This window comes from Ammodytes marinus (assembly GCF_949987685.1).
Source record: "Ammodytes marinus genome assembly, chromosome: 20".
NCBI classification, from domain to species: domain Eukaryota; kingdom Metazoa; phylum Chordata; class Actinopteri; order Uranoscopiformes; family Ammodytidae; genus Ammodytes; species Ammodytes marinus.
The window spans coordinates 14,167,821-14,303,080 of NC_137224.1; the positions used below are offsets into that span (position 1 = coordinate 14,167,821).

Here is a 135,260-nt window from a genome sequence, read left to right on the forward strand (position 1 = left end):
TATTTTCGGGGTCCTGGGGCCCATTCCAGAGGAGGTAATTTCAAACTCCTGAAAAAGTTGAACATTTTGAAAGTTATTAGAGGAAAAGCATTCTCAAACTCTCGACTTAGGCAAATTTCACTTAGTTCAAAAGGGTAACTAACCTTTTCAAAAGGGTAACTACTCTTTTTGAAAAGAGTAGTTACACTTTTGAAAAGAGTAGTTACCCTTTTTGAAAAGAGTAGTTACCCTTTTGAAAAGAGTAGTTACCCTTTTCAAAAAGAGTAGTTACCCTTTTGAAAAGAGTAGTTACCCTTTTGAAAAGGTTAGTTACCCTTTTGAACTAAGTGAAATTTGCCTAAGTCGAGAGTTTGAGAATGCTTTTCCTCTAATAACTTTCAAAATGTTCAACTTTTTCAGGAGTTTGAAATTACCTCCTCTGGAATGGGCCCCAGGACCCCGAAAATATGAAAATATATGAAAATATGTATGTGGATCTGAAATGTTATTTTCCAAAAATGACTCCACAGCCCCATTCTAAGTGGATGGAGAAAATTCAAAAACGTACCTTTTCAAAAGGGTAACTAACCTTTTCAAAAGGGTAACTACTCTTTTTCAAAAGGGTAACTAACCTTTTCAAAAGGGTAACTAACCTTTTTAAAAGGGTAACTACTCTTTTCAAAAAGGGTAACTACTCTTTTTGAAAAGGGTAACTACTCTTTTCAAAAGGGTAACTACTCTTTTTGAAAAGGGTAACTACTCTTTTCAAAAGGGTAACTACTCTTTTCAAAAGTGTAACTACTCTTTTTGAAAAGGGTAACTACTCTTTTCAAAAAGGGTAACTACTCTTTTCAAAAAGGGTAACTACTCTTTTCAAAAGGGTAACTACTCTTTTCAAAAGTGTAACTACTCTTTTTGAAAAGGGTAACTACTCTTTTCAAAAAGGGTAACTACTCTTTTCAAAAAGGGTAACTACTCTTTTTGAAAAGTGTAACTACTCTTTTTGAAAAGGGTAACTACTCTTTTCAAAAGGGTAACTACTCTTTTCAAAAGTGTAACTACTCTTTTTGAAAAGGGTAACTACTCTTTTCAAAAAGGGTAACTACTCTTTTTGAAAAGTGTAACTACTCTTTTTGAAAAGGGTAACTACTCTTTTGAAAAGTGTAACTACTCTTTTCAAAAGTGTAACTACTCTTTTCGAAAAGGGTAACTACTCTTTTCAAAAAGGGTAACTACTCTTTTCAAAAAGGGTAACTACTCTTTTTGAAAAGTGTAACTACTCTTTTTGAAAAGGGTAACTACTCTTTTCAAAAGTGTAACTACTCTTTTTGAAAAGGGTAACTACTCTTTTCAAAAAGGGTAACTACTCTTTTTGAAAAGTGTAACTACTCTTTTTGAAAAGGGTAACTACTCTTTTCAAAAGTGTAACTACTCTTTTCAAAAGTGTAACTACTCTTTTTGAAAAGTGTAACTACTCTTTTTGAAAAGGGTAACTACTCTTTTCAAAAGGGTAACTACTCTTTTCAAAAGTGTAACTACTCTTTTCAAAAAGGGTAACTACTCTTTTCAAAAAGGGTAACTACTCTTTTTGAAAAGTGTAACTACTCTTTTTGAAAAGGGTAACTACTCTTTTCAAAAGGGTAACTACTCTTTTCAAAAGTGTAACTACTCTTTTTGAAAAGGGTAACTACTCTTTTCAAAAAGAGTAACTACTCTTTTTGAAAAGTGTAACTACTCTTTTTGAAAAGGGTAACTACTCTTTTCAAAAGTGTAACTACTCTTTTCAAAAGTGTAACTACTCTTTTTGAAAAGGGTAACTACTCTTTTCAAAAAGGGTAACTACTCTTTTCAAAAAGGGTAACTACTCTTTTTGAAAAGTGTAACTACTCTTTTTGAAAAGGGTAACTACTCTTTTCAAAAGGGTAACTAACCTTTTTAAAAGGGTAACTACTCTTTTTTTGTGTACCTTATTGTAAAGTGTTACCATTTTATTTAATAAATATTTTTTTATCAATACCAGTATTTTTATATATGAAATAACTGATTTTGGTTAATCAATTCAACATTTTTCTTTTCCGGAAATCAATTGTTAAAACAGATTTAAAAAAAAAATATTTGCCAACTTTTGTATGTGCAAAAGTATAATATGTATATTTTGGGTAGCCTATATTTGATTAGTGTATAGCTAATTTGCATATTCAAATTTATTTTCAAAGAAACTTGTAAGATACAAATGGTGTATCTCAAACCATGCAAAGCACGATGCAGATGTGCTCATTGTCCAAACTGCCATTACCTCTGCCAGAACAAAAGACACGGTCTCAGTAGGTGATGACACAGACTTGTTAGTACTCTTGTTGCATCATGCTGACCTGAATGCACACGAGCTGTTTATGGCACAAGAACCAAAGAAAGCAACAAAAACAAGACGGATACAGTATGGTGCATAAAGTAGACAAAGGAGTTACTTGGTCCCAATGTGTGTGACAATCTCCTCTTTATCCATGCCATTTGAGGCTGTGATTCTACGTCTCGTCTATTTGTCATAGAAAATTAAATGTGCTGCGCCTGTTGGTCTGGGCACTCTCCACTGAAGCTCATATATCAAGAAATCCTGAGCTACGTTTCAATTGGTTCTATCTGATATGGGCGGGACAGAGCCCTATGTATGGTGCTCTGGGGCGGACGTAACCGGATGACGACAGTGCGCCGTCGAAGCCGTGATAGTAAACATCTAAGATAGCTGCAGATATGTTGTTTGAGTTTGAGACGGCTTTGGCCTCGACCCTTTACGATTTGGAAGACGGCACTCTTTCATTAGCAAGTAAGAGGAATGTTCTGTTTTGCCGACCGACCACGGCAAAAGTTAATTTGAACAGTTAACCCCGCTGCTGTTTGCTAAACTAACGGGGCTTAATACGTCACATTGTTCATTGCTCTGATTGGTTGTAGTGCTATCAAATTGCGTGCAGTGGCATTTGAAGAGACAAATCTAATTCATGAGAGGCACCTGTTATACCCCTGGCAGGTAAGCCAGGCAGTTTTTCAGGTTAGAGGCCAGTCTAAAAGCAGCATTGCCATCACCCATTGGCAGTACGATGATTGGATATTCAATAAGTGTGGAGCTCATGTGCATATTCAAATTAATTTAAAAAGAAACTTGTAATACAAAAAAAGGTACTATTCAAGTATACTTTCACTATGTAAAGTTTTATTGTGGTAGGAGTAAAGGAAAAAAATTAAGCCTATTTGGATTTATTTTGGGCATGTACGATTAGTGTATAGCTCATTTGTATATTAAAATTAATTTTCAAAGAAACTTGTAATACAAAAAATGTTAATTTTCATTGTGTAAAGTTTACCAAAGGAAAAAAATAGCCCTATTGGGATTTATTGGTGTCTCGCCTTATTGGCACACACCTCGGATTGATGAGAATTAAACATATTTCCCCAACTAGGATTTCTTAGGACTTTTAGTATGTTGTTCTGGACACCTCATAGAAATGATCTGAGCTGAATTTTTTTTTTTTTTACAATTTATTCTATTTTTGGCCCCAAAATGCCTTACTCAGGCATGCAAACTCGTCACCTTTCGGCGAAATTCGCCGTTTTGGAAACAAAATTGGCCATCTATGTGATTCGTGGAGATCCGTTGAGAAAATATTTTTTTCTCAACGGATCGTCTCATTTTGCACCATTATGTTCCTGCGCACGACTGAGGTGTGTGTGTGTGTGTGTGTGTGTGTGTGTGTGTGTGTGAGTGCGTGAACACGAGATTAACTATGGTGACAGAGTGTATTCTTATGTGTTATATTGATGGTTGTGTAACAAAGATAAGGCAAATCCTGTTTGCCACAATATAAATAGTTAGTTTATTGTAAGGGAATTTGGTGTGATTGATTTGAGGCTCCATGTTATTTTCTGTCTTATTTAAAGCTGGTTTTGCCAGCATCTTTAACCGTTTTTCTAAGCTGTTTTTAACCGTTTTTCTTGGTAAATAGGCTACCTACACACTTTGTATTGGAAACGTCAAGAAGGTTGGCTGACTAACTTGTTTTGCTCATTTTACTATTCATCTGACAACGTTTTTTTTGTCCTTAATTCTCTTCACCAGAATACACCAAATTTCTTCTCTTAAATGTTCAAATCACAAAAAAAATCTTCTGGGGGGATGCCCCCAGACCCCCCTACCGTTGTTTGTTTTCGGGCTTCTCACCTTTTTTATGGCTCACGAGTTTGCATGCCTGCTTACTTTGCCTGGCCTATAATGGGACTTTAACTCTTGACCTTATGTCATACAAGGGGCATTTGAATGGCTCAAGTTCCTGGTTTGACCTTAGGGCAATTAAAAAAATCTACTCTAGGGGCTCCCTTCTATGCACACCTCTGGCTCGAAGCACCATTTTGCATAAACGTTGTTGTAGAATCTTAGTGTTTTTATTTTCTATTGTTGTTTCTTTGTTTGTCTGTCATCTGAAATACTGACTGGGTTTGGATGACATATCACTTGAACCAGGGCCGGCGGTAGCCAGGGGCCAGGGTGGGCCGTGCCCACCCAAATGTGGGCTGTGCCCACCCAATAAAAAAATAAATAAAAATAAAAAATAAATTTTTTAGGTGGAAGTCCAGACCCACTATCGGACGGACCTGTTCATTCGCTGTCCAAGAAAATGTCAAATAAAATTCAGACAATTAATTAATACTAAAGAATATACCATTACCATGCATTGCTTCTAATTGTATTATTGGGTGGGCAGGACAGCCTGCCTCCAAGTTACCCACCCGCATATAGTGGTCACTGGTCAGCAGAGCCGGCCGGAGGCATAAGCGAAATGAGTGGTTGCTTAGGGTCCCGACTGCCAGGGGGGCCCACCCAATTTTTTAAAATTTTTTTTTCAGTTTGTGTGTTTGATATCAACATCATATTTTGTAAATGTAAATTATCATACAATAAAAGGAATACAATGTTTTGGTAGATAGTTAATAGCTTAATAATTGAATCAGTTCATCTGGGAGGTAATCCGAGGTTAACTGATCACGTCACGTTCAAGTCCATGGCATGCAAATTGTGTATTGAGTTTATTTAAAAATGCAGATTAACGTGTCACCTCAAGTTAATAATGTGCTTTTGTCTATTGCTGTTTTCACTGTTTTTGAATGGTGCGTGGTGTTCTGGCCGTGCATGTAGTGATTTTAGCAGATCAGCGCCGAAACAACACACTCACCTGCTTCCTCCACTATCGTCTCATTTTGCACCATTATGTTCCTGCGCACGACTGAGGTGTGTGTGTGTGTGTGTGTGAGTGCGTGAACACGAGATTAACTATGGTGACAGAGTGTATTCTTATGTGTTATATATTGATGGTTGTGTAACAAAGATAAGGCAAATCCTGTTTGCCACAATATAAATAGTTAGTTTATTGTAAGGGAATTTGGTGTGATTGATTTGAGGCTCCATGTTATTTTCTCTTATTTAAAGCTGGTTTTGCCAGCATTTTTAACCGTTTTTCTAAGCTGTTTTTAACCGTTTTTCTTGGTAAATAGGCTACCTACACACTTTGTATTGGAAACGTCAAGAAGGTTGGCTGACTAACTTGTTTTGCTCATTTTACTATTCATCTGACAACGTTTTTTTTGTCCTTAATTCTCTTCACCAGAATACACCAAATTTCTTCTCTTAAATGTTCAAATCACAAAAAAAATCTTCTGGGGGGATGCCCCCAGACCCACCTACCGTTGTTTGTTTTCATGAGTTTGCATGCCTGCTTACTTTGCCTGGCCTATAATGGGACTTCAACACTTGACCTTATGTCATACAAGGGGCATTTGAATGGCTCAAGTTCCTGGTTTGACCTTAGGGCAATCAAAAAAAATCTACTCTAGGGGCTCCCTTCTATGCACACCTCTGGCTCGAAGCACCATTTTGCATAAACGTTGTTGTAGAATCTTAGTGTTTTTATTTTCTATTGTTGTTTCTTTGTTTGTCTGTCATCTGAAATACTGACTGGGTTTGGATGACATATCACTTGAACATCAGCCATTTACTTTCCCTGGCACTCCAGGCCACTAATATCACCCTCCTTTGTTTTTCAAAGGGGCTCCTGATATATGGCTCCGTGGCAAACACCTGTAAGCCAGGGATTCAACGCCATTGATCAAAACTTGAGGGGTGTTTGCCGTCGGCCCGAAAAGAGAAAAATAAACCATTACTAGTCATTCCGAGAAGACTCATACATTCTTTTTCCTCAAGTTTTCCCCTTCGTTAAGAAAAAGCAATCTATCGTGAGATCTTTGTAGAGTTGGACGGCGAAAAATGTGCAGTGCTGGAAAGCGATGAGAAATGGTTTCATCAGGTGTTGATGAGCAACCACTTCAGATACACGGATGAGGGCCATTTGCTTTAATTACTATACGAATGGATTCTGGAGGGCAGTTTCATGATTTCTGTAATTGGTGTCCATTGGGAGGAGATTCAGAGTCCACACTCCTGAGACCTGAAATCTCTGCAGCTTGCAAAAGGCAATGCTGTTTTTGTACCAAATGACCAGCCCTGACTTGATTACCCCTTGTTTAATATATAATGTGTCTGTGTGTCTGTCTTTATGATCATCTTGAAAAGACAGAAAATATTTTTGACATGAAAGTTAAAGAGAAATCTGTAATAACACACGTGTACATTGTCTCTGACTGACACTCCCTGGGCCCTAAGAGCCATTTACATGGTCATGAATTATCGCACCGTGGTAGTGGGCAGCAATCAGGCCCCCATTTTGTCTCCTGAGCTGTGCAAACAGACCTGGCTGCCTGAAAAGCACTCTGTTCATATTAGCGGCTCCCCGACTCTGGAGATAAGGCTAAATAAAAACGCATAATCATTTCCCCCTTTCTGGCTGCGATGGCAGGAAGGAGTCCGACGTTCTCCTGGGAGATTGCTCTTTACACCAAAGTGGACTCCCGTACACGCGTGTTTGTGTAATCTTCCTTTTTGTATTTGGACTAGGCAGAGTGTGTCATGCAAATGGAAATGGTTTTACTATCTAAAGTGAAGACTGGCTCAGTTGGAAAAGCTTTTAGGGCTCCATTTGAGGAGACAAGGTACTGTAGATGCCTACGGTAGTGTCGATTTCCAACATCCAAAGTGATTTGTTCAGATTGTAGTTCTCGACTAAAAAACTTTTCGGTGTGTTTTTCTAAATGTTACCCAACAAAGTCACACAACATAGCCTAGCCTATATAATTAGCACACACATCAGGAGGGGAAAGTTGGCCAAACTGGAAAAAGATGAGAGGCCACAAACTTTTGAAAGTCAGTAGCCTCCTACTGGTCCAATTATCTTGGCCTTGATGGCAAGTCAAACACTTCTCCCCCCTGCAAGAACCCAAACGGCTCTTCAGGAGTGCATTAGCTGCTGTTTATTGGACTGTGAAAACTTTAACCATTTCCCTTATCTGGGGGCTGTTACTCTTACTGTTTACCCACAAACACTGGGTCCAAGCTAATGACTTTTTCTTGTGCACATTGTTGTTTCTCGCAATTGCCTTTTATGGCCTGTAGAGTGAATGCAGAGAGGATGGAATAACATTAACTAAATGTTCAGGATGGCCACCGTAAGCTGTGTGGGAGATGGGTGATAACGGAGAGGATGCGTATCAGTTCCCTTGAATGGGAGATGATTTCTTCATTATTTAATCACAGATTTTGAGATTGTTAAAAGCCACGATTTTTCCCAATGTATGCTACATTTTGCATCAATTTCGACGTCACTGGGCGCTAAAGCTGAAGCGCGCCAATTGTCCCTAAATATCAGTTTGAATTATGGGACAATAATTGCTCAGAAATGGTCGGTGCAATCAATGTCTAATACCTCAATCCACTTCCAGCCTTTATAGCACTGTACCATACTTTAACTGCTTGTTTATTGTTGGCAGCAGCAGCTCCACAGAGGCTGTCAGCAGGGATTTATGCCCAAATCAAGCTGTGTTTTTGACAAGGGCTTAGGGACAGACAAAGAAAGACCATTGTTTTTTACACCTCTATAAACAGTACATGAGAGAAAATGTCATGACTTCCCCAGGGAGCCCAGTATGACAACATCAAGTCTGCTCTTATGTTATTGGTCGCCGTGACTGTTCCATAGGTTTATTCATGATCTTATACAATGCTGAAACTAACCTTTATATTGGGGGACAGTGACGGCCGTGAATACCGCTTATCTGCCGTGTATTACACTCCAGCTAAGTTTGTACAATAGGCTACATATAACTTTTAACGAATGAGAAATTTGTAATGGATAATAACGTAAATATCTTTGTGAATTTTGTAGAGACGGTTCATAACGAATACAAGTAAAGCAAGAACATTAAAAATAAGTTTAATGATAAATGTTCATGGCATGTGTTTCAAGTAGTATTTAGTGTTTTTATCGTTACATAATAGGTTAAAAAAAGTTCAGCCTTCTGGGAAATATCCTTGTTCACTTTATAGCTGAGAGTTAAATGAGAAGATCGATACCAACCTTATGCGTGTCCATTGAACATAAAGCTACAGCTAGTTAGCGAGCTAAGCATATGGGAACAACTTGGCTCTGTCCATTGGAGACAAAACAAACCTGTAGGCTCCTCTTATGCTCACCAATTAACACGATAATTGTTGTGTGTTTAATATGTACAAACACCAAATTGTAAAAAATAACATTCAACGTTTTTTACGGCTGGTTATGTGCAGGACTATTTCTTGGCGGAAAGCAATTGCCAGGTAACCAGCAGAGACTTTGGTAAGCTACTACTCCATCCAGGAAATAGTCGGTCACATAAGCCCCCTATAAAATGGCAAATTGTGAGCTTTGGAGGTGCTGGTGTATGGATTTTGTTACCACCAAGCTAGCTGCGTCACCCTGTTTCCACCTTGATGGCTAAGCAACGCTAACCGGCTGCTGTCTGCAGCTTATATTTAACAGCTAGACATTAAAGTGATAGCCTTTCAATCTTCTCATCTAACTCTCCACTATAAAGCACCTTTTCAAAAATGTCAAACTATACCTTTAATGGTAAAATTGAGTTGTGATAACCCCCCCAAAAAACAAAGTTATTAATGGCTTGTCATTTAAAAATGTTGTACAAAATCAATACACAATTTAATTAAAAGCAATTCATCAATTAACAGAAAAGAAAGACATGTATTCCAGTTCCCACATCTGGCATTATATCAGCTGCACATCATCCTTTGTGCAAACTTCTAAGCAGGGTCCCTCGACATGTGCAAACACTATAAAGAGACCACTGCACTTTCACTGTCAGACAAGGGGACGACTTAAGGCGTCATGAACTGAACAGGTGACTGTGAGCCGAGATAAACAGGAGCAGCTGCAGCCGCCATAAATGTGACCGATTACATTGAACTCACTTTCAGCGCTTGAGACCTGAAAGGTATTTGTGTACACTCAGGGGTCAACCTTTTTGAACCTGAGGGCTGCTTCATGGGTACTGAGTCATACAAAGGGCACCCAGTTTGATACACTCTTCTGAAGTAACACATTTGCTCAGTTTGCCTTTAGTTATATATTATTATTAATGATTAATGATATTCATCTATGTGAAGATACTGATCATGTTAAGGATTTCTCACAATAATTATCAGCAAAGACTTAAAAAAGGTGGGAAACAGATTATTATGCTATTTTTAGAACAGTCCTGAGGGCGCCTCATATGGTCCTTGCGAGCTACCTGGTGCCCAAGGGCACTGTGTTGGTGACCCCTGGTGTACACAGTGTCACAGTGAGAGCGCGTCTTCATGTCCTGCTCAGTGTCCACTGTGCACACCAAACCCTTCAACATGTCAGTGGTGATATGAATTTGAAAAGGCAACATAATAAAGAGGTGATGTATGGTTCCAGCGACACCTCAATGAATTGTCGCATTAAATCACAAGAGAATCACTGCGGTAAAATGAGAGTGTGTGTGAAACATGGCCTTATTGATCTGTGGATGGTGTAGTCTATGACCTCCACCATCAGACCATAGTAATGGCTTAATCACCATGTGAGTAATGCATGCTAGAGGTAGGGAGTTCAAAGAAGGATTTACAATGTCTGTGACATCTTTAGGACTTTTATTTTTGTTTTACTTTTTTTTAAACATTTTTTTTTAAAGTTGTTAAACCCATGTCTACGCATTAGAGAGTAATGTTGTTGGTGGCTCAAACCCCACTGCCTCTACCTGAGGATGAATGTGTTTGCTCATTAACTAACCGTGCGCAGAATAGATTGGAGTCAACAAGACATTTGGATTCCTCTGATTACAACAGTGGCATCACTGTCACATGTATAGACCATCGCCTGCAGCGCTGCATTTTAAATGCATTTGGCATTATCGTTTATCTAAAATTGACAAAGATGCAAGTTCTTACTGAAACACTGGTGTTAAACCTTTACTCACTCTCATAATAGATTTTACATAAGCATAATAGCTCATGTCTTCGTCAAGCTAATATTGTAATTTTAAAATATCTTCTTAAATGACATTTATATCAAAATAATGAAGACATCCACACTAGCCTTGTTGAGCTCAGTTAAACAGTTTGCCATGGGGAATTTGTTCTGAACAAAATGCAGAAATCATAGGAAAATGTCTGGCAAACAGTGATTGATATGCGGAGACTAAGACTTCTGAACCATGATAGCAGGTGTGAGCAGTCTATTGCCAGTTTGCACCTCTCTGATTGTTACTGAAGTGCTGTGCAGGCCATTACTTCAAGTATACGGTCAGTGTTACATTCTGATTGCAGGTATGTGGTTGTGGTTTTTTGAAATTCCAACCTGAGGCACCTGTCTATGCCTGTTGAGAGGAAGGACTTCAGTGTAGCTGTGTGCAGGATTCTTTAAGAGATGAGTTTTCTTTTGCTTTTTCTTTTCACCCTGCTTTGTCACAGCACATATGGGTAGTAGCACACTGACAATGAGCCAGGCATATTGATGAGGTAGTAAGATTAACCTTAAGGCTTGATTTACGAGTGCATGTGTGTTTAATAATGCATCGGCACAAATAACACATTCTATATGAGGGTGAAACCAATAACTCTAAACTATATTTTAAGTTTCAAAGCACTTAAAAGGAAACCCCATTTAACAAAAGGTTCAGGTGCACTATCTGTTTTTTTTTACATCATAATAAACGTCAGAACTGAGCAAATACAGCAAATTTAGACATTTGGCATGGACACGCTGCTGCCGAGGGAGGGGTGGGGACGTGGGGTTAACTGTTAGTGAGTGCGCATCAGGTAGCCTATCCATCCCACACTATATAAACGTGTGAACCGAGAGGACAGCAGAAAGAACAGCGCACAACCGGGGTGACTACATCAGGACAGGAGACAACTATCACAAAGTAAGTTTTCTTACTTTTTTCTTTTAGGCTATTTATTTTTTTTACTTTCAATGCATTTTTTAAATTTTAACCGAATCTTGTTAAAACGATACGCTCATTTTAATTTATGATAATAAATTATTTTCTTTTTTATAGGCTATTGAGGGTAGCCTACTTTAATGGCATTTGGCTTTACATAACCTTATAGATCATATAGCCTACATACTATTTTTGCGTCTAAATAAGTCAATAGCCTGCAACATTAAGCAAGTTGGAGTGAAATTATACCATCATATGTATCTCCTTCTCCTCCTCCTCAGATGGCCAACGTGCTGAGATCGTGGATGACCCTCGCGGCGCTCGTCGTCTGCCTGCTGGTGTGTCTGAGCAGTTTCGCGGACGCATACCCGCCCAAACCTGAGAGCCCCGGGAACAGCGCCTCGCCGGAGGACTGGGCCAAATACCACTCCGCCGTCAGGCATTATGTCAACCTCATCACCAGACAGAGGTGGGTCAGTCAGTCACTCAGGCTTACCCACAACTGAATTCAATTTGGGGAGCAAATGTATCAACATCTCCTTGTTTACCAGGCAACGCAGGGATTTCTAGATTCCTATAGAGCACACCTATCAGAGTTAGTTTTAAAGTAAAAGAGCAACTTCAGGGACCCATCAGGTCTTAGTGAGTATGATCATCTCTTTAATCGACAGGATGCATCGCCTTGAAAAACTATGGGAAAAGCACTAAAATACATGTAATATTAGTTAGAAAGGACAGCTAATGGGGATCAGCCCCTCATCTTGTGGCATAACTTCACTCAGCAGGCCTTTTCAGACTGTGCTTGTTATGGGAATTAATGAGGTGAAGGACTGGAGCTTGGGTTTCTTCAGATGGGTAAACAAGGTTCAAAACAGATAGAAGACTTTAATTGCTATGTTGTTACCCCAAATCAACACCAGATAGCCTACACTACCCTAATGACTTACTTTAGTTTCTTAGAGGAAAAATCCAGAATCACATATCATGACCATTATTTAACACTTAGATTTAAGAGTTGGTGTTTCTTTACCTTTGTGACAAAATATTTTCTCCTTTAAACCTGTGATAACATTTCTTGATTTTTAAGTTTTCACTTCATCGATATATGTCATTCCATAGATTTGGCAAAGACTGTCCTACTAGTGACAGTTTTGATCAGATAAGTAATGATAGCAGTTATTAAATACACTTTCCCCGCTGCGTGGCACACATGATAAAAGCAGGTTTAACAGGAAGTCATTTGCTTCCTGTTGGGAGGAAACAATGAGTGTACAGTGATGGAAGCTGAGTGTATCTTAATTGCTGACCGTCCTCTGGTCTGTAATTAAAAGAGGCTGAATGAGTCATTGCCCTCAAAGGACTCACAGTGTAGTAGCTCCCTTGTGCTTAAAACAAAGGCGGGTTTACTCTTTAGTGGCATTGATTTTAGTAGTAACAAGGCATCAACAGAAAGATCAATAGGAGCATGTTACAGTATATGGTTGCCTTGCTGTGAACTTGAAAAAACTGTCATTTTTTTTCTCTCATTTAATTGCTCGTCCGATTTGTGACTGGTGAGTGTAGAGTAGTCAGAGAGGCAGTGATACTGATATGGTGTCTTGCCACCATAGCACCCAGACCGATGAGTGTCGTGTAGATAAAGCAGAGACGTGTGAACCACTGACTGTTATTGGACTGCAGTTGTTACATGCTGGCCCCTTTTGACTTTTCCCTCCAGATACGGGAAGAGGTCGACCCCCGAGCAGGCGGTGGCGTGGCTGCTGTTGGGAGCTGATACGAACCAGGACGGCGAGCCACGGTGAGAGAATACATGTCTTTAGTTTAGTAACTTTAGGCTTTTTTTAAGGCTGATCCATATACCAGTGACTGTAAATTGTGTCTACAATTTAATTAATATTTTCAAGGTGGAAAACACCCCTTAATTAATTGAGCAAAAGAATAGGTTACATACCAACTGTAAAAACTGTGTCTGTGGTCAGCGAAGAAAGCCTTATCTGTGAGTACATGACTTCAATGCACTGGCAGGTCATTGTATTGCTGTAAACTTTAGCATACTCCAGGTGGATTAAATGGCTGTTTATGATGCTGTTGTTAAAGGGTCTTTGTTAATATCATTTTACAATCGAGTATTGATTAGCAAAATACAGTAGGCCTACACATACCACTGTGGCTTTACACATGTGATCACACCGTGGTCATAATGTGTGTTCCCAGGGTTAGTAATAATAATAATAATTGATCAGATTTATAATAGTGCTTTTCAAGTAATTCAAATGATGCTGTTTACAATTGATGCTGGTAATCTGTCAGAGCTGGTATTCACCAAATCGCAAGTGCAGAAAGTGTAAATGTCAATGACTTAATCCTGCTTTTTTCTCTTTTCTCACAGCTTGGACTATGGCGATCAGTGGTAAATGTGTAGGCTACCCAGTGGTAACCCACCCACCCAACTCTTTGATTCACCAACGATCCAAAATGTTAAGATTCTCAAGAGACAACCTGCACTGGATTTCAGATTATCTGTATTTACTTAGCCTTGTAATGTGCATGCAAATATTTTTTTTTCTCTCTGTCACTCCCTCTCTCTGTTTGTCTTCCCCAAGTAAATCAATTCATTCTTTGGCCTAAACAATGTAAATAATTTGTATGAAAATCAATGTCTTTACAATAAAGAACTGAATGGAATAAAAGTAGGCTATTAAATAGACTCACGTGCTTTGGTATTTTCTTCTGTTAATTTATTGAGAAAACCAACTGTATCTGCTGTTCTCGCCACTAGGTGTCGCGATATCACAAGGAGACGTGCATTTCTCTAAGTTAGTCTTTCCCACTGCTGCTCTTGTAGAGGTTCATATCGACGGCAGCGGACACGCTTCAACTTCACACCGGGGTACCACACCAAATAGACGCGTTTGTCATCATAAAAAAACCTTTGGGGACATCATTTGGGGCATAGCATCAGTGCTAACTGAGCAGCTTTGATTCAATGGGGCTATTTGTACGAGCATGTGAGCAGTTATAGGTAGTCTGGTTAGCGTTTTGTGTCGGTTGCCGTTGGCTCCTGTGTGGTGAAAGTGACTGCATTGATTAACCAAGACCCGTTTTCCTACAACAACTGCGAGTAGACCGGCGGAGACATCACAGAAGAACCTCTTGCCGCATACCAGACCGCAGAGACATCGGGAGAAAAGGTGACCGGGGGGCAGGTGAGCGCTGCCTTCAACCTATAGGGGTTCAGTTCATGTTGGTGGGGTACTATGGTGGGGTAGCATTAATATCAAGCAAAGCTTCTCTGGAGACGTATAGTCTACCTCCGCCGTACACAGTCTTATGGTTTTGTTATGTAGCCTTGTACATGTGGCTCTAGAAGAGATTAAGTCTTAAAACCTTTCAAAAAAGAAAACGTTGGAATAGGCTACACTTGTCTTCTAAACCCGTTTAACATTTCCTTCCTCTGCTCTGACAAAGACAACGCATATTCAGCACGAGAAAGCTACACACACGGGCGTGTGCGTGCGCCCCTATATGCATTAGTCAGTAGCCAAATGCATTAAAAAAATTCAAGCTAGCTTAATTGACCATGATAATTGCACGTGTACCAACGACCACAGGTAAAAACAAACAAATATATTTTTTTAAAGGCAAACACAGAAATACTTTAGGCCTCAATTACACTTCATCTGAGTGTTCAAAATGTACTCTGAGAATTATGTCGATAACGACAAGACGTCATGCACCTGTTCATTGGTACTGCGCATGCCCATACATTCACTGATGTTTGAGCGTGTGTGGACCAAAAGAGGGGCAGATGTGTGTCTGACATGGAGTGATAGATAAAGTGGTAAAGTGAGTGATCTACCTATTACTGTATTTGTATGGATACTTATCCCACTAATGACTACACCTAATATCTGTCCACAAGGCAAAAAAGCAGTTGGATAATCAGGTAATCAAGAAATCAGAAATTGTTTGAACCGTATTGTGATTTCTTCAACATCTGCGCAAAACTTATTTACCCCCTTCAGAATTCAACTAAACTATTCCAGACTTAAATTTTTTCCTATATTATCTGTTTGAAAAATATTGTTTTCTTATTCCAACAATCATAAATGCCATCAATATGTTTTTGAACACTTAACAAACATTTCATTTCCTGTTGCGTATATAGCCTAGTCTAGAAATAAAATTCTACAAAAAGATAAAAAATTATAATAATTACAACAATTTTGATGCACTCTGACGGCTACATAAGCAATGATGAGAATCAAACATAATAAGCAATGTTAGACCAATATTATCTACCATCATTTATTTTAGATCTAACATAGATCAAAGTAAAACTCTATTAATGTCATATGACAATCTGCAACCAGAAGACCTTTAAAATGTGTGTCTATTTCGTTTATATAATTCAATTTCCATCCGTTCAATGGGTGCTCATCAATTTTGTTCATGCGTCTGTTATCTTGTCTTTTCTATCTCAAGCTTTACTTGCACACGGTGAGGTTATTTCTATTGCTGGAGGGGAAGTATTGACCCCTGCCAGCAAGAGAGAAGTTATTGTATTTTCAGCAGTAATAGAGATATTCTATCCATTTGTAAGTGCTAAGGCAGCATATACTCCAGGACAATGTGAAGTGAAATGCTATGCGCGGTGTATTTTTTGTTTGTTTGGACTACTCTTAAAAACATCACTTTCAAGGGTCGCCTGGCCAGTTTCACCCCTTTGACGGACTTAGTGATTCATAACTGCACCAGACAGGACTTCTAATAACCTGTAGCTGGCAAAGAGAACGGCTTTAGAAGTAGGAACCATCAACACTGGATTCCTCAGGGGAGATGTATCTGCTGCAGTTCACGTAGCCTTTGCACCTTTTCCCCAACCTTTGGGGGTGTCATTCATAAGAATAATCTGCTTATTTGCTCTCACACCTGCCACCTCGTTCCCTTTCGGCACTTATCTCCATATATAAAAGGCGGAGAAATCTTAGTCCTCCCCTTTTTTACTGCGTTCACATACATGGATTTTTAATGAGCAAATTAAAGCCTAGCGTTCTGGCAGATGGCAAAGCTAGTCAGTCTGGTGAATCCACCACCTTTGGAAATATAGAAGTATTGGATGGAAGGCCATGGAATTTGGCGCAAACATACATTTTTTCCAGAGGAAGAAGCCTCCTAAATAAGGTGATCTTGTGAAATATCTTCATATCTGATAGCTAGATGGATTAGCACAAACATCATTTGTCCCCACAGAAGGCAATATAATCACCAGTTTTAAAATAATGCCACAACAATCAGGGGAGAATTTCTGTTCTTTCAGTCACCTGCAAAATGAGTGACTTTCGTTTAGCTGCAATCTCGTTAGCAGTAGTTACTGCAGATCTGTAATCTTGCATTTAGTATTTTAAAACAGTACTACTCACTGTAATATTCTGTACTTAGGGACTTTACGATTATAACTGGGGTTGAAAAAGGATGTATTCTAATCTTTATTTTCATGAGTCATGGTAATATGACTAAGATATTTTTGGGGGAAATTTTGCCTTACATGGATAGTTGAAAGCTGAAGAGGTGGGCAGGAAGTGAAATTGAATTGGAATTGAGTTGCGACGTAATGGCATCTGCTGTAGACACTTGGCTACGAAGGCACACCAATGAAGGGGAGGGTGTTTTAATTTTCCCCCTTATCCTGTAACTGTATTTTAGTTCAGCTTGTCTGCTGTACATCTATCCATCTGGAGCCTGTGGGTCATAAAGTAACAATGTTTAGTTGTTCAGTTGTGACTGAAGACTGTCCGTATGAAGCTTTTATAACCTTCTGCATTACGTTCGTCATTAGAACTGTCCAAGGTGCTGATCTTGCGACCCCCATGATACAGGACCAGTCTGACAGCCCGTCAACCCTACTGGGTGGGGATGGAGTCTTGATGGCTAAGTGGATTTGCCTTTAATGTCATTATTCATAGAAGCTTTACGATTGATTACATCAATGTAAGACCCCAATTTAATTGGCCCAATTATTTTGATACCTTCCCTTATTAAATGCATGTCAAAGCCATTGTGTTATTGCTGGCCTGAAAGTTTTTTTCTTCTCTCTGTTATATTTAGTATATCACATCTAGAGTGTGTCCTTAAGAGAGACTTGAGTGACATTGAAACAGTGACATTCGTGCGGCTTATTTCATCATGGCTGCTTCCTCAGAAAAAAGCAGGGATCTTTTAATGAAATCCCGGCAGGGTGTCGATTGTAAACGCTCCCCCTGGGCGTTTTTTTTCCTCAGCGCTTAGCTTGAGTCTTTTAGCCTCTCAGTGGTATGTGCATGACATTTCATTCTAATTACACTAATTACAATCCGTATCAGCTACAGGGAAAAGGAAGCACCAAGTTGATCAGGTTTTATCAGATGTCCTCTCTTCCGTGTGGTCTTGTCGCTGCCAACTACAGTAGTAGCACATTGTGTGTATTAATATGCATGCGGGGGGAGAGTCACTGACACCTGTTATTCTTGCAATCATTCAACCGTGCAGGTGCAGCACATTGCACTGTACTTGAATCAATCCTCTCCTCCAAAAGGCCTCCACACTTTATTTTGATACCTACAGGCATTTGTAGTGACTTATTACAAATGCCAACATACTGGTGCTTTTTTCAGCACTCAAAAGCAGATCGTATGGTTGTTTTAATGACACCTTTTAAGTGACAGGCCTCTATATTTGTTTATGAAAAGTCTAATGTTGATGTCTGACGAAACTACATCTCTACAGTAATTTTTGTGTTACTTTTCAACACACCCAACCTTTACTCCAATTTATTATTATTTTACACATTTTCCCTTGTTGCCATGGCAAAGCGCCGGGGAAGGAGTTGAAGAGCTGCTCACGGTTGTCTTGGATACGACAGTTTTCCCTTGTAAAGTAATGAGCGAAGCTGGAACCTGTGGGAACACTGGGTTATTTTTAGGCCTGACGCCAGCCTGCATGTGTGGAGTAGGACTTGTTTGGTCACTGGAGCATGTACAGTATATCAGTGATTCTTGAGAACCGGGACAAAAGGCCGTCTTCCATATGTAACTGCTGTTATCTTTAAAAATAAAAATATTTAAAATTGTAGATGTTATTAGGGATTAAGAATAGAATGTCTGGAGCACAATTATCCCCTTAAATTTAATTTTATCCTTATTATGTCAAATATATGACACTTGTTATCTTCTCACGACGTCCAAAACAGTGTGTCCACAGAGAGGGTTTCAATCTTTCATATGCATTAAAACCTATCCAAAAATTACTATAATGATTTTTTTCACCAAAAGCAACACTAAATAATCTCTCATATCAATAACAACTGTTTCTTCAACACATTCATGTTTTATATGGTTTCAAAGAGGTGGGACACTTTTTGTCACCACCGTCAGACAATCCATTAAAATGTAATAAAATCATCCAAAATTAGGGGCAGCTGTCACTATAAAGGACCTCTTGTCACATTCTACCTCTGCAGTAGAGTACATTAGAGTCAGACAGGCTCTGATAAGTGTTGTAGTTTTAGAATATTTTACATTCCGAATCTTGAAAGTCATGCGTCACAACCATAATATGTCAACACCGATTTATAATTGCTGAAGAAGTTATTTGAATTTTTTTGACCATTTTATTTTCCTGAAGTAGTTCATATTAGCACCTAACATCAACAGAAAAACCAAATGGCTACTAGAAAAACTCAATTTGTTCTGTTTAAGAAACGTTAAATATGTCAACACCGTCAGACAGGAAATCTGACGGAGTTGACATCTGACGGTGGTGATAGGCCAATGACGGTAACAAAAACAAAAGCTGGGAGGTTGTATCAAAGCATAGCTCAGTAGCTTAGTATATGTTGGATACACATACCTGTAATTTAATTTGCCTAAACATAGGGTTTGTATTTTTTCAACATTGCACCTTGTTTTGTCCCACTTCTCAAGAATCACTGATATGTGTGTGTGTGTGTGTGTGTGTGTGTGTGTGTGTGTGTGTGTGTGTGTGTGTGTGTGTGTGTGTGTGTGTGTGTGTGTGTGGTGTGCGTGTACAAGCATGCTTACAGGCTTTAATCCAGCGTCACTGTGGGAACAGCTCAAGGCATTTTACAGTTGACAGACAAACACCTGGGCAACCACTTGTGCCATTGCTGCAGGCCCAAATGTGCTAAAAAATAAAAACAATATAAAAAATAAAAAATGCTACATCGGATACAGGCTTTATTTGTTGGTTGTGTGTTACTTACATCTCTGAATGTTCTACCTTGAACTTACCCTGATGACAGGATTCTTGCTGAAAGTGAAATATGTGTGATACAGTCATTTACAGCACTGCAGTGGTTTTCATGTTATAAGCTTGCAGACCTTGCAACAATAACATTTATTAAATCTGGTTGTTAGCGCTTACATTTCAGGGATATTTTGAAGGCACTTGAGCCTTGAAATTTGCCTTTGTTACTCAGAATGTAATATTGGTAGGTGTGGTTAGTTGGTTGACTTTGTTTTTGCAGGAATGTAAACTTGGTGTCTGGTGTTCTGGTAGATTATTTGGTTATTTGGTAGAGCTTGAAAAAAGCCCTAGAAACCCCCCCCCCCCCTCTCCCTCCCACACACACACACACACAACCAGCTGGGCTCTTGTTTTGATACAGTAGATTGACAGGGTAGAGATGATGATAGCAGTTCTGCAAATGTGACGTCATGTCAGCTGCACTATTGAGGGTCTCTCTTCCTGCAACACATCGAGTAAGATTGAGAAGTGTGTGTTTGTGTGTGTTACTGAATGTGTGTGAGACAGTTTGCATACACAATACATTACTTTCGAGACCGTCTGACCCAAAACTTGAGGCTCTGCTCCAAAAGACAGTGTATAAAAAATCCCATTTTGACCTCACTGGTGGGTTGCTTATTCACACACACTGTTGAACTTTAACACTTCAAGTTTTAATGGTATTATCAAGGGCACTTTGATTATTTATTTATTTTATTTTTATTTTATTTAACTTTTATTTATCCTCGAGAGACCAATTGAGGGGTGACCCTCATTTACAATGACGTCGAGATCAAACAAATTCAAAGTAAAAACAACAATACATAAACAATATTCAATGCAAATACATCAAATACACAACAACAGTTGAAGAGAAAAACAATTGAAACATTTACATAGTGGTGAAGAGTGGCAGCAATTAGGGATTGATTAGTGGTTGAAACTCTTAGTAGACGTCCACTGTTGACATCCACTCTCTGACATCCACATTAATTGGTGCCATTTGCTTGCCACCAATTACCAAGAAAATGTCACCCTTGATGACGGCTGCATCATTAAAGCTTGGCCGACTATACCCCATCTGTAACAGAAAATAAGAACAAGGGAGAGAGTGAGAGAGAGCACGGCCAAAGCTCTGCTGCTGCAATCGGCTTTGACTTCTTAGCCGGCCGTGTGGCCTCTGCATACTTTTAACAAGCTCTGTCATTTGGCAGTGCAAACATGGGATGGCACGGATAAGCCTGGGGGACTGGAATGCGGTATTAAGGGCCTAAGCCGCACAGATCCGAGTCTCGCAGAAAGCACTCGATCCTTCATGCGTCTAACAATGGGCTACAACCTCACATCAATTACAGCTGTTGATCAAGTAAACACGTTGCTCCCCAACCACCAGTGATGTAGGAGGCACTCATTGGCCTAAAAATGTTTTATGTCCTGCCCTGCAGGTAAAGAAAAAGATAGTGAAAGTTAACCAAATAAAATCAATTAAACCATATACGACCACACACACGCACACACACACACACACACACACACACACACACACACACACACACACACACACACACACACACACACACACACAGTCAGTTACTCTGGAATCCAGGTGGTACGGTTCCAAATATGATATGACATGACTGTGGGATAGAAGGAATAGATTCATTACGTAAGGCAAAGGCAGGGAGTTAAATATAGAGGACAGGATCAAAACATACAGCAGAATAAAGCAGGTTATTGCATGCAAGCATTTATGGACAATCTATTATAGATTTATGGAAGGATGCATTCAATCCAACCTGTCATGAGAGTAATTAAGTCATTGAAAGATATTTCCTGGGCCTTATTATGGAGCTTTAATAAACAGTAATACAGTCATTCCAAATGTCCTCCAGAATTTCAGTCCCAAACCTTACCGAAGGCTTTCTTCATTTTGATCAATGTTTCTAGATTCTAATTAAAACATGCCCATCTCCAGTGGCTTGACATTAAACTGTTCATTACATGAATGAGTCTTTGCCCTGGGAACATTTTCAGATGCAAAAACTGCAGACCTGCAAGTATCTGACCAAATACTATTGGGAGAATATGTTGATCTCTGCACAGAGAATCAAATGAATATAATAATGATAGCACCTCCCATACGGCCAGTCAGTGTATTTCTATCATGACACATTCAAACATGGTGAGCCTGGGCTTCGGCCTCCGCAGCACTACTGGTTGCACCATGGATAGCTATTGTCATGGCAACATGGAATTAGCATCCTTGGATACCACACAGCCTCTCCCTCATCAGCTGCACTCCTTTCTTCCTCACCATTGTTCTTATTTGATGTCTCTCTCTCTCTCTCTTTCTCTTTCTCACACACACACACACACACACACACACGCACACGCACACGCGCACACGCACACACACCTCATGTCTCCACACAGCCAGAGCCTGACAGTTCTCTCCCCATCCTTCTTCATCTGTTTTTCTTCTGTCTATTTCTCCTCACGCTCATGGCTATTGATTGCCTATTATGTGTGTATGTTCCCCCATGCCTCCTCTCCTAAACGCCTAATTACTATTCACTCTGTGTGTTTGACAAATTCCACATCCCCTGCTACAGTATATGCCAGGTTTAAATCTCGGTGCTACATATACTTAGTCTTCCAGTCTCCAGTCTGTGATGTGTGCTGCTTTTTCCTCACTGCTGGTGTTAAATGGATCAATTAGAATCAATAGTGATCCTCTCTAAGCTAATGTTAGCTGGCCTGCCCACACACACACTCAAACCCGCTCACTCCACAGCACAGTTACAACTGTTGCCTAAAAAGTGTTCCCTGCGGACATGATGGCTAAAACTGTTTGGGTGTTACCAGGGCAACGGGCTATTCTATTTATAGGTATTAAAAAAGTTAGTTAGCAGTTGTCCTGTGTGGGCCGGTTTGTTTAGACAAACTAGGAATGAGCTGTGCATGCCAAGGTCATCCACTGTGAATTTGATGGATTAACTGGATTTGTTTTACTCCCACTGATGCCTGTGTTGAACATGAGGGGCCTCGTCACAATTTAAAATATATATAAAAAAGCCCATAAAAACATGATATAAAAAATGCAAAACTCTTGGATCTGTGTGAAATGTCTGCTATTTATAGAACTTCTATATAGAGCATCTACCCACCCTTGTTTTTAACCTTAGTTCTGCCTCAGAGGTCTGACAAACCATGGGATTTTGCATTCATATTCACAATCAATACTTTATTACTGTTCTCAACTCATCTCCCTTCTCTCTCTTTTGCACTTTCTCTCATTGCAGTTGACCTTACAAGTTTTTTGCGGAGGATACTGGAAGAAACCAATTTCTTAAAATGCCCGTGGCAACATCCAGCTCTGACTCCGGTAAGTGGCTTTGTCCTGCTATGACGTGGGAATCTCGTGTGTTTGTCTGTGTGTGTGTGTGTATATGTGTATATGTATATGTGAGGGAGGGAGGGAGAGAGAGATATCTTGATAGAGGGAGGAGATACTAAACGGTTTGTGGATATTCCAGCTCTCTGGACATGTATCTCATCTCCCCAGTTCTAATGTGACTTAATGAGCTGGCTAATGGAGCGCTCAAACTCCAGCCTCAGATCAGTCATGCCTCCAAGGATTTTGCCGTTGTACCCTCGGCGGCCGTCCACTCATGCAAACTATCATGCACTTCGAAATCTGCAACAGTGGGCAGTAGTGTGTATGCACACGAACATGCAAATGCTTGAACACAAATATATAGTACAATCCTCTGTGAAGGTATTGAGGGAGTCTTTAATTATGCTTAATAAATGATGATTGATGATGATAAAGTGAATTGCAATCACATTTTGAGTGTCTCGCATGGCTTGTAGTGATTTTGACAGGAATGAATCCAAAGTAAGATTTCTATTAGTTTTCTGAAAGAAGGCTGTGTTTTTTTTTTGATCATATGGATGACATTTGATTGTTGCTTGCCTCCCCTTTTTTAAACACAGTGAGATTTTTGGCATACAACTTGGCATTGATATCAAACTTTAAAATGTTCTTTGACAGCAGTAGAATTATAGCTCTTAGTTTAAGTGCCTCCCAAAAATTGGAGGCCATATTAACCTCTAAACTGGCACAAAGCCATGCTTCCATGCCTTTCCTCTTCACTCAGGGCTGAGGACACTTGACTCTGACCCATAAAGTAATGGAAAAGGCCATGGCCAGATATCTGGGAAATTAAGAGTCCCAGTATATTGGTTGACCGATGACCAAAGCTAAAACTCAAAACTTTAGTATTTTCCCGTGCCTAAATATATTGCAGCAGTGGGCTGGCAGATAGAGGGAGAACAGCACTTCAACAGAGAGTTTCAAATTGTGTGGAGTTTTCTTTATGGTAATTGGCTGACGTATGATCACAAAGCACACATATAAATGACTCAATAAGCACCTTTCACTTGTATCTGTAAAGCTGTGTTTGTACCCGTGTTTGTGACGTCACTAATAAGAGGGCCATGCATCAATCATATTTGTGTCAGCTCCCTATAAGCACCGCTTCCTTGACGGATCCTCCTTCCTACAAGCAAACCTTCTGCTGCTCTTTCCCCCAGTTAACCCCCACAGGGGAAGCCTGGAGGGAGGAGGGCCCTGCCTCCTCCTCTCCTTTTCTCCCTCCTCCTGGTGAAAGCATCGTACTTCCCCCACCTCCCTCTCCTTCCTTTCGCTCTGTCATCTCCATTCATTGAACAGGGGAGAAGACACTCAGCCGGGCGTAGCTTATAAACACTCACGTCAAGAGCAGGTGAAGAGGGAGGACAGAGCGAGTAGCCGTTTTGGCAGGAAGAGAAGAGAATCAGGGACACATAGAGGGACCGAGAGAGTGAATGAGGGAGAGGGAGGGAGGGATAGATAAGGAGATCTCTCAGTCTGCCTGAGATTCAGTATTGGGTGTGATAGTGTGTGTGCCTTGTAAGGAGGTGTTGCTCACCATGGCTGGCAGCGGCTTTGGAAGGCTCTCCTTGGAGGAAGGGGATTCAGCCAACTCCCTGGAGGGCCTGGAGATCAAGCTGGGAGGCCAAGGTAAGAGAACACAAGTCCCCACCTGAAGGATGTGTTTTTTTTAAATGAAAACCAGCGATGAGTAGTAGTCCGGCTACGTGTTTAGTCACAGGTCAGGGAGGGAGGATATATTACTACTGGGTGAAAACTGTGTGGGGAATCTGTCATCTAAGGGTTAAGTCACTGTTACAAAATGCAACTAAGCAGAATTCGGAAATATGCTTATGTATGTACACGCTGGTGCTCACGGGGGCTCGTTGGGCCGATTTCAATTCACACTGCACCTGCTCTTGACGCGCCCGGTTCAAACCTCCAGAGTGTGATGAAGACGAGCAGAGACGGATGAAGACCGCGGGCAGCGTGTGATGTACAGGAAGCTGAGGGAAGAAGACTTCAAAGACAAGAAGGGAGAGAGACGTAAAGAGACAGCAAGGTGCAGTGAAAACACGCAACGTTGTCCATAAGAAGTGAATTTACAATGAGAAGCCTTGTTGTTAACTGAATACAGAGTGAGAGGCAGAGGAAGAAACACTTTGATTGGAGTAGATAAAGCAAAAAAAAGAGAAGGTAATTATGAGAGGAGAGTGTAAAAGTATGTGCTTTGTGTTTGAATGACAATGCACGGAAAATGTTTGCTCGCACAGCATTGAGCGGGAAGTACCATACATCCTATTCATAATTAATTGAGTTCATTAATATTACACGGGGTTGCATACTACACAGTAATACGTTGTGAGAGTGCGTCCGTATCTATTTATGTCCTGTTGTGTACTTACATCTATTTTGATGTGTTGTCCTGTCAAATGAGTCAAGGTTAGAGAAGCATCACTACATCTTTGAAAGCCTTTCTTTCACGTGTCACCTCTGCTACGTGACGTAACACGATTACAAGCCAGCCACCCAGTGACAGTCATAATGAATCACGTTTTTTCTGTCAAAGCGTTCGCATCCTGTCTATCAGTTCACAGTGCCTGCCCTCATATCTGTGTGTTTGTGTCAGAGAGAGAGAGAGAGAGAGAGAGAGAGAGAGATCTCAAGTGCATTGTACATTCACGGTGAGTACATAGGGGGTCATTTATATGCAACAGTGTTGTGATCAGGGACCGAACGTCTGAAAGTGTCAGACTCACAACCTTCAAATAACTCTGTGGCTCTCTCACTTTCACAAAGACCCACACACACAAAGATCTACACACACACATGCTCTTCCCATGAACCCTCACACTTTCAGAGGAATAGGTGTGTGTTCCCACCTGACTAATGAAGCAGTATTCAAACACAGATGATGGATAGTTGAGTGCAGTGCGTTGGTAGGATTAGGTTGTCAAAGATAATCGCCGGGTTTCGAGAGACTGGGACAATTTAATTCTCTCTTCAGGCCGAGGGTTTTGCGATAAACGCTGCAACACGTTATTTAATCCGCATCACACCGTCACTATCTGAGTTTGCTCTTTCATTTAAGTGCTGCAGGGAACTCAGATGTACAGTCAAAGTTGACATGTTTGCCACCAAACATCAAGTTTCGATCTATACACTTGTGCTAGTTAGTTCCCCCCTTTCCTCCCAAAAAAAGAAAAATTGACATGAAAGCATCTCTCAGCCCTTTCTGTGGCCATGTGTCGAGGTGTAGTGGGAGCTGAGTGTCCATTTGCTAAATGTCAACAAATATCACAAGTGTTGTTTCCAGTGGTGACCTTCAGCCAGCTATCAAGTCGATGAACAAGCATCACTATGGCGATGCGGTGAAATGGCAGCTTTAAAATTTGTCTGATTTGGTAGCCAAGAGAGGAGGGAGAGGACAGTTACACTTTGACAAAATCAAACAGATTGCTCTGGATTTCTTTATAGATGCCTAACTGAAATGCAAAAGGTGTACAGGACTTTGGGTTACTTCCCAGTTTTCCTGAAGAAGTTAAAGGCCCTGAACATCCTCTCTGTGTGGCTGTGTACACATTTTAGTTAATAGGAACCTTTATCGTCCTTATTTTATGTTCACGTCATTTTGTCTAGAACGTGATTGTGTGTTTTTGATAAGGTTTTTCTGTTCCCACCTTTCTGCGCAGATTATTACGATTTATTTGAAGGCATGCCTGTACAAGTTGCATGCACAAGTACAGTACACAATGGACATTGCCTAATGCCTACACATGCTCCACACAACTTGTAATGATGAAACAGCCTGTCTTTTTGGTGACGCTCCATGAGGAAAATGTTGACTTAGGAACACGATACACCAGACTGAGATTCACAGTTTGGCTGAGGTGAATTCTGTTCACTCAGTGCTTTTTTTCTGAACTTGAGACAAAAATACTTTCAAGCTAATTGCACTCTGTCAGGACATTAGATTAGAACAAATCAGGCATACCGTAAGGATCGATTAATCATACACTTCAGCCATTAATTATTTTTCCGGTACACACAATGGAATATGCTCCAATCCAATATACTGTAGTTCTCCACCACTGTTTTAGACGATTCATCTCTCGCTACCTCAGGGATTAATAGTAATTATGTTTTTATGAGAGCAACTTTAAAGTATTTAATATGGTCTGTCAAGACCCAGGAGGAGTCATTTATCAGACTGTGGTTTGAAATAGTTTTGGTGGTACCGGCGACATGCTTTTTTCTGTCATTTTAATGGAGTGACAGACATATAAGGGTGCAGTCTGCAGGAAACAATGAGAATATCAATGAGTTGTCTGAGGGAAATAATGCTCAAGAATCTGTCTTTGTTTTCACAGGACAAAGCTGTTGTTATCATCACACCATATAGTCACCCTTCAGACGAGAAAGCTTAACATTGACCTTAACCACTGATTAATCACCACCCAGGTCTTTGCTGCGACTGACTTTCAATGTGTTTTTCGGACTAATTATAGAATGAATCCAAAGTCCATTTTCCAGACAGACAAATGTTTTGTAGTTGAAACACGATAACACAGATTAGGTTCAGTGAGAAGAATTCTAATACAGGACCTAACATATTCAAAATAGTATTAATCAAGACGGTTGAGTTACAGTATCTCACAAAAGTGAGTACACCCCTCACATTTCTTCAAATATTTCATTATATCTTTTCATGGGACAACACTGAATAAATGACACTTTGATACAATGTAAAGTAGCGTGTTTACAGCTTATATAACAGTGTAAATTTACTGTCCCCTCAAAATAACTCGACACACAGCCATTAATGTCTAAACTGCCGGTTACAAAAGTGAGTACACCCCTGAGTTAAAATGTCCAAATTGGGCCCAAAGTGTCAATATTTTGTGTGGCCACCATTATTTTCCAGCACTACCTTAACCCTCATGGGCATGGAGTTCACCAGAGCTTCACAGGTTGCCACTGGAATCCTCTTCCACTCATTCATGACAACATCATGGAGCTGGTGGATACTGGAGACCTTGCGCTCCTCCATCTCCTGTTTTAAGAAGCCCCAAAAATGCTCAATAGGGTTTAGGTCTGGGGACATGCTTGGCCAGTCCATAACCTTTACCCTCAGCTTCTTTAGCAAGCCAGTGGTCGTTCGGAGGGGTGTTTGGGGTCATTATCATGTTGCAGTACTGCCCTGCGGCTCAGTTTATGAAGGGAGGGGATCATGTTCTGCTTCAGTATGTCACAGTACATGTTAGCATTCAATGAACTGTAGTTCCCCACTGCTGGCAGCACTCATGCATGCAGCCCCAGACCATGACACTCCAACCACCATGCTTGACTATAGGCAATACACACTTGTCTTTGTACTCCTCACCTGGTTGCCACCACACACACTTGACACCATCTGAACCAAATAAGTTTATCTTGGTCTCATCAGACCACAGGACATGGTTGCAGTGATCCATGTCCGTAGTCTGCTTGTCTTCAGCAAACTGTTTGTGGGCTTTCTTTTGCATCATCTTTAGAATAGGCTTCCTTCTGGGACGACAGCCATGCAGACCAGTATGATGCAGAGTGTGGCATATGGTCTGAGCATTGACAGGTTGACCCCCAACCCCTTCAAGACCTGCAGCAATGCTGGCAGTATTCATACGTCTATTTTCCAAAGCCAACCTCTTGGTATGACGCTGAAAACGTGCACTCAACCTTCTTAAACTGGGCCACAGGGCAGTATTGCAACATGATAATGACCCTAAACACACCTCCAAGACGACCAATGCCTTGCTAAAGAAGCTCAGGGTAAAGGTTATGGACTGGCCAAGCATGTCTCCAGCCATAAACCCTATTGAGCATCTTTGGGGCTTCTTAAAACGGGAGATGGAGGAGCGCAAGGTCTCTAATATCGACCAACTCTGTGATGTCGTCATGAATGGGTGGAAGAGGATTCCAGTGGGAACCTGTGAAGCTCTGGTGAACTCCATGCCCAAGAGGGTTAAGGTAGTGCTGGAAAATAATGGTGGCCACACAAAGTATTGACACTTTGGGCCCAATTTGGACATTTTTTCTTAGGGTGTACTCACTTTTGTTGCCTTCAGTTTAGACATTAATGGCTGTGTGTCGAGTTATTTTGAGGCGACAGTAAATTTACACTGTTATACAAGCTGTATACTGACTACTTTACATTATATCAAAGTGTCATTTCTTCAGTGTTGTCCCATGGAAAGATATAATGAAATATTTGAAGAAATGTGAGGGGTGTACTCACTTTTGTGAGATACTGTATGTGATGAAAATATTTTTGCTTAGTTATTGAACCCCTTTTCTTTCTTTTTTCTGACATTGTTTCAATGAAACACACTCTGCTTTGGTGTTATGTTCCCTCAGATCGTTGTATTATTAAGTCATAGACATTCATTTTAGATAAGCCTTTGGCTTCTCCTGCTTCCCTTCGGACGATAACACAAAGTAATATGTATGAATATGCAATGAGAAAATTATGTATTATGTGTAATTGTCCGGAAGAATAATAACATTCCAGTCCGTCTCTGTTTATCCAGTTACCCAGGCTTCCAGATTTAGTCTATTAACACAAATTAAATTACTTTAATACCAATAGACGAGTGTTAAGTTTAGAGTTAGATAAGATACTTACTGATAAAGTAGGAATTTGGGCCATTGCTGATAGAAAGTAACTTTATTTTGCAAAGTATTAATATTGATGAAGCAGCTATAAGCGATCTTATGTTAAGGTTAGATAAGTAACACTCTACAAGAACATTTAGGTTAATTATAAAGTTAGACTAAGTGAACCTTTTGGACTATAATCGACTTCGATATTTTTGTAATACATGTTTCAAATGACAATGTGAAAGTGGTCTTTCGTAGATGAACCTACAGAAAATCATCATCCAAATCTGAAGCTCTCCGTCAGCTATACAGTTTTATAGCGAGTTTCAGCTCATTATTTGGCTGTCCTGCCAGCAACATCACTGCTGTTCTTCAATCTTACCGCTCCTCAGTGTGTCATTTTTGGTTGCATCAGGCAGCTGTTTTCAGTGAAATATCTCTATAAACAACGACTGTGCACTTACCTGCTCAGAACAAAAAACACCCAGCAGGCACACACAGTTGGCAACTGGCAGCTAAAGCACCTGATATTCCCCTCAGGAGATGGTGGAAACTAAAAACAGCCACTGTGCTAGCTTATTGTCTGTCCCATTAGCTGCTGATATCACTTTCACTTGCTGTGATTCTTCTGGGTAGAGGAGCATTTACTGTGGCTGCGTGTTGAGACAGTTTGTTTATCTCAAGACGTTTCAGCAGGCCCGACTGTTATGATGGTCAGCTGCAAACTGTACTCCTGAGTGTTTAAGACCCCAAGAGGATACATAGACCAACACAACCGCATCTCTTCCTACATGTTCCATCCTCCCTAAGCTCCCTCATCCTCGCTTTGTTTCCCTCACCTAACCACCGCTCCATAGCAACGGAACACCCTTCGCTAAGTGCCGGGTAAGAGGTTCATGTTCCCCTGCAAACAATAACAGCTCAGATTGTTGGGCTGCGCCCATGACATTGGGTTCAATTGTAACTCTCCTTGGAGGCCAAGTCGCGCTCGGTTGAGATTTGACCAGACAAAAGCACCTTTTAATTTGGTTTCCTCGTGATAACAAGGCAAGCTATCACTTTGACAATCAACTATATTGAGAGGTGATGCAGGAGGCCACCACTGCATTTTTGCTATAAAAATTGTGATAGCTGAAGGACACAATTCTAAAGTAGCATTTTTCCCACAAGGTTTTCTCTCAAGCTGTTCCATAACTAAATGAATCATAACAACATTTGTTGCATTCCTTAAATGTCTGCCGTCTTCTGTAGTTGTATACACTATTTCAGTCCCTTTGGGAACTTTTGTGTTCATTTATGTATCTGCTCCACTGGGACTACTACTACTACTTTCCCACATTTTAATCTGGTAGACACGTAGCTTTGAAATACTTTAAAAACAGGACTTACTCGAGCATGAAAAGAGATTTACATTTTACAGCCTTTCCATGGAAGAGTAGGTTCTTAAGAGCACATGACGCACATGTAGATGCTTCAGTTTGTCTGTACACTCTACCAGTGGCGGCTCCTGACAATAATCTCAGGGGGGGCAATTGTTGCCATGATGGGAAATATGACCCAAAATTAACCTAAATCAGATAGCATATGACAATGTCATATTGCATTTAACTGTTTGTTTTTCCTGTTCATCTGGCATAACCACTCTGGCAACATTAGACAAGCATTGCACTGTACAGTATTTTTGGAAATTAAGTTAGTTAATTTCTTGAATAAAATTATTTTAGCTCTAAAATGATTTAATTATCCGGCTGTGGCCATCACAGATAACTTGTCATCTACCAGTGTGCTCCTCAGATAGGCTTCCTTTAAAAGTTAGGAGACAAAAATGGATGCTGGCATAGCATGTGCAACATTAACAGTGCTAATCATCACATTGGTTTGGGTTACTACTGTCTACAGCACTTGGTAGGGGGGTTTATGTCGGACGGTGAAAGCAGCTGTCAGCTAAACGACGATCAACAGCTGATCGCCGTTCAATAGCCGATCAGCTGTTGAACGGCGCTGGCTCGTATATGCAGATTGATGTTTAATGTTTGTTTTACCTTTTCTGAGAGATGATGCATAGGGGTGACACCCAAAGTTATCCATGCGGTCTCTGTGCTGCCATCAGGATGGATAAAAAGCCAGTATACAGTCCATATCATCATGCAGCGGCAGCAGGACAGAGCGTTAGCGCATTAGCATCCTGCTAGCCTCGTTAGCCGTTCAAACGAGCCCTGTGAAAATCCGCGTTTATAAGATCCCCCAATCCATCTTGGTAGATACTTGCTTGATGGTTACATTTTGTCTGGGAAAGACCTAGTCCGAGTCCGATCAAGTAAGTAGCTTGCCAGCCTAGCCTGAGTTGATATAAAGTTGTGTTGGTCTTGAATATGACCGCTCTGGGCTGCATACTGGACATGTGACTGTATCAGTCACTGTAATTGGTTTATTGTTTACTGTACGTATGACGACAACACGTTAGGGCGAGCACCCCCGGAACCCATAGAGATTGCATTGCGAGGCTTGCAGTTTGAAAAAAAAAAGTTTTACATTGATGTCTATGAGAGCGCTGGGGGCGATTTTCAACCAGCCCGACATCGCCCCAGAGTGACGGTACAGAGCACAGACGCTGATTGTACAATGATATTCAGACATAGATGCAGGTAAAAACTGTATTGAAATCATAAATTATGATTATTAATACAAAAAAAAAAAAAAAAAACATCATTATTATTCATTATTATATTTTCGTTTTTTGCTGATATGGCTCAAGGAGGGCGGCGCCCTATCGCCCTCTATGGGCGAGCCGCCACTGCACTCTACTAAGCCCTCATTTGCTAAATGGACTCCTCTAATGGTATCAAGTTACATTGTGCAGTATAGGGAATTCAGATTCACTGAGGCAAAAAAATTCACCTGAGTCACCTGTAAAGACTCAGTGGGCTGAAAAAAAACCTGAGGTTGTTATGACGCAAATGTCTGCCTACAGTTTTGAGGCTGACATGAGCAAAAGAGATATCAATGCAGTTGGTAATTTAAAAAAAAAAAAGCAGTTTGTTCTTGGCTGTGTGGCTTTGTTTTAAGTTTGTGCACAATGTGCAGATTTATGGAAGGGAAGATAGCTTTGACAGCTGCACTACACAATATGAAATACTCCACCTGAATGCTAAAGAGGAGGCTCATTTTCAAAATAAAGTTGCTGTTTTTATGACCTGTATTGGCAATCTTCTGTTGGCTTTCCTTGATGCTTGCAAGTGAAAATGGGGTAAACAACCCTATTCATTTCATGAATAAAATAACTACCCCAGGCATTCTCAGCACTGCAAAAAGTACTAATATTCTCCAGTGAGTCCAGTCCATCTCACAGCTTCTTACGATATCTCTGTGATTCCAAGCAATGACAATTTCACTGTATATCAGGACGCAAGTTGAGCCTGTCACTTAACGGTATTCTGACACTTGTTCAACATCCTTGGGGGTTGGGGGGTTAAAAAAGTGAAACAATGAGAGAAAAAAAAGACCAACCCCAAACAAATAAAGGCGAAACAGAGAAGAGCTTACATCGGGAAAAGTGCCGATGTGGCAATCACAGTGGCGTACAGTTGCGGTGATTAAAGAGAATTATGCAAAATGGCAGGACCTGTAAGCCGAGCCTGCTGTTCCCATATTCTGTGCCAGGCGAAAATCTGGCAAATCTCCTGCTTGAGCTGAACTGCTTTTCAAGGGGAAAATATGAGAAAAACCAGACTTCACTGCGGAAGACTTGTGTAATAATTATTTATTTCATGTAATTATCAAATTATTCTGAGAGAGGGCGGATGAACCGGCTAATCATTGAGGTCTTCTTCCTCTGGCCCTCTTGCCCGTATAGGTTTTCTGTCTTCTCATCTCCTGAATTTAAGCTAAGATGAGGATAGTTCCGTGTTATCACTCTCTGTTGATGGACAGTGTTCATGTAATAAAAAAACACAAGATAATAATAGGCAAAGAATAGTTTTCTGCTCTGTGGTAAGAAAAGTCAAGCAAACGGTGATATAGTGTATAGCATCAGGTTTATTTTCAATCAAGAATAGCAAGAATTCTCCGCGGAGAGGTCACTAGTTCCAACACATGTAACGTGCAGCAAAGAGTGACAAAGTTCACTCAAAATCATGGACTATTTAAGGACAGGTAATTGAGAGACAGACAGGTAGGCTGGGTGAGGGGAAGGAGGGGAAGACAGGTTGGGAGACAGACAGGGCTTGAGATATACATTCATATTATAATCGTGGGTGGGGCAGGCTGCCCCAGAACAGCAGGAGGCTGTCTGCCGGAACATTGTCACCTTTCAAATGTATAGTCAGGCTGGCTCCACTCGGGTGATTGAGGGGGATGGTTGAAACTACATTTCAGTTAATCAGTTTACACTAAAACACAGTCAATGTATGTTTTATACAGGCCTGTAGCAAATGTTTCCTATTTCATTAATAAGCATTCTAACATTTGAGTCCAGACATACATCATATGCAAAATCCGCCACCACACTTCTCTCTTTTTATCATATTATGATAACATAAAAGATAGCAAACCACAGTAAGGGAAAATATACACTAGGGGAGAAAAAAATTAAACCCCAAAACAGTCAAAAGGTAAGGCAAAAGGAATAACAGGGAATAATAAAAACCTCGTAAGGAAAAAATATAAACCCAGGACAGGCCAATAATCAAAGGAGAAGGCCAAAATATCAAGAAGTGAGTTTAATGTGAAAAAACCTCAAATAGAATTCCAAAGAGGAAAAACATTAAACCAAAGAAACAAAAAAACAAAACAAAAGTTTAAGGCCAAAGAAACAATGAAAAGCTGAAACCAAAAACGATAAGGCAAAATAGTCCTAGAATGCCTGTAAAGTTCAAAGAGCCCCAAGGGTAGCAGAAAGGCAGACATTTTCCATCAGGTCTGAAAGCATGGAGGGCGCACACTGTGCACCCTCGACGGCGATGAGGGTCCTGTAGACAGACAATAGGAAAGCGGTGTTTCACATCTGGGGGGGGGGCGCAGGCCAGACACATCAAGACTAAAGCCCAAAGCGCGGTAGGGCGTCGTCTGGCTCTCCATGGAGCGAGGTGGTTTGGCCGTCCTCTTCTTCGTCGTGGCTGGTGCTGGTCCAGCTGATGTCATCTGGTCCATGCTGGTGGGCTGTAGTCCTGTAGGTGCCTCTCGATCCGTTCGCTGTGACTGGCATGGATCCAGGTGGTCCGTTCTGCAACCTTCACGGCCGTCATGGAGGAGAGGAGGAGTTGAAAGGGTCCCGTCCATCGCTTGCCTAGTCAGAACCTTCGTCTGGGAGCCTAGACCACAAACCGATCCTCGGGTGGTGGCTGGTCGTGGTAGTGCATCCTTCACCAGTCTGTGGAGAGCAGAAAGAGAAGACAGGGGAGTGACCGTGACAGGGACAGTTGACAGCAGGCGTGCTTAGAAAAGTTGTTTGTGGGAAAACTCAAGTATTTTGTTTAACGGCAGTCATAGCCGCTATGGCAGCCAAAAAGAAACAGTTTGTAAAGGTATCACATATGCGCCCTGCAACTACTTAGGGTAGGAGCAAGTAGCATCAAAAGGGTTGTCACTAATGTGTGTGTTGGATGCAGAAATCACCGTGAAGCCAACTTGGCCTTGCGCTGAGGCCAAATGCCGTGAAGCAGAGACATCCACCAAAGCTCCAGGTCTGGAAGGGACAGCGGAGGCGCCTTTCAAGTCAGGACAGGGGGAAACACTGCTGCATACACTGTGACGCATAGAGGAGAGAAGGATATTGTTCAAATATAATCAAAGAGACAGCGACATGAGGTATCAACATGGCAAATTGAGAAAAGCCCACTAAATCAGCTTAAAAGGGAAAGAAGATAACACTTATAGCAGAAAGTCAAAGCCATAAATAACAACAATGTTGACTTGTCAAATAAACAAAGGGATCTTACCTTTTGGATGCAGTCATCAAGCAAAACAGAACCATAATTACTTACCAAAAAGACCTGCAAAGCCCACAATGTAAACTGTGGTGAAACATCAACAAGTTTGCAGCAAAGTGTTGATAATGTGCAGCAAAGAAAACAAAACAAATTACAAAGTTAGTTGTGTTAAAATGAGTTGTGTTAGGTTTTAGGAAAACCACAGAATGCGAGAAACAGTACAAAGAAACATAAAAGAAAACAGGTATGGGAATAGCATGAGATGAGCATATTTCCAGGGAAATATTAGAAAGCAGCACCTACAAGAAAAGTTTGGAAGCAAATTTAGCAGTTAGAAGCAAAACAAGAACAAGTTTAAGCAAAGCTTAAACGATCGCTGCGCGCAACAGAAAAACTGAAATACACACCCAAGTGTACAGAGTTAATCCAAACAACAACAAAAACACAAACATACAAAAATCAAGCATTCAAAAATGCCGGCAGCAAGGTGACCAATTTGGCTAATGGTCAGACAGATGCCAGAGATTCCACACAAAACACAGAGAGAGAAAAGGAAAGAAAAAAACAAGCCAACTGACTGATTTTTGGCAAAGCCAGAGATCAGAACTCTGTACCCTCACACATAAAACACCCCTCAAACTCAACCAAAACTATAACAACAACAACCCTCTCACTGTCTCACATGTGCTGTGAAGCACACAAAGTAAAAACTATGAGGGAATTGGCTATACAGTAAGTGGGCTATCAGTGGGCAAGGGCAATCTCTATCGCTTGCTCTGGGACAGAACCACAGAGCACTATACAACATCTCTCCTACTCTGTGTTGCAAAGATAAAACAGCCCACAGTCAAACAGGCTAAACCAACCTAAATGTAGAGCCTAACAAATTGCCAAGTTGCATGAACACGAGGGTTCAAAGGAGAAAGAATGGAATAGCAAACCTGCAGGAGGAAAAGTTAGTGCAAGCAGCCAAAAACGTTTCATTTATAACGGAAAATAAATGTCTGAAAGGTGAAAACTGTTTAGCATTGCATGTTTTAAAGGCATTGATGGCCGATCAAAACGGTGAGTGGGCTATCAGCAAAAGTGATTGTCACAGCGACAGTGGTGCAAGGCTATAGTGAAACAAGGGGGAGATACTTACATAAATGTAAAAACATGGGTTTCTGTGCTATTGAGAAGTAAAATGGGCATGTTGGCTGGGCCTACAAAAGGGGGATCTAAAAGAAATGAGCAATCAAGAAAACAATACAGCTTCTTTAAGAGTGGCTGTGCATGTTTATCTGTGGTTTAAAGAGATGTAAATGAGGGAGTTTGGCTTGAACCAGGACAAGTATTTTCTAAAAACAGATGGGCTAGTCCTCTTTCTAAAAGGAGGCATGTAGTAAACAAGATTAATGCTAGAAACAAGGCAAAAGTGACAAGTACATGGAGACAGGCTAGTCCAGCCATGACTGCAAAAATGAGAGTAGCCCTTTTTGCTACAGAGGATTCATGTAAACACAGGAGGTGTAGACAAAGGCATTTGTTAACAGAGTCAACTTAGGTGGCAGTGTCCCTGTCGTGCTGAAGGGAGACTGAAAAACAGACAGAACAAATTATTTTAGAGATGGGAAGAAAACAGCATTAAATCAGGCAAGTTTAGCAAAAGTCCCCAAAGTCAGGAAAAACATTGGGGGAAAACACAGTCAATCCCAGTAATTTACACATGGTGAACACAAGACAAAAGGCCATGGTCAGGACGGAGGATTAGACAAAAGGAAGATGCAAATGATGAGATGGTTGAACTAAGCAAAACACAGGGAGGATACCACACCTTGGAAGTGGGCCATAGCAGACGAATAATAACAAGAGAAATACTCTAAGCAGAAGGTAAAAATGGGCACCTTGGTTGGCCCAAAAGTGTTTAAAAGTAAATTGGTAAAATAGCGAACCTGAAAGCCTACATTCGACTGAGGCATATCCATAAGCTAGGCTAGATAGAAGAGCAGACATTCACAACAGTGACCTAGGGAATCGTCGCTTACCAACTGGAAGAGTGTTTGACGCTGCTCCTCTGCTGGAGAGAGCAGCGGAAATGAACATGGAGCCAAAAGAGCCCACAGGAAAAGCCTCTGAAAGAAATCACACACTAGCAAAATCAAGTGAAAACACGTCAACCAGCCCCGAAGGCCGGCTCCTGTTTTTGCGTGTGGCTAGTTCAGCCACAGAAAATGACTTTGCACAATGTTCCCTTCAACAGGACAACTCCAAACTCAAAAAGGAATTTAAAACAGATAGGCAGCTAGCTTTAGACAAAGTTAATGGCAAGGCCATCTGAACAGGGAATTAAATGGTAGCTAAAAGACATATGATGCCTCAATATCCTAAGGCTACAGGCCTGAATGCTAAAAGTAAATGGTTCGAAGCGTCCTGTAATTTAAGGCACTGGGAGACACAGTTAATCTTATCTTCAACGGCTGGCTGACACTTATTTGCCCGCCGATTAGCCTCTTCAGACCAGTGGGTAAATGCCAGCCAGTCGGCCCGGAAACGTTTAGACTTCCGTTTGTGACTACTTTGTTCTTCAGCTCCTTGTAACTGTGCTTTCAGCAGCTTGAGCTGAGCGACGCTAAAACTACCCCCTATTGGGAAACCAAAGCGATGCCAATCTTGCATCTGTGTCACAGCTGAATCCCCATAATTCGTTCGCATATATTGTATACAAGGCGAATTTGGAGTGACTAACTCGGCTCGTTTGCTAAAAATCATCCCCATTGTTATAAACACAGAAATAAGCCCACAATTTTCTTACCTTTTCCTTGTGGTACCGTGGCTAGTTAACACAAAGCAAAACAGAATGAAAAACAACAAGACAATACAAAAAACAAAGACAAACAATAAAACACTTATGAAATTTCAAAATTCTTGCTATTTGATCGAAAACAAGCCCCACTAACACAAATATCTTGGTCTGTAAAAGGGTTAACAATTCTAGTTTAATCTCCCAGAAGGACCTGTTTAATAATTCAGGCTTTCCAAGAAAACTAAAATCTCTCTCTCTCTCTTTTTTTTTTTTTTTTTTTTTTTTGTAAAACACAGAACTCTCCACTGTCAACAAAACAACCAAAATAGAGGGCCAACTCTGCCCTTATGCTATGTTCACAAGAAGGGAAAAGTTTTAAAGGAGTTAAAACCTGCTGGAGAAAAGAAAAATTAGTACAAATGAAAGCACTGTCCAACTGCTTGTCCCGGTCCGTCAACCGAACAAGTAACATTACCAATTACTAAACTACCTAAAACCTTCCTCTCAACCTGCTCAGTTCAACTTGAACAAATAAGACTAATTCGTCAATTCCAGTCCCGTGCTTGGCGGAAGGCCATTCAGATGCATTAACAGTCACAAAGCACCCGGGCCGAAGCTAACTCGTGGCTGTTCACTTTGGCGTTCTAGCTTTATTACATTAATGGTTAATTAAAGTTCATGCTCACTTCCAAGTAAATTTAAACGGGAGAGTTTCGCTCCGACTGTAGTGTAAAAAGTTCCTACAGAGATGCTGCTAGAAGAACACTTTTACCCAATTGTTGTTGCTTTAAAACAAAACATATTCTCACATACCGATTCGGAGGAGATGACAGAGTTCCCCACGGGACGGCCAACAGAGGTCCTCTCTGTCCCGAAATGGAAGGGCTTGAGAAAAAGGTGATCAATCTTCTTGCAGTCTGTTGTCCGGTTCCCGTGGACCCTCTGCCGGTGTTCTCCTTCCTGGAATTAGCTCGCCAATTACTGTGGTAAGAAAAGTCAAGCAAACGGTGATATAGTGTATAGCATCAGGTTTATTTTCAATCAAGAATAGCAAGAATTCTCCGCGGAGAGGTCACTAGTTCCAACACATGTAACGTGCAGCAAAGAGTGACAAAGTTCACTCAAAATCATGGACTATTTAAGGACAGGTAATTGAGAGACAGACAGGTAGGCTGGGTGAGGGGAAGGAGGGGAAGACAGGTTGGGAGACAGACAGGGCTTGAGATATACATTCATATTATAATCGTGGGTGGGGCAGGCTGCCCCAGAACAGCAGGAGGCTGTCTGCCGGAACATTGTCACCTTTCAAATGTATAGTCAGGCTGGCTCCACTCGGGAGATTGAGGGGGATGGTTGAAACTACATTTCAGTTAATCAGTTTACACTAAAACACAGTCAATGTATGTTTTATACAGGCCTGTAGCAAATGTTTCCTATTTCATTAATAAGCATTCTAACATTTGAGTCCAGACATACATCATATGCAAAATCCGCCACCACAGCTCAATCTCAAAATATCCATTATATCATCACTCATCTTAAAGCACCTTTACAAATAAAGAAGAGAAAAAACTCCCACTGCGCTTTGCTGAGCAATAGAAACATAAATCATTTACCAGCTTCTTGACAGACCTGAACTGCACACAGAAACACACCTTGTGTTGTGTTAACCTTGATTGAAACTCATGGCCAGTATTGCTGTTAAATCTACAGCATCAGTGCGCACCCTTTTTTTCTAGCCCATGTCTTTTCACTCCTCTCTATAGTTTATCAACCCGAAGCAGGGAGATGGATATTAAAGGAATAGTTGTACGGGAATTGTAATACATTTTCTGTCTTAAGTAGTGAATACGTGTTTGAGTTGACAAAGTCATTTTGTTGTTTATTGTCAATAAAGCAGCTTCAGGCAGAATAGAAACCACTGAATGCATTAATGGTGCTCTGGGCTAGAGAGACTTATTCATGATCACGGACAGTCAACGGTCTCTTTTTTTCCACAAGAAAAGTGTGACTCCTTCCATTAGGTGATATTCTGTGGATCATTGCAAACTTCATTTACTGTCTGATATATTGGTTTTCATTCAAGTGGCACGGTTGATGGGTGACAATGTCGATAGGTCCACTGCTCTGATCCAAACTGAATCTCTCAACAGCTGTTAGGTGCACATTTTGCACAGACTGTAGGCTTTATGCCACAGACAGTCATGTTCCCCAGAGGATGAATCCCATTGACTTTGGTGATGACCTGGCTTTTCCTCAAAGGGCCACCAGCATGTTGACTTTAAAGAATTTTTTTTTAGTGATGTGCCTCATCACAAATGTTGGATGGATTACCACAACATTTTCTTCAGGCATTCATGCTCAGGATGAATTGTAATCGCTGAGGATTCCCTAACTTTTCCTGTAGCGCCATCATCAGGTCATACTTTGAAATTCCCAAATACTTTGGTTTACTTACTAATACTTGCTAAACTAACACACATTGCCACTTGTCGTCACTACACATTTTGTGTAGTACCAAGACTGCTAAAAACATTATACCTCCTAAACACGAGGTTGTTAACATGTCACTGTGATCATCTTGAGATGGTGTTAGCATTTAGCTCAACGCACTGCTGTGCCTGGCCTGAGAATAGCCCCGCAGAGCCGCCAGTATGGAGGTAGTAGTCGCTTGTTATTTATTTGCCTTTGTGCCATTGGTCACTTTAAATGCATGGCTATCTGTATTATTTTACCTGGACCTGACCATCCAATCATTTTTTCATCCTATCGTGTACATGGGACTAATTTTTAAGTATGCTGGCATGCTCGTTCACCCCTATAACTCAATAGAAGAAATGCATTTCATATTGAAACACACATTATACAACAGTGTTTCACGTCTCCAAAGTTCTGTCACAAGGTGGTATACATTTATAATATAAAATAATTAAATATTCAAAGTAAATAAACTTTAAAGACAAGTATAAAGAGATTTTTTTTTTCTTTTTTAACCTCTTCATTGACAATTGAAGATTCAAAGTGATCGAGTGGAAATGGGGAGAAGAAGAGGGGTATGACATGCAGTAAAGGTCCATGGGTCAGATTCAAACCACCGACCACTGCGACAAGGACTGAGCCAATATGGTACGCGTTCTGCTCACTATGCCAAGGAGCGCCCCTTTAAAGACAAGTATAAACAGATATATTGAATACATCTATTTGAGTGGTTTCTCCATTTTTGTTGTTGACAATATTAATTTATTATGCATACTGGTTAATGTTATCCCAAGTGTACTTCATCCTGTCATTGTCCTTTGCTTAAAAACGTACGTATGATTAGAATTGGTCCATAGAAAGCATTTAAGACACAATCCTCTAACACAAGTTTAATTAGCAGCCCTCTTACAGGATCAATCACATCTCACATGAAGTGGGTCGTGCTGGATCTGACCAGTCTGCCTGCTCTGGGAGAATTAAAAGCCGCCGTGGTATTTTTAGCTTTGTAAACAAAGGCCTCAGTGTCTGTTGAGAAAATTACAACAGACAAATATTGCCTGTGAATAAAAAATGCCCACTCTTCCAGTCATTGCCGGCTGAGATTAATGCCTGCCGGTAGGTGATGTCAATGCGTCTGGTACCTTTAATGCGTCATACAGCAAGTAGGCACGGTGCTTTCAAGCAAGACAGAACCTTTTCCTGACCTTCATCGAATTGTTAACGTAATTTCTGTCCACTGATTGATTTTTTGTCTTATTGATTGATGTCCTCTGTTGTTTAGCAGTTTGATTTAACAGCTATTCAGACAAGGCTGTGTGTATGTGCATGTATTTACTTTATGGGCTTATCATCAAGAGGGGCTCTATGATCCAGAAATGAATAAATTATAAAAAATAAAAAAATAAAAACACCAAATGGACTTATTGTGCCATATTAAAATCTAGTCTGATCCAGCCTCAAAAACAATAAACTGTTTGATGCAGGCATACAAACTGAAAAAAAAGTTTGTCTCAGCAACGTCAGCAGCTTTATTGTTAAGCTTCTGTTTGTGTGTGTGTGTGTGTGTGTGTGTGTGTGTGTGTGTGTGTGTGTGTGTGTGTGTGTGTGTGTGTGTGTGTGTCAGTGTGTGCGAGCAAGTGCGTAGGAGGGAAAAGGAGGAAGTTTGGAGTTGTGGGAAAAAGATACTATCTCTTCTGACAGATTAAGAGGAGAGTGACTGACAGAGGTGAAATTGCTTGGGAAAAGATGTGAAGCAGCTCTCTCTCTCTCTCTCTGTCTCTCTCTCTCTTCCTCTCTCTGTGGCTTGATCTATACAGTCTTATTTCCCATAGGTAACTGTGAAATATGGAGCGGAGTTGAGTGACTTAAACTCTTTTCTTTCTCCTGTGTGTGTGTGTGTGTGTGTGTGCCTATATTTTAGCCATGCATCAGGCTCTGGACACACTGAGTGACAGCACAAGCTCCACAACTGCCAACGACCTGGACCTCATCTTCCTCAAAGGCATCATGGAGAGCCCAGTGGTGAGAATAACTTCATGCTGTTACTATTATAAGTGTAGAATTATATATGTGTGTGTATGAGAGAGACATGCAGCAAGGGACTGTCAGAGCTTTTAATATGAAGGTGTCAAGGAATAGGCAAGTCAGGGAGGAAGGACTTCAGCTGTATTGTAACCACATCACAATTGCATCCCAACAGCACAGGTTACTCATATCAAGTTGTATGCTAGGTAGTGTGTCCACTGTCCACTGCAAAAAATAAGGATATTTTATGCACGTGAAAGTACAATGATTTGGTAATTGTCAGTTCAGTCTACCGCAACATTAAAATTTCAGTATCATCATTTGCATTTGCCATTTGCTGCATTAACACTGGTACGTAATGCAAAGCAAGTGGTTTCACACCGATTTGCATTCTTTATGAGAAGCTTCATTAAAATGATTTTGCCAAATGGAACCTTAATATTCACACCCCTTGTCACATTTGAAATTTAGATTTCAGCGTGTGATAATCAACCTTAAAAAAAGGCAGACTGAATTCATCAAGCGTAATCACATTACCATGTTAATGAGCTTGTTTGGTTGTTTTCTATTAAGTTGAGCAAATTGATCAGAAATCTGGTATTTTACCTTGACACAATGTCATTCCGCAAAGGCAACAAAACTCCAAAAATTTTAATAGTTAAATGGCAACTCCCCTTTGTTCTTTTTAGTCCCATCACTTGAGCCTTATATATCTTTTCCCAGTGGTCTGATGATGTATGTGATAAAGATATACATATTTTTTGATTACAGGTACAGCAGAGAGAGCCTTATGCTGTTGCCGATGTTGTGCAAACTTTGATACTACGTAAACACCTGGGACTCATATAACTGCTGCTGGGGCTCACAGCTAGGTGAACCCTACAGGCCTTCAATGACGGCCATGGTTGGATGGATTGCCTCATCGGTCTATTGAATGATATATTGAACAGGCTGCCATATAAAGTTTGAGTCACTGAAAACATTGGAAAGAGTTTTCATTTTGAGATGTATAGTAGTTTTGGCAACAGCACAGACAATAAATCTCTTTTTGTTCAAAGGAGTATTTCCAATGTTACTTAGCTGTCAGTCATTTTAACAAGGCAATACAACATTTCAATTGCCAATCAGAGCAAAAGCTTGAAATAGAAATCAGTGGGCAAAGCAGGAACCCATCACACGTTTGACAAATTGACAGGTGCAGGTGCAGCAGCAGCCCCAGCGACCATTTGAGAATCAAGGAATGTTGTACATCATCCTTTATAGTGGCCTTGTAGTTCAACACGATAATAACGATAATATATTTTATATACCATCTATGGATAATACTAGAGCACGCGCCACTAAACACTTGTTAGGGTTAGAGAAGGTTTGCTGTACTGGTTGATGTATTGTTCTTGTTTTATCCACAGTCTTTATATCTCTAAGACTGAACAAGATACATTTTTTAAATCTATGTTGCATTTGCACAGATTTCTGTTGGCGGAGTTGCCCAGACCTTGGATTACAGGTTGTTCTGGACAGTAGCAAATCAGGGAAGATATTTCAAGGACACTGTGCCCAGCCTTTTTCCAGGAAAACTCAGATTTGGCTGGCAATTGTTTTCACTGGTCTCAAAAACTTTTATTTTGATCAGTCGCTTATTATTATTATGATTATTATTATTGTGTGTCACATATCTTTGCTAAATTACGCTCAACCTTGAGAATAGCTCGAGTGAATTGACCGCAAACAGAGCTCACAGTCTACTATGAACCAATTTCTTTTTTTACAATGATGACATCCACCTTATTGTTTTGTGAGGCAAAAACAAGCTGCATGCTGCATTTTCTTTTCAAACGCTGACGTCTTGATGATACTCAAGCAGATTCCCTAAAGTACCACAAAAGCAGACTTAAAGAATACAAGCAGGGATGTAGTAAGCGACCTCAGTTCTTGAGAGGTTATGTAAGAGGTCCCATTTATGAAACCGACCCACACTACATTTAAATGGAGGAGAGTGATGCTGCTGTTAGGTAGTAGTACAGCCTTTTGAAGTGAAGAGTGAAGAAGCTGAGCAAGGGCAGGACTTCTTTTCAGATTTTCATCCCGCTGCGTCTCATGTTCTTTTCCCGTTGCCCAAGTCTTCCACTTCCACTTCTTGCCAACAGCGCAATTTGACTAACTTTTTTTCTTTAAAGTGTGAGAAAGAAGGACAAAATAAGTGTGATGCAAAAGTATGCAAGAGCAAAAGTTAACTGTAGATGAAGTTCACGTTGGTTACTGACCCTCCCCCTCCCCCCTAATTTTTTTTGCATTTTCCTTGCTGTGAACAGTCTTTAGTATGGATTTAACTCATTTATCTTCATAATATTGCAGTCAGTGCATTGAGGTGGAAGCTGTTTGTGGCCATGAGGTTCCTTTGTCCAAGGAAAGAATTAATCTGCTGCAGGCTGCTTCTAAGACTCAAACAGAGACGGAGGCAAAAAGCTCTGCTTCAAAAGCCAATATTTCTGAAAATAGAGCGTCATCCACTCTCTTCGATCTTTATTTCGCACCCTGCCTCTTTGTGTTTGGTTTATTTTCCTTTAAAGAAAACGGCTTGTGTGTGTGTGTGTGTGCGCGTTGACTGAGGCATGTGAGTCACTGGTGTTTGCTTGTAATGTATGTCTAAAAGAGGTTTCGGTGGTACAGGTGTGTTGACGAGCATTCTTTAAATGATAGATGAATCCGCTGATGCATGCTAGGAGTAAAACACGCCTCACTTCGTCGGGATGTGAAAAGGATTTGCAAGATGAGAGTTTGTCCTCCTGACCCCATGACAGATCTATAAACTTAGCACTTAGCGCTCAGAGTGATAAGAGCATGTTGTTAAAAGAGGGACAGAACGAGGGACCTTGCTTGTGACGTGGGGACCTCACTGAATAGCGCTGATTGTACCAGGCTCACTACAGAAGGATGCAATCAGCGCAACCCATGATATTCATATTGTGACTGTGGCCCTGACTGTGCGTGGGCTCTATATCTAACCGAGCAATCAGGACTATTGAGGCATTTTAAGACCGCTTAACAAGCAGGCGTTTTGCCTGTAGACATTGAGCTATGTATCTTGTGCCTTTTTAAACAAACTTCCAATCACATTTTTTCTGTTCGGACTGTAAATCAGACTCCGGGGTCTTTGTGAATTACTGCCGAGTGGCTCCCAAAAGAATTAATTCTGGTGCTATACAAAACAGCTCTGTGCAAAACACTTTAGTTATAATGTGCCAAGCTGTCGAGATCCTGATAATTATTACCCAATTTCCAACCAGCTGTTGACATTTAGCAGCAAGTGCGGCAACAGAAATCCTGCACAAAAAGCTTGCCTTCACATGCTGTTGTACACCTTATTTATTGTAGCGCTCACAATTAAGCAAGAGTGTGTCCTAGAGGAGAACCCTAACGTCTTTTCACAACACGGTATGTTAGTATATGTTATGTTGGAGCCGTTGTATTGACATTGTTTAAGTTGCATCCAAACCAAACCAAGGAGAAACACTTCCAGCATTAAAGGGAGCCTTTGTAACCTGTGCTATATAACACCAAATGTGGCCACAAGTGATATTTACAACAGGGCAATGGCTCATTCTGAAACTAGGGTAGCAAACTAAAGAGATAAGCTTTTTGCCTTGGGAACAATGGGTGCGGAGGAAGATTACTAGTGTTTTTTATTTACAGTAACAGAATTTTTTGAAACCACAAATTTCATTACAGTTTGCGTTGAATATTTGGATTCAGTGACTGAAAAACTGAATCACTATAAAATGTTCAATATAATAGGAAAGTACAAGCAAATCTTAGTAATTTTTGTCATAAATAGTCAGATTATTTCTTCAGATGTAACCGAAATATTTAAAGTGGAGTCAAAACAGAAACATGCATGAGTCAGAAATGATGTTAGTCATGGCAACGGCTAAAGCATAGTATCCATATTGGTATGTTGTCCAAGGGCCAGACCATGACCGCTCGCGCCATCAGGTTACAAAGAATTCTGCCAAAATGCCAAATGAGCAGAGTCCTGCTGCCCTATCACTGAACAGGGCCAAAGAGCTCCCTGGGTGCACTGTTTAGGTCATGTGCAAATAACTGTGCGGCTATGTGCGCTGTGTACTTGTGTCCCTGCGTGACAGTGTGTACATGCAGGCATTTTTTGAATATCTGTGTATCTTGTTTGTGTGTATGTGTGCACACCATATCCTGTCTAGCTGCAGGGATCCTTCCTCCTCTCTCTTCCTGAGTAAACAAACAAACATGGCTGCCAGAGTCCCTCTAGAGCAATCCTCAGTGGGATCGCGCTGGCTATGGGAATCTTCAAACACAAGACGGTGTAGCAGTTTAGCAAGTAGAGCTTCTGTAACTATTTGGTTTGTAAGTGATTTAGAAAAAAAACTGTTTATCTACTTAGGTTCTGTAGAATTTGAGAGGTTTAAGCAATAATGTTTATGTGTTTTTTTTATTCATTTTCTTCATACATCTGTAAAGATATCTCAAAACATGTATTAGTAAAGAGTATGATGTGTGAACTCTGAAACAAAATCATCTAAATTGCACCAGATGGGAAAGGATTTACTTTATTTTATTTATGTGACCCTGGAGCAGAGGTGTATTTATAAGGCCATGTCCAAGAACCACTACACCCTGAGTCTGTGGCAGTAGAGGAGAAAAAAATAAAAATAAATGTTCCTTGAAATATTGATGTTTCACAGCTACACACCAAAAAACCTACAGAGCACACTATTTGACTCAGGTTCACACCTAGTATTTCTTGGTGTTTGTATCTTTAGGTAGAGATTTGTGAGTCCATAATCCATGCTTATTGTTCCCAGCAGTAGAGGTTGGCTTCAGGTTGCTGTTTTTAACCCAATTATGTTTAACTGAATCAACAGAAACTTTCATTTCATCATAATAACTCAGCAGGGTGCATTAACTGCTCACAGAGAAGGAGCACTTAAGGAATGAAATGTCATAAAAGGCTTTTTAAAGAGTGGAACATCTTGAAATGTGTACACAATGTGAAGGAGCATCTTTTTTCTCTATTCCTTGAACGGCAGGCCCATGAGCAGTTTGAAGAACCCAAGCTGGAGGCCGTAAGGGAGAACAACATGGAGCTGGTCCAGGACATCCTACAGGAGCTCAGCCCGCTTACGCACACAAGCCAGGCAGCAGATGAACTGATCCGCATCCTGAAGGAGCCTCACTTCCAGGTTTGGAGCACAGGGCTTATACGTCTTACAGTGAGCTGTAGCTTTTTGTTTAAAGGTGCACTTTTTAACTTTTGAGTGTGTCAGAGAAGTGAACATTTCTAAGGTATATTCTTATAATTTAATTGAATAAACAGGAAAATTGGATCCCTGGAAACACTGGTCGGTGTTGGGAAACTACCCTAAATGTGTCAATGTTGTTAACAGCACTAGGGCTCAACGTTTTGTTTACAAACATTTGGTTTCAGATTCCTCAAAATAATTTAGTTTTGATTTATGATGATAGCATTATTCAATACCAAGAATTACATGAAGAGAAAATATGTTTTGTAAAACTAACTGCAGGTTCTGCAAATAAATCACCATCCCCTGAAACTGCATAGTGCACATTTGACACAGGCAGGACAAGCTTTCATTACTTATCAAAGTGGTGTCCAAGCTTTTTGGTGCATTATTTGCTGGCATGGATTAAATTGATTTTGAGCTGCTTTAGGTTATGTATTTTTAATTTTAATTTTAATTATTAATCCTTGACCATTATTCGCAGACCAGTGGCGTTAGGGTGAGTCTTTTGTGTCTTTTCTTCACACAGTCCCTCCTGGAGACCCATGATTCCGTGGCGTCCAAAAACTACGAGACTCCTCCCCCCAGCCCCTGTTCCTTCATGGACTCGGGCCTCAACAACCAGCCCGTCCCCCCAGACGCAGTCAGGATGGTGGGGATCCGTAAGGTGTCTGGCGAGCACCTGGTAAGTCCGCTCAGTTTAAAACCCATTGTATTCCCAGAGGAAGGAAGAATTGTAGTGATTAAAAGAAGAAAAAAAACTCCTCAGTAAATGGCACATGCACTCAGCGTAATGAGCCCTCTTTGTAGCACTGTTAAAAAGAGAACACACACACACGTCAGATTTATACTGCTTCGTAGCATAAAAGAATAGCGCTGATACATCTGCAGCAGGTTGACATGTTGTGGAATAATATCAAGGACTCTGTGATAGCCTTGCCAGGTGCTCTTTTGTCTCACTTTCTTCCCACATAACTCTCTGCCAACTGTTTATAGGAAGTGTCATTTTGACATCCCTTCTTCAGGTTTGCATGCAAACACATAGTAAGTTACTGGCGCAACAACATCCAAATTTAAGCGTCTTCATTTCCTTATAAAACGGTTGGCTATTTTTCTTGTAGCCAGCATCTAGTGGCCATCACAGTTTAACATATTTCTCCATGGGATTCACCACTCAGCCATGGCGGTGGATGCTTCAACCTCACCCACACCTACTCGACATTTGAACTGCTTAGCTGCGGAGGCCATCGTATCTACAGTAGTTTTTAGTTCGCCCATTAATAGAAGTTATGTTCATTTTATAGTCTTGTTAGAGTCGAGTGAAGTTAGCCCACTTCACATTATTTTGACAGTATATTTTGACTGTGTGTGTGTGTGTGTGTGTGTGTGTGTGTGTGTGTGTGTGTGTGTGTGTGTGTGTGTGTGTGTAGGGTGTGACATTTCGAGTGGAGAGCGGCGAGCTGGTGATTGCCCGGATCCTGCACGGCGGCATGATCGACCAGCAGGGTTTGCTCCACGTGGGCGACATCATCAAGGAGGTGAACGGCCAGGAAGTGGGTAACGACCCCAAAGTGCTGCAGGAGATGCTGAAGGAGGCCAGTGGCAGCGTGGTGCTGAAGATCCTGCCCAGCTACCAGGAGCCACACACAGCCAGACAGGTCAGGGGCCTCATTCAGAAAACTGCTGCGTACAATCCATCCCAAACACATTGCACACTCACAAAACTGAGTAAGACATTTTGAGATCTATGAAACCATGCAGCGGACACCTGTAAGTAATCTTCCCTTTATCAATACCCACCTGCAGTGAATTGTGCGCACACAATCTCCTAACGTCTCCATGCAGCGTTAAAACATTCAATTAAAAATGTATCTAAAACATGTAATTACAGTAGCTACATGATAAGTAATTCAACCTACATAATAACTGCATGCCAACCATATACTACAGTAGGCTACTATATCCGCTACTATATGTAAGCAAGCAATACATTGTGAGAAATATTTTGGGCCACACGTTTTAGAGAGCTACTGCGACTCCTCTGCGTCTTTGAAATGTCTCGCTGAATCTTCCTCATCGAATCTCATACTCTTTCAAAAGTGCACCCTCCCGGAAATAAATATTGTACAAAGAGTGACTTTGTCATTTTCATCAATCTAGTAAGTACCACTCACTGTCCTCCCTGGCACCCCTTGCTCTCTGTGACCTTGTATGCTGTGCCAAGAATCATAAATCTAATCCAACAGAGGGAATAATTTAGGGTATTTCGCTACAATATCCGCATTACAGTTTTGTCACTTATCCAAATGCAGGGTAATTTTTGCGGCACATACAGTATCTCACAAAAGTGAGTACACCCCTCACATTTCTTCACATTTTTCTTTATATCTTTCCATGGGACAACACTGAATAAATGACACTTTGATACAATATAAAGTAGTCAGTGTACAGCTTGTATAACAGTGTAAATTTACTGTCCCCTCAAAATAACTCGACACACAGCCATTAATGTCTAAACTGCTGGCAACAAAAGTGAGTACACCCCTTAGAAAAAAAATACAAATTGAGCCCAAAGTGTAAATATTTTGTGTGGCCACCATTATTTTCCAGCACTGCCTTAACCCTCTTGGGCATGTAGTTCACTAGAGCTTCACAGGTTGCAACTGGAACCCTCTTCCACCCATTTATGACAGCATCACAGAGCTGGTGGATATTAAAGACCTTGCGCTCCTCCACCTTCCGTTTGAGGATGCCCCAAAGATGCTCAATAGGGTTTAGGTCTGGAGACATGCTTGGCCAGGCCATAACCTTTACCCTCAGCTTTTTTAGCAAGCCACTGGTCGTCTTGGAGGTGTGTTTGGGGTCGTTATCATGTTGCAATACCACCCTGCGGCCCAGTTTACGAAGGTTGAGTGCACATGGTCAGCGTCGTACACAGAGGTTGGCTTTGGAAAATAGACGTATGAGTGCTGCCAGCATTGCTGAAGGGCTTGAAGGGGTGGGGGGTCAACCTGTCAGTGCTCAGACCATACGCCGCACTCTGCATCATACTGGTCTGCATGGCTGTCATCCCAGAAGGAAGCCTATTCTAAAGATGATGCACAAGAAACCCCACAAAAAGTTTGCTGAAGACAAACAGACTACGGACATGGATTACTGCAACCATGTCCTGTGGTCTGATGAGACCAAAATACATTTATTTGGTTCAGATGGTGTTAAGAGTGTGGAGCGGCAACCAGGTGAGGAGTACAAAGACAAGTGTGTCTTGCCTAGAGTCAAGCATGGTGGTTGGAGTGTCATGGTCTGGGGCTGCATGAGTGCTGCCAGCACTGGGGATCTACAGTTCATTGAATTCTAACATGTACTGTGACATACTGAAGCAGAGCATGATCCCCTCCCTTCATAAACTGGGCCGCAGGGCAGTACTGCAACATGATAACGACCCCAAACACCCCTCCGAACGACCACTGGCTTGCTAAAGAAGCTGAGGGTAAAGGTTATGGACTGGCCAAGCATGTCTCCAGTCTTAAACCCTATTGAGCATCTTTGGGGCATCCTAAAACGGGAGATGGAGGAGCGCAAGGACTCTAATATCCACCAGCTCCTTGATGTCGTCATGAATGGGTAGAAGAGGGTTCCAGTTGCAACCTGTGAAGCTCTAGTGAACTACATGCCCAAGAGGGTTAAGGTAGTGCTAGAAAATAATGATGGCAAAACAAAATATTGACACTTTGGGCCCAATTTGGAAATTTTTTCTTAGGGGTGTACTCACTTTTGTTGCCAGCAGTTTAGACATTAATGGCTGTGTGTCGAGTTATTTTGAGGGGACAGTAAATTTACACTGTTATACAAGCTGTACACTGACTACTTGACATTGTATCAAAGTGTCATTTATTCAGTGTTGTCGCATGGAAAGATATAATGAAATATTTGAAGAAATGTTAGGGGTGTACTCACTTTTGTGAGATACTGTACATAATGGATCAATAATTGAAGTCTTCTGCAACTAGACATAAAAACAGGGATCCCAAGGACAGCTCATGACAAAGCAGTCTTTGTCTGCTTTTCTCCACAAGAACTTTAAAAAAAAAAACATTTTTGAGTAGTCGTGGCTCTCCTCGGGTTATGCTGCTGTAGCTACTGAAGACTAGCTTCCTCAGAGCCACAGGGAGCTAGTCCATCGGAAAATGTGACCCAGTTAAGATTGAGGGAGGAGGGAACGAGGGTTATCTTGCCTGGTGATGTATTGTATATAGGATGGGAAGGATAGAGCACATCAGAGGATGCAGTAAACACAGCTATAGACGTGTGGGGCACAACGCTCTGTGACTGATCGGTCTAAGCAGTAGTACAGAGGAACACTAGAGCTCGAAGAAGCCGTGACCAATTTAATTCCTTACACTACACTAAAATGTACTAGTACATCATCTACAAGAAAATGCTGTAAAGAGGCTTCATCTAGAATAGACACGCATGTATTTGAAGCTTATTGTTGCTGTTTTGGGAGAGAATTGAATTGCCAAATATTCACTGAAACTGAAATGTTAGTTATCCACTGGATCAAAACACCACGGTGTCCAGACTGAAAAATCTGATAAACTGTAGCATGGATTAGAATAGGGGAGAACGGGGTAATCTGAGCCACTTTTTACATTTGCTCCCCTCTAAGCGAGCTAAAATGATTTATCACTCAAATTTACCCGTTTCCCATTAATTCTGGATGTTTCCTAGAAATGGGCATTAGCAGAATTTTTTCAAGACAAAGGGCAGTGAAAATATGATTGTTTTAAAAAAAAGTTGTCATGTGGCTCACTTTACCCCAGCTGTGGGGTAAACTGAGACAGACCAGAAAAATCAAGGGGGTAAACTGATCCACTTACTTTTTCCACTCTGAAACTACCATAACAACACATATTGTAACACACACATTCCAGAACTAATGTTGGACTGAAAATAATGATGGGGTTTGGTCAATTAAGCAAAGCAAATTTTCTAAACACTTGAAAGTAACTCTGAACAAAATCAAATACAACATATTATAATTCAAAAGGTTTGAATAAGATTCAAATGAAAGATATAACCAGTTAGATTAGAACACAGTCTGGGGGTCAGAACACAGACACTTAGAGCCAGCTTGTGTCTGTGGGTCAAAAAGCATAGGAAAATCAGAACCAGCGAGAACAGCCTGGGACTCAGAACACAGGAGAAGACCCAACTGGATTATAACATCAGCCTGTCATACTCTACAACTAGGCCTACTCTACATTCCAGCCCTGAAGGTTACAGGGAAAGATGAGAAGATGCTCTTTCTGTGTGGTTGCCCCTAGTCGTCTTCCTGGTGTATTTCCTTGGCATGATGGCTTTTCTACAATGTGTATGACATTAAAATAAAACATGTTATGTAATATTAAATTAAAATATATTTAAGACTAAACATAACTTGTGCCTCATCCTCACAGCATTTGGCTCACTTTCCCCCACCACCACAATTTGAGAAAAAACTACCTCACTTAGCATTTCAGGCTAATATCATCACATGGTTTTCATATGTTGGTAGTTCATCAACACGTATGATAGAAGTGTTTCTACGTCAATACATTTGCTTTGGCACAACAGTTGATTAAGTTGACAGCAAGAAAATTTACTTTTACATGCAAAATACCTATTTTGGTGAAAAAAACATGCCTACCACAGCACCATGAGGTCCTCTCTTTCAGGGCCATGGGGAAATGAGAGGGGCTTGAAAACATATATCTCACATGACCACAAATGTTTTCCGTTGCCTAGATACAGGGGGTGGCTCACATTACCCGATGCCTCAGATTCCCCCGTTCTCCCCTAAGTTTTTTTTTTACAGGTATACAAAATGCCCAGAGGATATCTCTGGTGATCCCCTGACTTTTTCCTCTGGTACCAGATAGGCTGACATTTGTGGCTTTGACTGAAAATGTCTTTTAGCTATTGGATGGATTGGATCCATCAACACGTAAGCAACTTGTCAAACTTTGGTTTATGACCAAATGCCCGCAAAGCTACACTCCCATCGGCCTCAGCTTTGTTGATTGCTAAATAGCAAATGTTAGGATGCTACCATGCTAAACTAAGACGGTGAGCATTGTGAAGAGTGTCCTGGCCAAACATCAACATGTTAGATGTTACATATCATTAGCATGTAGCTCAAAGCCTAGCCAAAACTACCAGAACTTGATTTGACAGATGTCAACATGACAGCAGCAATACCTGTAGTTGTCAAAAGTAAAGAAATCACTTTTTTTAGCCATTCTGGACAGACCTTAGGAATCGAGGCCAAGCTGTCAATCTGGCAGAAATGCTCTGAAATTGTTCTCACGTAAGAACTTAATGTCCTCCCATTTCTCAGGGTTATTCACTGAATAGAGTCATGGCCCTTAAGAAATATTTCAGTAGGTGAAGACTTATCCGTGACAAGACTTTTCGACAGCAAGTTGTCTCCGGAGGAGCTTCTCGCCTTTTGAGAGTTTACAAGTGATTAGTTTTCCTTTTTCTTGTAGCATCAGCTGCGGACATCAAAGTGCCAACCTGAACACTTTCTAGTGGCTGTCTGAGAGGCTTAGTTGGATGTCTCACTTTGGCTATGATTGTTCCTAAAAGTTCTCTTCTATAAGGTCTGTGTTTCACGCCTCGGTGTGGAGAGGGCATGGGGACTAGGCTCAACTGACAGAACTACAAGTGTGTATGTATCCAATGTGTCCTTACAAGGGAATTAGAGACATAAAAGTGTTGCCTTTTTTAAATAAATTTTTTCAATACTCAAGCATCGGTTCAGTTATGAGAAAAGGCATCAAGGGCAAGAGAGAGAGATTATCGTGGCTAAAGATTTTGTCTCTCATTTCGGTGTCTGTCCGTCTCCTCCTCCTCCTGTCAGTGGGATTCAGGGTTTGGTTTATGAGACAAAAATTAGTCCTGTAGCCTTGAGATGTGGTGAAAGTGAGCTTGAGAGATGGAGTGGGTTTTAAATGCACAAGGCTGTTTCATAGCGATGGACACTATGATCGCAGTACATGATCATAGAACACACCAATGGCAGCATAGGTATACGTGTCCAGCCTGTTTATTCAATCCAATGTGGATTTTGTTTTCTGTATAACCTGACTTTTTTGACAACCTTTTAAAGCTATCATTTACTGACACCTTTCTTCTTTTTCCACATCTTTTTATCCACTCAGGCCTTTGTAAAGTGTAACTTTGACTACGACCCCTCCCATGATAACCTGATTCCCTGTAAGGAAGCGGGGCTTAGCTTCAGCAGCGGGGACATTCTGCAGATTTTCAACCAAGAGGACCTCAACTGGTGGCAGGTGTGTATAGCTCACCTCCTCTTATTCCAACCAAATGCAAAAGATATTCAAGTCATTTTGTTGTGTCAATAGCTTGAGCTTATAAGGGAGGAGTTTTAATTCACCATTATCTCGTTCTTTCTTTCTTTGTGTGTGCGTGTGTGTGTGTGTGCGTGTGTGTGTGCGTGCATGTCTCACAGGCCTGTCACGTAGAGGGAGGCAGCGCGGGGCTAATTCCTAGCCAGCTGCTTGAGGAGAAGAGGAAAGCATTTGTGAAGAGAGACCTGGAGCTCACCACCACAGGTGACACCCTCTCAGCAGCTGAGCAGAGAAGGGCCTTTACATTATGCAGATACATGCGACGACACACACTCACTACTCGCATCGCAAACACAACGGCAACAAAGACAAAACATATGGTCCCTCTCTATCTCATACTAGTCTCTCCAGCCTCTCTTAGCCTGTCAGTGGACAGTAGAGGGCTGATAATGAGCATCGGCATGACTCGGGGAAGCCTGATCCAATCTGCTGCTTATTAAACTGCAGGGTCTGACATCCACACACACGCGCACCCACCCACACGCGCACCCACCCACGCACGCACGCACAAACACACACACACACACACACACACACACACACACACACACACACACATACACCCTTTCCTCTGAGAATGAGTTTTGACTGAGGAGTGTTGATAAGAAGCCATGTAAATACAGACCTGATCAATAATCATCTCTTCTTTAATGAGATGGATGATGAGTGAAAATCTTTTATGGTTCTATGCTGGCGTCCTCAGTAGCAACAAAAACAGGTGGTGAGTCACAGCCGGCCGCATGCCCTTCACTTTTGGAGGAGAGGGAGATGACAGCCCAACTTTCCTGCCCTTGGTGCCAGGGAAGGACACATCTGTGTGCTGGCACGCGAGAGAGAGAGAGAGAGCATGATTTGAATAAAAAATATGAACAGCATAAATTTCTGGATAGTTCTGGTCTGGAATTGTTGGATCAAATTCCTACAACAAGAAAAATAGTTTAAAATCATCAATAACACTCTGGCTGTAAGGTACACACAGTATTTGAGTTGAATTTGGACATGAAACATTTACAACCAAACTCATGTTTGCTTCCATGTACGTCCCTGTTTAGGAGACATCCACTAAGTAATCTGCCATAATGAACAGCAGATTGCCTTGTCACCATAGATAGTAAATAATAGCTTGTCACAGGTGTCCTCTGGCAGCAGACTGGTTGCATAGACAGATCACCATTGGTACACAGTGCCACCTAGTGGTATTCCTTCCCCATTACTTTCTAAGACTTTGGGATTTATGACACAGCAGCGGTGCTTTCAAAGACATTTCACCTTGATATTACATCATTTTAACAGGGGCTTTGTTGAAGTGGCTGGCAGAGACACAAACCCAGGTTTGAAAGGTTTCATCTTGTTTTGTGTGTCGCTGTCCACCTCAGGTCCTCTATGTGCTGGGATGGGCGGTAAGAAGAAAAAAAAGATGATGTATTTGACCACCAAGAATGCAGGTACTTTGAACTCACCATACAAACATATGGCATCACATTTTAGTATTTTCTTTTTTGTGGTGTTCATCTCTTTAATTATTGATTTTCTTACTAGAATTCGACCGGCATGAGCTGAGGATATACGAAGAGGTGGCCAAGGTCCCGCCCTTCAGGAGGAAGACACTGGTTCTGATTGGTGCGCAGGGGGTGGGCCGTCGCAGTCTGAAGAACAAGCTGCTGGTGTCGGATCCCCTGCGCTATGGAACCACCATCCCCTGTGAGTGCAGCCATTCACCATCGCACTAAACCACATACAATGATACTATTTTTATTTATTTTTTCCCTTTCCTCCATTTAGTATTCAAACTGAAATGTTTGTTGTGTATTTCTTACCTAACAGTGTCTGTATTTGCACTGTTCAAATGATCTACTTCTGCCTTTTTTATTATTGTTTTTTTTTATTATTATTCAGTCACCTGCAGGAAACCAAAGGTGGATGAGAGGGATGGCCAGATGTACTCCTTTATGACTCGCAGTGAGATGGAGTGTGACATCAAAAGTGCTCGTTTCCTGGAGCACGGCGAGTATGACGGGAACCTGTACGGCACCAAGATCAACTCTATCCACGAGGTCATCGAAACAGCAAAGATCTGCATCCTGGACGTCAACCCGCAGGTAGAGGAAGCTCACATGGAACACTCATCTTCTCTCACTTCCCCACTTGCCTTCGTGCCTGGCTTCTGTTCCTCTCTAATCTAAACTTCCCCCCACTCTATCATGTTTCCAACGACTAATGAATAAATGACTTCAGTGTAAAATGACTAACGGATTATGCACAGCTTGTTGCTAGTGAAGTATTTTCAGGCTAAGGACATCGTCCATGTTTATCACAAAAGGATCTTTTAATGATCAGCATTACTCGCTGGAAACACTCAGCTAATCTTATTTACACACATTAGCATGATACATTTGTGAGATGAAGATGCTGCCATTGCATTTTGGTCACGTTCTCAGCTTTCTAATTGCTTTTGAGCGTCAGCTATTCCCATCGCTTGTTTCGCAATGATTAAGAAATGTCTTGCATACATTTGTGTGTTCCCCCGAAGGCTCTCAAAGTCCTGCGGACGTCAGAGTTCCTGCCCTACGTTGTGTTCATTGAAGCTCCGGATTTCGAGGTTCTCAAAGCTATGAATAAGTCAGCAATTGAGTCAGGAGTGGTCACCAAGCAGTTAACGGTGAGTGTGTGTTCTCTGAAAAGGTCTAAAAAAAACATTTCAACTTCTAACTTCTTCTATTGCAAACAAGGTACTACCTTAAACGCACACTATACCACCGTCAAACCTGGAACCTGTTTTTGTCATTTCCCTTTAGATATGTTTTGTTGCTGGGCTAGAGAATTTGTATCGTCATGTGCTTTGCTGCATCAGATTTGAGCAGCATTTGAATCAAAATGTGTATACACATAATTTCGCAATATTCTTTCAGGGGCTTTAAAAGTCATTGGTCCCAACTTTGGCATCAGCCAAACGGTAGATTAAACGTCATTCCCTGAAATAGTTCATCTGAAATGCATTACAGGAAAAGCTTTTTGTGTTAGTGAATGGAATACCCAATGTGTTTGATCTACTCAGCATAGGCAAACGCTAACAAGAAAGTTGCATTTCTACCATTTAAATTATTTAAACTAATTTGATTTCAGTGTTTCCTCCATCCAAGTGATTACCCAGTCATTGCATTTACCTTCACCCAATGGTCTCCCTATTAAGGACTCCGAACTGAAGAAGACGGTGGACGAGAGCGAGCGTATTAAGCGGGCCTACGGACATTACTTTGACCTGTGCATCATAAACGACGGCTTGGAGGCTGCTTTTCGGAGTCTACGGTCGGCTTTGGAGAAACTATCGACGGAGCAGCAGTGGGTGCCCGTCAGCTGGGTGTTCTGAGAGCCACAGAGGGAGGCCACCAGCAGCAAAGGTGCCAGGGCCTCAGATCCAAGGGCCTGTGGACCATTTAACATTGATAGCTCCAGTGGGGCTGTTTGGTTCCATGCAGTCATTGGTGGCCAAGGTTTGTAGTGAAAGGCCGATCATCATCATGATTCAGTGCAGATGACCAGCCTCGTGTAGAGCAGTCTTTATTTTATTATTTTGTACAATCTTAGTATTTTGTTGAGCCTAACGTCAAGTTGTATTTCATGTCAGGATCGGAATCATTCTATCAATATATTTGTTGAGAAAGACATAGAGTTAATTATGAGGATGTAGTGCAATAGCGTGAGTGAGTGTGTGTGTGTGTGTGTGTGTGTGTGTGTGTTATCATTAATGTGGAAATAGACTTAGAGTATAGACTATGTTTTGCAGAAAGATTTTCGTTAAAGGATGTTAAAGTTTTTTGCCTTTTCCCTACTTTAAGTAGAGTAATGTTTACATTGGATTGGTAGGGCAGATTGGAAAGATACCAAATGTCATCTGTGATTTAAATTTTCTATATTTTACCATTTGATCATATGGTACGAAGTGTGTGTGTTTAAAATGTTTGCTTCTTATGGTATGTCTCCACTTCTTTGATAAACTAACAGCAATAGATCTACAAAAACATGCCGTATACATGCAATATACATGTACGCACTCAAATACCACACACACACACTAATATATACAGTACATAAACACCGTAAGAACAGCGGAAAACTTTTTATTTTGTTGAGACATTTTGCTTTAATCTCCCAAGTCTCAATTTGTGTTGTTTCCTTTTTAATGTTAATAACGTTGTACTTTTTTTCCCCACTCTGGTTAAAGTTTTGTTTGACAGCGAAAGGATCCAGCGAATGGATCGCTTTGTTACACTACTGCCTGCTTGATTCTGTTGGAGTTACTTGTAGCACTGACAACACTTAAACCCTCAAAGAAAAGAGAAATGGAGAGGGAAAAAAGTAGCCTACCACATGCACTGACTGTATAATGTAGGCAAAAATATAACTTAACATTTACAGGTTGGGCAATTGACGGAAGTTTTTTTTTCTCACATTTTTTGTTATTTCTGATGTATTAACAGTAAAACTATTTATCAGTGGCTTCAAAATTCATCCTTACGTTTGCCTTAACATGGTTCCAAAGCCAAGGAGACACTCTACTATCACTGTTCCTTCTCAGAAAATAGAAAGAAAATAACACTGGCAACTTATTCAATATTTATTTTATTTTCCCTAAGACTTGTAAGTACTGTATTGTAATAAAGAGTATATAGTATAACAAAGAGAAACACTTTGTGCTTTGATGATTCTGCTGGTGTGTAGAAACAGTTGGACAACTACAGTACACTGTAGTTTTGATGTTCATATAAAATGTATTAAAATGGAAGATGTTGAGAATATTACTTCTGCTGCGTATACATTTAATATTAATACATTTTATAAATTAAGTTAAAATCACAACATTGTACAAAATAAATGCCAAAACTATTGTTAATAATACAATGAAAAAACTCTTGGCATTTAAAGTTTAGCACCTGGGTGCCTAATGTAACCTCTGCTGCTGCGAGTGGTTAAGGGTGCTGGGTGAGGATGGTGTGGTGGGTGAGATTCAGTGATGACGTGTCAGAGGCAGCGTTATGGGGTACATCTCGTAGGCAGGTGGCGGGCCCCCCGCCCAGAGGCTTGCCAGGTTGGGGTCAAACTGCAGGAAAGTAAGGTTCAAATTCAGATCTGTATGATAAAATATGATATGTGCAAAGATGCATGTAGTGAAATATTCTGTTTTAAAATTCTTATACAGTGGTTTACACTTTGTATTTTTAGATTTAGACAATGCATAAAGTCTTCATGCTTTGCTAAGCTAACAGACTTCTACCTCCAGCTTAAAATAAAAATAAAAAATTGGACTGGATTTTGTATGAAATAACAATACCCCTTACATGTCGGTTTGCTAAATATTAAGCTAGAGGTGTTGAATTTTCAGGCATTTGAGAGTCTTTAAAACATTTTTGTTTTTGTATCTTGTTTTCGTGTTTTTTTTCTTTTCTTTATGTATATTCTATGTGATGTAAAGCATCTTTGAGTGACCTCCAAAAAAGCGCTATATAAAACCTATCAATTATTATTATTATTAAATTATGTTTTGAGGTGGTCATCCCTACACATAGGGCTGTGGGAACATACAGCTGTGGGAACATAGACACACTCCCATTTAAAGAATTGCCATCCACCAATAGAACCATAATAAGGCTCTGTCAGAACTAAAGCATTCTGATATTTGTGAATCTTTGTCTCAATTTTGTGAGTCAATGGGGAATTTGGTAAAAGATGTTCCTACATGTTAGCCTACTCTAGTCTTACAAATAGTTCAAATCAGTTGATAGATCTGTGTGCAGTCATCCAGTGGCAGGGTGTGACTGTAGTGAGGCTTCACACACCAGTGAGTATGGTGGAGGGTGGTCCACGGTGCTGTACCGAGGAGGGAACCTGTCGTAGCGTCTGTCCTCCTCCGCCTGTTCTCCTGACAAAGACATTGTACGGTGGACTGATGATATGCTGTCATCCTGCCTTGTGGGTGCGGTGACCTCATATGCTAATCTTCTCTTTTTCACGTGCAGATAGAAGCAGAGGAACACCACAGCTATGGACACCACCGAGGCTGGTAATCTGGGAACAATTTTTAATATTAAGACTATTTCTTATGTTTTTGAGTGACTCAAGTCAACAATTCCCTTTGACTTTGTTTGACTACTTACAGATAACGAAAGACAGTCCCTGTCCCAGTCATGGTGGCTGGATATATGTTAACCTGCTGGCATTATTGTGTGGGTGGAGAAGAAACAAGACCTAGTGTGGCAGATACAAAAACAAAATACAATTAGCCTATGTGAAATTTGAACTTCCAGTGACAGAGTGACACATCTCAATACATGGAACTTAACATATACGTTCAATTTTGTATTTATGAATTAATTTGTAGTCGTGGACAAGCTAGCAGAGCATCAATAATATCAGACTGTATAGGCCTACATTATAGCCTACAGTCAGTAATGGAATAATACAAAAAACACAAGGGCAGTTGTTTTTGATCGGTTAACATGTTGGTGTAAGCTGACATCACAGGATATGATAACGTGTGTGTGCCTTTACTACTTTGTTTATAGTCCAACGGAACAATTAAACAAGACTTTTGAGTGTAAACTTTCCAGTTGTAGCCTAGTGACCCTGTGGTGTCTCGCGTAACAATAATGCCATTTAAAAATATTCATAAAAAGCTTTGAAAACAGCTGTACACCGTGTACAACTGGAAGAAGTTAAATCAAGACAGACAAGTAGCATGAATGACCGGCGCTCTGTTTGACTTCATACTGTCCTGAGTTTAACTGCTGAAAGTGGACCTTCATCCTATAAATCTGTTGCTCATTACAACTATAGGTAAAGAAGTAAATCAAGTTCACATCATTATCACCCTAATGACACAGAATTAGAAGATGACTAGATTTTTGTTTGTCATTGTATTACAGTCTCATGAGTTCTTACCTTATCTGAGAATCTAAAACATACAGAAATTGTTCTGAACTGTGGGTTGCCGATTAAAAGATAATGTGTTGTTAAGGGGAGTGCACAACCTCAAGCACTTTTACAACATTATTGTCATTTTTAAAGACGCAGGACTTTTTTTTTTCTCTCTCTCTGAACGGTGCACAAATGTCATGATTGCCAACACGTAACAATTGTGTGGTTTCATTCATGAATTCATTTTAGTGACATGTATAAATAACTTTATACATAAGAAAAACATGCAAACTGCAGGTATAGGTTGTCTTCAAAACTGAACAGGAAGAGTGGGACAGTGAGGGATCAAAAACTGAAACCTTCCTGGGATTTATACATTAAAATGAATACTACTACACTGAGAAAAACAGTGAGAGTTTTGTGGAGCTGAAAGGCTTAATCAACTTTGTGTCAACTTGTGTGGTGATGACTTGAATGTAACCGACATTCATTTATATATATAAAAAGTTACGCACTATGGCTTTAATTGATGCAACTTCATGATTCAATCTCCTGACACCTTATAGAACATTTTAGAGGATCATCTTCAGCAGGGAAAAAAACACAACCAATTACATTTTAATTCAGTCAGCGTCCTCATTGCTAAATATAATAAATGGGTGAATGTGATAAACAGGGCTCTGTACCCAGTATGGAGGCGGAGGACTTACACTTCTCGAGCAGTACAGTGGAGGGTCTCTCCTCATACATGGGGATGCCATATACGTATGAAGGGTTGTTAGTGGGACTTGGGGGGGTGGGCCTCTTGCTCCACAGCGTTGCTTGACAAAGAGATAATCTACAGAATGATACCAAAACACAGCTCGGGAACCCTGGAATGAAAGGGAAACTTAACTAAACATACAGCATGCAATATATGGGGTTTACAGTGAGTCCCATTCAACCAAACATCACAGGGAATACTCACTCTATCATAGTAGAATAAATGACCATGACAGTTGTATTGCTCTTGATCAGGTTTTTCACGCCTGAGAAAAAAAGGAAAAGCTTTTCAACCTGATGACTGTCACTCTATGTCACTGTCATTTCATGCAGTTTAATGTTTAGTTTTGCAATACAGTCTTGCGAGGAAAGTTCAAAGGTATCTCTTTATCTCTTTGTATCCCTAAATCACACACCGACATAAACAGAATGTCTTTGTGGCAGATTTAATTACTGGCAAGCAACGTCTGTCTACATAACGCTACAGTTAAAAGTTTAAACTGTGCAACACATGTGGCTATAGGCACAATTATAGACTTGAATTTGGATCAGTTAACGTATGCAGAATTGAAAGGCAGCAGCCAAACATGCTGAATAAAATAAGTGCAAAGAGGCTGTTCCTTGAGTTTTTAGGCTTTAGAGAACGGAGTCAAACATTTATAGAAAATTATTGAACAAGTTTGGATTAGCTCTCTCCTGACTGATCTGAAATTTGCCATGCTGAAAATAAAGCTTACCTTCAAGCACAAGCCATGCAGTGCAGCTTAAGGAGAGTGTTGACTTGCGACAGACATTTTATAGCCTCATTGGCCTGTTTAAAGGAGCAGGAGGGCTTGTCGAGGTTACAGCCATTGACTTAAACAACCTAGCACTGGGCTAAAGGGTACTACTGGCTTATAATGTAACTCTTACTGATTACAATATATTTTAATAAAGAACACAAATATGTACTAAGAGAATGAATGAAATAAGAAAACACAAGGGCCCCTGTTTCGGCTTGTTTCTGAGGAATGCAGTAGAGATGTTGTTGAAACATGTTTGGAGGCATCACTGCCGCAACAGAATGTCTGTCTTTGAAAGGGGATTTTCTTCCCCTGGGAAAGAAATATCATTTGTGGCTCGCACTGGGCCCCCTCAAACACAAGGTTGAAGCCACTGCACTGACTGTTTTCAAGATTTTATTTATTCTTAAAGTTTATCTCAGGCCAAGGAAACATTTCACACACTGCACACGTTTTACACATCCATCTAATGCCAAATACCCAGCCTGTCCACTCACACCCTGCATTCCAATATCTATACTTTCCTGCTATTCAGTATGGTAGAAAAGAAATAGGATGTCCCAAAACATTTGGTCGGATGCAGCATGCTTAAAAACTAACATCACATCGGCGAAAACAACTGTGATGAGACAGATATATAAGCAAGTGGCGAGTTAAAGGCGTGATGTTATGATGAATAAAATAAGTAAAAGTATGTCCCAATTGTATGCGTACTGCACGCTAACTTCATACTTTTATTTATGAATCAACTGTAGGGTGTGTAGAACAGTAAAAAGAAAGAGTATTGCGATATGGAACGCAGGGACAGTTGTTACCTGCCAGTTATATACACAGGAATCTGAGCTATACTCCAAGAAGAATAAAAACCCTCCAATGACTATATAACGTTCGCTAGCGTAGCATAGGGGGAAGTGGTGGAGGGGGTGGTGGCACGATACCAGAGGTGCCAGTGTGAGTGCTGGGTGGGGGTGGGGGAGGTGGGGGAAGAGGAGCAGCTCCCGATGCTTGAGGAGGAGGAGGTGGAGGTGGAGGAGGGAGGGAACCAGCTCCTGACATGGGCGGAGGAGGAGGAGGGTACATGCTGTTTGACATTATGGGCGGTGGAGGGGGACATGTTGGTGAGGTCATGGAGGGCAGAGGTGGTGGTGGTGGTGGTGGAGTAGAAGAAGAAGAAGTCATATTGGAGTCCAAATGGGCAGGAGGAGGAGGAGGGCCAGGGAGGCTGTTGTCATTGGCCGGCCTGGAGACGTTTTCCCAGGTGGGCACCGATGGCAGTGGCACATTGATGCCGTAACTGGTTCTGCGTACAAGACAAGAGAGATAAAAAACAGACCTTCAGCTATTCTACAAGGAGTCAGGACATCCCGAGAGAAATAGAACTGTAGCTCCACGGTTTAAATAAATAGTTGATGACGTTTGGTTTAGTGAATTTTTCTACTAAATAGAGAAAGAGATTGACACTACTCCTAGGCCTGTATGCTAAATATAAAGCTAACAGTCCAAAGATAACACCTCCAAACTTGCTTATTACCAGGTTATATCTCGATAGTTTCATCCGTACAAAAAAAAAAATGTAATACCAATATTGCAACAAAAAGGGTAAAGGAGGACATAGTCTACATACACTGAGTGTTCTTCAGTGCTCTGGATGCTGTCTGCCGTCTGTGTGGGCTGCGACTCAAACTGTGGGCAAGCAGAATATGAAGGCGTTAGCCATATGCATCACAATAAAAGGGGGGAATGCATTGTGCTATAGACCTGTTAGTTGTATGGACTCAAGCTCAAAATGTACCTGAAAACAGTGTCCGACGGAATCCAAGATGGAGAATGATATTGGCACTCTCTGGTATCTTCTCTCTTGTTCCTTGCCTGAAGCGGGTGCGGCCAGGAGCTTGGAGCGACTCTTGGTTCTGGGAACAGCAAAACTACCGATCTCTCTCCTGCCCACCTTCTCGAAGTAGATAGCTGCAGCCTGGAACAGAACACAGTGTGAACGGCCTCTTCCCCATCAACAATACAGGAGAACTGGATTCTCACATCCCCTGTTAAAAGGTGTGTGTACAGTATAGCTCATGGAATTTTTAAATATTTCAGAAACAGACTAATTTTTCCTCTGATGATCATAAATGATATGTAACAGCAAAGAAGACCATCAAGAGGGAAAATGCTATTTTGATATAGTTTTTCTTAAGGCCTTTGTCATGGGTACGCTCACCCAGGAAAAACAGCTGGCTAAGTAAAACACTACCGCTTTTGTCCAAAGGGGTTGCTAGAATTTACCCAAACTGAAAGTTCCTCATGGCACCTTTAAGAATGAAAAACAAATAATGTTGGATTCTGAACAAGGTGTACTGTAGTTCATTATTCTGTTCAACAATTAAAGGGGTGCGCTGCAGCCTTCTAATTGCTTGAGATAGCTATGTGCCCGCTGTGAAGAGGTGGCATGGCTTCCTTTGGTCAGAGCTCAGGTGTAGTTTTAGGTGTGGGGTTGGGGTTCCTTACCAGTGACAGCAGGTTGACGGAGGACTCCATGTCTTTGATCTGCGTGGCCTGTGTGTCCAGCAGCCTCAGCAAGCTGCTGGCCAGGCTGTTGATCTGGTAGGTCACGCTGGCCAGCGACTGGGCAGCCAAAGCCTTGGCCTCTTCCATAGCCTTGGTCGGATCCTCTGCCTGCGGGACGGTTTTTACATAAAGTCAAATACAGTGATGGAAAAAGTTTTGTCACAAGATTTAAAAAGAAAAAAAGGGCTGCGAGTTTAAATCTAGACAGAGCATAACAATGTACTTGTAAGTTAAACGTATACGTTGTATGTTCCTTTATCCTGAAATAATGTATCTATGCCATGTTCAACCCTGTGAAAAATGTAATAGAAATGTAATCAAAATAGAATGTAAAAGTATTCAAGCAAAACCGAGAGTATCTTCAATTGGAATATTAACATTGATGCATTTCTGTGAGCGGCTTCTTTATGTTATCAATGAGGATTTGATTTCAACTACATAATAGATCAAACTCACATGCTTTGCAATAAAAATCCTGACAGCTGCCACAATTATAAATAAAAAAATAAATGTTAATTATTTTCCCTCTGATCTGCAGTGGAGTAGAAATATACAGTAGCAATGTAATGGAAATACTTGTGCAAAAAGTATAAAAGTGTTCATAAGCAGAAGTAGGCCTAGTACTTGAGTAAATCTACTTAGTTACATTCCACCACCTTAAAAAACAATCCTTAGCTTCACACTCTTTTCTTTATTTGAAAGATCTCAAACAGTCATGCTATTTTTAAATGGAAATTATCGTGGCTTTCTCCACCTGCATTACTCACCTGGAGATAATTGTTTTCGCAGTAATCCGCCACCCGGAGGAGGTTGCTGTGATTATCAACGAGACCCTTCCTGGCAGCTGGCGCCTCCTGAAATATCTGAGAAATATCTCGCGAAAAGTTCTTCTGCTCGGCAATTTCTCCCATTATGGCGCTGCAAAAACAAGCCTTAAAGTTGATACCGGGGAGGACGTGAAAAGGCTTTTAATGTGTTCTTTTGTTTTTTCCTTGGCAGGAGTCAGCCGAGACGGGGAGGTAGTTGGTCTGTGGCGAACGCGGAATTACCTCAGGGCAGAGATTTTCCACTTGTGTGTAGAGCAGCTGTTCCCAGGGCAGGGCAAACTGCACAAGGTATGCCTACACATACAACTCGCACCTGTCTCTAAAAGAAGGATGAAACACCTTATGTAGGCTATTGTTAAAGGCGTTGTACACAGACAATAAGCGCATATACCATATAAAATATATAATTAGATACCAGGTGTATATAAAGCATAAACTCAGTCACTTGTGCTCCTTATACAATCCACTAGAGGGCAGTGCAGTGTAGAGAAAAGTGCCTTTGTTATGGACTGGCGATAAGCTGATGCATATTGCAAACCACATTGTGGATAATGATGATGATGATGATGGTGGTGGTAGTGGTAGTGGATGATGGTGGTAGTGGTCACTGGTCAAAGAGCTTAAAGCTGCAGACAGTTAGGCCTAAATCCCAATATTAAAAAGCCCACCCATTAATGTTCATTTCTGAGCAGAACATTGTTATGTGGTTACAAAGTGCTCCGCCAAGTCAAAATACATTGTGTTGATCAGGATATCCTGTGTAAACAATTTGGTTTCTACATCAACCCTTATTGTGTTGCTTGTTTGTGTGTGTGTGTGTGTGTGTGTGTGTGTGCGCGCGCGCAACGTTGGAGGTTTCTGTTGCTTCAATTAAACAGTCTGGTCTGATACAATAGCCTACACAGTACTGTGATGGGTGCACATGTTTTGCCATGTGTCACTTTATCAGGACACTTTCACATGGTACAGCACTCAAGGCATGTGTCAGTCTGACCACCATAACATTTTATTAGGATGTAATCCAGCATTTATGTCGACTATCATGTATAATTCAAGAATATGTCCAAAGGGCCACTTTTAGACTGTTAGACGGTTTAGTTTGAATTTCCGGAATGGTGCCCAGAGAATGTAGGCTATCCTAATGACTTTGAGAATCCTCTGACTTTTTATCTAGCACTGTCATGAGGTTGGCGTTTTTGGGACTGCCCACAATTCCGAAGGGCCACTATTCTGACTGCCAAATAGTCCAACATATTTCCCATTGGACCGAAAGGCCGTTGGTCCGATGGTCATTATCCAGAAAATCTACAGTCTCTGTGGATTTTTTCACCCTTAATATTTAATCTATTTTATCGTACAAACCATGTGGCTTCTTTCAGCAAAACAGAAGGTAGCCTATGGCACAATTAAGTCAAAGGACTTTTCCCCTTTAAGTGAAATATCTCATAGGCAACATCTACTTAATTAACCCCAAATTGTGTATACACAGTATTTATTGTTTCCAGACCATGAATAATGTTTTTTGTGTGATCCCTGACTTTCCTCTACGCACATCCATGATATTAGTGGGTTTATATTGAAATATCTTACAACTAGGCCTATTGAATGGATTGCCACAGAATGTGGTGCAAGCAAGTCCCGTATTGGATATTAACTTTGGGGATTCTTTAACTTTTTAGCTACCACCATATTCAGGTGAATGTGTGAATTTTCAATACTAATGGATGACTTTCCCAACAATCTCAGCCATACTTTGTGTTTATTGCTAATTAGAAAATATTAGCACGCTAATTAGCGTGTTAGGTGGTGATGAACATGGTAAACATTATACCTCCTAAAGATCAATGCATGTTAGCATTGCCCTTGTGAGCGTGTTAGCATTTACTGTAGCTCAAAGCGAATCCCTGTAATCTAATGGTGTTAAAATGCACACCAAGACAATTATTAGATAATGTTCTTTTAAAAAGGACCTGATCGAGAGTGTCAGTCCTCCTTTGAAAATAATCAAAACTTGTTATCAGTTTGTTGGAGTTTGAACCAGGTATTATCAGATCCTTGTCTACTGATAAGAGATTATATGGATGACTTTTATTCCTTTATTGAACATCTCTCTTCTCTGTGCTCAGTCAGCACAATCTAGAGCCACAAAATAATTAAGCCACGTGTCATTTTATACACGAATCAAGTGGTAGCAGGTTACAATTCATCATGTACAATAATAATGAACAACACTATATTTTGTGGAATTGACAAATAGTTTTAATTTCGTCCGCTTGCTATGTTGTACTGCATGATTCAATACAGCTGGTAACATACTCGCATACAGACAGATTCAACACACTGGACTCTAATATACTGTGGAGAGACACCCATTGCTTCTAAGCAAAGGGATAATACTCTATAGGCCTACATGAGTTCCTTCTCCTGCTTACCTCAGACATTATGTAATTTTCTTCTTGAGCCTCAAATGCGCAAGCAAGGTTTTTGTAACCCTCAATTATCCGTCCAATCATTATTCCACACCCACACTGTTTGCTGTATTGTGATGTACTTTTTGTCCTCTGGAATCTCAGTATTAGAAAGGTCACATTTGCAGAACGCTGAAGTTACAATGCTGCTTTAACATTTTCATAATGTTTATCCCGGACCCCTTGAAACATTCATTTATCTCTGGGCCCCCTGCCCAGCTGTCCAGCTGCGCTGCAATCCAAATCCAAGCGCATATCAGTCAGTGGAGCATGAAGAGCACACTTCTCTTTTACGGTCTTGTTTATACAACCCAATCACCCAAGTGTGCAAACCGGACGGAGATTTTTAGTTGTGGAACAGGACTTTACCCTCAAACAAAGTTATTATTTAGAAGAATGTGTGAAAGAAAGGTTTCTCCTCCTCTCACATTAAAACATTGTAAAAGGAGGGATGTTATCTGTGTTGCATCAGTGGAAAAAAACGATCTATTTATCTCAGATTTTTATAATCACAGACTCCATTGTTCATAGACAAAATTCATTCGATAATCATTTAGTATAAATGTAGCATGGAGGAGGCAAAGCCCTTGTCTTCAAATAATATTCTGAACTCCAACCTGTACTGTATAGTTATTGCTGCTGATTGGACCTTTGATTAGGTTGATGTTGGCTGAAGCTATGTTGGGAATAACGTAAGGTCACCAAAGTTCATAAACAAGAAGGAATCATAGAGATTTGCATTGTTCAGGTTAAAAAAACAATTGGCCAAATGTAATTTGGGCAGAAGCATGACTGTAAACAATTGAATAATGATGGCTGGATTCCAGGTTGCTGCTTTAGATTCAGGGTCCTGGTATTGCTCAGGTTGGCTTTCCTTAAAAATAATTAAAGATCATTATCTATCATCTAATTGCTTCGTAGTGTCTACAGAAGCGTAACGGATGACTCTTTAGCATTATTACCTCAATAAATTAAAGATGTAATCCGTCTCATTAACATCTATTTATTGTCTTTTAAGTTCCTATCTATCAATTAGTGAGTAAAAACAATGGTGATTGAGCATATGACCCACTGATGAAAGCACCTGTATTTGCTGCTTTGCCCTGTTATACCATCGGAGGGCCTATGTCGTATTACCCGTGTTGCGTTCATTACTCAGGACATGGGAGCTTCAGACTCAGGAGTACTGAGTTCAGACCTGTGTGCATACTAGTACATTTGTTAGTTTTTTTATTTTGTTTTTATGTTTCGTATAGAGTCTATGGTTTGTATAAGACATGGTCCTAGGTCCCACATTTTCAGAATTGATGGAAAGTTCATTCTGCACACTGTGTGTGCTGCCGTGTCTGAAGTTCCCGATTTTCCACGTGCAATTGAATGCAGCAGGCATGCCTAGTGCCAACAGACTAGTGCGATACAGACTCTCTTCTGCACTTCTTATAACTTCTGGGTCACAATGTTGGATCAGAACACACAAAGAAAGCATTCTGCAGGTATGAACTGCCAATATACTGGCTTCATACAGTCTATAATGTTCGGGTTTGAAAGAAACTCTGGCCCTGAAGTGCCTGCAACTACATTTACGGACACTAGGAAAGGCCAGACTACAGCTTTAAGGATTCTGTAAAACAGGAAACATAAACTATGACTATACAATATAACATGAATTCATCTAAGCTGGTATATTCGTTGCTTTCCGCATGAAGTTTAAAAATGTAGGTAAAACAAAGTGGACTTTAGCTCTGCCAACAGTGTTAAAGGTGAAGTAAGCGGTTTATTTATGTTACTATAAGTGTAAAATCGCTCTTTATTCATACAGTGATCACTTACATAATGTGCGAGTTTCATAAAGCCGATCCCTCAATCAGCTGCTTTGCATGTAATCGGCAAATAAACTTATTGTAGCATCCCAAAATTTTTATCCAATCAGAAGAGAGAACGCTTCAAACCGACACTCGTCTCACTCATATATAGTATATACACTCCATGGTCTCACTGCCGGTGCACGCCAGAGCAACAGATGGGTGAATGTGTATGCGCCTACAATGGCGGATCAGGTAAAAATCCTTCCCAATGTCTGTTTTGATGGTTTTTATCATGTTTTATCACACTTATGGATCTGAGATGATGCTAGATAATTTGCTGCTTTAAGACCGCAGTGCATTAATGTGGTGACGTAGGGACGAGCGAGGGGACTGCTAACTGCAGTAACTGACAGGAAGTTAGCTAAAAGAACCATTCCGCTTACAGCACCTTTAACATGTCATCTCATAGCCTACGGTACACTGCTGCATCCATGTCCAACGGTCTGCAACATAAACCTGTTTGTGAAGATTGGATGTTGCAGGCCATCACAGCCTCTCCACACTTCAGAGACTTCCATTAAAGAAAAAGCCAAATTCAATTATTGTGTCGGGGACTGCTGAAAAACTACATTGTCAGGACACACACACACACACACACACACACACACACACACACACACACACACACACACACACACACACACACACACACACACACAAACTCACGCACACAAAATGAGACACTCTTTGTGTGGACTTTTATTGTCTTTTATTGTTCACTCAATTCCAGTTAATCTTCAGGCTCCTGCTGCCCTTCTCTCCAACTGTTCTCAGCTTTTAAGCCTATTGTTGTAAAAAAAAAAAAAAGACAAAAATCTTGTGATGTATTTCTTTTCACAACAAAAGTATCAATTCATTTTTAATCCTTCCCGAAAACATTGTCATAACCATGACAAGGCATCTTCAGCCACACGTGGAAGTGTGTGAAAAGTCTCACACGCCCTCCAAACACCTGATTGCTGCATCACAGTGTGCCATCCATCTTTATCAGCCCGGCTAGGATGTACAGTACTTTGTCAATAAGTAGCCAGCCCACTCCATGTGGTTCAAACGTTGGACATGTGCCTCACGTTTTCCTAAGACATCAGCAAGTTTGCGTACAAGAACCATGGACCTATTTTTCCGATTTAAGTTATCTCTTCTAAGATATCTGCTTAGATACATGGCTCTGCAGATATCTAAAAATGGCTTATCTTGGCCCGACCGAGGCAGATCTCAGCACAGAGGTTTGTCTGCGAGACAGTGTGGTGGGATTTTAACCTTGTGATCCCAAGCTGTTCCCAATAATGACCCCTGAACTACTCATTAATAGCTATCACTGCCTCATTGTGAGCTGATAATGACTTGCTTTGCTTTGACCTGACAAACACACGCTCAGGGTTTCAATCAAAGAGATCACGCCACAGTCACCTCCAGAGATTGTTCACCTCAGAAAGTAAAACGTCAGCATCATTAAACGTACATTTTTTATCTGTTCAAGAGGGAAACATCGTATCAGCAACAACACTATTTATTCCTCCATCAAAGCCATTCTGTTTTAGGGGGAGCCTGTTGTTGGATGATAAGGACCATTTGGACATTACTGGACATTATAAAGTATTAAGTATTATTACTGCTGTCATGTGATGATTATAAAGGTTAATAAAATATATTGATGGACTCAATGGCCAACGGCTATAAATCAACACGCCATGTCTTATGTTGTAAGATAGTAAATGCAGCATGGGGACAGCGGATTCCGGCACCCACGATTAAAACTACTGTACAGAGAGGTTGATATTGAAAGTAAACACATCGAATGGCTACTGCACAAACAAACTAACCATCACAAATATTAAAGAAGGGATTTGATTTCATAATCATGAATCACAACTTAAAAAAGGTCATAACGTGTGTTTTCCCCGATTTCCCCCAAAACTGAATTAATGCAGGTTTGAATGTGCCAAAAACATTTGTTGTGTTTTGATCTAAATGCTGTATTACAAGCTTGACAAATAGTCCATTGCATACAGAATAGGGTTTAATATTCATTATAATATCTGCACTGTTACATTGTGCCCTCTTTGATTTTGCCTCTCTCACTTTTTCTGCTGATCTCTTTGAGCCATTTCAACCATCAGCCTTCAATCCTGTCACCCCCCCCCTCCCATTTCATTCCCCTATCCCCACTCTCTTCTATTACCCCTGCATTTGCCAATCCCCCTCCCTCTGTTGTCATTCAGCTGAAGGAGGGAACGGAGAAAAAGTATCTGCAGTCCCTCCCAGATGCTCCAGACAGACAGGAACACTGCACGTGTGTGTCATTTTCTTATTGCTCAGAAACTTGCATCTTATTAAAGATTACTGCTAGCCAATCTGTTCTGGTAAACAGGAAAAAGAAGGGGAGGGTGGAGAAGATAGTTGTAAGAAAGGGAACCTGTGTGGTGGAGGGGTTATGACCAGTGCTGTAAATTGGTAAGAGGGGAAGGCTATTACAGAGAAGTGTGGGCTGGGTTAAACTTGCACTTAAAAGAAGCTTGCCTCCTCAGCTACTGAGCATTTCACCAGCGGCAAGGCTGGGAGGCTTCAGAAAGGGAGCAGTGAAGAAGCGGATGAGACAAACAGCTCCAGGGGGAAGGTGTACTCTCACTTCGTTGGAGCAAGTGTATTTTTAGCTCCCAACTCGTTTCACTTTGCAGTTTTTTTTCTCTTCCACTCTCTCTCTCTCTCTTTGGTGGAGGATACAGCAATGGGCACCAGCAGGGTGGACAGGTTTTTGTGGACAGTTCTGCTGCTGCTGCCTGTGTGTGGACTCTGCGTGGCCAACGACTGGACTCCAGGGCCATATACAAACAGCACGGCTGAGGCAGAAAGGTTCCTCGACAACTACAACAGCACAGCCGAGGAGGTTCTGTTCTACAGTGTCTCTGCCAGCTGGAACTACAACACCAACATAACAACGCACAACTCCGAGCTTCAGGTACGAACAAACTCCAGCATCCTTTGCACTTAAGTATATCGCTGTGAAAATGTCGACTGAGCCTTCATCTCATAGCTTGGTAATGCTATTGGCCAGTTTAGATCAATTCTTGCCAGTATTGGCACCTCGTCATCATTAAATGCTTGCACGGTCAAGGGTTTCTGTGCAGCTGCTGAGCCCTGCTTGACTTGGAGATCACCCCCCTTATTCATCCCTCTCCAGAATGACATGCTCGGTTTCCTCCCAACTCTGCCAACTCAGCTTGTGTGTTACTGGTAATAGAAAGGAGATCTGAGTGCCCTGCTGTGCCAACGTCCACAAGCTTTCAATTCATCTCTAGAGGGTGTTGCAAACTATTATGTTGGCTCTTTGTTTTTGTGATATTTTCTGACAGAGAGAATGTGACACCTGCTATATTCCACTAAAGGGTAGGTGTGGCAACAGGTTTTCATTCTAATCAAGAATGAGCACACCTTACTCGACTAAAAATAAATTAAATCAACTGGACTGTTTCCACACAGTTCAGTTCTACACACACTAATTGAAAATCTTTATGGTGGCATAAAGACTTATGTGGCAATATTTGCAGACTTACCTTTTCGGGAATAAAAAAAAAAAGCATTTTGTAAGGGAATTTGCACCTGCATCTCACCATATGCACCATATGCATACAAGCTCACTGATATACAGTTTCATGACACGTTTACACAGGGTAAATGCTCTGTTTTCTTTTGCTTCGAACGGCTGTCACAACAGGGTTTTCAGTACACCAGTACCACCACCTAGAGTTTGAACACTAGTGTCCTCACACATTGAACAGGTGTAGATGTGGCCCCCACCACACATGGTGTCAACGGGGTCAGGCTTAGGAATGCGTTCTGCTCTCCAGTAGGTTGTATGTGATGTAAGGGTGAAAGATGAGCAGGCTTGTGGCTTCCATGTACGAGCATGATTTGGGTTTGTTTCTGGACAGTTTGAAGTTGGGATGATCAAAGTGGGTCAGAGTGCTGAGTTCTATCAGATGTGGCAACCGGGGGGGGGGGGGAGGGAGAGGGATGTTCCAAGTACACTTACACACACACACACACACACACACACACACACACGTTCTCCACAGCCCGTGCAGCTTCATGGGTAAGCTTGATTTGTTCACGGTGCAAATGAGGCTCATGTTTTGAAGTGTCGAGGACCGTACTGAATAAGGACTAGTGCACAAGCGTCTAATCATGCAGAATAGAAAGCAACAAGGTTGGATATCAATGACCAATGTCCTTTGAACCTCACAATGAAACACCAGCCGCCTTCAAGTGTCGCAATCAGACCTGAGGCTCGGTCATTTGTATCACTGCATGCTGCCAGCTTTTAAAGTGACCAACATGTGAATTCAGAGAAATATCATTTTCATTACAAAAATATATATAGAAAGATGATACTCCATTTTACAAAATTCTATTTTAGAATTTAACAAAAAAAGATATGATATACTGTATACTCTCAAATGTAAATATACAGGCAGATAACACTTTACCTTTGTATTAACTTGAATGTATTTACTTTGAAAGCTACCGAGCTCTTTCAGTATTGTTGGATTCAAGGCTAAGGCCAGTTATCTTTTGTCCTCATACAGGTTATCTCTTCAAATAGGTAAATGAGTATGAACAATGAATTACTGTCACTGTTAGAACTTTGCCCTGTCACAAATGACAACGCGTATGGCTTGCACAACAGAAAAAACCTAGAGGGGAAAGAAAATCAGCAAAACAAGGGGGGACTTTAGCCTTATCTTTATTGCGCTTCCTTGTGTTGAGAATGTGACTATCTGGGTGGATGGATGGATGGGCGTGGGGTGGAGAAGAAAATAAAAACGATTGAGAAACAGACAGAGATTGAGAGGATGAGCACGGAGGTCAAAGTTAATACTTCGACTCACTGTCACCGGTCTTCCCCTCCCGGCAGCCTGTTATTTTAGTGAAGGCTGGGAGAAGGATAGATAAGGAAGGCTTCACTAAAAACACGACTGTGAGTGAAGCTACATACTGTTCCAGTTATCAGGGTGTGTGTTGAGACAATGGTGAGCGGCTGTGAGCACTAACTCAGGGTTACACCAACATTAGTGTGTGTGTGTGGATATGTTCTATGTTCCCAAGTGTGACTGCTGGGCAAGCTCAATGTACAGTGTGATTTGTATTTTACTAACTACATCATCAAACAACGTATAGTGTTTCAACACAAGACAACAACACATTTATTTTTCAGGCACAAAGGATGTTGAAGGCACAGTATATTGGACCACATATTTCTGCAACAATAGAACAGTATAGATCATTATTTGCAATGGGAGCAAATCAACAGACACACATAAACTACCCAGGCATTGTATCGACAGCAGCCTTGACTTCCATTCTTCCAGCACTGTCATTATGTTACTGGGAGGGAGCGCCCACCACATGTTCATGACTTTCCAGGGCGCAATAAAAGAAAGCTCCTAGGATTCAGTGAGGATATATATGAGAATGTGTACCCAAGGCATTAAAAAGAAAGATATATCCTTGAGCGGGGGTTATTTTGCTACTATGTCCTTGATCCATATAGACCGATAGAGCACTTTATTGATCCTAGAACAAAGATGTGTTGCTACAGCTGCCAAGGGACATATTAAGTCAAAAATGAAGACATGCTGTAGGTACAGGGGTTAAATAACTAGAGAGTGTACATTTTTATGAAAACCTAACTATAGCGTATAGGTAAATCAGTGTTTGACAAAGTGACATGTTTACCTGTTGACGGTGTGAGAGTAAAAGTCACAAATGCCATAGACGTCGAGACATTTCCCGATGAGCCCCAATTATAAACTTGCTGGGAGCACTATAGAAAAAGTCAAGGGATTCATCCTCTGTCGTGAATGTCATGATTATCAATCTATCCAATTGTTTTCAAGATTTTTCTTGAGACCAAAACGATCGACAGACTGACAGAGGGATCAACATCGCCATTTTCACTGACTCGTACTGCAGTTTATGGGCTCTTTCTGCTTTTCTCTGTGATGTCACTATACCCAAACATTGAAAAGATGGCATGTGTAATGACAGACTTTAAAGGAGCCCCTCTTGTCAGGAATTAAAATTTTAAGATTGTTTTTGCTGAAAGTAATTCCTGAAATGAAGAGTTTCCATGTGTCCTAATCGTTCCAACTCTTCCTCTTGTCTTTAGGTAAATGCATCCCTGGAAGAGCAGGCCTTCTCCTCAGCATGGGGGGCAAAGGCCAAGGAGGTTTTCACTACTGCGACTCTCAACACTCTCTCTCCCAGCGACAAGAAACTGATGGAGAAGATCATGGTCATTGGAGTTGCCAACCTGCCCCTGGCTGAAAGAGAGGAGGTTTGTTTCTGTTTGTAATATTATCTCGTGGGTCATTTGGTGTGACTCCTTGTACGGGTGGCTGTGCCGATGTTGGTAGGGCAGTCGTCCACTGGAGTGCAGGGTCGGTGGTTTTGATCCCCCGTCTCCCCGCCACATGTCGTAGTGTCCCTGGGCAAGACACTGAAACCCCAAATTGCTCCCAATAGTTAGCTTGCACCCTGCGTGGTAGCTGCTGCTATCTGTGTGTGATTGGGTGAATGTGTACAAAACAATGCTTTGGTTCTGTGAAAAAGCAGGGACTGAAAAAGCTGCTGACCCTTTTTTAGCGTCAAATACTGACTTCAAATCACCTTTTCTTGTCTCCAGTACAACAAGATTACCAGCACCATGGACAATATCTATTCAACATCCAAGGTGCATCCGTCGCCAAATATAAGCTGGAGCCTTGAACCTCGTGAGTATAAATGCTAAAGAAAAAATGCATGAATTGCATTGAAACACAGGGGGCTATTTGACAGCAAATGTTGAGGGAATATAAAAACAAACAACGATGGGGAGAGGGGAAGTCTAGAGAGAGAAAAACAGTAAGTGGTTTAGATCTTATCTGCTCTTGGGGAAGTAACAGGATGGGCAGAATGACTTCAGAGAGGTTTCCAAAGGAAGTGTTATGGATTTGCCCAGCGAGTGTTGAGTACAAAGCTATAGAAACAGTATGCCGGTGGTGGCTTTTAACGTGCCTGATGCTGTGTCTTGAATAATGGAGCTATTGTTCACTTAAATGTTGGCAACCAGTGCGAAACATAAGAGTGAGAAATGCCTGCCAACGCACGTAGTTTGACAAAGAGAACAATAACAACCCTCTCTTCTTTAGATTGTCGCTCATAAACGTATAAGGAGATTGAATGATTATTGATTTCTTATCTTGGAAACAATCTCAGGTGAAACAGGGTTATTTAGAGTATTTTGTACACTCCGTTCACACAAGTCATTTCAATAACAAACAGGCTGTCAACTTTCCTATCATTTCAACCATCTCTCCTTTTACCTTCATTTCCTATTTCTGGCATTTAGTAGAGAAATGTTGTTTAACATGACAGCTCATTACTCAAAGCTAATGTCTTGCTTGTGTCTTTTCCTGCTGAGAGAGAGAGAGAGCATTAAATCCTCTTAACACCTCTACGTCTTCATTATTTCAGCAAAAAACCTACATCTTTTGAGTTTTTCTTTTTGTTTTGATTGTGCACGCCATTTTAGCTCAGCTTCCGAATCCTTTTCTTGGTGACTGAGGCTGTGTTGGATCTTTTTTCATTTTGCAGATCTCACAGAGATCATGGCCAACTCCAGGAGCTACAAGAGGCTGCTGTTTGCCTGGGAGGGCTGGCACAATGCATCAGGTGTTCCTCTCAGACAGTACTACCCTGATTTTGTGAAGCTCAGTAACAAAGCCTCGCAAGCTGATGGTAAGACCTTCCCCTTGACCATTGACATTGAGCTCACAAGGTTCATAATGCTACTAACTGGTTCATCTTAAGAAAAGGAATAAAACAAGAAAGAGAGTGAAACTGATTTTTTTGTTGTTGTCCTTTTTAGGGTTTGCGGACACCGGAGCTGACTGGCGCTCTTGGTATGAGACTGACACCTTTGAACAGGATATAGAGGAGCTCTACAGGACCATTGAACCCCTCTACCAGAACCTGCATGCCTTTGTGCGCCGGCAACTCTACAAGCAGTACGGTCCTAAGTACATCAACCTTAAAGGACCTATCCCTGCTCATTTGCTAGGTACAACATTTCAAAAGCTGCCATTTGTGATATTGCACTCCAGGGGACTTGCTACACTCTACTGGGGCACAGGCCCCCCGAAGAAATTCTGAATGCCTGCTTTGTGTATGAAATGTGAAGATATTGGGGTGAATTAAAGGTGTAGATTTTGTCTTTACTGGGGCACAGCAGATCAACACTGGGGCATGTGCCCCGGTAGAAAGGGTCTAGCAACGCCCCTGTTGCACTCATATCAAGCTTGAAATTAGGGTTGAGAAACTAAGGTCCGAGGGTGTGTTGCAACCAACCAAACCCCCAGCTGAGACACAAAAAGATAATTAATTAGAAAAAAAGACTTGGAAAATCATAAAAAATGTAATGGCTCATGCCAGGGACAATACAGGCTCAGAGTATTAAGTTGCAGACCCACCATGGCTACTCATTTGTGTGTGCTTATCTCATTACTGCGAAGGAGGCATTTCCTACAGTGCCTCTGAACGGAGTTACCCATAACAAGATAGACTCGTTGCTTAAGTGTGTTTTCTTCCTCACCCTCAGGAAACATGTGGGCCCAGACCTGGAACAATATTTATGGTATGATGATCCCATTTCCGGACAAACCCAACATCGATGTGACCGATGAAATGGACAAACAAGTAAGTGTGGGGGAACCATTTTGTGTCATTCTGTAGGTCTTGAAGACAGTGACTTCAGAAAATTGCCCCAAATAAACCAGGAATCTCAAAAAAAGAACCTTTTCCCTGTTTTTAGATGATTATAGTTTTGTTTTATATCACCTAGCTACGTTGTGACTTCCTCCCTCCTCACTAGGGCTACAATGCCACGCACATGTTCCGTGTGTCCGAGGAGTTCTTCACGTCTCTGGGTTTGGAGCCGATGCCTGAGGAGTTCTGGGAGGGATCCATGCTGGAGAAGCCTGAAGGTCGGGAGGTGGTGTGCCATGCGTCTGCCTGGGACTTTTACAATCGCAAAGACTTTAGGTAACATTTTGAGCTGAGTTACAATGACCTTACATTTATCTTCCGTTAATACACTGATTGCTAACCCTGTTGCAACAACTTAATAACACCACGCCATTAGTCAATTATACTGATGTCTGAACCTCTGTAGGATCAAGCAGTGCACCACAGTAACAATGGAGCAGCTCTTTACTGTGCACCATGAGATGGGGCATGTCCAGTATTACCTGCAGTACAAGGACCTGCCTGTGGGCTACCGTCGCGGCGCCAACCCCGGTTTTCACGAGGCTATTGGAGACGTGTTGTCTCTCTCAGTTTCCACGCCAAAACATCTGCAAACCATCAAACTGCTGAACTCGGTGACGTCTGACGATGGTAAATAGACTTAAAAAGAATGATTAAAATCCAAGCCACTGAAATTGCCTCTGGATACTTTGCTAAAACTGAGGTGGTGAATCCTTAAATATCTTGTGATGTCTTCATGTAATGCTGTATTGTGCTTCTGCAGAAAGTGATACCAACTACCTGTTGAAGATGGCGCTGGAGAAGATAGCCTTCCTTCCCTTTGGCTACCTCATCGACCAGTGGAGATGGGGTGTGTTCAGTGGAAGCACGCCTCCAGGGCGGTACAACGCCGACTGGTGGCACCTCAGGTAGGCTTTTGTGCACAGGCCAAATCTACTGAATATATACAGTAAACACAAGGCTATTCTGGTGTCTGCTTAGCTTAACACAGCTAAGCAGCTATGACTGTGAACATAGGAAAGCAGTTAAGTGTCTAGTGACTTTCTTGGCAGGGTACAGTAACTCTCTGGAGTGTTGCAATCGATGACGCGAGGCTGCACGACAACCCGTGGTTACTGGCTTTGGAAAAGGAGAAGCTTGCCGTTTTCCAGTCTTTCCAGTATTTTTAGTTGTTTAGGAAATGACTTAAATGACTCAATAACAGTAGGGACAAGATGTGAACAAAACATTCACATACCATCAGCTTTTAAGTTAACATGGCATAGTGTATATATTGGACTTGAGTAGATTTTTTTTTGCTGCCTGCCTTGGCCATAAACAACCCCCATTAGAGCGATGCCAGTGAACCAAAACATTCAACTTATTGGCATGACAGCTAAACAATAAAATGAAAAATAAACATGACGTTTGATAAATCATGGCCGTCCAATGCTTTGAATTGGAATCACACTTAGCCATAAAATCCCATAAAGCAGAGCAGAGGGAAGCTGCAGATGCAGGTGATCATTATCTGATTTCATCACTACGTTCTATGCCTTTCACGTTTTTTGTTAAGGTTTTAGGTTATAGTAACATTCATTTCAGGCAGATTTAATCGAGCTGCTCTGTTTTGCTACTAGAAGGGTGGGGATGGCATAGAGATCCAACCTGATACTTAATAGATATATAAAACTGAACAAGTAAGAAGGAAAAATCATTAAAGGCTGAAAAACTTTGCAGAAATCGAGTCTTGGCCATTTAGCCCATATTGCTAAATTCTAAATATGTCTCTTATTTCATTTTAAAGGACTAAATACCAAGGCATCTGCCCACCCACCCCACGTACGGAGGAGCACTTTGATCCTGGGGCAAAATACCACATCCCTGGGAACACACCATACATCAGGTATAGTAACTGTTGATATTTTCATGACATGTATACATTTCTTTTTTGAGTAGTCTGATTGACACCCAAGTTACAACGGCTTTAAATATAAGGTCAGTGGTTTTTAGTGCGCAACCATGATGCATGTGCATATGTGCCTGCACATATGCATGAAGGCAATCTTCTGCAATGTGGACTGAATTACTATCACTTGAGTGTGGTTTCAAACAAAGCAATAAACCCCACAATTGCAGGAAGCGTGTTGCAGAAGGCTCTATTTAAAAAGCCTCTTTCCCCAGCTGGTTTCTTTAACAATGTGTGGAATGAGAGTCAGTCAAACGCACTTGCAATCCTGCTGGAACACACGCTCACAGCATTGTTAGCATCTTTGCTGAGAGGGCCACTTTAGTTTTGTAAATTACTTTACAAAAGTTTACATTACCAAATAGTAGAGAATTTAAGACCCATCTCAACTCATGTATTTGGTTCTAGCAATGTTTAATATATTTTTAACTAATTTATGTCTAATTTATTTCTGTCTGTCTTTTTTAATGACGAACAATTCTTTGTACGGCAGGTATTTTGTCAGCTTCATCCTGCAGTTCCAGCTTCATGAAAAACTTTGCGACGCAGCCAATCAAACAGGGGCATTGCACAGATGTGACATTTACCGATCTGCAGAAGCCGGGGCCATTTTAAAGTAAGCATTCCTCATTGTGCCTTAGTTGTTCATTACACAGTGTATGAGTAGTGGTTTATAGAAACAGTAAAGCTGTGATAATTTATGTCATTCTACCACTTCCAGGAAAATCCTTCAGGCTGGCTCTTCCAAACCATGGCCCGTGGTGCTCCAGGATGCCATAGGCACCAACAAGTTAGATGCAAAGTCTCTGATGAGATACTTTGATCCCATTATCAAGTGGCTGGAAAAGCAAAATGTGAATGAGACCTTGGGATGGCCTGACTTCAACTGGGTTCCACCTATCCCAGAGGGCTACCCTGAGGATATTGGTAAGGGAGGACTTTGAGCTAACACTCTAAGTGGTTACTGATTGGTAAACATTATCTGGAAGGAATCAGAAAATGCAATAGAAGAATTATACCTGCATTCCCGAATAAATCAGCATGTGAGAAAGGGAATATTGGCCAAAATGTGTAGTGCTATATTCTCTCCAAGATGTAACGAAAAAAATAAAGTAAATGCTGGCTGTGCAGGATTAATAATATTACAATTTTTATTTGACTTTGTTACATTTCTCCAAGTATGTTCCAAGACAATTATCGCTCCAGCAAAATATAAATGTATGAGATGCCTGTGGTCTTTACACATTAAGATCGTACTTTAGGAACACATTATATTTTTGCTGGAATGGCATGCTTTTTTTCACATGAATGTCTATTGACAGTGTGCATCCTGCATTTTGCTTGACCTTGTCCTTTTTGTTGTTTAATCAGACAAGAACACAGATGAGCTTGATGCAAAGACATTTCTGAATGAGTACAACAGCACAGGTGAGGCGGTGCGCTACGCCTACACTGAGGCCTCCTGGAAGTACAACACCGACATCACTGAAGACAATAAGAATGCCATGGTGAGACTCCACTTACATCACCTTGGCATTGTTTAAGCCTCAACTCTCACCAGTCAAATGCCAATTAGATGAATTGCATTGATTTTGTGCATTGTGTCAGTGAATCAATACAATTATGATAATGATTTAATCAAAAAAGTGTCAATAAATCAATATAATTGATTGAATTAGTGATCCACTAATCAACCTATTTTTATCTACCTCATTACCTAGTATGTACCTATCTGTTTATCTACTTACCTATCCAACCATTCATCCAATCACATTCTTTTCACTGTCACACTATATAGAGTTAGAAACATTAAAAGGTATTGATTTATTCCCTCTCTAGCTTGCGGAGAACCTGAAGATGTCGGAGCACAGCCTCAAGTATGGAGAGAAGGCCCGTCTGTACGACACCACTGACTTCCTGGACGACTCGGTCAAACGCAGCATTGAAAAGATCAGCGACATCGAGAGGGCCGCACTGCCGTCGGCACAACTGCAAGAGGTGTGGAGGAAATTGACTTTTCCCAAAAAAAATAATAATAATCAAGACAGAGCTGCTTCCAGAAGGCAGAAATAGTTTTTATTGGTTGAGTGAAATCACAGCGTGGAAAGCTTCAGTTGTTCTTTTGAGATGATAATAGACAGAAATACGAGAAGTGTGTTACCCATAAGTAACAATGCATTGTGTGCAAGCAACAGGGATGCAGAAAATAGACTACCACATGATAGCTTAATGTATAGACACTACTTGGGAAGAACAACTGGAAACCAGTAAAGTTGCTAATTAAAGGGACATTTCTTTCTACGCCTAGCTCACTCTGTCGATCGGCTCGAGCTAGTGATGAGGAATAAACAAAACTGTGTGGTTCCCAGACCATTAACACACAGCACGGGTTAAGAGCACTAAGCTTTCCCTCCCTCTTCTAATATTAAAATGTAAAGAGATTCCTGCTGGTTAGCTTCAAACTGTAACAGACACGTCCAGATGTCTTTGGTGATTCACTCATAATGTTAGATCCCTGCGGTGAACACAAATAAAAACCTTTTCTCATAGGATAAGTATTATTAATAGCTACAGTGGTCGTGAGAAGAGAGCCTTGTTTGTAATGTTTTTTTCTCTCAAAAGTTTTTTCTGAAGCATAATGACATGTCGCATTTTCAATAAAAGCCTTCAGTCGACCCCCTCACAATCTGAAAGCACACAGACCTCTTAACGCACGTCAAACTGTGCACAAAAGCATTGAATTCTGAGCCTACAATACAAACATGTTGTACTGCTTATCAAACAGCCATTGGCCCATAGTAAAAGTGAATAGTCTTATCTGGAAACAGGTTTTTTCTGTTTTTATTTAAGTTTGAAAAACATCATGATCTCTCGATGATGTTGCACAGAAAGTGTTTAAAAATAAAGGGAGGTGGCTACTGAAGAATTTTTTTCTTCTTCTTCGTTATAGATAGCCTACTAGTTTAATTCACCAAACATGTATGGCACATTTAAGACCATACAGACTGTCTTGTCTTGTCTTGTGAGGCTGATTCAATTGGCTAAGAATGGATAGTATTGATGCTATCCAGTCATTTTAGGTAAAAAAGAGTTATCTTGCTGTCCATTGAGAGACATAGAGAAAACCAAGGTGTTCCAATATGAATGTGGTGGAAAGGCCAAATTTTGAAAAGTTACAAATAAACAAGATGGACAAATACTTTGGGGTTTGTTCTTAAACCTAGTTTCCCTGTCGTAGTGTTGTAGTGAAGGGGAATGCTCTTTCTGGACCAGACATAGAGCCCTAGGAGCTGTTTATAGTCACTTGTTGCTCTTACCCTGTTTCCTGCACCTGTTAGAAATCTGCGAGTGCATTAACAAACATCGAAACCTAGATAACTGCTGAAGGTTCCAGTAGGATCTTAATTTTCATTTAATGTGCTTACCCTTTTCAGTACAACACCATCCTATCCAACATGGAGACCAAGTACAGTGTGGCTAAAGCCTGCAGGGAAGATGGGACGTGCCACCCGCTGGATCCGGGTAAGACTACGCAATACCTGCCAGTCCTAATAATAAGATATTGACTAAAGAACATTTAAATGGAAGGAATAATGTAGGATTTCAGCTAGCTCATGACAAAGTATTGTTTCATTGTTGGTAATTCATTCATATAATTACATTTAGTTACTATAAAATTCAGTAACGGAGGAATAATTATCACCTCTTTTGTTAGTATTTCACAAGGAAAGATGAAACCCATTAAAGGACATCATAAATGCGCTGCTGCACTTCACAGCTTATATAAAGTAGAGTAAAGTTGGTCTGTTGAAAAATGTTTTGCTGGGTTACAGATCTGCAGAAGATCATGGCAGAGTCCAGAGACTATGACGAGTTATTGTTCGCCTGGAAGGGATGGAGAGATGCTGCTGGCAAAGTACTACGCACAGATTTCGAGAGATACGTTGAACTGGCCAACCAGGCTGCCACCCTCAATGGTAGGTTAAGTTTCTTTATTCGTCAATTTACATCGAAATTTGTTCTTCGCATATACCCCTTCAAGTTACCACACTTCAGAGGGGGTCAGAGCGCAGGGTCAGCCATTACGGTTCCCCTTAAGGGCCTTGCTCTAGGACACAGTGGTAAAAATGGTGGGCACCGTAGATGTAATACCAGCCCACCACTAGTCATAGAAATAACAACCTCCTGTCCGGTGCCGGGGATTGAACCAGCAACCTCTTGTTTACTAGTTGGCCACCTTTCCTCTAGGTCATCCTACGTAAGACCTTGTAGAGTAATTTTACATCCAACTTGAGAAGGCCATAGAAATAGTCATCACACAGTACATTGAAGGCTTAGACAATACAGTACATCCCACTGATGAATGTTTGTATCCCTGGTGCTTTGTGTAGGTCACTCTGACAACGGAGCTTACTGGCGCTCCTGGTATGAAACCCCGACCTTCGAGGAAGACCTGGAGGCTCTGTGGAAGGAGCTGGAGCCGCTCTATCAGAATGTGCACGCCTATGTCCGCAGGTGTCTCTACAAAAAGTATGGCCCCAAGTACATCAGCCTGAAGGGACCCATTCCTGCTCATTTGTTAGGTGAGTCACAACAACAATCTTTTAACACTGGCTTCAGACCTTTTGATTTTCATTGTATCAGGCTTTCAGGGAATTTCAAGCTGAGGTCCCGGAAAACAAAAATCACACTTTAGTAGAATTTCACAATGGAATTTAACGGATTTTTACTCTCTAGCCCGAACTCTCCTTTCATGATGGGGCATAGAACCCCATTGATATTCTGCCGTTGGCTGTAGATGCGTTTGGATTAAGGCAGGATTTAGATTTGCTTTCAAAGGCGTCAGGCGTTAAGATTGAGTGTGACAGTTCCACACGGTGAGGGATTGTAAGGACTCACAGGCACAAATCCCACTTGGTCTAATACTGGCAGAGCAGAGGACAACTTGCCTCCTAACTTACATGATGTTTTTCTGTTCCTATCAGGCAACATGTGGGCTCAGACGTGGTCCGGCATAATGGATCTGGCCATACCCTACCCCGAAGCCACGCAGGTCGATGCCACTCCGGCTATGTTGAAGCAGGTGTGAATGAACACACAAACCAGCTGTTGCATTATGATCGCAGCTGCACACGTGAACACACAAAGACACACCCACACATAGACAGAGCACACACATACTGTACGTACTTTCGTCTACCATTCGCAATGCAGCTTTTAGAGTTCAAGGGTTGGTTTGTTTCTTTGGAAATAAGACTACGGGAGTTTGATCCAAATGTTGTGCAGGAGGAAAATATTTATATACAGAGGATTTTAAATGTCACTGCATGAAAGCAGCAGCCGTCCATAACTGACATGAAGGGTACTTAATACATCATTATACTGTGTACATATTTCTAAGGGGAACACGTATTTTCACTTCTATCCTTTTTAGAACCGTTATTTATTTACATTTTGTTCACTCTTTTCTAAACGTATCTTTTTCCAAATGTTCAATATCGCAATGCCTGCCAAACTTTTTATATACTGTATGTATCCCCATCTTCACTGTTAACCTCTTTTTCCCGTTCAGGGCTGGAACGCGACTAGAATGTTCCAGGAATCCGACAGTTTCTTCACCTCCCTGGGTCTGCTGCCCATGCCAAAAGAGTTCTGGGAGAAATCCATGCTGCTGAAGCCGGAGGGACGCGAGGTGGTGTGCCACGCATCTGCTTGGGACTTCTATAACCGAAAAGACTTCAGGTAGGAACCAGAAATAAACTGGTATTATCAGGGCTTGCCTAAAATGACTACAGACATATTCATTTAAACACAAACTTGCCAACTCAGACAAAAAGTGGCTAAAGAAGTACTGAAGTAGGATAATACAAAAAAATACAGGCATAGCCAGTCACACGTAAGCACTTAGGCCTACATTCGGCATAGGAAGCTTTTTGATAAGAGATGTCAGTTGATACTAAGACTGCTTCTAACAAAAGCGATAATGTTTTAGAGAGGACCAGCATACTTTTTAATTTTATTATAGTGCACAGTGGAGAGACTATTTCCCCCCTGTAATGATCCGCAGGGCAAAGTGGTAAACAGCATCAAATAGTAGTAAAATGGAATGAGCAGCTTGAATACATTAAGTCTTCAGACATGTCTGTTAAATGCACTATGGTTTTTCTGTCTGCGAAAGTGCTTCCGGTACAAGAAATCTTCTGTGCCAGTAACTCCACACAAGGTTTAAAAGTAGAACTGCTATGTTACCAAGTTCCCGGATATTTATTTATCTTAGGATTCAACAACTTAATTGTTCAGCCCTTAAGTGCATAGACCCTAAGGAGATGAACAGTACTATATTTATGGGTTACTTTGCTGTACTCATGTCCTTCTCTGTGTCTCCAGGATCAAACAGTGCACTGTGGTGACCATGGATGACCTGATCACGGTGCACCATGAGATGGGCCACATCCAGTACTTCCTGCAGTACAAAGACCAGCCCATCACCTTCCGCGACGGCGCCAACCCCGGCTTCCACGAGGCCATTGGTGATGTGCTAGCGCTGTCTGTGTCCACGCCCAAACATCTGCAGAGCATCGGCCTCCTGGACAAGGTCGAAAACAACCATGGTGAGTGACCATTAGTCAGTAGGTGATCGCGCATCTTCAGTCGTAGCCCCCAACCCTAGTCTGGAATCTGCTTCCTCAACAAATAAGATCCGCACAAATCGCGGACTGTTTCAAAAGGCTCCTCAATACCCATTTTTTTTTATGTAATTTGTTTTGGATAGTTTTTGCATTTTTTAATGTAAACGTTAATTTAAATATGGCTGTGTGCCATGTAAAGCACTTCTTAACGGTAGGGGAGAACGGGGTAATCTGAGCCACTTTTTACATTTGCTCCCCTCCAAGCGAGCTAAAATGATTTATCACTCAAATTTACACATTTCCCATTAATTCAAGATGTTACCTAGAAAAGGGCATTAGCAGATTTTTTTCAAGACAAAGGGCAGTGAAAATATGATTGTTTTATAAAAAGTTGTCATGTGGCTCACTTTACCCCAGCTGAGGGGTAAACTGAGACAGACCAGAAAAATCAAGGGGGTAAAGTGAACCAGCTGGGGGTAAACTGATCCACTCTGAAACTACCATAACAACACATATTGTAACAGTTAGAATCCTGAAAGCTAGCCACACATTCCAGAACTAATGTCAGACTAGTAAAAGAATTATGGGGTTTGGTCAATTAAGCAAAGCAAATTTTCTAAACACTTGTAAGTAACTCTGAACAAAATCAAATACAACATATTATAATTCAAAAGGTTTTAATAAGATTCGAATGAAAGATAGAACCAGTTAGATTAGAACACAGTTTGGGGGTCAGAATACAGGACCCTTAGAGCCAGCTTGTGTCTGGGGGTCAAAGCATAGGAAAATCAGAACCAGTGAGAACAGCCTGGGACTCAGAACACAGGAGAAGACCCAACTGGATTATAACATCAGCCTGTCATACTCTACAACTAGGCCTACTCTACATTCCATTCATAAACATTCACCCATGTGTCGCTCTGGCGTGCACCGGCAGTGAGACCATGAGTGAGACGGGTGCGGACGGGTGTCGGTTTGTAGCGTTCTCTCTTGTGATTGGATAACATTTCGGGATACTACATAAAGTTTAATTGCTTATTGAGCAAGAGAAGAAGAAGAGATTGGCTTTATGAAACGCGCACATCGTGTAAGTGATTACTGTATGAATAAAGAGCGATTTAACACTTAAATTAATATAAATAAACCGCTCACTTCACCTTTAAAATATGTTTAAGACTAAACTTAACTTGTGCCTCATGGTGGGGGAAAGTGAGACACTGCCTCACTTTCCCCCACAGCATTTGGCTCACTTTCCCCCACCACCACAATTTGAGAAAAAAACTACCTCTCTTAGCATTTCAGGCTAATCTTTAGCTAATATCATCACATGGTGTTTATATGTTGGTAGTTCATCAACACGTATGATAGAAGTTTCTCTACGTGAATACATTTGCTTTGGCACAACAGTTTTTACTTTTACATGAAAAATACCTATTTTGGTGAAAAAAACATGCTTACCACAGCACCATAAGGTCCTCTCTTTCAGGGCCATGGGGAAATGAGAGGGGCTTGAAAAGATATATCTCACATGACCAAATTTTTTTTCCGTTGCCTAGATACAGGGGGTGGCTCACATTACCCGATGCCTCAGATTCCCCCGTTCTCTCCTAACTGTTTTAAAAAGTGCTATATAAATAAAAATGTACTTACTTGTTTGGGTTCCCTTCTTTAGAGAGTGATATCAACTTCCTGATGAGCATGGCCCTAGACAAGATCGCCTTCCTGCCTTTCGGCTACCTGATGGATCAGTGGAGGTGGAAGGTGTTTGACGGACGCATCCCACCGTCCGAGTACAACAAAGAATGGTGGAACCTCAGGTAAAGTTCACCAGCATGTATACACTTACAAAGGGAAATGTTTATCATCTTGAAATATAAAAAAATGCACTAAAAATGAAAGAAGTAGTAACTACATTGTACTTTTTCGTTGCATCACAGAATGAAGTACCAGGGACTGACTCCACCTGTAACTCGAACTGAGGATGACTTTGACCCCGGTGCAAAGTTCCACATCCCTGCTAACGTTCCCTACGTGAGGTAAATGTTCCTGATTTGGCAGAACCAACAGGCCCCCCCCCCCTACAATTGAGCAGAGACTGATTAATAACTGCTTCAACAAACTACAATGAACTACGGCTGAATTAAAAGAACACACTGCAGAACCTCATATGCTCTTACTTTTGTGGTTCACAGAAATAAATCACTGTTTAGTTTTAGTTTTTTTCTGCGATGAGGCCCAGTCATGACGGCCCGTGTTTATTGCTCTCTCTATCAGGTACTTTGTGAGCTTCTTCATCCAGTTCCAGTTCCACCAGGCTCTGTGTAATGCTGCAGGGCACGTTGGGCCTCTGCATACATGCGATATCTACAAATCTAAAGCGGCTGGGAAGCTGATGGGGTAAGTACACATGCACCCACACACACACCCACACACACACACATACACACACACACACACACACACACACACACACACACACACACACACACACACACACACACACACACACACACACACACACACACACACACACACACACACACAGATGTGCCCACCCATAAGACACCTCATGCCTCATGCAACAATTGATATATTCTGACAACACAAAACAAAAACTTCCTCTTTGTATCACCCATTGTTATAGGTCGTAACAAGACATTTTAAATTCGATAGGAATGATTTTAGTGTTTGAGAGTGAAGGCAGCTGGTGAAAACCTCCAGCCTTCTATGTGTATTATCTTTGGGACACTTTGGCCACGGGTCCTGGTCTCCTCTGTCCCTCCTCTCTGACCTGCTTTTTTCTTTTGTTTACAGTGATGCCATGAAGCTAGGCGGCAGTAAGCCGTGGCCCGAGGCAATGGCCATGATCACCGGCCAGCCCAAAATGAGTGCCAAGCCACTCCTGCAGTATTTCGAACCCCTCATCGAATGGCTGAAGAAAGAGAACGACAAGAACAATGAAGTTCGCGGGTGGCCCGAATATGACTTCAGACCTGCTGCTGATGTTTCGAGTAGGTCCCGCCACACATTTGTGCATCTGCCAACTACTGCTCCTCTTGTATTATTGAGGACGTCCTGCTGAATGGATGCGTACTGATGAGATTGATAAAATTATTTGCGAAAAATGTAGTACTGTATGTGGAAAGAATAGAGAGAAGGTCAAAGTGACTTTAAATTATACCGTGTTAAAAGAAAGTTACCCTGCTTTTTAACATTTTGATTATTATTATGTGGCATTAATACCAACCCAGTGGAGAGAGATGTTCCATGAAGCTTATTTATAACATCGTAAGCAACAACGCTCACACTCTCTTTAGACCTGTCCAGTCCATCTTGACTTGATCCCTTCATTTGGAGAATTACACCTTGTTAATACTGTTTATGTGAAGTGTGAATGAGTGAGCTTATGAGTGATCAGTCCAGCATTGCACTGACTTGGCATTTTATGTGTGTCTACAGAAGAGGAAGTGAAGGCTAGTACGGTGGACTTCCTGGGAATGAGTTTGGATGGCTCAGCTGCCACAGCTGGCCAGTGGATCCTGCTGGTCATTGGTCTGGTCCTCTTGGTTGCCACCGTCCTATTGGCCTACAAGTACAGGAAGTCAAAAAAAGGTCCCAAAGAAATGTACCAATCCACGATGGAGCTCAAGGGCTCAAGTCAAGAAAAGTTTTAGTTGTTGGTTATGGCTAAAGTAAGGCCTGACTTATTGTAGCAAGCACAGTGCCAACCTCAATGTGAACATAAGTGTTTTGAGTAGTGTACAGTATTGATCAAATTAGTTTTATTTTATGGTCTTCCTTATCTTGTCTTGTATATTTATTGTATACACTGAGTCAAATAATTTTTGCCTATGCAAAGAATATTACAATCATGTAATGTGTTTGCTATATTGCAATGTTGAGGGCGGAAATGTTTTGAATGAGTGTTTGTAAAGTCATTGATTGCATAAGAAATGTTTTCAATATTTGATTTTATTATGTTTTGCTGTTGTCGTTGTTGTTGTTGCATTTTTAAAATAAAGACATTACATACTTATTCTTCTGCCTACTGTACCTGTACGAACTAGATAGTATGGAGGACACAGAAGGACGAGCGAATAAACTGCAAAGGTATTTAAAAACAATTTTAATTACATTGAAACTGCACTGTAAAGAATGAGTCCACCACAGACTCACAGAGACGGTATAGTGTCTGGTGACGCAACACTTAGTCCCATTTGAGGCCGTTCAGTTGCAGACTTCTACTGTCTGTATGGTCCATTCTATTTTCAGCGCTGCAGGTTGTCCTCAATGGAGGCCACAATGGCTTGGAAACAATCCAGGTGTCGGCTCTCTTGTCTCATACAAAAATACAAAGCTCCGGAACAGCGGGAACAAAGGCCAATCACATTTGCACTTATTCAAACAGACAATTCATCCAAACTTGTCACTATGTACATTTAATCACTTAGATATCTATGCTAGAGCTTACACACTCTGCAGACATATATAACAACATGTATCGTTTCATCCAGTGTCATGACTCCCTGTATGATATATTTTTATTAAAAAGATATCCAGATCCAGGTTCTTTACTGTAATAACACAAGACAGTGTAATAAATAGAAATCAAGTGTGTGCCCAGTGATTTAAATGTGGGTGATTAAAACATGTCCAGTTGGACCATAGAATGTATCATTCAACAGTGAGGGCTTAGTATTCTCTGTACATCTCTGTATTTATTCCCTAAAAAAAAACACATCACAAACATTACTGCATAATAGATTCTAACCTATGCAACGCTTGCCAATCATGGTTGATAGACATTCACAGAAAAATGCCTGTCAACTCATAACAGAGTGGATGCTGGTCAACATATTGTAGGTTCGGTTTTAAAATAATCTCAAAAACAAATGATAAAGGTTTGACACCCCATACACAGTATAGAACCATGCCTTGGTGAAAAAGCGGAAAAGAACATACACAATCACTGAAAAGAAAAACAAATCGATAGATGCATTCCTCCGATTACAGAGACAATGTTGCTCAGAGGATAAAGAGAGAAAGAAATGAAAACATACATGCAAACATCGGGTTCAGTACATTAAAGCCAGCAACGTGATCAAATCAATTTACATTTTACCTCTTGAATGCGACCCCAATTTCCACTGTACAACGCTGCATTCAGCAAAAATACTCAACAAATTACAATCTCTGAAACAAAATGTTCAGTATATTGCACTGAAAAAAAGTTGATGAAATCTACTAAATAAAAAAAAAGTTGAATGCCCTATCCACAATTGGTCCATGTACTGCAAAGTCCATGTGGCTGGACATAGCCCAATGTTCTTTGTTTGGCCCAGGTCAAACCAGTGTGATAGCGAGGGGGTTCAGGGTCCTGGAGGAAAAGCCTCAGTAGTAGTAACGCTGCATCTCTGTCCAGTTGGTGATCCAATACTTTTTCTGTGGCTCCTCAGGCTGGAATCCAAGATAGAACCGATAGCGCTCAGCCTTGGGAACTTTCACCCCCTGGTGCTTTGGCATTATCCGGTAGTAGATGGCTCGCTTGAAGAATCCAAGCTAGTGGGGATAGAAAAAAAGAAAGAGAGAGAGAGAGAGAGAGAGAGAGAGAGAGAGAGAGGAAGAGGTGACATTAAAAAGGATACACTTAAGACAGCAGGAGAGCTGGGATTCATGACAGGTTGAGAAGGGGATTTAGGATTCTTTAGGTAGAAGATTAACCCACACCGGGTGAGATGAGGACGGATAAAGAAGTGAAGAAAAGCGTGACATTAATAATCAGAAGCTAAATGCACAGAGTTAGCCTGGAGGGGAAGTGAAAGCGATGTTAGGTCAACACAAATAGAGGACACAAAAGATAAAGAGAAAAGTTAAGTGGTAGGCAAGTTGATTCACACCCGAAGCAAAGTTTTGGAATCAATAGCATCTATAGCAAAAAATCCATCAGTGCTGTTACCCATAAGCCCCACAAGTGTGTGTGCTGCCCCCATTGGGGCCTCAGTAGTCTTCGGTCAACTTCTCTGTCTCAGAGGGCTGGATCTTCATCTCAGCCTTCTGGGCCTTGGCCTCGTACATCTCCCTCCTGTTGGCCCTCTGGAAGAAGCCACACTGCCAGCGGAGGAGGCGGGTGCATGGTGGTGGTGGGGGGTAAGTCAAATGTTAGACTAACGGCTCAATATGGAAGGTATAGATCAGACATATGAATGGGCTATTGTATAATCCAGAAGAGATGGTTGGTGTGAGTAAAAACGTAGCAGGGAGATTCAAAGCTATCCAAAGGCCTGTGTCTGACTCTGGACAGTGTAATCAGTGCTGTAATGAGTGGTTGTCTCACCTTCTGTAGTATAAAAATGATTATTCCCAGCAGCAGGATTCCTGCTACGACTGCAACGATGATGATCCATAGCGGGAGCTCGTAGGGCACCTCCACCCCCTCCACCGGTACTATGTCTACTACAAACTACAAGAAAGGTGCAGAGAGGCAAGTCAAGTCAAAATCATAAGTCAACAAAATAATGATTATCACCATCAACATCATCGTCATCTTCATTACGCACCGCGGCTTCCTGGTTGGTCATCTTGATGGTTGGTTTATCTGTAATGAGCTTGAGTGTGGCTTTACCTCTGACCTCAACTCTTAGAGTGTCTTCGTAGTCCTGCAGGGGCACACACAAACATTTAACCACTTTTTTAAAAAAAGGTTGTCAAAGGTTGTAGAAACCCAGAATCTAAATATGCGCTTTTAACGACATTAGGACATGTGTTTGCTATTGTTCTAGCCCTGGAAAAGAAAATGTGATTAGCCAACCTCCAGCATTGTGCTGTTCCACAAACGGGACCGGACGTAAATCTCAGCTGAATTGGTCATGTTGAGCAGCGGACAGACGAATGTTACACATCGCGCGGTCCCCTGGGAGCACTCCTTCAACACACGATGAGAAAGAAAAAACTGTTACAAAAGCGTACAAAACATAGGACAATGACACCATTTTGCTCTTTGTTTTTTGGGGGATGTTAAAAATCTTGACTGTTGACTGAAAACATCTATTCACGCATGTATGCTGACGATACAATATTTACTTCTGTGCATAGTGATATAGGCTGTATTCTACGGCAGGCCTACATGTTGAGTTAAAGTGGTTGAAAGTGGAAATGCTAGTGCTTTCTATTGCCCTAACCCTGGCGACATGGCTCTTGGGATGGCAATGTTGGTCGTCTCAGTCAGTTAGTCTTTTCTACCAGACTTATATGTCTCAGCAGTTTTTAGACAGATTGCCATGCCATTTTTACAGATGTGCATCACCCCCAGATTTTGATGATCTACTGACTTTTTCTTCTGGCTCCACCAGCAGGTTGACATTTGTTACCTTGAGTGAAAATTCACTAGGACTGCTGGACGTATTACCAAGCAATATGATGCAGGCATTCATGGTCGTTTTAAACATAGCTATCTTATACAGTATGTGAATTATACTCTCAAAAATATAGATTTATCAACGTTTTTCCATTATTATTTACCCTACCATTCAGCTTTACTGTTCTACAAGTGTTTATTAGCACTTAAAGAAGTATCTGCATATAAAATAATAGTTAAAGAACAAATGAATTGGGAAGACCTCGCTTTGATGAGCATATATAACTTATTTCTTCCTGCATTTCCCAGAGAGCACCATTTCTTACCAAAAGAGCGGTCCTTTTCCGGGGACCGAACACAGTGATGGCTGCCTGTGGCTCAATAATATGTGGCTCGCTCGTATCAGCAACTTCATTCAGAACAATCTGCCGTTTGGTACGCTTTGGACCGCTCTCAGACAACTGGAAGACAGAGAGAGAGGGAGAAGGGGAAATGAAATCAGGAAGCTGATGAGACAGAGACGTGACATCACAGGGCTCGTGGTAATTACTGGTTTTGATAAAGACATTACCAAATTCTTCCTAGAATAGCGTTGTCATTTTACCCTGTCTATATCTAGGCTGCATGCATTTTGACTCTCTATTTTGGGCTCTGTGAGGTTTGTATGTGGTGATGACGCAGATGTGTTTTTTCTTTCTTCCAAAATGTATTTCAGAACAGCTGCGGTTTGGCTTTGAGATAATTTTCACACCCCTTTCCTACACCATCACCACCTACACACCAACAAGGCTATAGTTCATGCTGCTCACTTCAGGATGAACTGTGCAACAAGCCAGTTAACAGCACAATGCACTCAGTGGCAGCTAAGTTAAAGTAAATGTAGTCTTGCATGCAGCTACTGCCATATTTTGTATGAGTGTGTGTATGAATGGGTGAATGTGGTAAGAAATGTTAAGAGCTTTGGGGCTGAGAAAATCGGCTAAAAAGCGCCATATAAGTCAAGTCCATTTACCATTTAATATAGTTAGGTGAACTTCATGAAGCGCACTGGGATATTATCTAGGTATCTAAAAAATTAAATCCACAGAATAAAAATGTGTGTTTGACTGTCACATAGTTGTTAGCCATGCTAGTGTCATGGCTCTAGGTTCGTAAACATCAGTTGGTTGGTTTGTTACATTGGTTTCTCACATACCTATAATACCTTTAAAGGGGCACTATGTAACTTTGGCTGTGTCAGAGAAGTGAACATTTTTCAAGGTATATTTTTATAAATGAATAAATAAACTTTCCTCAAAGGAAAAATGGATCCCTGGAACACTGTTTAAAGTAGAAAGTTTCCTGAAAAGAAACTGTTTCACTGTTGTTGTTTACAGCAGCAGGGCCCACAGTTTGGTTTAAAAACATATTCTAGTCTAATGTTTGGCATATTCAGTATCTGTATCTGTAGGCCTATCAGACTCAGAGGTTTCCTCAGTCTTACTCTGGAAGCTGTTTCAAGATCAAATACTTCAAAAATAAACTTACAGTTAGGTTAAGCGGGTTGACAACTTCTCCAGTGGGGTTACATTCCATCTCTGATTCCCCTTTAACAACAATCTGCGTCAGGTACAGCAGCCACTTGCCGTTGGAAACCTCAAAGGGCCACTCAAATTCCACAGCCAGGGTACCCAGGTCACCCAGGTGCTTTCCCAACATGTTCACCTATTGGTTAAAAAAAAAGTTAGCATCACAAAAGAAGGGAAAGTTCAGTAGCAGTTAAACAGATAGTGTCAAATACCAATTATGGTGTGACTTTTTGCAGTCAGGAATTGACTGCAATTTTGTATATCCAAAATAATATCCACCCCGGGTCATAGGCCTTCTTACAACACAAACCATGGCTCACAGAACAATCCCTCCCCCACGCAATATTAAAGTAAAAATATCTCTAAAGGCAGGGCGCGGATGACAGACATGTGGGTGACACACTTAGGCCTACTAATATACAACCCTGGAGGTCCAATAGAGACGGAGAGTGGTGGAGGTGACTCACTTTGAAGGTGAACTCCACCAGACTGCCCACGTCACTGGTGTTGACCATAGCAGACTCGCCCTTCACTGTCCCGCTGAACTGGGTTTCCACCCGTTGCTTCGCTCTGGGATGAGAGGTAGAAATGATTACGCACTGTGCACATGAAAAAGCTGATGTGGAAGATGATGTGACATTATGCACTTCTGTATCCTTGGTATTTTCGGTGCTCTTTACTGTATATATATATATTGTATATATGAAGTTTAGGCCATGAGTTGTTAGGTCATGGGACTCACAAGGAGAAGGTGGGGTTGATGGTGTTTTCAATCAGCAGTCCCACAGGCACAGGCATCATGTCACTCTGCTCACTAACACTGAAGGAACAACCACTATATGACAACGCTGTGTGCCAGTGTAATATTGACATATATATATATATATATATATATATATATATATGAGACATTATTGCACAACCACTGAAATTTAAAATGACTACTACTATTAGGAATAGCTTCCATATTTAGCATTAGACATAAAGCAATCGATATTTAGCACGTACGTTGACAGAAGCAGCTGCGACTCAATTTGCTGTGTGTACAGATCGATTCCTGCTGTCTCAAACATGAGGGTCAGTGAAACCTGATAATTGGGCAAGAAAAATAAGAAAGTGTCAATATTGAGGAAAAAAAAGACAAAATCTATAAGTGAAAATCTGTTAAACAGTTCTATAAACATACCTTTTCATTGCCTTTGAGTGGATTCCCCAGTTCACAAATCACCGTGTTTTCCAAATGGCATTGTATGTCACTTTCCTGAGCAGTGCATTAAAAGAGTGAACAAAGGATAACATTTATTAAGAAAAGGGGACTGGAGAAGATGCATGTGCAAGTTTGACAGTAATTACACAGTAATTCAACAAGGCATGATGAGCAAAATAACCAATAAATGGACAGTTTTTAAGTTGTCTGCTGCCCTCCGGTGGACGTACCAGAGACCTGACGCCAGCGTAGCTCAGTGCGGCTGGGATGGTGACATTGAGCATGGCCTGGTGGGCGTCTTCGGCCAGCTTCCCCTGACCAGGAACATTCACATTGGTCACATTCACCAGCAGCCTTAATAACTTCGTATTGCTGTTGAACTGAAGCACCTGTAATTTACCCATCCTGAAAAAAGGGAGACATGAAAAAAAAAGTTTTTATATATTTTTTATATTTCTCAAGGATTACTTTTAGTCTAATTAATGCATAGGTAGATGAGTAGATTTGACACCACTCTTAGGTCACAATGTTTAACATGAAGTCTACCATCAGCCATTTAAGTTAGCTCAGCATTAAAACTGGAAACATATGTGTAAAAGGCTAACCTTGCTATGTCCAAAGCCATACTGTGTTGGAACTTGTGAGATTTAGGTTGGTGCTGGTAAGTGTTTTTGTTATTATGGGACAGGGCCAGCTAGCTGTTTCCTGCTGTTTCCCACCTTTGTGCTAAAACTAAGCTAAGCGTCCGCTGCAACCATGAGAGTGGCGTCATTTTTTTTTTGTTACCAAACTCTTGGCAAGAAAGTGAATGAAAATCTATTCACCCAAATGTCGAACTATTGCAATAATGAGTCAGCTATTTGTGACATGAATTTTGTGAAAGAATGTGCTATCCATAGCTAGCAGCTTTAAAACTTTTCATCAGTCCAATTATTCTGAATTCCCTTTCACCTCTTGTAAGGCCTTTCCTGTTCATCCACAAACTGAGCCGTCAGCTGCAAGTTGCTGCTGCATCTGTTGTCAGAGCCACACGCCTTCTGGAAGTGAATCTGCAGGAAAATCAAACAAATGATACTAAATCATTCCTTACACATACAGATGCTTAAGGCTAGTGATTTAAGATGTAGGCCTATGATTGAAGTGTAACTATATGGACCGCTCCGTACCTCAGTTCTTTGAGAGAGTTTCTGATCCTGGCTGATAATTGGGAAGGAGTCCAGGTTCTGTAGGGAACGTCTGGCTTTAACTTTTTGTTCATTTAAGGAGATGTTGAGGGAAAAGACCACAGGCTCCAGTTTGTCCTTCACAAGTGGCTGTAGAATCATCCAATAATCTTGTATTAGACTTAATAAGCACAATAAAATATATAGTAGAAGTAAAACACACGTTTATCAGTGCACAAATGCTCATATCAGTTTATAATACACACAAGTGCAATATAGTGTACTTGAGTACTGTATTGAGACCTTACCACTACAGTCAGTTTCAGATCCTGACACTTTTGTTTATTAGATTGCAGGCTCAGGGTGCCGGTATACGTGTCATCTTTGTTGTCCAGGAAACGAACACGAGGGTTTCTTCTCCTCTCCATGTCTGCCTCCACTGTGTACTTCACCGCTAGAGTAGAATCACACACGGTACATTTAAGAGCACTGCATGGAGTTCAGGAGCTCATCTAATAATACAGTAGTTTTTATGCAGGTTCCAAAATGGCAGCCTTTATTTTATGCAATTTGGAAATTATTTTTACAATTCATTTGACAAATGACATGGTTTGTCTTTCAAAAAGACATTTAATTCAAGTCAAGGAAGGCCTCTTACTGATATCTTTCTTGAGGTCTTTGTTTCCATTGCTGAGAGTGAAAGACATACACAGTTTCGCTGTAATGCTGTAAAACACAAAGAAGAAGAAAAAAAATTAATCTTGTGTGTCAAACAAAAATCAATAAGCCAGTTTTACAATTAGATTTTCTAAGTAGGGGCTCACCATGGTTTATTTTCAGGACAATCGTTAGTGTCCACAATGTGTGGCCCGACTTCGAAGGTCTCAGTTAAGTGGATGACTGGTCGAGCCCTGAATACAAATCAAACGAAAAGAGGAATCCAACTGTATTGTATACATAGACAACCACCATAAAATGTGACAGAATTGACTCATATCTTCCATTTTATGTCTCTCCTTGTATGTTATGACTGTTACAAGCCGAAGAACTTCCACATTGCCACATTTTCAAGAACCAATTAAAAAAAAATGCTGCCTTGAATCACAGCTTAACACAAATATAATTTTTTTCAAATGGGTTCCAGGACATTCTCGACACATAAGGCACCTTCTAATAAAAATAAAAAAATCCAAGGTAATCATGAAATTGTTGAGTGAAGTTTTCAGTGAACAGTGCCATACATCAGGTTACAGCCTCTCTCTCTCTTATTTCTACCTGAGCAGGGCCACGCGGTCATCCAGTGAGCCGACTAAGATGTCAGGGTAGCTGTTGTTATCCATGTCTATCCCTCCGTTGATGGAGTAGCCGAAGGTGTGGAACCCTCCGTTTGCCACTGACTTACCCTCAATCACCTATAGGGGGCAACAATGACGCATGGGATGAATGCAATACATCTGGTTCCCTGTCTGAAGGGTATCTATCCATGGCTTTAAGTCACATGTTACCTGACTGTGCTCCTGTGTGATTCCCTTTTTGCTGCCCATCCAAATGTAGACCCTTCCTGTGTCGTGGAATGGCGCTCCGACAGCAAAGTCTGCAGACATTAACAAAGAATGAAAATAATATAATTTGTGTTGAATATACAGTAAAAGCCCTCTTGGTGGCAGCATAGCACTACTTGTACTAATAAATGAATAACCAGTGGTGGCGCTTTTCAGGCAGCTTCAAGCTAGTCCGAAATACAACACAGACATTATGTTTCCATGCTAAGATGATTGCTTAGCAACATTGAATAAAAAAAAGAAAACAATCATTTAAAGTCTGAGTGGGGAACTCAGTGCTTCCTCTCTCCTGAAGCTCGATACCATTTCACAGCAGAACAGATTTTGTAACACTTCTCGCTAGTGTTGTATACACACAGTGGTGGACAAAATAAAGGAAACACAAGTAAATGAACTATTGTGTACGAAAAGTAAATCATCATCATTTTGTATCTGCTTTTATGAATGAATCTTCAACTCCGGTGCAAATGTTTTGGCTTTCTAGAATTTTGAAGCTCCAATTCAATATCTTATCTTTCCCATGAGGTATAGTTACTCTTTCCTAATCTGTACCTCAACTGCTACACTGCCAAAAATAAAGTTCTATTTTATTTGGTCAGTCCCCTCAGTGTAAAACAGATGTTGCGTACAGAGTCATACCTTGGAATCCATCTTGGTTGACATCACCAATGGCAGCCACTGCGATGCCGAATCCAGAGGCTGGTGGACCCTTGAGCACCATGCTGGCTGTCTTCTGGAAGGATCCATTCTCATTCATGTAGATGTACACGGCTCCTCCCTCATCCTTCTTACGGTCAAAGTAAAATGGGGCGCCCACAATCAGGTCATTCCAGCTGCGAAGGAAACATACTTTTAAATGCAAGTGTATGTTACACACGCGTCAGAAGGTGACATTCTAACAAGGTTTCTGAAAGAAATACAGTGTTTATAAACAGCCTGGGCTCGGTAAACATGTTGTAGGCATGTTGCTACTGTCGGCATCCTTTGTCAGTTTACAGAGCCTAGGCTGCGTATTAACACCAGATTCCCCCCCCCCCCCCCCCCCCACAGCGTATAGGTAGTGGATAGTGAGAAGGTATTCACTTGTGTTCTACATTTAAGGTAGACATGTGGTTTCACAATGATTTCATGAAGAACACCTGCTGAAAGGACATGTTTTCTTCTCCTGTTTTAGTTCCTACATGTGTGTTGTGCATTCTCCGCATAACAGGGCAGAGCTACAGAGCCTATGAGCATGAGGCTGCTCAAAAGTACAAGATACAGTGACAGATAGTAAACTGACATGCTAACCCACCACTTCCCCTTTTCTTATTTTACTTCTATGTATTTGGAATCAAATCAGCTTGTGCATGAAATAAGGTATGAAAGGTGGGAAAATTATTTCTAAATGAATGGGCTGTCATGAAAGATGTACTCAAGGACTGAGTTCTGCTCATCTGGAGCACTACATCTTAAATACAAATGATTTCCAAATCAAACCAAGGCCATCATTTTAAAAAAAACACTGCAGAGGGCTGTATATTTAAAATGAAATATAAAGGAAAAGGACATGCTAGAGATCATATAAGCATATATGTTTTCTGTGTGGTGTGCAGAGACGCACTCGTCGTTGTTGAGGTCAGTGACAGCCAGGCTGTTCCCAAAGTATGAGCCCACTTGTTGCCCGGGGATGATGAGCACTGGATCCATCGGGGATTTGTCAGTCCCAAACCTCACAGCGCCCTTGGATTCTTCCCTGGGAGACCCTGTCACCACTGTGTAATTGTCATGGCTCAGCAGCCTTTTCTCCTCAAGAACTGAATAACCTGCAGAAGAAAGCAGTCAGGAGGGAGCCACTCAAGGGGGGGAGGGGGGGGGGTATAACGCCTCGAAAGCAAGGAAGTTTGTTTCCTAACCATTCTACAGTTTATATGGTGTTAAAAATAAAACATATTGTTTATTTACCCATGTAACTGTATCTGTATTTTTTATCCATCTCTCCAAATGCTCTGACTCTAATGTCCCAGGCACTCTCCGGGTCTGGATTTTGCCATGACACGTGAACATTTCCTGTATAAAAAAAGCATCATTATTAGACAACAATGTTACTGTATATCCAGTTCAGGCACAATGGACAGGTTTCCCAGACAGGGAATACAGGTCCTTCTCATATAATTAGCATATTGTGATAAAGTTGATTATTTTCCATAATGTAATGATAATAATTGAACTTTCATATATTTTAGATTCATTGCACACCAACTGAAATATTTCAGGTCTTTTGTTGTTTTAATACTGATGATTTTGGCATATAGCTCATGAAAACCCCAAATTCCTATCTCAAAAAATTAGCATATCATGAAAAGGTACTCTAAATGAGCTCTTAACCTAATCATCTGAATCAACTAATTAACTCTAAACACCTGCAAAAGATTCCTGAGGCTTTTAAAAACTCCCAGCCTGGTTCATTACTCAAAACCGCAATCATGGGTAAGACTGCCGACCTGACTGCTGTCCAGAAGGCCATCATTGACACCCTCAAGCAAGAGGGTAAGACAGAGAAAGAAATTTCTGAGCGAATAGGCTGTTCCCAGAGTGCTGTATCAAGGCACCTCAGTGGGAAGTCTGTGGGAAGGAAAAAGTGTGGCAGAAAACACTGCACAACCAGAAGAGGTGACCGGACCCTAAGGAGGATTGTGGAGAAGGGCCAATTCCAGACCTTGGGGGACCTGCGGAAGCAGTGGACTGAGTCTGGAGTAGAAACATCCAGAGCCACCGTGCACAGGCGTGTGCAGGAAATGGGCTACAGGTGCCGCATTCCCCAGGTCAAGCCACTTTTGAACCAGAAACAGCGGCAGAAGCGCCTGACCTGGGCTACAGAGAAGCAGCACTGGACTGTTGCTCAGTGGTCCAAAGTACTTTTTTCGGATGAAAGCAAATTTTGCATGTAATTCGGAAATCAAGGTGCCAGAGTCTGGAGGAAGACTGGGGAGAAGGAAATGCCAAAATGCCTGAAGTCCAGTGTCAAGTACCCACAGTCAGTGATGGTCTGGGGTGCCATGTCAGCTGCTGGTGTTGGTCCACTGTGTTTTATCAAAGGCAGGGTCAATGCAGCTAGCTATCAGGAGATTTTGGAGCACTTCATGCTTCCATCTGCTGAAAAGCTTTATGGAGATGAAGATTTAATTTTTCAACAAGACCTGGCACCTGCTCACAGTGCCAAAACCACTGGTAAATGGTTTACTGACCATGGTATTACTGTGCTCAATTGGCCTGCCAACTCTCCTGACCTGAACCCCATAGAGAATCTGTGGGATATTGTGAAGAGGAAGTTGAGAGACACCATACCCAACACTGTGGATGAGCTTAAGGCCGCTATCGAAGCATCCTGGGCCTCCATAACACCTCAGCAGTGCCACAGGCTGATTGCCTCCATGCCACGCCGCATTGAAGCAGTCATTTCTGCGAAAGGATTCCCGACCAAGTATTGAGTGCATAACTGAACATAATTATTTGAAGGTTGACTTTTTTGTATTAAAAACACTTTTCTTTTATTGGTCGGATGAAATATGCAAATTTTTTGAGATAGGGATTTTTGGTTTTTCTTTACTTTTTTGCCAAAATCATCAATATTAAAACAATAAAAGGCTTGAACTACTTCAGTTGTGTGTAATGAATCTAAAATATATGAAAGTCTAATGTTTATCAGTACATTACAGAAAATATTGAACTTTACCACAATATGCTAATTATATGAGAAGGACCTGTATTCCCAGTGCTTAGACTAACACTATAATTCTGCAGCAACGCACCAAATGTAATCCCTGTCTGTGAAACCAGCCCATTATTTCCATGTTAAGTAGCAAAATAACACTCTGATTTGCTTTTAACTCTTCAGTGCCCACCTTGCCACAGGTAGCTGCCGGGGGAGCCGATGTAGACATCAGTGTCTGTCATGCCGCCTGAGATGCCCATGTTGCACTGGCCCTCACGCTCCATGTCGTGGTTCGGGTCACAGACCTCATAACTTTGAGTCTGCCATTCGTCGTTTTTGTCCAGGGTCAGGTCGTTACCCCTGACATAGCACTTTCCTATCATCCGCCTCTGCTCATCTGGGCCGGGCTGGATGACCTTCACATAGCGATGCCCGCAAGCCTGGACACCAGAGAAAGGTGTGTATTCGAGTATGTTATGGACTCTTTAGTTAACTTATAATGTGTCAAATCTGGCAACCTTATCTGATATTTCTTATAATATAGAAATTGAATCAGAGAATCAGAGCTAGTATTATTCAAAAAGAATGTCTTACTTAGTGCTGTATATTGTACACTTAAAAATAAACAATAAATGGCTTTCATTGCCATGACATTGAAAACAAAAAGTAGTATTTTTTTTACACTTTGATGCCTTTAAAAAAAAAAATAGACCCCGCCCTTGCCACTTCAAGCAATAACAGAGGGCCCTAAAATGTAGCGGTTTTAAAGGTAATTGGGGTGTGTGTTTAATCATAGTTCAAGAATGTTTCATCGACCAAAGAAACTCATTTCCTCTATGAATCATATTAAAAAAGAACTTATAATATCTTAGTTATGTCCATGATTACAGTATGAATCAACAGTGCATTTCCTACCTGCATGTGTCATTGTGTCTAGGGTGTGTGCATTTTGAGCGTAACATCTGTTTGCTGTATGTAACAGTTAACATTGCCATGAGGACGCTGTGTCATCTGTGACACTTAGAAAGATGAAATACGAACACATTTTATCCCACTCTGCATCCCCTCAGCGCTACAGTTAATGTCACCCTATACATAATGTGCCACCTGTGACACTGACTAATAAAGTAAAAAAAACAGGGTGTCATCTCACCAGCACGTGTCCATCCTTCTTGTCTCTCTGACTGGCCACTGTCACACCCAGCCACATGCCCTCCACCATCTCAGATGAACTCGCTGTGGACGGGTCATATGGGTTTGGTCAGATGTGGGAATAATTTATGCTGGTTTAAAAGCTTGTTATCAAAATGAAAAAATAAAAGTGTAAAATATACAGTTTACCATTTATATTATATTAAAGGTGCTCCGGGGAACTCTAATTTTTAGTTAATTCTTACACCCCATTTGGACAAAAGCGGTAGTGTTTTTACTACGCCAGTTTTAGTTCCTGGGTGAGCGTACCCATGACAAAGAAAAACTATATACAAATAGCATTCTTTGCACTGATGGTCTCGTTTGCTGTTACATGTCATTTATGATCATCAGAGGAAAAATGAGACTTGTTTCAGAAACATTTCAAATGTACTTGTAGCACCTTTAATGTTCTTAATTTAAAACCAGGTTTCTACTTTTAATTTAGTATATACTTTAACCAAACAAATTTAATTAACAGTCCATGTCCAATCATCCATTATATAAATAAAAACATTCAACATTATTACGGTGATAATAGTCACAGGAAGAGCAGCCCAATCAGTCAAGCTTTGCTGAGCCTGGGATCATGCCCTGACAGATATGAATACTAATATGATACTTTTGGCCTCCAGGGGGGTCTATTCCCCTCTAGGTAGGAGAGCTGTAAGCCTACCAGTTAATAACCCTACATTAAGAAAGGATGCATTCTCAGAGTTTCATATCCTGAAGCGCATCATCAGCTAGGTGCAGCAAATACTTGTTAATGCTTCAGAACATGCCTGGGATTAGAGTCTGAGATTAGTTTAGACACACTAACTCTGTCCTGTGAACAAAGAGGAAGTGAGCTGATTATCATGTGCAGATTATTATTTACAGTTGCTCACTTAGCAATCAGTGACTCGTATGTGTTTAATGGGAAAACAGTTCCGATTTTTACACATTAAGGTCAGTCTACTCATCATGGAGAGGATGACTCAACCGTTTTCCAATGTCTCCAGTAAACCTGAAAGAAACTTTTGCAATTCTGAGAAACTGGAGGTGTGGAGTTTGAAAGAGACGTTGAAAAAAAAGAAGCTAAATCTCACAAAAAAAGATGCTGTTGGGGCAATTATGGGAAATGTAGTTTCGGATTTTACTTTGGAATAGGACATTTCTGCTTTGGCAGCTTACATTTTGATAAACATTTTCAATCAGCTCAAACCACAGAGGCTATCGAGTATCGCTTTTAAGCGGCTCTTAAATAGCTTTATCTGGATTGCTTTTTAGCCACACACTGTTGTTGTGCCGTCTACACTAACATTTCTAACGATTGGATGGTTTGCCGTGAATGGTGCCCATAGGATGAATCCTTAAAACTCTTGTGATACCCAAACTTTACTTCCAGAGAGACATTAGTGCCGAATGTCACATCATCCTGGGTCACCATTTGAATTTGTCCAATACATTTCTACAAAAGTTAAGACACAACCAACATTCTCAACTGTACTTTCCATTGAGAGCTTATTAGCAAGTGTAAGCATGCTAAGCGCTAAACTAAGAAACTGGTATCATTGGTGATAGCTCTGGAACACTGCAAATCTGTAGTCCCCTGTTAAATATATCAAAACGACTGATGCCGTCTGAAAGTTCTGCATCATGCTTACTTGTGTTGACCAGGTCCATTCTGGTGCAGTCACCGGTATCTACTGTAATGGGACAGGAGTAGACGGCGCCCGTTTCATCGACATTTTTCAATTCAATGACAGATTGAGCTTTCTCTTTTGGTGCTCCTGTGAGAAGCCTGGACACAGACAAAGACACACACACACACACACACACACACACACACACACACACACACACACACACACACACACACACACACACAGGACAGACAGATTAGGATGTGTTAGATTAAATCAGAGTTTTGTAATGGTGTTAGACAAGACCCAGCAACATAAAAAAGCTATGATTTCAGATAAACCTTCTAGTCTAAACACAGAAAAAGTACCCTACAGGTTTTAGGTAGCAGTACATTTGAACATCAACCCAACATTTGGCGGTACTACCCTAATAAATTATATGAATTATTTGGTGTGACACCTAGACAGACACTAAGTAGGCCCTTGTATTTGTTTCCACACACAAAGAAAGAGTGAAACATTTCACCTGACCTGTAAATTAAATGTGGAAAGAGTGGGGCAGTCAGGGCATGACCCCATGACAAGTCTGGGCACCACACACACACACACACACACACACACACACACACACACACACACACACACACACACACACACACACACACACACACACACACACACACACACACACACACACACACACACACACACACACACACACACACACACACACACACACACACACACACACACACACACACACACACACACACACACACACACACACACACACACACACACACACCAACTAGCCTTCTCTGTGATTGACCTGATCTTTTTGTCCACTCACCCAGGCACTCCCTACATCAGCACCTTGTAACACACCACACAGAACTTTGAAGAAGAAAGGGATTACTCCCTCCACAGGGCTCTGTGCTGGGACACACTATTTACTGTCAGCACATGATTTATTGGCTCCACTTTGTTGGGAGGTATAGGTGCCGACAGTCTTGTTTACGGTTTACGTGACACATGGCCTGCCATGCTGTGGGAGAAACAAACGCATATAGTAGAGTGGTCAAAGTGCACAATTTAAGCTTGGTCTCATTCAAACTTTTCTGAGAGTGGTCATGCATTGCTGGGTGGACGCTGACACGTTACTGGCAGTGGTGAACAGTGGAAAGTGGATGAGTCAAGCTGTTGAGTCAAGCTTGCGGGCAACTAACTGCAAGAGCTTTCACGCACTGATAAGTCGGAATACATTCTGATAATGGGTGTAAACTTAAAAAAATAAACCTTTACAGAAAAAGCTCATTTAAAACAAAATGTCTTTCATGAGTCAAACCTTCATTGTCCATACTTGAGGATAGATCATTCATTCTTCTCAGAGAGGTACAACATGTCGGAAGGATGAGGCACACTACAGCATACTTGAAATAGTTAGTCGATTTAGTCAAATATTGTTGCATGCTCGCATATTACTCTTTTGAGGTGATCTTTTTATGCAAACACAGTGAAACTGTACCAGGCTCTACCCCTCCACCACAGCCTTATATCGTATGCATTGCAGGCCAGACGACCTTACACTGAAAAAAAGCCCACAATCTTCACTTGCAATCTAATCATGACATCTGAAGCCCAGATTTGCCCAGACAAAAAAAAAGTTTGCATGGAAATGAGTCATGTGAGTTTGTTCTCTGGCTCATCTTTGATCAAATGACCCCATTACAGATAGTACTGTAAACTGGACCATCTTGGTGAGTTGTGGCATTCATTTGATCATTATCTAGGCTCACAACGGAGTTGAGAAGTGATTTAGACCAGACCTACATTAAGTGACCACAGAGACTCTATAATCTATACCAGCCCTTAGCTTTACAATGAGTATTTTTTTCCACTAATGCATAAAATAAAATCATCCTCCAACCTTGCCTGCATCATTTGAAAGAGAAAGGTAAGATTACCCTGTTGCAGACAGGGCATTATCAGCAGAATCAGTTATCTTGCCTCAGTGATGACAACCAGGGAAGGCTAAGATGGGCCTCTGAGGGCCAACAGTTTCCAGTGGTCCTGGAGGAAGAGGCTTGGACTCAGGTAATGATTTAATAATGTAGACAGCACCTGAGATTCCACAGAGGCTTGTAGTAGTGAGCGGTTCTGCCAGATATGTGGTTAACTGGGGGCCACAGAGTCCCACTACGAGTGATGAGGCCCATTCTCTAATCTATAGCAGGAGTATATTTGTGTGTGTATGTTCCCACACTACAGAAAGTGTATGTCTCTGCACACATGTCTTGCCTTTCTACTTCCTCAGCCATTAAATCAGAAGCTGTGGCCAACCGAAAGGTGTTTCAGCTGCTAGTGGCACAGAGTTTCTCAAAACATTAACCTGCAAAGTTGTGGGAAAACCAAGCCACACCTTCTAAAGCATTTGGTAATAGCAAGAAAGAACGAAGTTGACCCAGAGGATAAGACTGTGTTATAAAACACTTAGAGCCGGGTTAGTGTGAACTTTGCTCACGCAGAAAAAACTGTCAAAAGAATTGGGGCAGAGAGTCCAGTGCTAATCACACACGTGCTTGGGTAACCTTGGCTGGCAGAGCTTGTTGCTGAAAATAGGAGAACAAGGCCTAGTCTAAACCCAACCGAGGCGTAAACATAGTTCACTGTTGTCTCACTGTCTTATCAGAACCAAGAGGGTCACCATGTGTTTGTTGTGGAAATTCAACTCTGCTGATTGATGCCACCATGCTGACACAAGGATACAGTTAAAACACAGCTTTAAAATTTGTATTTTAAATCTTTTTGGGAAATACACTAATTTTCTTTTACACAATTTTACATTAACTATAACTTTATAGAAGCACGCATGAACCCACCCACCCACACACATACAGTACACACACACACACACACACACACACACACACACACACACACACACACACACACACACACACACACACACACACACACACACACACACACACACACACACACACACACTCTATGAGGGGATTTGAAAAAAAATTGCGTTCCCAACTCATATATAAAAATCACAAGAAAACTTGAGTCAGCCATGACAGCACACCTCATATCCTGTCCTGTTCCCACTGCAACATTGTATGCTCAGCCTCCTATCTCCCTGCCTGCTCATCACCTCCTCATAAACAGTCTGTCAAAGGCCTGGGGAAGTAAAGAGGGGGGGCAGCTGCATTCCTAGTCTGAGGACATGTTGAAATTTGCCCCCTCTGCCTCACAAGTCAGCGGCTGGCTAAACCAAACACCGACTGCTGCAAACACACCCAGCCAAGGTGAGCGTGGCAGTGGCTGCATTCTTCACATCGGGAGTGAGAAAACCTCAGAAGAAGGGAGTCGGATGAACTACTGTGTATCCATATCAGCGCTATCTCGTTAAACAAACAGAGGTCAACCTATCTAGTCATTGCATAAACAATCGCTGCCCACCTACTGCACCAACAAAACAGAGGATGAGGGAAAGGGGTGTTGAAAAAGCGAGGGAGTGATGGAAGGGAAGAGTGAGGAATTGCTGAGAATAGCATGTGATTGCTTCTTGTCTCACACTAGAAAAAAAAGAGAAAAAAACGCACGCTTTGGTCAGTTTGGTAAACAGACATCTCTACAACATGTAGTTCTCTTGTAGTTAATGAAAACTAAACCATCATCTCTCACAACCCCCCACCCCACACCTGACTGTTCCTCCTGACTCAGAATAACATCAGCAGCACTGAAACCAAGAATCCCAACCTAACCTTTTGCAATAGTCGTGTTCAGTCCTGTTCAGAGGGGAGCAAAGTGTCTCATGTAGGGTACATTCATCTTCATATTGGCCCAGTCTCAACAGGCTTGTGATGACGAGACACATAATATACGCCTATTACCCTCACCCTGCTGGCCCTCGTTGTTCATGTCATGAGGTATAAATATTTAAAAAAAGGGGTGAGTGAGAGCAAGTGGCTAACAACGACAGTACGATGGAAGAAAGAAATCAGAGTAAGACAAATAGCAGAGGTGTGTTCGAGTGCGTCAGCCTTTAAACAAGTGATGGATCACCTGTCCAGATAAGGCTTAGGGGCAACCTGTTTGTCACAGGGTGTGGCCGTGGCCCGAAGGCAAAGAAAAAAGAAGAAAAAAACCTCCGGCATCACTTTACAAAACCTCCGGGCCTGTTTTTCACTATCGGCCATTGTGCATGTAAACCAGCCATGGTTCATGTCTACTACAGGCATGCAGCACAGCCACAGGTTTGCCTCTTCTGCGATTACAAATGCGACGCAGCTGTGGCGAAGTGGGTAGGTCGGTCGTCCACTCAACCTCATGGTCGGTGGTTCGATCCCCCGCACCATGTCATAGTGTCCCTGGGCAAGACACAGAAACCCCAAATTGCTCCCTATAGTTAGCCTGCTATTGGTGTATGTGTGCATGTTAAAGTGGGAATGGGAACAGGTCTCCCTTGAAAAAGAGTCTCCAGTCTCAATGGGATTTAACTGTATAAATAAAGGTAACAAAAAAAGGCTACTTCTGTCAGCCTCACTGGAAGCAAGTTTACACACGCAGTGCTGCCCACGATTACAAGTAGTTGTCAGATTAGGACACGAAGGGAGAGGCTCAGTGATGTGACGAGGAGAGAGAAGTTTAAAAAGTACTGTGATTGTCAATAATGTCTCTACCTCCAACACAAGAGAACAAAAGCCGGTTAATGTTTTGCTTGTGCGTGGTTTGGCTCAGGTAACTTGTGGAACTAGAGTGCATGACCACCCTGTTACCGTCTGAAGAAAAAAAATGTCCTATGTGGGAGCAGGTGTGGATGGGTGGAGGGTGTGAAACAGACATTAGCCGTTACTCTTGCTTACTGGCATCACTGCCATAAAAGATGAGAGATTTTATGTAGTTGTTAGCCTGCTGCTACAGAATAAAAGTGGAGCAAAATATGAAAGAGGTTTGTGTGTTTTTTATTAGGAGGCACATAGCAAGTCGCCAAATTGTCGAACAAGCATATAGGGAAGGGAAAGGTCCACAAATAGACACACGCACACTGATGCGCGCACAAACACACACACACATACATACACACACACACACACACACACACACACCGACTGGCCTATACTTCACCCTCAGGATTGTAAAAATGTATTGTAATACAGGGCACTCCTACTGCTTCCAGCGAAGTCTTGCCACCCACACTAAACAAATAAATGGAGATAACATTGAACGGAGCGACTCAATCAATTTGCAGATTGAATTAAGCATGAGGACAAGAGCTTTTTATACTCATGTAATGACTTCAGCGAGAGACGAGAGGATGGTTGATATGATAGACATGGCATGTTACTGCGTGTGCCACTGTAACCGTGCTGACTACAAGATGAGTGTGTTTTTTCATTCTACTGTATAACTGCGCTGCACCCAGTGTGATTTCACTTGTGTTGCAGCAGCACTCTGATAAATCCAGGTCTTTGTACTTTCAGGAAACACTCTCACAAAGCAGTAGGAGGGGGTGAGAGAATGCACGTTGCTAACGGACTACTCACAGCAAGAACTCCTAACTGTTACCACACCAACTGTGTGCCCGCACGTACAGAACATAGCCCACAGATGAGTGGTCGCTGGACAAACAGTGATAGATTAACCTGCTGCAAGTAGCTAAGTGTTGATCACACACACAGACACACACACACACACACACACACACACACACACACACACACACACACACACACACACACACACACACACACACACTTGCCCTCACAGCACCTGCGTGTCTCATGACTTTCACCTTTTTCTTTTATCTATATCTGGAACAAATAAAATGATCTTCATCTTGGATCTAAAGTCCAACAACAGGGAATATAACACAAAATACCCTTGTAACCTTGTAAATACAATTCATTGTCTATCAACAGGCGTAAATGATTAACAAAGCAAACAAACACAGAGTGAAAGGAAGTAAGTGGTTAACTGTGGGCACACCTAAAAACGAAACGTGCACTAATGCTGAGGCCAGTTGTGTTCAACTGTATTTTCAAAATAGCAGCAGTCTGCATAGGGTGCAGTCAGAGTACAGCTCTATTTTTTGTTACTAAAATGCAACATTTCTCTTGGGCTGCCCACAGTCTGTCACCCATCTCAGAGCTAAGGCAAAGAGCGGGTGAGCCTTTCCCAACTCACCCTCTACTCTCTGGCCAGCCATCAGCATTGTCAGACTCCCACAGAGTATTCCTTTTGTCGCAATGTTAGAGATTTTAAATAAAAAAGCAATATGCATAAAAATGGGAAATAGAGGTAATGAAATGCTGGCATCATTGTGTTACATGGTAATGTAGTTACCATAGGGGGAAAACAAGGCCTACATTACTGTGAAACTAAAGGAGAAATGGCAGGGAACAATTGGATGAGTTAAATAAAATTAAATATCAGTTTGCACCTGCCTCTCCCCATACACACACAACAGTCAAACAGGGTACCTCAGCTGGACAAACATCCTGTTTGAAGACCACCATCTGCCATTGGTGAAACAGTAACAGGAGAGCAAACTCATTTGGACCCAGTGTGACAAATTAAACATGGCAGGTCATCTCCTGATAATAAACTTACTCACTTTTCATCAGCAACGAGTAAAACCTTGTCTGACAAGGACAATGTTATTTTGGCTTATGTCTGGTTGGTTGGCTTGCTTACTGGCTGCTGCACAGCCCTGCTTCGAAGGTTAACAAACAAACACACACCACACATGCACACACACAAACAAACACACACACACAATGAGACTGGACACATGTTTCTCGGTGACCCCAGCGAACATCTTTCCTGTGAACTCACGTCATGCAGCCATAGCACAATTCACCAGAGACTCTGAGTATCAGTATCAACATGTGCATTAACATCTTGACCCCGGCTCTATATGAAGACATGGAGGGTGTCGGGGGAGGGGAGTACAGGTGGACTACCTCACGGCTACAAGGGAGCAGACGGCAACACTGATTAGCGGGCCTACAAAGTGCCAAGTTTTCACTCAAGACGTTACTCAGCTTATATCAAAGCGGAGCTACGTGCATGTTTTTACCTGCAGGGGGCTGAGAAACTTCCAGGAAAGACACCTGGGGCTGATATTTGTCATAATTTGATTTTTAAATATTTAATAAATATATATTTTCATTAATCAATAAACTATCCAATAGGAGGCCTTTTATGACACGTTTCCCGCCAATTTTGTATTATTAAGGACAGACAACAAGTTACTGAATAACTTTGGGACTTCCGCACAGACATACCAAGTGTAAACCAATACGTCAGGATGGTCTCCCGTTCAAAAGATGAAAAATGGCATGAGGAGGGAAAGGCATTGAAGCATATTGTTTTTCTAGCTCCAGGTAGCCCTCATTAGCCCGGAGGCTGGCAGCAACAGCCTCTTTTTTCATGCTGTTTGAGGGGGCATTTGTACAACCAGTGGAGAAATAGGGAATAGGGGGATCTCTTACACTTTTGTTAAGACAGACACAGTCCTCGCTTCAGGTATTTCCAATGAAAGCCGCCGCCATAGAGAATCTCCTGTGTTGAGATTAGCAGGAGGCACGGGGCCCCGCTGGGATCCATTTCAACGTGTTATTAGAAGCCGTCATTCATCCTGCTGCTGGACAATATGCGACTCATGCCATTACCAACTGATTGGATACAGGCAATAAATTACTAACTTTTAGTGAGGTCTTCTTGGACAGTTGCGATTGGCTTGGCTTAGACTCCTTGAGGATTGGCACAGTTTTTCACTCTGTTTTTGATTTGATGGCTTTGATTGTTGTTGAGTCTTTAGATTTGTTTTTCTACCATATCATCATATATATGCAAAAAAAAATGCTAATGAATAAAATTTAAAAGTACCATCATTAGTAATCAGTATTATATGCTCATGTAGATCATTATGCATGTACAGTCAGTATATAGTGAAACAGTGTTGTGTTTTTAACAAGCTCTTAGCAATATTGTGCAGCTTTAAAATATTATGTGCATCTCTGTCCATTGTCTCTTGGTGATATGACTACAAATGTCTCTCAAATATAATTTGCAATGTCACAGGGACACATCGGGAGCAACTCCCAGCTGGATCTCATATTACAAATCATGTATAAGGGGCTAATAGAGTCAACACAGGATTGTTATCTGAGAGTGTTTCACTGTGTTAAACGGGGAAACTAGCGCTCTGATATGCTAACTCCAGCGACAAGCCATTAGCATTTCCATGAGGGGGGAATGTTGGATCAAAGCCAAATGTGAGACATACATACCCACCTGCATCATTTACATTAGAGCGAGTCATATAACACGTCAGGTCATTCAGTTTAAGTGATGTGATACCAAAAATCGCACTTTTATGTATTCTGTCGTCACTGAAATCACTCAGCAGCAAAACTTCTGTACATTTAGAGCTTAAGGCCCCAACCTTTTTACTGTACTGTGCAAGAACATGAGTGTAAAAAAAGACCAGTCTATGCATGTTTTCATCTTTTTTCTTCGGGGAAAACGAGTTCCTATTGGAATCCATTGTAACTGACATGAAACTGATCACAGGCACATGTATCCCAAAAATAAATATAATGTTAATTCAAAGCAAAATTCAAAGCCTCTCTACCACCCACGCTCATCGTTCAAATGAACTTTAATGGAGTCTGATTCAGGAATTAGATGTTTAGTTCCATCAAACTCCAGGGGAGGTTTCTGAAGCAAAGCAGAGTGTGATCCTGAGCATGTTTGTGTCTATGAATCTTAAAGCGCGTGGACCCGTGTAACCTGCACCTCGCAGCACAACAGGGGGAAGGCCCCAATGCAAATTAAATGGCTGACTTTCATGGCCTCGGGCCACTGCAGGCAGACAGAGATGAGCTGGAAAAGCGAAGGCACTATACTTCAGCTCTGATTATATATATTTATCAGTCAGAGAAATTAAGATTCTCCTTCTTGGGTCATAGAGGTTTCCATACATAACATCAAGGAACATTCAGACTGCTGAAGGAGGGGCAGAATGTATTTATTATTTGGAGGGTGTGTGTGTGTGTGTGTGTGTGTGTGTGTGTGTGTGTGTGTGTGTGTGTGTGTGTGTCTGTGTGTGTTCCCCAATGGTCCCCAGAAAGCGCCATTCACACCCCTGTCTTGTCTCAACCTGAAACCTGGCAGGTTGTAACTGTGCAGAGAAGGGTAATACATTCCAAGCATGCCATGGAGTCAGGGGACTGGAAGAGCCAATAGGTGGCCAGCTGACTGCCCAGTCCCTCCTCCCCGCTACAACAGAGAACAAAAAAGGGCCCTCTCAGGAAACATCTTAGACCTGGAAAAAAGGGTGATTCAAAGAGGGGGAGTGGAGAGGTGAATGTCCTGTACAAATTGGCCTCAGGTAGCTTTTAGATTAGCCAGGTGAAGCCCTTCCCCAAGACGAAGAAGCAATGTTGGTCTACTTACTCATTATTGGTCACATGCGTCCCTACAATTCAAAATACATTTTCTAAATTGCTTCAGTCGAACCAAAGACACACTGCTAGATTCAGACTAATGAGATAATAGCCTCCGTCTTAAGAGGTTAAGGGGAAAACTTTATTGCCCTCGCTTTATTGCAAAAACTGGGAGTGGTAACCCTTTGTCTTGACTTTTATCCTGGACTCTGTTTGACTCATGCATGAGCAAACAACGGTCACTTTTAAACAGTACGCAATGTCCATGTCACGGCTGGTTTATGTGCGTCGTTTGGCATTTTACAAATATTCACAATCGCTGCCTCGCTCCGATAATGAGGACAGATGTAGCAAACAGCTCTGAGCTCTGCAGTGAGACAGGGCCACAAAAGACTAAAAGAGGCCTCACAAACACAGAGGAAACAGACTGTATAAAGCACAGTATGAAGCCAGCCCTGTAGACAAACATTGGGACACACCATCAGCACATTGTGATGTGTCTTTACTGAATCAGAGAGTATGTACACAACTGGTGTCTTGAGTACTGGAGGACTGTCCTCACTCAACAATGGTGGCTCCACAGCTTTTAACAGCTGTTTTAGAAAAGACGCCATTAAAGGGGAAGATATTAACACACTACACTACACTCGCCAAACACATTAGACACACATGAGACATCCTTCTTCATCATGAACTGGTAAGACGTACAGATTTTTTATTTTTTATTTTTTAATCCGCTTATTCGCTTTCTTACGGAAAGTTACGAAGACTATCCCTCAAGACACTCTCATGTCTGTATGGCAAGGTAAATATGAAGCTATACAGCATATTGTTATCTATCAGCCACTTAGGTTAGCTTAGCCTAAAACCTTGAAACATTGAGAAACAGCTAGCCTAGCTTAGTCCGAAGGTAAACTAGTAAAATGTTGGGATTCTGGTTGACTTTGTTATTGGAATTGTTACTTTGTTATTGTTGGACAGGATCAGCTGTTTTTTCCTCGTGTCCAGTCATTGGGCTAAACTAAGCTTAACGACTGCTGGCTGTAGCTTCATGTTATGATACATTGAGACAGTGGTATTGATCTTTTCGTCTAACTCTCGGCAAGCCAGCAAATAAGTGCATTTACCAAAACATATTACTCTGTTCCTTTACACTTCATTTAGGGGCTTGTTGTGTGCAGTATTGACCTTGTTATGGTGAAGGATAGCCTATATCTTAACCAAATCGGGTGCAAATATGCTTAAACCCCTCAGCTAGAAGCAGCATGATGAGACTTTTAACAGGCTCCTTGTCCCTACAGGCCTCCTAGTCTCATTACCAAGGCCATGTGGTGCCCTTCTTGGGTTGCAGTCCATTGACGGTGACTGTATCCCTCTGGGGAAGGGGGGGGGGGGGGGGGGCAGAGATGGCAAATTGATCTGAGTGTCAGCTGGACCCTGCTAGACGATCTATAAACTGGGAGAAATCTCTGTGATACCCCGTTCTCTTGGAGATTAAGGCTGATAAATAGCTGACCCTGCGTTCCAAATCGCATACTCTTTCTTTTTTTTTATATTCTACATACTACATCTGACAATAAATAGAATCTAGTTAGCATGCAGTAGACATACAATTGGGACATACTTGTACCTATTTATCAACATAACATTGCGCCTTGATCTTGCCTCTTGCTTTGATATCCGTAGCATCCCGGTTTGTTTTCATACGGAGGCTCCGTCAATGTGACATCAGTTCCGGTGCGCACTGGATTGTGATTCAGAATCGCCCAAATAGCTTGCTGTTTTCAACACTAAAAGTCTATGGGCCGGATGTAGTAGACAAGAATTGGGACATCCTTAATCTTTTTTCTTCCATACTAAATAGCAGAAAGTATGGGTATAGGAACGCAGGGCAAATCCCTTCCCCGGTGACAACACAGAGGAAGTGGGCCCTAGTTTTTTGCACTTGTCTTCCTGCAATACCCTTCAAAGCGGAACGATGACACAGATAACAGCTACACGCCGTGTGATCATGGGTGCGGAAGGATGAAGGGGGGCCGCACAGTAATTGGCCAAGGGAAATCCTACACTAAACAACCATGCAGTTTGAGGATCTTTCATTAAAGAGGGCTTTGTAGCAAGACAGGAAAGATGTGTCAAACTAATTCTAAGTCCTCGAACATCAACTATGCCTAAAATGAAAAGTATTTGACTTCTATGTGAATCCTTCCAAACACTGTTATCTCTCCACATGAGCATTCATGTCCTGGTAATAACAACCTACAAGAAGTTACAGGCCAGTGATCGCTTTCATCGCAAAACACAAACCCACTTGTGTCTTAGGTGAAGGTAAAACGCTCCGGGAAAAGTGGAAAGAAAGTAGAGCAAAGTGACAAATATGGGAACCCAGAAACTGATCTTTTCTAACAATATTAATACTTAATTCTCCACAACTTGTGGCAATCATAAAAGACACTTCTGCTTGTGTATGTATTATTGAACTCCACATGGTGTTCACCTGGCCCAGCTGTTTCACCCAGAACTACAGTACAAGCTCCTCTCAAATGTAGATGTCTAACATGGCAGTTCCTCAGTGCATTTTCAAATATGGGGCTGAATCAAAGTCGGAGAGCGACTGAAAAAAAATTGTAGGGTTGAAGGTTTTTTTGGAATCAATTGTTAACCAGAAATAGAACAACTTTAAGTAGAGAATGAATGAATATAATTATTAATTGAAAAAAAAATCCATAAAAAGTCCCTTATAATAATCAAAACCCCTTTCACTTTTGGCACATGCCATAGGCTAGTGTTTAAGATACTACACCTGTTTGATTCCCTAACAAACGTATATGAGTATAGGCTTGAATACATGGCTCCGGTTCTTTTACAAAAGGTGGCCTTTAGAGGAACTACTCTACATGCGGAAAAAAGGGAAGTATGATACGAACGAAACGAATGGACGCGTGTCGAGGGCAGTTCATAAACGACAGGTGTTAAATTAAATGTAATGTAGACTCCAACGCTTCATCGATGGCTTTGCGCAGTGACTCTGGGCGCAATAATCCCCAATAGATATGGTAACATGTTTTTTTTTTTGGGTCATTACGTCTCCTGCTCTAATACAGGTGTCGCGCGTATTTTCTCAAACAAGAACAGCTGACAACTTACAGGAACTTGCTGGAGCCCACCGTCGTCTGTTCATGCAGAGCTACTGAGAATCCGAAGAAGCTCCCTTTGGTTTTCCCCTCTTTGATCACAGGAAAGCGTTCGTCTATGTTAAATCCACTGCAGGTTCGCGTCCCGTGGTACACAACCAAAACAGCGCACAGCAATAGTCTTGGAGACATGTTTGGGCCCGGTTCGTGCCTCGCTTTAGTGCGTCGGCGAGGGTCCGGCACGGCACTCTTCCCACAATAGGCTCCAACAGGTAGGCTGCGCTTCACAGAGAGCTCCCCATCGAGAGCAGCTCGTTCCCGCTTGCACTCTGTCTCTGCCTGCCTGCCTAGGTGTCTGCCTCCCTCCCTCCCTCTTTGCCGCCTCCCCCCGGCTCTCCCTCCCTCTGCTCTCCCTGCCCTCCACACACCCAAGCAACAAGTGCACTGAATTCATTCACAGTCAGTCACACACTGCAGAGTGCGGTTAGCAGTGTGAAAACCCCAAACCCGTCTCTCACCTTTTCCCCCTTCCTCTCAATCTCTCTGTTTCTGTCTTTCTCAGCTCACAGCATTTTGGCTCTCCACCTGTTCTGCCTGTCAACACAATAAAGTTGCATGTGCACTTTTTGGGAAGAATTTATATAGAAGCCTAGTCTACGATGACATATTGAGGATAGCATCATAATGCTGTGGTTCTTGGTGTACGCTACTGTACAGGCATGTGCTTTGGTTCTGAATAAGACTACAACTTCATCCTTTTTTTGTATTATAAAACCTTTGTTTTCACATTCTATTCAACATCTAAATAAACGTACTATTCCTCAGTATTTCCTTTTTAAGGATCATTAAACAGAGAATCATAAGTTCCAAACACACTCTTGATATAACATGTAAATTAGTGGAAGTGTTCTCTCAACAAACACCAAGACAGACTTGGATATAGTGCAATCAACTTCTCACCTGCGAGAAGAACATTTTTTCAGCTACCAAATATGATGAGTGATACATGAATTCAGTTCTAAACATTGTAATTGCATTAGCTCAGTGCTGGGTTGGTTTGTGTGGGAGGGACTATATTATGAGAGTCATGCCTTTCTGTCAGAACTCCTTCATGCTCCACTAATAGACGCACGGCCCGCCCTCACATGAGCGCTCTTGTGACAGCCACTCTCTGTCTTAGGCCCACTGCTTATCTATCTGCCTATCGCTCAAACCTCTGGCCCCCCAATAAGGCAGTTCATTAAACCCTTAATCCCTTCGGGGAGTTAGCGGAACAGGCCAGAGTTTTTAAAAGTTTGCTTTCCTCTTCCACAGGCCCCCGCTCTATCAGCCACCCCCCTTGTGTAGAGAGACCGACTCCAGCTCCATATCCTCCTGGCTTGCTAGTCTTTCATCGTGCCTGCTTTATTGGCTGACTCCTGGCTAAAAATCTGGCATGGCTGACTTCTTCTAATTGATGTGCTGAGCTCCCACTCTGCATCTCCTCACGCTCTAGGAGTTCCTCTCGCCCCAGAGGCAATCCCTTATCCATTCCCTAGTGAAATAATTTCCTATGGGGCAAAGTATTTCACTGTGCGCACACAGACCACTGTGAAAGCTGTGCTTGTGCCTCAAAAAAAGAATGCATGTGTCAGGTAGTGAAACCATCACTCCTAAACCACATGCAACTTCCCCTTTGATTGCAGGAAACAAAAGTATGTCAATAACAAAACAGACAAAACATGCTGCAATCAACAGGTTGAGGTGCATTCCACAGATTGTAAATCTGCCCCATAATCTTTGTTGGACGCCAAAATTCTGTCTGTCAGTCAATACCATTAAGATGAACCACAAAAAGAAATTAAAACAACCCTGGCCTGCACATATGGAATCCGACAAGTTTCCAGAGTTAATCCAGGCTTAACCTTTTTGCTTGCTGCATTTATCTGCCAACTGATTGCTATTCAGCCCAAAGGTGAGCGCACAACATGCCAATGTATACAGTGTCAACATCCTGTTGTTGCCTTATCAAGACATGCCTCAAGCGCAGCACTGACGTTGAACAGATCCATGCGATTGTGCAAATAAAGACGCAGCCTGACTGCCCTGACTCGACACTGGACAAATGTCCTCAGAGAGACGTGAGCAGGGAGGAATTTAGAACGACCAAACCAAAATAGACGAGCAATCTGACCTCCCCCTTTATTTTGCTCTGTGTGATTGATTTCCATGCATTTTGCGTAAGGGCTGGAGAACACCTGATCCTTAGCCCCCTCTGGGCCTAACTCCCTGCCTTTAGACATCAGGAAAGTTGTCGCTTTGGAAAAAGTTGATACGGGGAAACTGCGTTCCTCTTTATTAGAAAAGCAGAAAAAGATACACTCCAGCGTAAGGTGTGTAATTGCACTGACAGCCACCTTTTAATCACTGTCATGTATGTCTCTTTATTTGTGGTACAGTTGCCTTTTAAGGATAATACCAAAATACCAAAAAGAACTGTATCTGATTTTCAGTCACTGCCCAGCAATACAGTAGGGGGAAAAAACAAGTTCCGGCCTTTAAATGTGTATTCCCCCCAGACCCAACTGTAAGCCAACACCGGCCTCTGTGTCAAGGGACAAAGACCCTGAATGTAGTTGTTGCTGCTGCTGCCCCCAGAGTCCTGTGCTGCAGGAACCCACCAGTCTTCAGCCCACACAACACACATGGAATGCAATTTGCAATTTATCTCCCAGTTTCCTGTTTCTTTTCCTCACTAAACCTCCCCCATCGCCATACGGTCCCAGAAAACACAAATTCCCCCCTTTCCTTCTCATATCCTTATTCCTATGTTTTTGTTTCTGTCTTATAATATTCATTTAATTGAGGAAGATTAAGCCCACATACTTATATAACTTCTTCCCTCTGCTTTGTGGTCAGTCGTATGTATCCCCAATGGCTCCACAGAGTCCTGTCAAGGCATCCTTTGAAAGAGTGCTGTGGGCTGCTGGGATGGGGTGGGGTGGGGTGAGTGGGATGCTATGTGGAGTTCCCTGATGTGAATGTGCGATAATAGAAAATGGACGAGGCGATTTTGGAGCGCTGTGGCCAGACAGAGCGGAGCAAAACGTAAAGACTGAGTGTAACAGTATGCTCCATTATAGTCCCATTAGCCTTATCTCCCTGACTTTTTACTGTACTTACTCAATGGGCTTTGTGTAAAAAAATCTTCAGACAGTGGATTGGTTGGAACAGACTGAAGCAAACCAATGTGAGAACTGCACAGTACACACAGTACACTACACGCCCCTTGTGACCAGGCCATCAAAACAACTAGATGTCATCTTTGTGTTGAATTTTTCCATGAATATTTATCCACATTAGCTAGACTGGAGAACAGAATATATGCAGACAGAGCAGGACATTGGTTGAATATGAAACACAGCACGCTCTCTCCCGGTGAGCCCTCATCGCTGCACGGCGACGACAGAGCCGGTCGTTGCCATGGTGCTGGGAGTTGCTATGAAGCCAGTATGTTCTGAGGGGTTAGCAGTCTGTGAGAGGAAGACAGTGTGTTCTGTTTAAAGTCCAGCCAGGGCTCGTGCTGGGCTCGGATGACCTTTCACAGGAATAAAACATGATCTACTAGTAGCCTACAAGGCCCTGTCCACAAAACCAGCAATCTACTAAAGAAACATGCACATATTCATGCACATGTGGAGAGTAACACAAATGCAGCCTCAGAACAACAGCAACCCTTTGCACTATGGCTGTTATTGCTTGGCTCTTGGCCATTCAGCCAAGTTAACTTTTTTGGCACAACCCGGGGAGACAATAGATGTTGAGCCTCCAAATTGTCCTGCGTTAATTTGAACTGGTCTGGCTCAGAAATCACAAATCTAATTTCAGAAGAAAGTATACAAATACATGAGAAAAAAATCAAATAATACGTCATTTTGTTTTGTATATTAAGCTCTGGCCTGAATAATCCATTCAACGCATCTGTTCCCACAGAAAGACATTGCAATCAGTATTGTATGAGTACCGGACACTCCACACATCTGAATGGACAGTCATATTAGCCATATCTTTCCTAGCAAATGTCCACCACAGCAGGGAAACAACTGACACCGGCTTATCTAACAATCCATTTTGGTATGAAGGGGAGATATGATACATGCGGTTCAGTTTGATGTAATACAGGATGGAATTCCCATTAACACAGCCCCCATGGACCCCATATGTTTGTTCTATACATCTAATATAGAACAACTGGCCTGATGTTATATGATACCTCCCTACACAATGGAATTGTGAATTGATATTTTATGACTTCTCTAGGTTGCTGAGCATTCCTTTTCCCCCCTTTAAATCTTCATTAATGGGGCAGCAGTGTATACATGCATCCATGTGTACTGTCTACACATTGTCTGTGTATTACAATATATTTGAGTATTGGTTCACATTTCTTCGTCTGGATGCAGAGGCTGTATGTCAGCATCCACATGTGTGTGTTCTTTGAGTGTTTGGTTTGTGTGTGTGTGTGTGTGTGTGTGTGTGTGTGTGTGTGTGTGTGTGCGTGCATGTGTGTGTGTATGTGTGTGTGTGTTTATGTGTGTGTGTGTGTGTGCCAGGAAGGAAATGCAGCAGGGGTTTGGTACCCGCACAAGGTCCTGCTGTTCTTCAGGTCTCTGTTTCGTGCTTAGTGTAGGAATGTATCGCCCGAGGAGGAAGGCGTGGCTCCCAGAACTCTCCCACTGTCCACTGGCACCTGTTTTTCAGCTTAGCTTTCAGGCAGACTGATAGAGTGATGGGAGACAGCGGGACACACTCACTGTGTTGGAGCAAACAAAACAGCTGTTACACTAGCTCATGTTATCCATACAATGCTCCCAACATAACAATCAACCCTCCACAGTTTGTCTTTCTTTCTGTTAAAGGAACATTTTCCAACATTTTAGAATTGGGGAGAAAACGTTTATTTCCTTTCATGCAAAGAGTTGGTTGAGAATATTGATACCAAACCCGTGAATATAAAACTGCAGCCAGTTGGATAAGCTTAGCATAAAGACTGGATGTGGATACAGGTAAAACAGCTAACCTGGCTTGGTCTGAGGTAAGAGAGTCCATATACACAAGCACCTTTAAAGCTAACAAATAACACATTGTTTTTCATGTGTCCAATCCAATAAAAAAACTACACTATAAAAATGACAATTTGAGGTTTCACGAAGGGGTTATGTGCCAGACTATTTCTTGACGGCAAGCAGTGACTTTCTGGTAACCTTACGGTGACAACTCTACTCTAGACTCTAGGAAAGCAAATGACAAGTAATAAAAAGTAAGTGTTAATTAGTGGTCATAGGTGCTGGATATAGGCAGGTGTATTACCATTGGTCAAATCAAGGCTAGCTGTTTCATCTTGTTTTCAGTCTTTATGCTAAGCTAGGATAACCATTGGTAGATTATCATATAGATATGAGATCAATATTGAACCTCTGTCAGAAAGGAAGCAAATAAGTATATGTCTCAAATGTCTCAAAAACTATTCTTTTAAGATGTCGTTTGGCTGGAAACAAGTGTTTTCATGCTAAAAAGTAATTCACAACCCACAGTATCGGAACATTTTCAAAAATGTTGTGAGTGAAATGCATCTCTTAATGGAATTTATAACGTGCTAAAAATGCACTTAGAACGGAGTAGTTAATTCACCTCCTGCAGCCCCTTGTCAGTAAAGCACTCTGAAGCAATAAGACAAATCATTGGTCGTGAAGAAAATCCCAAACGATAACAACAGATGCCCTTTCTGACACCTTTTCGCTTTCGGGAATTGTTGCATTAAAAGTGAGAATGTTAACAGGAATGTGTGATGGATGCGTGGCAGAGTTAATCATTTATTACGGGTGGAAATTAAGCTTTTACACTTGCCGCACAATGGTCCACTTTCAGTCATGTTTAATCATTGAGAAAGGGAGTCACTCCATGAAGCATTCCAATTCACTGCCCGTAGAAACGTTTGTTCAAAACGAACCATTCTGTGCCAAGGAGTCACAGGTATAAAGACAGAAATGTTTGGAGGGAGTCAGGGTTTGATCTGGCTTTGGGCCCAAACAACTGATAACCTTGGGCAGGAGCGCTCAGACTGAAAGATAAAGAAAGCAGTAACCACAAGAAGTAAATGCCTAAACCTAGAAATTCATTATTCATTCAGTGCAGCTTGGGTATATGAAATGACTATAGGTCTTTAAGGGAGTGTGTGGTTGAAACAACTATTTCTCTGGGGAATGACACCAGCATGACCTTTAGCCAGAGCTCAGTCATAACAAGACTCTCACTGTGTCTCTTCCTCAGACCACACTAGTTATTGGTAAAGACTGTTGCCCTGTGCTCAAAAACAAAAGGGGGTCAATAGTGCAATTCACCTTAGTCAAGATGTTCCACTCCTCCCATGAGACACATTAACCCAGAACTTGATACTTAACAACCTAGTAAAGCGCCCACACCACCAGTCACTTGACTGCAAAGTTTACCAAAGGAGCAGTTATCTGTCTCCTGGACCTAAAGCAGTCGCCGTCTATCAAGAGATTGCTGCATTATCGTTATGGGTACACAGCAGAAAAATCACACACATGCGAAAACACTTAAATAGGTAAAATAACAGTCTTATCTCTGGAGTTGAAGACAGGATTGGGAATAAAGGCTTTCAATTGGCTCTGAAAGTCACGTTGCCACATTGACAAACTAATTATATTCCTATCTAGTGTACAGTCACTTAATTTGATTATTAACAGCCCCGCTATTCTTCACCCTGGATAAAAGGGGAATACATGGGGCAGTAAATCTGATGCACGGTACTGTGACCAAGCTTAATGTAATCTGTTGGACAGACCATTGAATAATGACACAATCTGGAGGGTAGCGGCAGGAAATCTGACCAGCAAACGCAATGCTATAGCTTGCTCCCACATCGCTCGTCCTCGCTCCTGTGGTAAAGTGAACTGCAATGATTTACAACGCTCCTTGGAAGGCCTCCTTCCTGTCTGTGAAGTGTAGCTATAGGCTGTCTGGTTGCTCGGCCCATGCACACTTCCCTGGTCATCCCCTTAGACCCCCTGTAAACACTGAGGATAATTTTTTCCTCTTGTCTTTTGATCTTCTGTTCGCGTTGGTTCCTCTGTAACCACATGGTGCCATTTTGTTTAGAACTGGTGTTGTTTGATTACGTGTACTGGTTTATATTGAACACATGTGTGTTGGTTTCTTGACAGCCAAACCTGTGGTCCAAGTCCTTTGTTTGTTTTGAGTGTGCTGAGGTCAGCGGATGGTTCATATTTGATTGGTGGTGAAACAGCTTCCATTTTAATAAGGTTAATCAGCTGACTGACTTTTTTTTTTTTTTTAAGATATTTTTTGGGCATTTTTATGCTTTATTGACAGTGCAGAGGGACAGATGTGAAACAGGGCAGAGAGGGGAGTGACATGTAGAGAACGACCGCAGGCGGGAATCGAACCGGTCTGCTGCTGGGCCCGTCCCGGGGGGGGACGCCCTACCAACTGAGCTAAGGGCGCCCCCTGACTGACTTTTCTGATGAAGAATCGGGAGTAAGAACTGTTTCTATATTGTACCCTAATTCACATTCGAAATACTTTTTAGTTGGTGGACACTTTGAAATGTCTTAAGAAACGAGTGCATCTATAACACTAACACCATTAAAACAACACAGGATCCAGTGTAGTGCTGTAGATAGGCTCTCATTGTGAGGGATTTGTGCTAAAAGCGTGTGAAAAGGACCTAGGTCATGCATGCCGTGTGTGTGTCCAGCCTCCTCTCAAACCAGTGTGTGAATCCACTCAGTCCCTATCCAGTCTGTGTGTGTGAATACGGAGTTGAGCCCTTTGTTTCCTATGGCAAGTGGGGCTGTACTCTACAGACCTGCACATTTTCCACTCAATTGAATGGCTCTCCTAGATCATTAAATGTCCATTCATTAGCGAGGGGACACTGGCAGGGACTCGGCAGTAAGGCAAACACAGAGAGGCCTGTCTGGGGGCACTGTCTGTCCCTCACACTGTGGGTGGTAGTAACCTTCAAGTACAGCACCTGAGATAACCATTGTCATGTTGAAAAGGTGCTCAAAGGTAGCTGTGATTTCTATATGAGCAGGCACATGCCAAAGTTTCATTTAATCGACACTGATATTGACTGTTATATATTACATTTCCAATTATATCAGTTTATCCATACTTTTAAAAGTTTCAACCATTTATCCATTACATTAAGCTTACTATTCTAAAGGTGCTCTGACAAACTTTCAGTTTTTGTTGATTCTTCCGCCCCCTTTTGGACAAGAGCTGTAGTGTTTTTACTAAGCCGGCTGTCGGTGAGCGTCCCCATGACAAAGGCATTAAGGAAAACTATTTAAAAATAGAATTATTTTGCACTGATGGTCTCGTTTATAGTTACGTGTCATTTATGATCACCAGAAATATTTGAAGTTCCTTGTAGCACCTTTAACTTTATATTCATAACTTAACGCTTACTATTTTAACTGTATATCCATTACTTTACGTCAACTAGGCCTATTTAAACCGTTCTGTTTATACTAACAGCTAACTCTTTGCGGTCTTTATCCATTAGCAATTTTAACCACTTATCCATCACTTTCAGCTAAGGGTAGTTTTAATTCCCTCTCAACACTTGGTGATGTGCTGTTTCAGCTGACTGGTTCAAATCATAACTTACTCCACAGTATGTTCATATACCCCCAAGGAACTGTTAAGGTACTGGTTGAGATGCAAGTACTCAGCTGGTCTGTGAATCACTGCTCTGGTCCGAGCAGTCACTGGTGTAGGCTATAGGCCTTGTTTCCCTAGACAAGGCTTCATGTCATTGCACTTCCCCGTGGAAACCAGATCCAACACAAAAGCCTGTACCGGAGAAAGGGGAGTAGAGGTAGAAGTGGGGGAGGAGGGCCTTCACCTCCTTAAGCCAGATATGCTATTCATGCAGAAAGGTCCTCATGGTCAGGTAGATGATAAAGCGGCTACAGACTGTCAAACTTTGTTTCAACCTGACTTAACAACCTGATTGACTCAACTGGGCTACTATACATGTGAATAAAGGGGTAAGGCTGCAAGTTTACAAAGACAAAGATGAGAGACCACGGTGGAGTTTATTTGTAAGCTGAGGAGGTAAAAGGGGGCAGGACGGGAACTCCCGAAATCTGCCGTGCTCAGGCATGCCTAGAAAAATGACAGCTTTCTACGCTGTGTTAACAAGCCCGACCAAATAACTAGGTGGATGTCTTACACCAAACCTTTCTGTGATTTTCCTCCCAAGGCATTCGAATCTAGTTTACACCTACTTTGTGTCAGGAACTTTAGAGTTGAAATAATGTGTATCTTAATATTTTTTTATTAATAGTTCATCTTTAACATAAAATTGAAGTAATGTCTTATGGATTGGAATTTTAAGACTGAGCCTAAGGTCCTGCAATAGGTTTATGTATTGAAGATGCATGCAGTGAAGATCACAATACAAATCTAGTAGACTCGACCTTGAACGGCGGTCTTTTTATACATGGCTCTCTCTACTACATTCATTACTTTGTTTTTAAAGCCATTATTCTTGACTGGACCAGTTCCCCTAGACTTTCACGAGACAAAAGTGTTGCGTATGAAGCGACGTGGAGGGCAAAGCTTGCTAGAAACATCCGGATAGGCATTCGATTGTGTCGATATGAAAACTGTGTCATCTACAGTAGAGATAATCAGCAGATAGGTTTCATCTTGTCCTGCATGCGTTTCAGCCAGTGGCGTGGCGTGGGGATTTTTTTTGAGGAAGCCAAGTGAGACAACACCTTTAATCTACATGTTTATTGGAAGGTGGGGGACAGAAAAGGGTAGGCTACGTCGCAGCTTGTATTTAATGTGACTACAAGAGCTATTATAGCGCCTGGTCACTTTACCAGGATTTACACGCCTGTAATCTGTCCGACACCGCTCGTTCGCTCTCTCTCTCTCTCACTCACTCACTCTCTCTCTCTCACTCACACACCTCCTTATCGTCTTATTAAATTATACATTTTATTATAAATGCACCCCCCCACCCCGACCGGAAAGCACAACTAGCCGCTTAATGCCCAATGCAGATTCAAATTCATTCACAATATAATTAGGGGACGTTTTAGGCTATTTTAAGTTTCACGTTCACGTGAGACACGACTCACACAATCAGTTGTAGGTGCTTGACATACACACTTTCGAGACATCCTTTTCGTTTAAGCCAAATATTCATTACAACACTATAGCCTACTTAAGACAACCCAGAACAACTTCAGTGGATATACAGTAGGCCTACCAATGCAACTTAATCCAGGCAATCAAGGCACAATTAGCAATAAAATAACACAAAACACAACACACATAGCTACACAGACAGTTAAGGGAACAGTTAACCCGCGCCGGGAGAAGGTGTGTATTTTACTCACTATGTGTAGAGGAAGGCCATTAGCTGAAGTTTGCCGCTACCAGCTAGCCACTCGGTGCAGACATAGTTCTCCTCACGGAAAGTGCGATCAACTTTCTTTCTCTCCACACGCATTGGCCTGCCGTCAGATTTGATTTTTAATGGCTTCTCAATTGGCAGTTTGGTAAAATAATTTGTTACTAAATACTCAAAATCTCCACCCTCCATAACTGTTCTTGCTAATATGATAACAATGCAAACATGTTAATCTCCCGCTATTGTTATTGTTGTTAAATTTCAGTGACGTTGATAATGATGCTTTGATTTGATTGGTGTGAAGCCAAAGGCCGAGTGGCTTCCCTTGGCACCCTCCTGACACCCTCCTGACCAATCACAGGAGGGCAGTGTCCTCACCTGATTGGTCAATTCTTTTTCTTTTTTTTACCAAGGGAAGCCAGCTTGGCCTGGCTTCCCTTGGCTTCCTCGCGGACATACAGTGTGCAGTGTCGTGTTTCGCCGCGTCTTCAGAATCTAAATGTAAAGGGGCGCTGTTTCGCGCATTGTGAAATGCTCAACGTGAGGAGAGAAATGGGGAAGAAATGACAGCAACACAGCACCAAAGATTACCGAAACTGTTAATATAAATGTTTTTATTGGATGACAACTACAGCCTAAAAAACAGGGAAGCCTGGCTTCCCTTGGCCTCCGGGAGAAAACGCCACTGGTTTCAGCCTGAGCCAAAACAAACATGCTGGGATCAGGGTGGGGCTTCCTGCTTGAGAATCCTGAGAGAGAGGGCATCTCAACCCAGCGCACTCAAGGAGAGAGTATATAGCTGTAACCAAGGCTACACATTCGCTCTTCAGTGATAAGCACCAAAAGAGATCAGAACAAAAGAAGGGGTCAAGATGAACTGTGGGATACTATGGGCACATGGGTTGAGTTTAAAATGAGTATCTTTGGAAAGGAGTATTGATGCAGCAGATGGCTTTGAAATACAAGTATATTCTCACTCTGGTACGCATACTCTCGCATTCCCTTGGCTTGCGGCCCACTCAGAGTGTGGCCTTAGTGATTTGAAAGTTTGAGAGGAGGGCGAACAAAGAGGTAGTAATCAAATAAGTCTCTCTCTCTCTCTCTCTCTTCCTTTTGATCGCTCCTAGAACAGCTGTTTCTACCGCCGCTCTTTACTCATCTACTCTTGGCAAAGTGGAGCCGGAGAAGACATGCATTCTTGTGGATAAGGCTGTGGTTGCCATGGGGCAGGGACACTTGTGTATACGGGTGTCTCTCTGTGTGCAGCGTCTGGTGCTTGAGCCAGCTCTCCAGGAAAAGATGGAGAGCAGTGGGGGTCGATGGATAAAAAGTGAGTAGCAAGAGATGGTAGAATAGACACAACATATCAGTGGTAGGAGAACATCTTGCATAAATAAATAAAAAAAAACTCACAATATACAAATGATTAGAAAGACACAGGAAGGGGATTTTTACGGGGGATACAATAGATCTTGATGAGGATATTTCTTCAACAGTGGGTTGTACTGTACATCAGGCCATTGTCCAGGTCCCTATGGTTGAGAGGCTGAGTCGGACCGGGCCACTCAATTTGCGCAGTGCACTGTTGCAAACGCTTGATTGAGATGGAATTCTATCCTGGATCAGACAGGCCTCTTATCTCCATCCAGGAGGTTGTTTGCTTACATCCATTGATTTCGAACAAGCTGAATACTTGTGTGTTCTAACATTAGGAGGCTTGATCGAATAACTTCACTTAAAACTCTTTGAAATTAATCGTTGAAGGTAAATATTAGAGAATGAATAAGAATACTTTCCTGATATGATCCTATTGTCTCATACATGTATTAAATCATCGCTCAGCTGTTAATATATTCAAACCCATTTCTCTGTTCCGTTTTTATATAACAGGATGTACAAATGGATTTAGATTCTTGCGATGTAAGTGTGAGATTCAACTTGTTTAGCTAAAAGGACAACCGCTGGATCCTGAACTGATGCTGAGGACCCAGAAGGGAAAGAAAAGATGCTTTCAGACTGAGAAAACAAAACAAACTCACAAATCACATTAAAGATGACCTATACTGTTCATATGGTGGTTCCTATACTGTTCATATGGTGGTTCCTATACTGTTCATATAACAGGTTGCGAGTGAGGGAGTGAAGGAAGTGTGTTAATCACCGTGCGTGACTTCAGAGAAACAAGGGTCATTAGTGCTCCATTGAGAGCAGCAGAAAGGAGAGGAGACACCTTGTTTTTCAGCTCACAGTATTGTGTTGGTGAAAGCAGTCCTGCAGGGAAGCATTAAGCTTCAGTGTAGGTTCTGGACATGTTTATGCTCATGAGTGTGTATGTCTGTTTGGGGAAAAAGGGCATTCCCTTTAACATCTGGCCACATGTGTCTTCCATTAGCTTTTTGACTCCTTCTGCAGCTGTAGACCCCCGGGAACACATTACCCCATTGCCTTACCTGCTCTCTCTTTTTTTCTCCGATCGACTTGAGCGAGCAACATACACACACACACATCATCTCTGCCCCGGTGTGAAGCAGCCTGAGAACTGCAGCAAGGCCTCCCATTCCATGTAGCTGAGCCAACTTACAACACCACTGGGAGGCTGCAACGCTCACTTGTTCCAGAGAAAATCCCAGATTCAAGTTGAGTATTTTTAGTTGTTGAGGGATGGGAGCGGTGAGCTGTTGGCGAGTCGCAAGGGAAGCAAATGACTGTGTTTTTTTTATACCCCTTATGGCTTTGAATTCTACTCCGTGCTGATATATTGTACACTTTAAATCAGTGTCCAAATGATGCATTTTGAAGATCACACACCTAATATATATCTGGTAACATTTAGAGGAAATACTGAAAAGATTGTACTCGTGATGACAAAGGAGTATAAGAAGTTAAAAGGCATCAGGTGATTTTCCCCTGTCTGGACACACAGATCTATATTATACAGACCGACAGCTTAAAGACCTTGACTCATGCCATTTTCTCTTTTTTATCTCTAATCATGACAGAGGAGGAAGGGAGGAGGGAGAGAGAGAGAGAGAGAGAGAGAGAGAGAGAGTGAGTTTGCAGCTAATATGCTTCTAGTTCTCCCACTCACGAGAGTACCCGACTCCCCGAGCGAGTGGAGTGGACCATTCAATGAGATCAGCACAAACTAGCCAGTGGCGCTTCATTATCTCAAGGAGCTCCACACAGTGCCGCCTTGAAGTTTTTTTTAAAGGGGAGATGAAATTGCGTTGATGGCAGCGGGGGCGTAGGAAGCAGTGAGGGGAGTTTGTTTTTTTGTGGAGTCGTCAACGTCCCCCCTCATAATTAAAATCCAAACATCCCCCTGCAGTGTAGGCGTACGCATGTAGGATTACGTGACATGTTTGTGTGTGTAGCGGTATATGGATCAGTAGGTAGTATACAGTACATGCATGTGTGATTCCCTTTGTTAAAGCTATAGTGTGTAACTTTTTCGTATCAATGAATGTTCGTTACGTACAAGCCATCACCAAACGAGTTGACTCAAAGTTGATTAAGCCTATCAGCTCCAAAAAACTCTGTGTATTTCTCAGTATGGCAGTGTTTACAAACTGGTATCACCCTCTGACACTGGCGCAGGAACTTAGAAAAATCCCCAGAAGCGTAGAAGAAATGTTAACGTTGTTGATTTTACTG

At 41.6% G+C, this 135,260-nt stretch overlaps 6 protein-coding genes across 10 annotated transcripts; 3 read left to right on the forward strand and 3 right to left on the reverse strand.

The window, feature by feature from the left end:
• Positions 1-11,321: 11,321 nt before the first annotated feature.
• Positions 11,322-13,995, forward strand: LOC307267085 (peptide Y). Its single transcript, XM_080049294.1, has 4 exons — positions 11,322-11,361; positions 11,661-11,848; positions 13,097-13,177; positions 13,769-13,995. Exons 2-4 carry the CDS (start codon positions 11,661-11,663, stop codon positions 13,791-13,793), a joined length of 294 nt encoding a protein of 97 aa, XP_079905420.1. The 5' UTR covers positions 11,322-11,361; the 3' UTR covers positions 13,794-13,995.
• An 8,976-nt stretch (positions 13,996-22,971) lies between these two features.
• On the forward strand, positions 22,972-59,033 carry mpp2b (MAGUK p55 scaffold protein 2b; the record flags this gene model as incomplete). Of its 5 annotated transcripts, none has more annotated exons than XM_080049024.1 (12): positions 22,972-23,047; positions 42,825-42,973; positions 47,995-48,147; positions 48,737-48,892; positions 49,638-49,865; positions 55,413-55,544; positions 55,724-55,826; positions 56,999-57,067; positions 57,162-57,323; positions 57,519-57,721; positions 58,153-58,281; positions 58,813-59,033. In XM_080049024.1, 12 exons carry the CDS (start codon positions 23,017-23,019, stop codon positions 58,987-58,989), a joined length of 1,692 nt encoding a protein of 563 aa, XP_079905150.1. In that variant the 3' UTR covers positions 58,990-59,033. The 5 variants fall into 5 exon arrangements, with proteins under 5 accessions (XP_079905150.1, XP_079905152.1, XP_079905148.1 ...); XM_080049026.1 differs by having other exon boundaries at positions 42,825-42,925; XM_080049022.1 differs by lacking the exon at positions 22,972-23,047 and adding an exon at positions 24,637-24,727.
• A 1,212-nt stretch (positions 59,034-60,245) lies between these two features.
• Positions 60,246-63,636, reverse strand: LOC307267298 (uncharacterized protein). Its single transcript, XM_080049584.1, has 5 exons — positions 63,502-63,636; positions 63,245-63,406; positions 61,775-61,865; positions 61,457-61,685; positions 60,246-60,720 (listed from the first exon to the last, which is right to left on the reverse strand). The coding sequence occupies exons 3-5, from the start codon at positions 61,804-61,806 to the stop codon at positions 60,628-60,630; spliced, it is 354 nt and encodes a 117-aa protein (XP_079905710.1). The 5' UTR covers positions 61,807-61,865; positions 63,245-63,406; positions 63,502-63,636; the 3' UTR covers positions 60,246-60,627.
• Positions 63,635-67,668, reverse strand: abi3b (ABI family, member 3b). Its single transcript, XM_080049583.1, has 5 exons — positions 67,408-67,668; positions 66,581-66,748; positions 65,871-66,050; positions 65,703-65,761; positions 63,635-65,378 (listed from the first exon to the last, which is right to left on the reverse strand). Exons 1-5 carry the CDS (start codon positions 67,549-67,551, stop codon positions 64,970-64,972), a joined length of 960 nt encoding a protein of 319 aa, XP_079905709.1. The 5' UTR covers positions 67,552-67,668; the 3' UTR covers positions 63,635-64,969.
• Positions 67,669-74,389: 6,721 nt separating this feature from the next.
• ace (angiotensin I converting enzyme (peptidyl-dipeptidase A) 1) lies at positions 74,390-94,561 on the forward strand. The gene is made up of 25 exons (XM_080049149.1): positions 74,390-74,759; positions 77,970-78,137; positions 78,486-78,573; positions 79,436-79,579; positions 79,710-79,901; positions 80,439-80,536; positions 80,712-80,881; positions 81,012-81,235; positions 81,369-81,513; positions 82,392-82,490; positions 83,047-83,169; positions 83,275-83,480; positions 83,925-84,061; positions 84,393-84,551; positions 85,988-86,075; positions 86,387-86,530; positions 86,945-87,136; positions 87,539-87,636; positions 88,126-88,295; positions 88,941-89,164; positions 90,855-90,999; positions 91,120-91,218; positions 91,457-91,579; positions 91,997-92,193; positions 92,642-94,561. The coding sequence occupies exons 1-25, from the start codon at positions 74,529-74,531 to the stop codon at positions 92,854-92,856; spliced, it is 3,879 nt and encodes a 1,292-aa protein (XP_079905275.1). The 5' UTR covers positions 74,390-74,528; the 3' UTR covers positions 92,857-94,561.
• Positions 94,562-94,600: 39 nt separating this feature from the next.
• Positions 94,601-121,468, reverse strand: itga3b (integrin, alpha 3b). Its single transcript, XM_080049150.1, has 26 exons — positions 121,158-121,468; positions 108,568-108,704; positions 106,884-106,966; positions 105,921-106,170; positions 103,981-104,085; positions 103,640-103,841; positions 102,676-102,869; positions 101,980-102,068; positions 101,750-101,886; positions 101,299-101,385; positions 101,133-101,200; positions 100,783-100,928; positions 100,478-100,624; positions 100,263-100,360; positions 99,542-99,716; positions 99,291-99,365; positions 99,113-99,192; positions 98,847-98,924; positions 98,572-98,674; positions 98,064-98,240; positions 96,863-96,997; positions 95,991-96,104; positions 95,740-95,838; positions 95,517-95,642; positions 95,139-95,290; positions 94,601-94,741 (listed from the first exon to the last, which is right to left on the reverse strand). The coding sequence occupies exons 1-25, from the start codon at positions 121,334-121,336 to the stop codon at positions 95,180-95,182; spliced, it is 3,195 nt and encodes a 1,064-aa protein (XP_079905276.1). The 5' UTR covers positions 121,337-121,468; the 3' UTR covers positions 94,601-94,741; positions 95,139-95,179.
• Positions 121,469-135,260: the final 13,792 nt, after the last annotated feature.

What these genes read in the sequence shown, in the direction of transcription:
- LOC307267085 (XM_080049294.1), top strand. Translation starts at nt 11,661, where the DNA reads ATGGCCAACGTGCTGAGATCGTGGATGACCCTCGCGGCGCTCGTCGTC. An exon ending in AACCTCATCACCAGACAGAG is followed by an intron (nt 11,849 to 13,096) that starts GTGGGTCAGTCA and finishes TTTTCCCTCCAG; the next exon opens with ATACGGGAAGAGGTCGACCC. An exon ending in AACCAGGACGGCGAGCCACG is followed by an intron (nt 13,178 to 13,768) that starts GTGAGAGAATAC and finishes CTTTTCTCACAG; the next exon opens with CTTGGACTATGGCGATCAGT.
- LOC307267298 (XM_080049584.1), bottom strand. Translation starts at nt 61,806, where the DNA reads ATGACTGGGACAGGGACTGTCTTTCGTTATCT. An exon ending in GGGACTGTCTTTCGTTATCT is followed by an intron (nt 61,686 to 61,774) that starts GTAAGTAGTCAA and finishes AATTGTTCCCAG; the next exon opens with ATTACCAGCCTCGGTGGTGT. An exon ending in ACCCTCCACCATACTCACTG is followed by an intron (nt 60,721 to 61,456) that starts GTGTGTGAAGCC and finishes ACTTTCCTGCAG; the next exon opens with TTTGACCCCAACCTGGCAAG.
- abi3b (XM_080049583.1), bottom strand. Translation starts at nt 67,551, where the DNA reads ATGGGAGAAATTGCCGAGCAGAAGAACTTTTCGCGAGATATTTCTCAG. An exon ending in GCGAAAACAATTATCTCCAG is followed by an intron (nt 66,749 to 67,407) that starts GTGAGTAATGCA and finishes ACCGTCCCGCAG; the next exon opens with GCAGAGGATCCGACCAAGGC. An exon ending in CCGTCAACCTGCTGTCACTG is followed by an intron (nt 66,051 to 66,580) that starts GTAAGGAACCCC and finishes GTTCTGTTCCAG; the next exon opens with GCTGCAGCTATCTACTTCGA.
- ace (XM_080049149.1), top strand. Translation starts at nt 74,529, where the DNA reads ATGGGCACCAGCAGGGTGGACAGGTTTTTGTGGACAGTTCTGCTGCTG. An exon ending in CGCACAACTCCGAGCTTCAG is followed by an intron (nt 74,760 to 77,969) that starts GTACGAACAAAC and finishes TCTTGTCTTTAG; the next exon opens with GTAAATGCATCCCTGGAAGA. An exon ending in CCCTGGCTGAAAGAGAGGAG is followed by an intron (nt 78,138 to 78,485) that starts GTTTGTTTCTGT and finishes TCTTGTCTCCAG; the next exon opens with TACAACAAGATTACCAGCAC.
- itga3b (XM_080049150.1), bottom strand. Translation starts at nt 121,336, where the DNA reads ATGTCTCCAAGACTATTGCTGTGCGCTGTTTTGGTTGTGTACCACGGG. An exon ending in TCACACAGGAGCACAGTCAG is followed by an intron (nt 101,887 to 101,979) that starts GTAACATGTGAC and finishes TGCCCCCTATAG; the next exon opens with GTGATTGAGGGTAAGTCAGT. An exon ending in TCAACCCGCTTAACCTAACT is followed by an intron (nt 96,998 to 98,063) that starts GTAAGTTTATTT and finishes TCTGTCTTCCAG; the next exon opens with TTGTCTGAGAGCGGTCCAAA.